The sequence below is a fragment of the Glycine soja genome, chromosome 9 (assembly GCF_004193775.1).
Source record: "Glycine soja cultivar W05 chromosome 9, ASM419377v2, whole genome shotgun sequence".
In the NCBI taxonomy this organism is placed as follows: Eukaryota; Viridiplantae; Streptophyta; class Magnoliopsida; order Fabales; family Fabaceae; genus Glycine; species Glycine soja.
In genome coordinates this window covers 46309732-46413781 of record NC_041010.1, presented here as the reverse complement: position 1 = coordinate 46413781, position 104050 = coordinate 46309732, and the positions used below count along the sequence as shown (strand labels likewise).

Below are 104050 nucleotides of genomic sequence, written 5' to 3'. Positions count from 1 at the left end.
TAAAAATTATTAATTATTATAAACTTTAATGAAAAACTATTGACCCTAATGTGATATTACTGCCAGTAGAATCGCATACGACTATAAAGGTAGAAGAAATGTTTATGAAAAAGATGAGAAATACAATTGTAAAAAATAAACATTAATAAATTTTCATTTAATTTTTTAATAATTAATACTTTTGATTAATTTATAAATAACCTAATAACTCAATTAATCATAATTATTTATTAATGATTTATCAAGAGAAACAAAATCACCAATTTATAAGACTAAAATCAAATATTACAATTAAAATAAAAAAAATAAAATTATAATTTTGAGAAATTTAGAAATTAAAATTATAATTTACCCTATTTTTTCTCTAAAAGAATCCTATTTGACTACATTTAGTAGTATCATATAAAATAATATTATATGCCAACTTGTTATACATTTCTTTGTATGAAACTTTGTACCTTGAGAGAGCTAGCTAAATTAAAAAACGAGAAAGTGGTACAAGCAAGACCATACATACTGCATGCACTTATCTGTTTGTTTGAAAACATAAACTTATCTGTTTGTTTGTTTGAAAGTTCAGCACTCAATCCTTTTGACCCTCTTCCAACGGTTACTAGTTATCATGAATTTGTTCCCTTTTTACCTGCTTCAAATTCAACTCTTACATGGTCAATGTGATCATTCCAATACTCCCCCAGTTTAGTTTATCGGTACCTTTTCTATTTATCTTCTTAAAACACTAATCAAATATTAATGATTTGCTTTTAATTTTATGCTAAATTATTTTTTTAGTCCTTTAATTATTTAGGTTGAATTTGATTCTTTAATATTTTTGACATTCTATTTAGTTTTTTAATTTTTAAAATCGATTCAATTTAGTCATTTAATTTTTTTTATTTTAATCCTTTAATTTTTAAAATTGATTTATTTTTTTAAAAATATGTATTTTGTAACGATTTAAAATTACTTAGTGACAATTTTGAATTGTCATAAAGTGTGATTTTTTACAATTATGAAAGATCAAATTGAACCTAATAAAAACGCTAGAAGATTAAATTGAATTTAAAAAATAAACAAGAGTACTAAAACCTAATTTAACCTTAATTTTATCCTCTTTATCAATAAAGAAAATAGAGTAAAAGAATAAAAGTGAATGCTATAAAAAATCATAATAATTATCAATGGTTATCAATTTTCTCAAAAATAACCCAATCAAATATCGTAAAAAGAAAAGGCGAAAAGAAAAACTAGACATATATTATGAACGATGCCATGAAAAAAGGTTTTTGGAGGTAACTTGCAAAATCTGATCCCATAACCATATTAAATTTTCTAAAAAAACCAAAAATCTTTTATGCATTCATAGAAAACTGAAAAGCAATACCCTTAATTATTAGGAAAAACACGTCTTCCAGTTTGAATCTTAATTTATAGGTAATTTTGGAGTGTATATATATATTATTGTTTTCTTGATATAAGTTTGCGTATACTATTTAAAAAATATCCACACAATGCATCTTTCCATCTTTAACAAAATGATTTTTTAGGGGTGTTCATGAATGGATATAATCCAATGTGGACCGAAAAAATGGATCCAAAAACCCAAAAAATGAATGAATCAAAAAATTGGAAAACCAAATTTTTTTATTAAATTGGATTGGATTTATTTGACTCTAAAAACCAAATTTTTTCATTCGTTTACCCATTAAGTTTTTATTATTAATAGAAAATAGATGATAACTCATTTTTATATTAAAGTTTAATAACAAGAAATTCGTAAATTTGTGCAATAACATTAAAAACTGACAATCTTTTGAACAATAAATTCATTATCATTTAAATAATTATTAAAACTAATAATCTGATGTTGATTGCAAAATTAAGATATTATTAAACATGTGCAACACATGATAATAGTTAAACATGCATACTCTTTTAAATATTAATTATTTTCATCATCTCCACCTATAGCTATACTCTTGTACGGTCTCTCTACTGGCAATTCTGATAATGATTCTACATAAAGAATTAAACAGGAAAAGAAAGTTTCACTTAATTTCTTTTATAACTTTTGGAATGTGAAACAAATAAAAAAGAGATTAAAAGCATATTCTGGAGCACATGGGCCCAATTTGGATTGGTGGTAGTTGTGCTAGAAGATATTGTCACACAATTGCCATGAATACAAAATGAGAATCTGTTTCACACTTAACTCAATCATAGTGTGTCATGTGTATCTTCGGCCTTATTTGAGGCATAACCGTGTGCATTGATATTAGACACTCCTCTACCCTCTTTTTTTCGTGAATAAGCTTCATTTGTTTAATATCCTATTTAGGTGATTTTTTTTTCTTAAATAAGAAGTTAAAAAATAAAGTAGGTGTTTGACATCTAACTTGAGCTAGAGAGTGGGGAGTATGATAAAAGAAAAAAAGATAAATTCTTTTTTTTTTACCTAAAAAATATTCACTCAACTTCCGTTTAGAGCAGTTGAGTTTTTTTTAATAAAAACTAAATAATTTGGTTAAATGGTATTAAATATTTTTTTAACTAAATTTCAAAACATTTTTACATTAATTTTTAAAACATAAGAATAAAGGATTTGTAAATAGACGTAGGTTTCTTCGTGAAAATTGAATGAAATAAATTTTATATTTAACGACTAAATTCATGCATACAACTACAAGAGAAAAATAATAGCCAAAGATATAAGAAATAGACGTATACTTGTTGTGAAGTAAAAGATAGACTCGTCATCATAAATTATGTCCAATATGCTCTCGAAAACAAGGTTTATGACAAATTCATTACCCTGGTTCAACTAAGTCTTAAAGAATCACTATACTTTATTGATAAAAGCTAGAAAGAAAATAAAAAGAATTACTACACTCCGATTTAAAAGCTTTAAAATTCATATACTGCCATGTTTAAAAAACCTTGTTTTCAATGTCTTTCTCCCCTCATTTCCGGGGCAATTTATCAATCTTTTTTCTTCCCAGAAAACCCCCGGGGGAAGGGATTTACAATCACTTGATATAGTAATCAGAAAGATATACAAAGAATAAAAATAAATAAAGGCAGTCATTTGAGACAAGCGGCTAGAATAGGATTTCAGGATAGCCATTAACAAAATAAGAAGCACCCTGATTCATTGTTTTAGCTACTAACCTTGATGCCTTCGTCTAGTCTAATTTCAGTTATGTACACAGTTTTTTTTTTAAAAAATAATTTGATGCATATATATGCATCAGAATATGACTTCAATTAGAGCCAAATTCCTCATTCCAACGCTCAAGCTCTTCCCACTTACTTTTGTTTAAGCTCGGCCTAATGATAGTCATTGCCTTCTTAAAATCCTCGTATCTCAGTCCTCTTACCTGGTAAAACTGAATATAGTTAGCTTTCATTTACAAGATTATACTAATCCTATCTAAAGACATAGTATTTCATAGCATGCCTGATTAGCCTTTACAGTAAGAATGTCAACACCCAGCTCTCTAATTGGCATCATTGCAGCTTCTTCACACAAGGCTTGCAGATCACTGCCAGAATATCCTGCAAACCAAGAATAACAAGCATTATGGTCATATTTAAAAAGGAAAAAAAAGAAAAGAATATATCAACATTCTAGTTTCTTGCTCATCATGATTCAAACTTGGAACATGCAAATGCGAATTTAGCTACAAATATTACGTTCAGTCTCTTTTACAAGCCTCTCAAGATCTCTACCTGCAACATAAAATACCAGTTAGTAAAAATTTAGCACGTCGGATCCTTGATAACACAAGTAAACTAATTAGTCCAAATTTGGTAATAAGTTTCACACAACCAGAGTAAATAAATTATAAGCCAGCCACCATAAAACCAGAATACATTAGGAGAATAAATAACCAGGAAATACACTCTAGCACCAGTGTATAAAAATCAAAAGAAGTATCACAAAGCATAAAATATGAGCAAATTGCTTACTAGGTAAGGAGAATGCTTGACCCTTGAGTTTGTGTTTCAGCAGAAGCTTCCGAACATTTTCATCTGGTAAAGGTACGTATATTCTCTTTACCTAGTAAAGATTTCACAGCAAACCCAAGAATAGAGTAAGTAGAGAAGCAGCATGTGATTCAAAGATCATTATAATCACTATCCATGGCAAACAATCATGCATAGATTTCAATGGGCACAAATGACATGTCTCTCGAAAAATATAGTTCAAGTGCTTTATTTGTTTTATTGAAGACTAATCAGTTTTTCTGCACAACATTTCAGAAATGTTGTAAGAGGAATCATAACCGAGAACATAAGTCCAGGGGAAGGAAGTACATGAAGGCCATATTGCCATGCAATTAGAAGCTCCCTATGAAGCAATTGCTAGGAGTCTAAGAAATTTGTCAAGGTACATAGAAGAGAATACTGATTTTTAGAATAGAAGTTTATGGTATACTACTAAATACAGACATGCTCAATACTTCAATTAGCAAAGTATATGCAACATAATATCATCAATGAAAGGGTTTCTATTTCATATGACCATTTGAAAACCACTATTCAAGACAATGATAGAATCACATTATTTATCCATTACTTAAGGTAACCTAGCCTTTTAAAAATAAAATAAAAAAATATCCCTGTACGATATTTCACACTATCAGCTCAAGCAATAAAAAATTATATATATATATATATATATATTTATATATATCAATGAGAATAAAACTAGAAGATCATTTATATCTAACAGTGATAAACATTTATCATTTGAAAATCACATCAGCAACATGACATTCTGAAATTATATTTTCTACACTTCCAGTATAGGACATTAAAGAAATTCTTACCAGTCTCCTAAGAACTGCATCATCTAATTCTTGTGGCTTATTTGTTGCACCTATATTAAGAAGGAAAATGAAATTTATGAGTTTAGTAAGACTAACAGATTTATAGGATTCACTTATCTATATTCAAACTCACATAATATTGTGAAATAATAAAAGAAAAAGATAAAGCAAGCAATTCCACATCTACAATAGCTAAAATCAGTTTTGCATTCATCATATACAGCTTTTAGGAGGACAGATTACAATGCAAGCCACCTAATAAAGGAATTAATATTGTTCTTAACATATCACAAAATGTGAGATACAGCTGAATTTAAAAGAGAGGAAAATATAATCATTGTGTAATGGCCTCATGATGTTCCAATAGATGAGATTAAACAGCTATTTCTGGAACAGGCCAAAAGCCCACCTACCAATTATAATCGCACTATACATGCTATTCTGTTAATTACCACTGTACTGGATCTAAATTCTAAATCATGCTCATTTTTAGAAACAGAATGATCAAGTATCTTCAGATATATCGCTTACCAATTACAATCACAATATCATCAGGATTGGAGGTCACCCCATCAAACTGGATAAGAAATTCAGATTTTAATCGTCTGCTGGCATCATTCTCATTTGCCAACCTTGTTGACATTATACTATCAATCTGTTATCAGTTAAGAAAGAAAATTACTATTGTTATGAACAGAGAAAAAATTGAGATGCAGAGAATACAACCTTTTCTTTCTGCTTTATAAATTCTCCTATTTAACTAGCATGGCTTCAGGAAAATAAAACTAATAGTTAAACACAACAACGTAGCACGACTTATTAACTTTACACTATAGAATTTGGGACAATCAATGATAATGCTGGTGAGCTGGTCACCCTGAGACTGAGAGTGCTAGAAACCAGGGCAGACTAATGTGATAAAGAAATAATCTTTGTTTCACTAATAAATTGACACTTGCTTATATGCATCACCAATCTTAATAAATATTTCAAGTCATTAACCTAATTCTGTTAGAAGATAAAATTACCAGATACAACTTTTATCAAAAGGGATCCTTAGCCACATCATTTTAAAACAAGCCCTCTATGCTCTTCAAGAATAATAGTTCAATGAAAATGGTTAGAAATACAGTAAATAGGGTGTGTGGATATATTATTATTATTATGTAATCAAGATAATTAGGTCTGGATGGCTGTAATCTTTGTATTTATGACATGACACTTATTGTATATAATAGCCTTCACTGTGTAATTGACACAGAATTCATCACATGTTTCTTGTTTTCTTTCTCTCAACAATTAATGTTGTGCTCTGAACCAAGCTTCAAACAAAAATAGTTGAAATGCAGATAACATTTGGACATTTTTCAAAACTTCAAATAGTTATCAAACAAAGCTCCAGGAGAATTGATTCTGAAGTGGTTCATTGCTTCTAAAGCAAGCTAAAAAGAATTTCCTATTCCTAAACATATTCTTCTATGATGTCTTTCTAGTCATATATAGTAGGGGGGAGAGCAATTTCTCTATCTATACATGAGAAATACCTCATCAATGAAAATTACAGATGGCTGTCTGGATATAGCTACCATGAATAGTGTCCGGACAAGCTTTTCAGCTTCACCCACCTATTGAGCACAATTAATCATGGAGAAACTTCTGAAGTCATAACCAATTAACCATTACTTAAACATATTAACATAAGAAATAAATGAGTTAAACAAGGATACTGCTAGAATATATGAAAAATTATCCAAAAATATCTTGATTTTAATTTTAAAATAATTCAGAATATCTAGGATTAGGACTACCTGTTTGGGATTAACTTCCATATTTTCTAATGTTTCATGATTTGTAATCATACCTAGCAGTAGTTTAAATAAGGATTTTGTAACACATATAACACATCATATCAAATCAATTAAAAAGTCAAATTTCCATGTATAAATTTTCTTTTATTTCCCTTTCCTCCCTCTATACTTAAAACCTTATAATTCCGACTGATACACAGATAGAGACATACCCATTTTGATGTCAAGGAAGCTGCTGTGACATTAAAAAATGTTGCTTGTGATTCTGAAGCCACTGCTTTGGCAAGCATGGTTTTTCCATTACCAGGCGGACCAAAGAGAAGCAAACCTAGAACAAAAAATGTTCAGCAATTTCAATATTTGGCCTTTTCATTCCACAACTTTCACCATGATCCAATATATAACCAAATGCAATGAGGTCCTAAGGCATTACCTCTGGCTGGCCTTCGAAGTCCCGTAAACAAGTCTCTTCTTTTAGTTGGCAAAATGACCATCTCCATTAAAGCTTGCTTTGCCTTTTCAAGCCCAGCTGCATTTCCACACTAATAATCAAAGAAATGATAGTATATAAAATATAGAAGCAAATGTGCATAGATTCTTACCAACATCTTCCCATCTAACAGAAGGACTTCTATCTACTATGGCAGTGTTAATCATTTCAACTAGTTTGTCATCATAATTTACACCAGATGCTTGACTAGATTTTGGGCTTCCAACTTTATTCACCTGACCTCCTCTTTGAGGGGGCTTTTGTAACACATTTTTTCTAGTACTCAATGTCTTAATTGGAGCGGCAGCAGTTTGACCAAGTTTTGAGGTGCTCTGCAAACATTTTTGAGGGAAAAAACATTAAAGGTTCATTATAATCATATTCATAAAACTAGTACGCTATGGCCAATATAAAGCGAGAACATTCAATGACTGTAATTTAACAGGCTTGCAGAAAAGTCCAAAGGCTCTGAAGTCTGACCATTAGCCAACATAATTACTTCTTAAAAATACAAGTATAACTGCCTACATGGAAGTAATCCAAATCCCCTCTTTATGATACAAAACACCACCTCCATTGAATATCTATTGATGTTTAAGGGCAACACACAAGAAGAACTTAATATAAGTAAAAATAATATCGTTACTTTTGAATTTAAATACCTTATTTAATATCTCATTAATTGTGATAAACTTCTATTGTAACAGTAGTTAAATAGGACGCATAAGTGGAAAAAAAAATTAATTGAGACTAAGTACCTTATTTAATATCTCATTAATTGTGATAAACTTCTATTGTAACAGTCGATAAATAGGACGAATAAGTGGAAAAAAAATTAATTGAGACTTTTTTTAGCGCAACCACGAACTCAAAGCTCAAACTCCAGACAACAGGTTAAGCTGAAATAAACCCATGTCAGTTGATCCAGTCTCGTTAGTTTAGTTAACGAGAATTTGAATTGTAAAACATCAATAGCTTTGGAAAAAAAAAACCAAAAGTCTACAACATCATGGAAAAGAGATAATGCAGTTTTAACAGTTAATATATTCCTTAAAGTGGCACTTTGCAATGCCAACCTCAAATTTCAGAATTCAGAACCACAAAACCAAAAAATTAATCACTCTGCAAACAACACCTACTTTGAAAATCTAACCACCAACTACATTCATACCTGATTTGCAGATGAGCTGCCAGCTCGTCTAGCGAGAGTCTGCAACCTCTCAGAAACCTGACTCTGCCATTTAGATATCTTCTCTCGATACGATTGCACCTTCTGCTGTTCACTTTAACAGTTTCCATCAACCAAAAAACATTCATATTATTAGAACTCATAAACACAAACCCTACTTTCTCGTCATCGAAGAAACACCTAATCGGCGCGAAATTGCGAGAACCTGGTAGTGATGTAGGAAGGAACGGGAGTTGAATTAGCTTCGAGGAGGATCGAGTGCGCGTTACGGTAGTGAAGAAGCGCGTCGTCGATCAAGCCCCATTCCTCTGCCCTAACGCCCTTCGCGATCTCTTGCGTTGCTAAATCGAAGTAGCCTTTGAGCTTGTATGCAACGCGCTCGTTCGAAACCGAAGGAGGAGGAGAAGCTTCCATTCGATTCGTTGAGGAAGAAGAAGAAGGAGAATTGGTGTTGTGATAATTGTTGTTGTTATCATGTGTGAAGATGGAGTTGAAGGAATCAATTATTCCCTGCAAGAAACTCATTCCTCAGTTACAAACGCGATTCTGTGTTTTCATCACTCGCAAAAGCCGATTTCAGTTCGCGTGCGTTTAGCTTATTTAGATTAGACTTTAGGTTTGACAAAAAAAAAAAGGTGAGCTTGTTTAAAGAAAGCAATTTTAAAGTAGATAAGATTTATTTATTAAAAAAATATTTATTTTAAGTAAAAATAATTTAAATAAATACTTTTTTAAAAAATAAATTTTTTTTTTATTTTATTAAAAAAACTTTTTTGTAAAAAATAAATTTAAATAAACTCATCGTCCAAAGTATACTGTGGAAGCTTGCTTGGCTCAAAGCCTCAAACAGCCACGACAATGACGTGCTTCGGTGCAAAATTATAAACATCCAGTTATTAATATCATAAAAGTATATTGTGTAAGCAAAGGAATAACTGGATGTTTAGAATTTTTTTATGATATTAATAACTGCCTACATTACTTGGTGCAATGTTGGGATTTTATTTAATTTGATATTTATAGTTTAAAATAATTTTTAATAGAGTCTAATTAATTTTTATGCATGGCCAGTGTAATATCTTTGACACTGTCAAATAAAAATTACTGATGAATTTTGAGGTAATTAGTGTAAAAATTGATAAATATAATAAATCGTGTAACAAACTTATAATATATAATACTTTTGTATTAAATCACAATATAATACAATTTTATATTTTCAATCTGTTTTTTCATTTTAATTAAAGAATAGAATAAATATGTTTTTTTTTTCTCTCAAGTTTTTTTAAAATACAATTGTAGTTCTTAAACGAAGAAAATTTAATTATTATTTTAGTCCTAAATTTAAGAGGATGTTTGTTTTACTTCCTAAAATTTAAAAGTATTTTTCTTAGTTCTTGAATTTTGACAAATTACTTTTTTTCCTTACATAATTCACACTTTAACATGATTTTTAGCACTCTTGAGACAGTTTTTTTAATAATTTGTGATATTTTTACAATGTAAAAAAAATTAATTTATGATAATTAAAAATCACCACAAAATATTAATTTATTATGCCAAAAATTAAAGAGTAATTTGTCAAAATTCAAAAAAAAAAAATTAAAATTTTAGGAATTGAAAAAGCACATACCCCAAATTGAAGGACTTAAACAGTAATTAAGCCAAAAAAAAAAAACTATCTTACTTTTGTCATGCTAATTTAGAAATATTCCACTTTTCATCCTCAAAAACGTATTTTCTTACAATTTATAGGTCTACTAAATAACCTAACAAATTCTTTGAATTTGCAAATGGCATATGAAATGGGATTGGAGAGAAACTAGCAAATCTACACACAAAACTCAATGTTCTCCAAATAAAAATTAATCAGTTAGTATGTACAGTAAATACACATTCGGCAGATCAATGATACAAAAAAACACTAGTGGTTCAACTTTATAACACGAGATATCCTTTCAAAGAAGATGGGGCACATGCTTGGGCTGAACATGATGTCCTCCCTCATCCATTCTGGTGCCACTCTTTCAAATGTGCCTAGAGATATAACATGGTACAGCAGCTCTGCTTCTGCTTCCTCCTCTCCAGGTGATTTGCCGATCCACGATAAACTGAAGGAGTAACCTAACATGGTTGCAATAAAAGAAACATGTTAACCAAGCAGTTACATATCTGCAAAATGTTAAATGGCTAGAATTTTATTTAAAACATAGAACCAAGATCAGCTTTGTCAAAGAAAGACCCAAGAATGAAACAAAGGTCTTACTGAACTGAGAATAAATTTCACCGGCAACTGTGTGTCTGAGACTCTGTGGTACAGATAATGAGCAGAGTATCTTCACCCTTTCTCTCTATCTTGTCGCAATGTGTTTTTATTCTCATTGCACAATTATGATCTGTGTCCTATTTCAATACTCTCTTATTTTAAAAAAATAAATCCCAAGTAAGGCCGTAACTTTCCCTATTTTTACCTTTAGGTAAGGGAAATTTTGTTATTTGTATGCAATTTATAGTTACTATATGTTAGGTTATTTGGTGTGCTTACACATTGGATAGGAAAGAGCTAATTATGCCCATTTCCTTTTCTACTTTTATCTTGCCTTCTTATGATCTTATCCTATCCATCCTAATCATATGTTGAGTCTTGACCACCAAACAAGCCATCAGAATTCCAAAACTATATCCAGATTGAAACAATCTAGCCAATTATTAATATTCCAACAAACTGTTAACTGAAACAAGTTATAAAAAGATTAAGAAATAATAAGAGAAAGAAATCAGTTACAATCCAAAATTATGATTTACCGCTTGATCCATGCAGTGCAGACAGGCATATTCGTCCTGCTTGATAATCCAAGGATAATTTCATGCTCAGTGCATACTCAAAAAGAGTTTGAATAAGCCAGTTACCATGACCACTTTCATGTAAATCAATGCCTGTAAAACCCAACGAAGGATATATAAAAGATACCAAAACCCCAACCAAACAATTCACAAATAAAGCATGAATAACAATTTTTAACACCAACCTGATCGATCGTTAGCCTTGGTACAACACTCCAACAGCTTTTTAACAACAAAATGTCAGCATATTAAGGTCATTCATTTTCCACCCAAATGAATTAAATGGAATGCATATATATAGATAAACACATACTTGTATATTCCATTTTTAGGGTTTTAAATACTCACATTGTCAGAAACAGTCTCCTTGCAGGCATTTGGTGTTGACTCTCTCTCCACAGAATTACCTTCATTTTCCAAAGATATTGACCTTGCTTCTTTCTCCAAAGCAATCTGCTTTGTATGTTTTCTTGTCATTCTTATAGATGAGCTGTTAGAGTTTGCCTTAAACTGATCATCTACGGTCTTGATCTTGCTGTTATTATATAAAACATGAGATGTTCTTTCCTGGTGAAGCTTTAGCAATTTCTCAACTTCTTCAGAAAGAGCTTCATCTGCCAAAAGTTCACACCCAAATAATCAATAGAGAAGTAGAACACATGAAATTGAGATACATTTAGCGATGGGAATTCAAATACTGAGGTGAACTTACATTCACAAAAAGATGCAATGAAACATTAGTCAAACTCCAACATTGAATATAGATTCCCACAAAAGTTCCGAAGAAAAAGATTAATTAGGTAGCTATCCAAAAAAATAAATAAATCACCCACATACATGCAGAAATTCTTTTATTTAAGCAACTTATTATAATGTTTTGGTTAAACTCCAAACATCTCAAACCTTATAATTATTTAATATCCTGTAAGAAGTATTCATGTGCATCAGGAACTGAAATAAAAACTTTGTAAACATCCGTACTACAATTATTGAACAAGCATTTAACTTTAATTTCAGGAACCACAAAAACAATCGAGAGCCTCACTTTTTTCTTTTTCCTCCATCAAAAGCTTTTGATAATCCGCAACCTCTTTCTCTTTGGCAGCCCTGAAATTTAAAGTAACACATTTGAGTAAACAAACAAAACAAACCATTCCTTTAAAATCCACAACAGAAAAAAAAATTAAAAAAGAAAAGGTTAAACATATAATTCGTTCCAATACTGCGGATTCTGAATTTGGTTCCTACCACCATTAACTCTCTTACACATTCTTAATTTGGTCCCTATAAATGTAGCGCATTCTTAATTTGGTCCCTATAAGTGTAGACCGAATTAAGAATATATAAGAAGCTTAACTGTTAAAGTATGACAACAGGGATCAAACTGGCAATGTTTCCACATATGGGGATCAAAACGGTAACATTTGCACATATAGGGGCCAATTTAATAAAATGTTATGCGTAAGGACCAGATTGAGAATCCATGGCATGAACAGGGGCTAAATTATATGTTTAAACCAAAAGAAATAAAAGAAAAAGAAAAAAAGAGGCTCCATTGTGGAAAACGTGCCTAAGTGAAGAAAATTCAGTTCTCAACTCATTGACTTGTTCAACAAGCCCTTCCTTCTCGCTCTTCAAGTGCTCTATCAACTCTTCCGCAGCTGCAACACTCAAAAGTCTTCGAAATTCAGAACACGTTCATTCGTCGTTGTTCTTCGGAGAATTCACGCGAAAAGAAATGGAGAAGAAACGTACCGGTCAAGTAATTCACGAATTTACCCTCTTGTTCTTTGTTTATGTGATCCAAATCGGAGAGTTTCTTAGACTGCAAAGAGAAAGAAAACGAAGAATCAGTGACAAAGCCTAATAACCTGCGTTGGTTATCGATGAAAGAACAAACCTTGAGTTTGGTGTACTTGTCGTAGAGCTTCGAATACAGAATTTCCATTGCAGATACGTGATTTTCACTGCACTGGTTTTGGAATGGCGCACAAATTCAAATTAGGGCCGGAAAAAGGGGAGTTAATTTGAACGACGTACGCACCGTTTTCACAATGTTTTTCCCTTCTAATTTTCGGGTCGGATCCCAACACTTAAATTTGGGTAGTCTGACCCGTTTATAATTTCATGCGATTACTGCTTGGGTCGGGTTCCTTGTTGAACTGGATATTTGGCTATGTTTGTTTCACGGCTAGTAGGATTTGAAAATTTATCAATTTCATAAAAGATATATTAATTAACTTAAAAACTAAAATGGTAAGTATTTATCCATAAAAATTGATCTAGTTGATAAGAATTCATATCTTATAAGGATACGAGTTTGAATGTCATTATTAATAGGATCATCTGATTGATGAGTAATATGCAAGTATTTTTATAAGTTTTGAGACATATTTTGAGAAAACTTAACTGAATTAAATGAAACTAAAAATAATTTAAAAAAATTGAACTACACATATTTCATCGTCGCACCTTCAAAAGTTTTATTAACAATTTAAATAGTTTAAGATTAACTATATTATTTTGACTAAAAACAGATGTCCTACTTAAATCGTGTTACATATCATATATACTTCTTCCATACTTTTAAAAGTTATCAAATTATATAAATTAAATTTCTATGTATATTTGTAATATCCATCAAATTAGTTGCTCAATGTATATTGAAACATCAATTTAGTCTAAATTATTACTTGTCCAGGATTTTTAAGGGATTAGTATGATGCCCTTATACTTTTGAGGACCAAGTTAAGTATTCGTCCACTATTAATTAATTGATAGTGTCATCTGTTTTAACTTTAATTTACTCACAAGAAACCAGCAAAATGATCCTATCAGTATGCTTTTTTATAACCTTAATTTAAATTTTTCTTAATTTTTTTACATGAATTTAATCATTAGTTTGCACCTTTTCCTAATACTATATACATGTGTATTTTATTGAGTTTTGAGATTAAATATACTGCATTAGTAGGATTTACTTGTTGCTGGGATTGACACAACGTCAAGCACGGTGGAATGGATTATGGCAGAGGTGCTACGCAACCCAGATAAATTGGTAAAATCAAGAAAAGAGTTATCTCAAACAGTTGGAAAATATGTAACAGTGGTGAAGGAAACTCTTCGCTTGCATCCGCCAGGTCCACTTTTAGTACCCCATAAGTGTGATGAAATGGTAAGCATATCTAGCTTCAATGTGCCTAAAAATGCACAAATCTTGGTCAATGTGTGGGCCATGGGAAGAGATCCAACCATTTGGGAGAATCCAACAATTTTTATGCCTGAAAGATTTTTGAAGTGTGAGGTTGATTTTAAAGGTCATGATTTTGAGCTCATACCCTATGGGGCAGGCAAAAGGATATGCCCTGGATTGCCATTAGCTCACAGGACAATGCATCTAATAGTAGCATCCCTTGTACACAACTTTGAATGGAAGCTAGCTGATGGGTTAATGCCAGAACACATAAGCATGAAGGACCAATTCGGGTTAACCTTGAAGAAGGTCCAACCTCTTCGAGTTCAACCTATTCCAATCAAGCACGACTAATTATATATAGTAATGCTATGAAGAGGGATTTATATATGAGTATATGATGACTATGCTATGTATTCATTAACAGTGTTTTATAACAATTTACTTATGAAGGTCCTGGAAGGTGAGGCTTGGGCCTTATGGTCTTCGCTTAACTTTGCCTCAGACCTGTGCCTTTGGGAGGTTTATTTCGAATCCCATTGCAGAGTAATGGTAGACAAATGCCATATCAGTAAAGAAGATTCATCTGAAGCTGGAGTACTGATGTCGGAATGTCGAACCATGTTGTCAAACAATCAATCCTTTCACTTAGATTTTGTAAGAAGACAAGCAAATGTTGTTCATAGTCTTGCTAGACTCCATCCCATTCTTGTCTTCAGTTTTATTATCATATTCCCTAATGTTGGTGATTTGGTTATGAATGAAAGTACATAAGTTTATTACTGTAAAAAAAAAAATATACTTATGAATATGGGAAAGATATATATCAGTATAGTTTACTAAATAAATGCTGTATTATGACAATCACTTGTTTACTTCACCTTTAAAATCACAATGGGTGTCACTCCTTCAACTCCACCATTTATTTGGCAGTGGAAAAAATAATTTTGAACAACCAATAAATATTTAAAAGCCTATTTCACTAGTGGTTGTACGAAGCTGAAACCCAATTAACAAATCTGATAGGAAACACTGAGACGCACACTCCCCATATCTAACAAAATAGGCAATCCAGTTCCATGAATGTAGTACACCACATGGAAAAATAGAAGCCACTCATCTAACAATCCGTCTCGAGATTCCTTTTTTTTTTTTTTTAATTTATTGTTCAATTGCATGTTTTTTTCTTTCTTTTCCTTCATTTTTCTACTTACACAAAACAAAACAAAATATCAATAAAGGAATAATTTCTCTGCCACCAGTGGCGGATTCAAAGACCCTAAGTTAGTGGGTACAAATTATAAAAAATAAAATTAGTGGATTTAATTATATAAATATAAATAAAATAAAATATAAAAATATAAGATTTTATTTACATATTTAGTGAATTTTAAAAAATGAGGGAGTGCAAGTGTACACCCTCAATCCAATGTAGGTCCGTCACTGTGTGCAACTCATTTACTAAACCTGTGATAAATTTGTGAATCGTGATTATAAAGTCTCTAGCTAAAAGGATGTATTTCTCTACCACTATTTTTCTATTTGTTTTTCCTTTGTATAAATAAGTACGATATAGGACTATATCGAAAATATCTAGAGGTCAAAAGCTTAAGCCATGGACTACCAAACAATACTTCTGCTTATTACCTTTGTGAGTGAAACCATTCTTATCTTCATCCCTAAATTATTCAACCATACTCCAGAATCTACCAACCTTCCACCCGGGCCACCATTTTTCTATCATAGGAAACATCTTGGAAATTGCCACAAATCCGCACAAAGCAGCAACCTAACTTTCTAGAATTTATGGACCTCTTATGACTTTAAACTTAGCAGCATAACTACCATAATAATCTCCTCTCCTCAAGTAGGTAAACAAGTATTGCATGAAAATGGCCAAGTCTTTTCTAGTAGGACAATCCCACATTCACTCCATGCACTTGACCATCACAAATATTCTGTTGTGTTTATGCCACCATCACCCAAATGGAGGAACCTTAGAAGAGTTTGTGCTACAAAAATATTCTCCCCACAAGTGCTTGATTCCACTCAAATCCTTCGCCAACAAATTGCAATATTGGTCAAATTTCAATTCTATAAGTTAATTTCAATTCTGTATTTAAATAAAGTTCCTTAATTAATGATTGTAATGTACATGATTTTTAAAGAGTTTAATAGTCATACTGGACAAAGTATTTTTATACTTTCGTGAATTGTGATTGGATTTTTTTTGTATAATCATTTTTTTCTTAAATGATTAATTTGTTGCCCAGCCCTTAATACATTTGTTGGACCAAATTATGTATATATTCATTGATCATTATTATTTTATATTTTCCACATAAATTCTAATTTTAATTCACTCATGAGAAATCAGCAAGTGATCCAATCACTATGCATTTTGTATAACCTTCATCTCTGAATTTCACTTTTTTTTTTTACATGCATTTAATCTTTAATTTTCACCTTTTCCTATTACTGTAGGTATATATCTCTGAGTATTGAGATAATATTGTATTAGTAGGATTTACTTGTGGGTGGGATTGACACTACATCAAACACGGTTGAATGGATGATGGCAGAGCTGCTACGTAATCCAGGTAAAATTGACAAAAGAAAAGAGTTATCTCAAGCAATTGGAAAAGATGTAACAATTGAAGAATCACACATCTTAAAGTTGCCATTTTTACGAGCAGTGGTGAAGGAAACCCTTCGTTTGCACCCTCCAGGTCCATTTTTAGTACCCCACAAGTGTGATGAAATGGTAACCATATATGGCTTCAAGGTTCCCAAAAATGCACAAGTCTTAGTCAATGTGTGGGCCATGGGACGAGATCCAAGGGAGAACCCAGAAGTGTTTAAGCCTGAAAGATTTTTGGAGCGTGAGATTGATTTTAAAGGGCACGATTTTGAATTCATACCCTGTGGGACAGGCAACAGAATTGCCATTAGCTCACAGAACAATGCATTTAATGGTGGCATCCCTTGTTCATAACTTTGAATGGAAGCTAGCTGATGGGTTAATTCCAGAACAATGAACATGAATGAGCAATTTGGGGTAACCTTAAAGAGGGCTCCAACCACTTCGAGTTCAAACTATCTCAATTATATATTAGAGTTATGCTCCTGAATTTATCTGGACGTATATTTAATATGAGAGAAATATGAGTATATTTCTCACTAATATAACTTTAGGATAGGGTGCCTGCTTTATTAATCCTTTTTAAATTTAAATACTTAAACCTCCAACAGTTCATTCCATCTCATGCTTTTTTATTTAGGTTGATTTTTGAAGGACTGAGAACGCATGCAGAAATGTTCTACTACGTTAGAGTTGGGTTTGATTTATCACGATTTAAGATGGAACTCATGAGTTTATATTTTCCAGTTAGAGCAAAGCCGAAAGCTAACCAAGGAAAAAATAGATTAAAGAATATTTGGAGATACAAAATCTAAATGGCGACTTGAGTTGATATTTTCTTTATATTCTAACAAAATTTAGCTATCCTATCAGCTCAATAATTGGCTTTGCATAGATTGTAAAGTGTAACAAATAACTTCCACACATGTACAAATGTGTCGTCAGACCATACTTCCCATAAGAACCCATAAATTGTCTCTGAATGAAGATACTCCAAGAAAAAATGAAATAGCCATGACAGTTTCTTTGTTCATGAGTACTCTGCATGATATCCAAGACTAGTTCAGGTAAGCATAGTATGCTTCACAACATGCTGAGAGTGATTTAAGGGTCCAAAGTAGTCGCAGGAGGTGGAAGGTGACTTCCTGGCCTTGACGCCCATCCTTTGCGACTCCTGTATTCCTCTATAGCCTGGAGTCTAAGTCTCTCTTGAGAAGCATTCTTGAATGCCTTCATTACACAAGAAAAACATTTTACTCAAATATGAATGGCCTGGTCCATTTTAGAAAGCTAACATGTTCAAGTACTTACCTTAGGAGGAACAGCTAACTTTGGTGGGGCTTGTACAATATCTCCAAATTTTATTTTTTCTTGTCCAGGGAAGTCCATTTTTTCTTCATTGGATTTTTTGTGCTTCTTCTTTTTTGCTTCGAAATACCTGAAAGAATTTATGATGATTGAGATTACACTAAACTAAAGCAATGTCCTGTGTTATTCTTTTTGTGTAAAGAAATTTCACATGTTCAACATCAAATGTCATATAAACCACCTCAAAGATAACAAAAAGTAATTATTTGTCTACGCATGCATGTATGTTCTATAAGGATAATAAGCATTGGTAAAAAAAGTCCAGTATAATCTCACCCTTAATTAATGTCTCCAAAAAATAAACTGAACAAAAAAGAAAAAAGCTAGTCTTATTTGAAATTTAAAATCCATCAATGTTAATAAAGGTGTCAACATGGATACAACCACAAATCCATCAATGTTACAATATTAAAAAACGAGTATAAAGTCTTAGTAATATATAATATTACTAGGACTTTATACTCTTTTTTAATGCACCGCATGCATTTAAAGGAAATGCAATGCTAACAAAAACTGATAAGTAAATAAGTACTTCAGCTGTAAATAGATTTCACATAAAAAACACAAACGGCATCTCTCTAAACTCAATAAAAACGGACAAATATGAGGGCTTTTTCTCACTTACTTTTTCTTACGTTCCTTTCTTTTTAACTGGGAGCTTGTTTTATCCACTTCCATTTCAAACCTGAGATCTTTAACCTCCTTCCTCTTTCTTTTTTTCTTTTTCTTGTCAACACCACCACTTTCCATACGCTTTTCTTCACTCCTATCCAGAAGTTGAGGTGCCTTCAATTGTCCATTAGAGATCCCCTGTTTGACATCTACAGTTTCAACATCACCTGTGTCCTTTAAGGCAGTCTTCTGCACAGAGAAAATAATCATCCAATAAATACCCATACAAAGATTAGGACATAAATAGGACAGACTATACGTTTAAATTATCTTATAGGTGATAAACAATGGAAGCAAGGTTTTAAAAAAAAAGGGTCTGTGACCAGGATTTCAGCCGCAACATCAACAACATGATCAAATCAAGATTCACTTTAAAACCACAATTTCCCGCAACATCAAAGATTGCAATGAAACCACAATGGCCGCCGCAACTTAAAACATTGAATGAAAGTGCAAAGAAAATAATAATTGTGTAATGTGCAAGATGATCCAATTCAAGACTCACTGAGTTATAAATCAATCTCTACAGTAACGGAGCCAACAAAGGCATCATGTTCTCAGATTTTTCTTTTATCAGCTAAAGTAAATTACATTAAAGGGGTACCGCTGATAAAAAAAAAATTAAAGGGGTACCCCCCACAAAATGCCAGGTATTACACACATCCCACAATTCATTTACAAGAAGCAAAGCAACAACTTCACATAGCCTAAGCAAACAAATTCTTACAGCAACCACAACTCAATGAACCAGAGTCTCCTTTTGTCACCAATTCATAAGACTTCATAGACAATCAAAATAAATAAACGATGAGCCACAAATTAAAAGAGAAAAGGCGATGAAAGATTACATTTTGGGCATGCCCACCAACGTTTTTCTTGTCATTTGAAAACCCAATCGCCCCTGAATATATAATAGAGGAATGAGAAACACAAAAAAGAAGAGATGGCAGGTGAGAGAGGAAGGCGAAGAAGAAGGACCAGTTGGGTTTTGTGTGAAAGAGATGATTTGACGAAGTTTGGAGGGCAAAGCGTCATGTTTAGAAGCATCAGGTGGAGGAGGGAGGCCAGTGTAGCCACCATGAGCAGCCCTGTAGTTTTTCTCTCTTCTTCTTTTTCCCTTTCCTCCCATTACTCTCTCTTGCCAAACCCTAAATTCTCTTTCTTTTTATTCTTCAAAACAACACATTACACTTCAAACCCTAATCTCTCAAATATTCAGTATAAAAAATACATTAAATAATCACCAAGCACTGTTCATTAACCGGTGTGTTATTCCAACTTAGATAATTATGTTAAATAATTTAAAAAAGTTTATTATCTATAATAATTTTATTTAATTTGAATAAAATTACTTTCAGATTCTCAACAAAAAATTGAAATGCTTTGTGCAAAATATTTTTCAATTAAATTAAATACATAACAAAAAAGATTCAACTCAATTTTAAAATACTTTTTATAAATGTATTTGGGAATGAAATTTTGATACTAGAATTAAATTTTTGAAAAAATATTTCGAATATGCTATGGATTTTTTTAAGAAAAAAAGTATTAAAAATGTCTTTCAAGATTAAAATTTTATTTATGTAAGGATATTTTATAAAATAAAACTTAAAAAATTTATGTACTGACTTAAATATATTTTTTTCACCCAAATTAACTTAATCCTATCTTAACTCAAACCAGAATCAAATTAAAAGATTTTTTTACCATTATTATTTAAAAAAGTACTTCTTCCATTTTGTTTTAATTTTTTTGTTTATTTTATTCTAATAACTAGTGTAATAATCCATACATTCATGCACATGCATGTACACATGCGTTATGTCTATGCATGTGTGTATGCATAAATGTAGTGATATTTTCAAGTATATTTATATGTATTTATTAAAAAATAAAACAAAAAATAAATCAAATTAAAAATAAACAAATTTGAAGTGTATTGTTATACTAAAACAAATACTTTTAAAATATATATTTATATTAAAAAAATATTTTGAATTTTTATATTTATATTGAAATTATATTAGAACAACTTAACTTATATACAATTAAAATTATGTAAGTAATTCTAAATTATAGGTACCTCAAATTCGAATTATTATTTATCCATGCTTCCTTAATAAACAAATAGAATAAATATTGATTTGTTTCACCCTTAGATTATTTATAGTAAAGGTTAAATTATTCATTTGGTTCCTATAGTTTTGGTTTTATGATTCTTATCTTTTTAATTTTTATAGTTTAAAAGTGATTTTTTTAGTTCATATAGCTTACATTTTAATTCTCTTTTAGTTCATGTAATTTGAAAACTAACTAAAAAAATAAGAATCATGAAATTATAGGGACTAAAAAGATTACTTTCAAAATTACAGGGACTAAAAAAGAATTAAAATGTAAACTATCAGGACTAAAAAGAACACTTTCGGACTAAAAGAATCGTAAAACTATAGGGACCAAATAACTAATTTAACCATAAAAGAAACAATTGAATCTTCAAACTATTAATTACCTTAATTAACAACTTGAATATATTAATTACCATAATTACTTTTTTAATATATCAATTGATTAAATCAATCATTAGTTCAATCAAATAAATCATACCAACTTTTTTTTAATGTAAATGAGTTTGCTCGAAATATTAATTAAAAAAAAATATTAAATGAGAAGATATATTGATTCCTAAAATATAACATAATACCTTAAAAAACACATTCCAAATAATTTTTTTTTCTTTTTTTCATGTGTTTGATTGAATTTTATTTTATTTGTTTTAACATAAAAGATGAATTAATTATGCAAGACCTAATTTCACCCTTATTTATCACGTGTGCAAATAGACACAATCAACAATTAAATACAAATATCTTTATATAAGTTTAATTTTATTTTTAGATATATTAAATTTTGAAAGTAATAAAAATGTTATCATTTTGGAGTTTAATTTAAAAAATAATGAAACAAAACACTATAAAAAGTATTATTGAAATAAAAACCAGACAATTAATTGATCATTGACCTCTCAATCAATAAAACGAAGATGCAGTAAAAAACAAAATAGTCAATAAAATGCCCCCAATGAGTTGCCCTCTAATGGATTGGTGAATTCATTAACCTAATGTAAAATCAAAAGATTACTTTATAAGTAATTATATGACCATACGTTGTTATTATTTGTCTGAATATCCATGCAACAAATACCCATATTTTATGTCTTGTCTTTGAAACGTTTTAAAATTGACTTACAAAAAGTCCTACCAAAGTTGCAGATATGCTTATTATTTTACAAATGTCTAACAACAAATGATGAAGGAAAATTGAAGCCATAACTAAGGATGAGAAATGAGTAAGATCCTATAATACATTATCCCATAGCCATATTTAAAATTAATACTCATTCCAGTATGAATAGTAATTTTAATCCTCATTCACATATTCACTAAATACTTATATGTTTACTCCCGCATCCACAACTTGCTTGCATTTTGTTTATGTATAAAATTAATAACAGTAATAAATAAATAAATAATTAAAAAATTACTATAATTATAGGAAAAATTCATTCTTAAATGATCAAAATATAACATTAAAAATATACACACAAAATATATTGGTTCTTCCAAACTTAAATCATAAATAAACAAATTATAAAAATAATCATCCCAACAAGATGATTGTTAAAATTAATATTCTAATTATTTAACAAAAACTCTAATTAAACTTCACATTTTATATATATATATATAAATTATTTCAATATATTAATATACATGATGTGTATGGGACATAACAGGTTGGATACTATATTAGTGTACTTACACCCATATCATGTAAATTTACAAGTATATATCCGCTTTGTACCCAATTCCAATACTACAGGTAATTCCCGCTTGTAGGTATTTTTGCACGTACCCTCAAGATTCAGGTACACTTTATCATCCCAAACCACAACAAAATTTGATCTAATTAGCAGCGCCTATCCTCGTTAGCAACACCGACGCCAATTCATTAAGTTAATTATAACAATAGAAATAAAAAGGGAAGAAACAATAACAATTGAAACTTGGTTATTATATTAACAAATATTGACGACTCAAAGCTCTGAATCTAATCAATCGCAACGTCTGAAAAGCAGCAGCAGTACAAGAAAGAATAGCTATTAAATTTTCATTCTCTCTAATAAAAAAAATGGTGACAAAAATGGCTCAAACCTCAGTCGCAACTCAGAAGCTAGTCCAATATCAACACTATAGCACAACCGGAGGAGCAAAGAACCCTCTGCTAAATCTAAGGAATCTAACTCTAGTGGTAACAATAGAATGTTACATATGTCACAAGATATCTCTAAACCATAGGCGCAACCATTGTCATAACCTCAACCTAATTTTCCTAACTGATATTGTATAGAAGATCTGTAACCCATTAATGTATACCCTAAAAGCTATGATTTTATGAGAGGCTGAAGCCCATCACCTTCCCATCCAAGCTTGAGCATTTGATCGACCACTTTCAAGCTTAACTGCAAACAATAAGTAGCAGTATTAATAACCATGGAATGGAACAGTTTAGGCATTCGAACAATTGAAGGCATAATTGAGAGACTGTAGGTATTATAATTAGATAAATAGTTGGCTTTCATGCACATAAAAAGATGCACATCTCATTGGTGGCTGTTATCACCTAAACTTCTAACGTGGCAAGAATAATGTTTTTATTCTATGCAGTTGGTTCCAGAGATACACAGAAATATCAATCTGCCAAATTGCACAGATGTGAAGTAGTGACTCCTAGTAATATGCACTTTTAAGAAACTAGACCACAAGGGATATATGAAATTTATTCTGTTTACTAATTTACAAGTCAGTGGAAGGGAAAAAAAAAACTTCACTTCAAGGACCATTAATATTTGACATTTGAAAAGAAAAATTTAACTTACAGCTGGGTCAGTGAAGATTATCAATTGTTTATCCAAAGTGGAAACCAAAAGATTTGTGTTATCCTTGTTTAGAGCCAGAGCTGTGATATCCTGTCCTTCTCCCAGCTTCAATACATGAAATACCTAAAAAAAATAGTAGGGCAGAGTAGTTAGCACTGAAGGATAATCAGTTGAAGATGCACAGTCCAAGGGTAACAGCTACTACACGAGACTCATGAGCTTTGAGAAAACTGTCTTGTATTAGGACACCCACAGAAAATGTTGTACCAAGAACACTTACTTTGTTTCATTAGAACTTAGAAGTCAATTATTTTATTTGAAAATACATATCTGCAGATGTTTTCTATAATAATTCCCCTAAAAGACCAGAAATAAAGCTTGTTTTGATTATTGCACTTCCAGATTGAATGCTTGGTTATGGTGTCTGAAAATGAGGAATAAAAAGAAGCAATCTAATGAGATAAAATGTAAATGTAAATTTATATTTATATTTGAAATTTTAATCCTGTACCTCCAGAGTGTGCATATGCAGGAAGCAAATTGATGGTGATCGAACATCTATTTGGGTGTTATCAAAAGTTTCTTCTGATTCTGAATCAAAATCAACAACACCTGACTTATTCGACTGTGAATCCGGACTGCTATTATAGGCTCTACCATTTTCAAGGGAATTCATGCCAATCAAAGCACTTGTCCCATCAACAGAAATTTCCATGCAACTGATACTGCAAGAGAAAGATAACAGTGCTCTTGCAATCGGAGTACCATTGAGTGTAAAAGTACTGAGAGTATGCTGTGATTCATTCCAGGTCATTACAACCCCTTCAGAGGAAAGGCAAACAGTATGGGCCTCCACACCATCGAGCCTTCTAATTAAACGTCCCCTTCTTATGGAGTGCAAGAGGACATCTGATGAATGGGAGCAGGAAACAACTATCCCAAGATCTGAGTTAACACAACAACTATGTATTTCACTGTGGTGCCCCCGAAGTACCTGTATAGGACCCTCGATTCGACGTCTCCGGTCTTTTTCTATCAAGTGTGATGAACTATTACTGGTTGAAGACAATGTGCCTGTCCCAGTGGAGTGTTCTGATACGGCACTAGAGTGAGATGAAAGTGCCCTATGTATTCTCCAGAGTAATACTGTTGTGTCTCGGGATCCTGTAACTAGGTAATTACTATCAGGTGAAAGACCAAGGCAAGTTACAGGAGCACAGTGCCCATAAGCTGTTTCTAATGTTTTAGCTCCATCTGAGGATATTAGCCTAATACTATTATCAGCATGCCCACCTAATCAATCAGAAGCAAAACTACAAAATTAGATGTCAAATAATAAGTACGCCAAATAAACTACAACAAGATGTAGTCCAAGTTTCTAAAACTCTGTAAGAGCCAAGAGGATGAAAAAATATAATATATTTTAATAAAAAAAAAACAGATGAACTATTTCCAAGTAAAGGTTTTGGTAATCCTACATAACCCAGGAGTTGAAAATATGGCGATTCAAGTCAGCAATGAACATCATCAATCAAATTTAAAAAGATACAGTAAAGGTTAATAATAAAAAAGAATATAAAACTACTATTCATATATCCTGATAGATAGTGAATAATTATATTCTAATTTATCATTATTATTATTATTTCTATAATTGTAAATTTTCGAGATTTGATTGACAATTTGAATATGCTAACTTGGACTACCACAACATTTGGAACTAAAAGTTGAGCACCAGTCTTGGGACATATAACTTTATGGGCTTCTCACGTACCAATTGTCATGCTTTATGGGTTACAAACGTACAGAAAATGGTTTCACCTGAACATAGAGATTATAATGATTGTGGATACTAAATATGACCATTATGCCTATGATTTCCATGTTGAAGGAAAGTTTCATTCAAAAATGATTTAGCAGTCAAGCCAAAATGCCTGCCACAACTGAACTGTCTATTTTAGAAATCTGGCTCTAAGATTTAAATACTATTTTAGAGATATAGATTAGTTTAGTTAGTTACAAAGTCCTCATAGAAGACAAATTTTGTGATTCTTTTATTTTGTTGATGTAAGCTTCTGTCCATGGTGATTAAACATTGTTTAAGCTTTTGCCATGGATGGTTAAGCATTAAATTGTTGTTTTGCTTCTGCTCTTGATGGTTAAGCCTCGTTGCTTCTGCCAAGGGGTTAAACTTTGAGGTATAGTTTCTGCTTGGTGGTTAAGGTTTGATAGTTTCATGGATTAATGATTTGAGCTTTTGCCAAATGGTCTTCTTGTTGATTTCGCTTGATGGTTAAGCTTTGATGCTTGCTTTGGACTCTTGGAAGAAGATTAAGAAAGTCGAAGTTGGTCGAAGATTTCTAGAAGTTTCTGTTTTGGGCGATGTATTTCTGGCATGTTTAGCTATATTCCAAGTTTTCAAACTTTTTTTTTTTCATTTCCTTTGATGATGATGTATTGTCTTCTCCAAGGTAGAAGTGTTAACTTCCAGCTTGTGGAGGGGTATTAAAGATATAGATTAGTTTAATTAGTTACAAATTAGTTATTAGTTTAGTTAGTTACAAATTAGTTACAAGTTTAGCTATATAAGATTCAATGTATTCATGTAAAAATTGATTTGCTCATTTTGAACATTATCTAAAGTAATACCCAGTTTCTCTTTTCTCTCCTTTCTATCTCTCTACCTTGAACTTTATCAAATACATAGATACTTGAAATGATTGCTCCTGTGTTCAGCTGCTTCTGCTAGTGTAATTTGATACAAATGTTCAGAGGTAGAATTGAAGAACTAAAATTTGTTATATGTTTTATAAGATAAAAATTAATAATAATTGACAAAATAATGTATACCTATGTGTAATCCTTAAATATGTGTTTTTATTTATCTTAAAAATGTTTTCAATTAAATTAAAGACGGAAAATTTTGAAAAATACAGGTTCAAGCTGTTTTCCACACCAGTTTTGACTGGTTCTGAAATAAGCCAGGTATTTTTAGTTACTAGACCAGTTCTTGGTCTAATGGGTAAGATCGCTCATGACATCGAAATAATCCCACACATTTGTGGTTCATACCCTAACACAGATTCCTTGTAATTGATAAATGACAGTATCTAATTGATTCACAATGTTGCAAGGCATGAGTATAAATCAATCAAAAGAGCTTGTTTGATAAAATAAATACTAGAGGCAGCATATCCAAACAATCTTAAGCTTTTCTATTATTTACCAGTAATAACTTCTTTGTTGCTTGTTATAGAAACAATAGCTTGGCTTCTAATTCCAGAGACAGCAAATGCTACTGCTTGGGGGAATTGCCACTCCCCACCAGATGCAGCCGGTGCTTTGAACATGCGCATAATTGTACCACCAGCAGAGGCTAATGTAGCTTTTCTATGTTGAAAGAGGAAAGGAGTACCCTGGCCATCAGGTGTATTGGGTTGCCACTTGTGTTGGGCAACATGAGCTGCTGGTGCATTCATGTCAACAACCACAACCGTATCTGAAGATGCATGAATGGCAGCTGCAGGAAGATTGCAGCGTTCTGGGAATGGAACAGCATATGGTTTGACTTCTTTTGGGTTACGGAATATTGTCTGATATGATAAGAAATATAAGCATTGTCACTATATTCACCATCCATTCATCATCAACCATTAAGGAAATGTGAAACAATTGAAGGACATCTCAACTCTTTATTAGTATTGATGCTCGGTCAAAATGTAATTTCTCAATAAAAGCTGTCTAACTGATAGAGAACCAGCAGTTACCTGCAAATGCAGAACTTCTGCTAATGGCATTTTCTTCAAGTGAGGAACAGTCAGAAGTTGGGATGGTGTTTGTCCAAAATAAGCAATCTGATCTTGTATGGCACGCTGTTGTACCTTTACTTGTCATGAACAAAAGACAATATTAAGCTACATAAACATGAATAAATTATGATTTGTTTAGTATGATGCAACAATAAGTCTATCGGATTCCTGTAAGTATTTGCAACAGATAAATTTATAGGATTTAATTACATGGACTTCTCCAAAGATTAAAAGTAATTACACTTAAACTGTAGTTGTTTCAGAAATTAAACCTAACTTCCAGGCACATCCCTTGTTTTGTTATTTTTAAGGGTATTATGGGCCTCTCTCCCTCTTTCCCTCGTCAAGCACTAAATACCATGTTAAGGAAGAGAGAAACACGAGACGTGATGAAAATCCATTTGTCTCAACTACACAACCGAGAATATTATTTATACTAAAAGTATTAAATACAAGGATTTTACATATGAACTAATTACCATAATTACATAATATTATACAACGTATAATTACCATATTTACATCCTATGCAGCTTTTTTAGGGATTGCATTTTACTCAAACAAATAATTGAGTTGAAAATATGGAGATGTGAAGGAGACATACTGGGTCAGAGATTTTATCAAGATCCACTGTCCCTTCATAGGTAGTATAAAAGAAAACATTATTTGCTGTAACAGCTTCCTTGCCTCGTTGCTTATACCTGTGCAGACCAACTTACTTGTAAACAAGACATAAATGATCAAGGAATTATTTTAAATGGATATTTTAAAAGAATAGTTATAGATACAATGGCATAACAAACTTATGAAAAACAAAACAAAAAATGAAAAGAAAACCAGCAGCAAGCCAAAGCATGCATTCACACATCAAACACATGGGCTGAAATTAAAAAATGGTTAGAAGCCTACCCAAATATGAGGTCAATCCACTCATGCAAATGAGCAGATACATACTCGCTCTCTAGAGCCTTCCGGTGCTTGTGAATAAAATCAATTGGATTTTCAGCCCAAGCAGGAAGCTTTACAGTATCTGATATGGCAGAAGTAAGTTATTAACCATGATATGCATTTGTGAGTATACAATGACATCTTCACTAAAACAATAAACACTAATGCAATATCAATGAATATACCAAGCTTTCCTCCCATTTGTGTTGTGCCAAAATCAATTGAATTTTCATTTGTGAGGACCTCAGGTAGGTAAAATAGCTCAGGAACCTAAAAAGTGGAAATAAAAAAACTGTTTAAGATAACAGTTTCAATAAAACCATTATAAACATTCAATAATAATTAAAGCAGTAATGCCTATGGAAGATACCCAGAGAGAAGCCCCTTAATGTACACAAGTATATAAACCAATCATGTTATAGAATTATATACATACCAATTCCTTTACATCACTCATGTCCTCAAGAACTCCATTCCAAGTAGCAAAAATATCAGAAAACATCCGATCTGCATGGTCAAATTTTCCACCTTGCAGTTGGATTGCAAGGGTAGTGAACGGTTCAACCCTAACAAGATAATACAAAACCTGTAAAAGAAGATAATATACATTAGTTACTCCAGAATCAACAACTTAAAAATCCAAGAACAGCCTTTACATACTGGGCAATTACTTCTATTGCTGTTCTATTATGAAACAAAAGTGAAAAATAAGGCATCAGAAGACAACGATTACAATATACAAAAAAGGAGGCTTGAATTCAGAAGACAAAAAAGAGTCACCCAAGCAGAGAGCAAACTGTTGGAAATAGGAATATTTTAGGAGATAAGAACTTTAATGTTTTTTTTCCAAGTAGCCTAGATACTTGGTATAGCTAGGTTAAATGCATCATAGGAAGTAATGGTATCTTAATTGTTCTCTTGTAAATTGTTTTGGCATTAATTTTGTTTGTAATACTCTTGAATAATAATATATCCATTCTGCTGGGTGGATGATTCACACAAGCATATATTCAGAAAATATTGGTTTCTCTCTTCTAACATGGAATCAGAGCTCCCAAATCCCGATCTAAGGAGGGCTCTGCTTCTGCACAAAAAGTCACTGTAGAAGGTTTGACTGGGCCATTGAAGCTGTCAGACGTTAAAAAATACAGCTGGACTTTTCCAGCAACGTCTCAGGTGACTCATAATTTCCAGCAACCATTCTAGCCACCGTCAGACTTTTCCGGCAACTTTCCTGGCCATCATTATATCTCGTGTAAATTGTTTTGGCATTAATTATGTTTGTAATACTCTTGAATATAAATAAATCCATTTTGCTGGGTGGAAGATTCGCCCAAGCATATTCAGAAAATATTGGTTTCTCTCTTCTAACACAAAATATCAAGAAAACACAAGCTTAAAGATAATTTTCTTTCATATATTGTTTTGGAGCCAATAAATGTATCCCTTAGACCTTACTAGATTGAAACTGCTTAGAATTATTTACTTCTGTAAAGTGTAATTCCACTTCAGTGTAAGAGTACTTGGATTTTTAGAGCTTAAATGTTAAGCATTCCTTATTGAAATATTATCTACATTGCACTCATTTGGTAAATGAAACTCAGAGTAAGCAAATAAGCCCAGGACCCAAACATCATTGAGGGTACTAAAAAAGAGCATATCAGCTATAATGCTAACAAACTATTATGATCAATAAAGACACTAGAAATATATTAAAAAAATGTGGGGGACAAACTGTTCCGGCACTTGAGTAGTGTGATCCATAATGGAATTTGGGGATGACTGGATCATCAAAGCTAGCATATCTCTCTTGAAATCTATTCAAACGATCAGGGTTGAGTGCACCAATAGGCTGCATCACACAAAAAGATTAATCATGAAACTAATAAATGCTTTTCCTTCAACTTATTAAAGCAATATTCAGTATATAATACCTTCGAAAGGTCTCGATAAGAAGAAGGATTAGAAAGATCCAAGCTCTCTGCACTGTAATCAGAAAGAATCCAGGGGAAAACCGGATACTGCCAAAAATAGGTAATGATGATAAATGAAAATCATGAAGATAGGATTAAATAGATTAATGAAATAAAGTAACTTAAAAGAGGAGGGGGGGGGGGGGATTACTTGGGTAATATCATTATAACTACGCCCAGCCAGTGTATTGAGTTGCATTAGATATTCAAAATTGCTGATCTGTGCAAAGGAAGTACAGAACTCATGTAGTCATGTACATAGGTGATGAGTATCCAATTATAATACAAATTACTTTTTCTTAATGAATTTAAGGCTCTTACCTCCCACCTAGCCCAGCGTTCCATAAGTTGAATTCTCTTTAAAAGTTGTTCAGGCCTCTATAACACAAGAAGGAACTTTCTTTAGATTCTTGAGCCACAACATGCAACCCAAAAGCTATACTAAAAATATATATAACATCAACATAAATGTAAAATTGCAGTACACGTGAACATAAATTTTATATATTTCATTCACATTTATTCATATATTATGCCCAGATGCAGAAATTTTTTCACAAAATCATATAAAGGATATTACCTGAGTAGCCAAATATATATTGTTTAAATGGGGAGGTCGTGCTTGAACAATTGTGCGATATGCATTTCTTCGCCCTTCACCATTCTGAAGAGGAAATTAGCAAGAAAAATGTTAGACATACTAAACCATTACTTAGCCTCCACCAAACAACTTAGGCTTTTAGAAGAGCTGATCTTCAATATGGTTGCCTTCAAGACCAAGTAATCCTTTCCACTCCATTATTCAAAATTAAATTAAGTTTCAGCATTAAGGTTCAATTGGCCAGTGCCATTGTCCACAATTCAAGACCAAAAGGCTCTTGCAAGAAGAGCCATGTTAAAGAAATAAAACTATTCTGGAACTTCCATGTAAAAGCTTAAGCTTTTAAGAGATTCCTAGACAACGATTATAAGTGTACAGCATTTAACAGTCATCAGGAAAATGTTAAGGCAGTATTAAGAATAATCTCAAAAACAAAAGGATTTTTTCTTGGGATTTAGCTCCTCTAAGATTAGGCTGTACTTTAGAGGATAAAGTAAAGTCATAACCATTGATTAGAAAATCAATTGTTGAGATTTCAATAACTACATAGTTTGTCATACATGTGCGTGAATTTAATCACAATCTCAACATTCGATTTTTTAATCAATGGTTATAACTGTAGTTTATCCTCTTAAGTACACTCCCTTACTTCAAAGGAACGAATCCTTTTTCCTGAAAAATAAAAGGAAAGAAATTGGTATATTTTAGAAAAAATACCCCAAAATCAAAGAAGAAGTTTGAACGGTCCACCATAAATAACTCCAGAGCACTTCTTCTAAGGAGGTATCTGTAACATGAACTAACACTTATCAACCACTAAAGTCATGCTTTAAAAAAAGTACACTGCAAATGAACAATAAATTTCCATAATAATAAAAACTATGACACAGAAAATTTCATGTAGCTAAGCAAAAAGGGAATAAAGTGGTTCAGCCTTAAAGTGACAAAAGTGTTCAATTCTTAGAAAACTACAATACACAATACTAACAACAGTGGAGGAAACTTAAACTAATCATGAACATTCCCTTATAGGCTCATAGACAAATATCAAATACATCAATGGCTAAATGCACATTAAACATCTGTTAGGAACCAAGAATAGAAACAGAAAAGAAAAGAAATATTTTATTGAATTAAATGGAAAAAAAAACAAAGGAAAAAAGGAACCTACATGCTATGGCCACCCTTTAATTAACCAATTGATATCTTAACTGTCTTAACTACCTAACTGCTAACAACACACCATACTTGTAATGACAACACTAATACAACAGAATAAGTGGATAATCTATGAATCATCTCACCTCCGGCTATAAATTTGATGAAGAGATGACATTAGCCAGCTGCGATCTTTTTCTTGTTTACCTGCCTCAACACTGGAATCAGAACCATCCATTGTGGTGCTGGTCTCACTGTTATCAACTATAAAATTTATCCTCCTATTGGTTACCTACGAACAGAGAATAGTTCCTTACATGGGTGCTATTACCATACCTTCGAAAAGAAAACTGCTGAAATTATAGGGTTTAGGCAGGGAAGGTGGAAATTAGAGAACATAGACTGAAAATAACAGGATATGAAATTGATATGAAGTGTTGTGATTGTGAAACAAAATACTAATAGTTGAAAAGTCATCTCCTTTTTCAGAACAATTCAGGATCTCTTGCATTATGGGATTAAATCCAAATATCCTTTATTGTAGTTTATTTTATTCCTCCAATCCCTTGTTTCGAGTTTAGGGTAGCTTATTTTTAGAAAATAAGGTGTATTTTATTGTGTTCTTTTTGTTTGGATTTTCAAAACTATCTTGTAAATTAGTTTACAGAGCCTACTTTTGAGATGAAAAGAAAGAAATGGTATGTTTCATAATGCTGTTTTGAAAAAAAAATTAAGAAAAAAAATCTGCTGATAAATTTGTTCTAAAATTATGTTTTAAAAATAAATAAATTTAAAAACTTATTTGATACATCATTTTTCTTAACTTTTTTTTATAATTTATTTATTCATGTGAAAGAATTTAAGTACATTATTGTGAGATAATATGAATAAAATAGTGATCTTTGTAAACTCCACGGATTTTAAATATATTTTCCACACTTGTGGATAGAGACCATGCTCCCTAAAATTACAATTTGTGAACAAAACCCAACTTGTTGAGAAAGAGCATGCTCCAATACCCAACACTCAGTCACCATCACTGCATGCACCAAGACCACCTTATGGCCAGTTTACTTTTAAAAAATATTTTGTTATCATTTCTAGTTTTCACTTCCAATTACGAAAATTCCATTTTTTTTCCACTTTTATTTCCAGTTTCGTAAAGGAAAGCTAGAAATGAGACATGGAAAACTGTAACAGAGCCATGATCTAAAGCTTTTAAAGATCTTGGGAGTTGGACAAAAAATAAAGAACATGAGATATATAAGCTTTCCAAAAATAGCAAAAGGACATGATACAAATCATGTTATTCGAAGAGATAATAGCGTGACACCTATCAAGAAAAAATTACAGAAAAACAGTTAAGGTGATTTGGACATGTGTAAGGAAAGCTGAAAAAGTATCTTGTATAGTTTTTACTTTTTAGCCATGTGAAAAGGGGTAGTGGGAGACCAAGAAATTCATAAGAGGAAACTAAGAAAAGAGACCTCATGATAAAAAATATCCTTGAGAATTTGGGTTTTAGCCAAGTCCAATGGTGTTGTGTGATCCATGTAGTCAACCTCATCTAGTGGGTTGTTATTTTCACTTGGTTTCCCATTTTCAAAGGTTTGCATAGGAACAATAAAAATATTTTTATTTTTGTTTTCACTGTTTATTGTGAAAATCTTTGAAGCCAGAGAAAAAAGAAAAACAATGTGAAATTTTTATAATTAAAAGTAAAAATAGAAAACATTTTCTAAAATTACGCAAGCCATTGATTACTTCCATAGTTGATTCCCCTGCATAGTCACACCTCAGCTTTGTGGGTCCAAACACTCCAAATAAATGCTAAACCACCAAATCCACAATTGCAGGAAACCCAAATCTTCAACACATCATTCACATAACCAAAATTCCCAACCCACCCCGTAATTTGAGCCAGAAGCAGAGCTGGGAGTAGAATGACAGCAGCACCGACCATGTAAAGCCAGATTGTAATAAGAAAAAGAGGCAAGAGGAAGAGTCAGAACCTTTTTCTGTAAATGTTCAATATTGCAGGTGCTATTTATGAACCACTTGTTTTCACTCTTCTGCTTATTTTGGGGAGATAAAATGGAAAACAGAACAAAAACAGCTCATACACGTTCTCTAGTTTCTGTTTTTAACACTGGAAAACAAAAATTATTTTAAAAAATGATTTTCACAAAACATGGTTTTAAATTGTTTATCAAAAACCGTAATTAAACAGGTCCTAATGTTGGTTTTTTTTCTCCTTGTTTTGCTCCTAATATCATGCCTCCTTGGCTGTATTTTATCTATTTGTGTATTTGTTTGGAATTATTTTTACTAACCCAATAGTCCTATTTATTCTAATATTAGATTTCTAATCCTAATTAAATATGAACAAAATAAACAAATAACTTGGAAAATGAGATAAAATTCCCAAGATAAGGTTACTCCGAAAATAAATTATCCTCTAACATACCATGCATCATTCTCTACCTAACTGATATTCTAATAAAAATCAGAAGTCATAATATAACTTGCAAAAAATATCAATACAAAAATCTTCCAACGTCTAATTATTTTCTTGTATATCCCACCCTCATTCACCTAGGTAAGCCCACAAAATGCATTTTCCAAGTGGCTATGAAATGCAATAAATATAGTACACAAAATCTACAATCCCACAAAAGCAATTTCATCAGGATCATTTCAGTATCAAGGGAGGAATTCACAGTATAACTCGATGCATCTTTGGCAAAATTATACTACATTAAATAACACCCATAAAACTTACTTGAAAGGTTCCCCGTATGACCTTAAGCGGTCGGACCATTGATGACGGTAGCTCAAGAACAATTCTTTCATCAAGTTCACTAGGTACATACCCAGGTGCAATGGCTGAAGAACTCTGGACAAGGTCTTCATCACTTGCATGTTGAGTAGCACTGGATTCTAAAGCTTCCTGAACAGATTGATCAGCTGTTTCAGACAGTCTAGTCTGATTGTCTCCTTTATCATCAACATCACTGGCCCTGGCATTCAAATTCTCAATTTCCACCTGTTCTTCATCTTCATTGACTGTCTCCAATGAGATTGCTTCTGCCGACAAAATTGGAGTGTGCTGGTCATTTTTCTCCCCAGAATAATCCTCATAATTGGCTGCAGAACCTAAATGGTCGGAGCCATGATAATTCCTCCTCAAACATCTTCTCATCCTTGAAGAACTTTCCATTAAATCTAGCTTCCAGAAAACCTATAAAATTATAAAATGTTTAGTTAATCAAATGAACTCATATTTTGTTATCTGATGTATTTAGAGTTTTTTTTACTAGAAAGGAGAGTACAAGCAGGGAAGATAATGCATCCTCCAATTAAGGCATAACAAGAAAAAGAAAATAGAAAAAAGAAAAGCCTAAGATTAAAGAAGCAATCGAATCCAATGACTCCTTCGATGCCAACAAACTGATTGATGAGGCAGCCTTCCTATTGTGGACATGGCTATCGAATTTGGAGAAGGACTTTTCAGTACATTTTAATCAGTGGTCTAGTAACATTAGAGAAGGATTTTTGTATTAGTAAGGAAAAACACATAGATTAGCAGCAGTTTTCTAACATGGTGTAGCCTGCTTGGTTCCTTCCTAGACTCTATTTAGTCTGCTTCGGAACCAATTGTAAGGCCACCCATCCAGATGTATTTCAGTACCTCTGGTACTCTGTTATCTACATATATATAAATATCTATCTTTGCTGATAAAAAAAAAAAAAAAAAAAAGAAGCAATCGAATTCTTTGCAAAACCAAAGACCCCCATATAAATGTCAGGAACACAACACAAAAAGGCTGAAATTTGTTTTAAGATTTTCTGATTGTGTCACAGAAATAGATAGCAAGAAACACAATGCACGTCTCCTTGGAGTCACTTTCTCATTATATCTCAAAAAGAGAATTTACGGTAGAACGGGATGAGATGCTACAAAGAATGAGTTTGGTAATGACAATGTGAAGAATAGTATCACAACATACACAAGGTGGACTGTATAAATGATCTGCAAAAGGCCCAAAAAGACTTCTCATTTCTAATAACCGGTGAATAAGTTTGCGCCATGCGCGGACTCCAGTACTGATTCGATGCCGAGAAATTACATCTACATAAGCACGCCTGTCAATCTGGCAAACAAGAAATATTTAGCACGCAGTTTCTCAATAATCTAAACTCCATAGAAACAATTAGCAAACAAACCTCAGACCGTTGCATATTCCTTGCTAGGGCAAAACTGGCAACAAGAACAGCGATATATTTATAAGAAAAGGCATTAAAGTCTTTCCCATATACCGCCTTTGTATCAACGGGGTGCAAACATTCCATCCAGGAAACACCCATTGCTTCAGAAATATTCCATCTCTTAACCCGCTCCATATCACTAGCATTCCTCCGCTGTGCAGATGTGGCCATTGCAACAGCACTAAGACCTCTTCCAGAACCAATTTTTGCAAATCTCTCAAGATCACGAGCAGCTGCCAAAGCAGCAGCTTTTGCAGAAGCTTTGTCCTTCGGAAGGGGTGATGTTTTATTAGGGACTTCTGAAGGTTTTTGAAAGCTTGAAAACGTAGTGAGTTTAGTCTGTTTCCGTTCCATCAATGAAGTATCACGCCTAAGCTGGGAAGTTGTTGCAGGAGCACGGCTTTCACCACCTGAAGTACCAGCCGCAACCATAGCCAATGCCATTGAAGCAGGTGGAGATGCAAAAGCAGCAGCCCAAGCTGGAGATATCATAGCAAGAGCGGCCTGAAAGAAATATCAGTTAACAAAAGTAGCATAACGGAACAGAAAATGAAAGTGACTATGTTGATACATTGAACTAGGACAACCCCTTCCCATTAGAATATAAATACTTTCAACCTTTTTGAAACACTACCCATTCAAGTCAAATAACATATTTGCCCCCATTCTCTTGCTATTTATCAAGCTAAATTACATTGTTCATCAATACAATCACTTGGGCCTCTTCTTTCACTATTCATCCAAGTCATTCATACTATAAATATTTCCAACCTTTTGTTTGCTTAATTTTCGTTCAGAGATTTTTTTTTTAATTTTATAAACTTTTTACAATCACATATTCTCAAAAGCAAAGCATATTAATTTTTTATATATATCATGAGACTTGAGGTATATAATAATATAATTTTTATGATTAAAAAATAAAATTAAGATTATACAATTAAAGAACTAGATTAGTGATGTTTTAAATTGTGGAAGGATTCAAGTTATATGAACTATCTGCGAAAAACTAAATAAATATTATTTTATATAATCAATAAACTAAATTGATGCAATTTTTTTTAAGAAAACCAAAAATACCAATGGTCAGCAATACATATTTTTTCATGTGATTGTAAGTATTTATTTGAGATGATATTTAAAATTTATATACAAATCTTCTGAATAAGTCTAAAACATGAAGATAAAAATTATACACGAAGTTATTTCTATCTAAATCACATGAATAAGGATGTTCGTTTATAAATAATACGGGTAAATATTTTATCAAATGCAAATAAAAAAAATTAACATACAAATCATAAAATGAATATTTAATAATTTTCTCTTTATATAAACTACTTATAAATTGGTAAATAGCCTATCCATGCATTGCACAGGGTACCAAACAAGTTACAAGCACATCATGTTTCATGCACATGCGATGTAAAGTACCTCAATTGGCAAGGAATCAGCAGCTAATGCACGATCATCTGCAATAAGAGGATTTGAGCCATCAGCAGTAGCAAGCTCATGAATGCCAGCCAAAAGGGGGCGCCACCTCCTTAATACAGCAACAAATGGTGGTAAAATAGCTTCAAGGTACTGTTTACGAAGAGGCTTTTGATCTCTGCTAACAGCATGGTATACCTGACCAGATGTTGTACAATGGTAACTACAATGGCCGTGCACAGAAAGACAAATGACACAAGTTGTGCACTGCAAAGGAAGAATGAAAATGGACAAGCTGATAACACAAACCTCAGAATAAAGCACGCAACATGCTACCAAAACTCTTTGCCTCTTAGAATCAGAAATTGGCATGTTGAGAACAGGTGAGAGAACACTGTTCAAATTACAAATAATAAATAAACAAAACAAGATTAACCCTTCTTCAATACCATCAGTCAGATTGGTTCAAATTGGAACTGTTTAAATGAGGCAAATAGAGAAAGAAAATTATGCTACTAACAATTTTCTATAACCTTGTCTTAATAATAGATTTTTTATTCTATACTCCCAAGGGTAGCAAATGAAGGAAGTTGATACATATTCGTTATAAAAGAAAAAATTCATTAAGACAGACAGAACAAAATTGGAGGGTTAGGGATCCTCCGTAATAGATTTATTCACAGTTGGCAACCATAGGGAAAGTAAGGGAGGGAAAAGAAGTTACTGTGCAGCTGGATCTTGTTCTTGTATGGATCTTGTTCAATGGACGTTCATCATTCATGGATCATAAAATGAACTACAAATAAGTTAGATTGAATTGGTTGTTTTACCTCCACAAAAGTGCTGACCGTGGTTTTCTTCCTTCAGACACTGCATCCTCAAAACTTGTATTTCTCATCAGCATATGATCTTCGCCATCATCATCTTCTCTCATTGATAGAAGAACCATTCGAAGCATGCATAAGAATGGCTGGTCACTATCTAACAGCTGGTACAGAGCAGCCATCCCTCCCATTCCTGTACCTGACCCTCCACCTATACCAAGACCACCACCAAGCCCAGACTCATCTAGCAATAACGCTTGGAGCATTGCCACTGACTTCTTCACCAAAGGAAGCTCAATCCAGTTTCCATTGGCATCTTTCTCAATAGCAGACTTCCAAAAATCCCATCCACTCCCACCACCACCAAATGGAGCTGGACTTGGAGACAGGTTGACACCATACCACAAACGGCTCCTATATTTCCAGCCATCTGCTAAATCCTTAGCACAGGACCCATATGACACAAAAGCACAAGAAACAGATTCGTAAGGCTCAGCTGCTGCTGCTGCAGCAAGCCTTTCCATCACTGGAGTAGGGATCTGACCAATTCCATCAGCCATTGAAGAAAGGACCTAAAAATATCATGACAGAATGAGTTTCACCAATATAAAAATAAATGAAAATGAGAACTAGCCAATGCAAATGAAATGAATAGTAAGGCAAATAATTGGAAAAAAAATAGTCTACATGTATTTTCTTAAATTTGAAGAATAAGCACAGAAGTTAGAGATAAGAAGATAAAACAGAAGGTACTGAAAAATAAAAATTTATATTAAAAAAATATTTGGAGAAAAAGACAGTATGACACCATGACATGGATTTTGTATGAACAACAGAAACAGGATTGCGGATCTACAAAATAAAAACTACCATCAATATTTATGTGTAACATGTATGCATGTCTAGTTTTAGATTACTGTATGCATACATCTAGAGGGACTCCCCCGGAGTCACTATCTAGTGACCTGCAATCATCCACAACTTCTATTGATTCTTCAATTGTTGACAATGAATTTGAGTGATTATTGGTTGCATGCACAGCAGAAAGTGGAGATGGCGAACTATCTGGAGCATGTGCAGAAGAGGATTGCTTTCTCTGTAGTCGTAAATGATCTTCAACAAGCATAAGAATCACAATGGCATTCTCTACTAAAGCCACAGACAACTGGGCAGCATTCTCAGCTTCAGCCTTAGCATCTTTTGGTGACAAACCCTCAGCTGCAACACCAGCAGCAGCCGCAGCAATAATTTGAGTCTGCATCAAGTTTTGTTTAAATGAGCTTAAGATTTTATTAAAGCTAAATGAGAGCACCAGAAATTGAGTCTGCATTAAGTAAAACATATATGTAGCCATTATTGCTGTTTTTTGTTCGACTCTTCAACAAAAACAAGAAATATAGATAATAGTACTCATCCTTGTACATAGGATTTTAATATCTATCTGTGCTTAGGCATAAGAGGGATTTGTTTATAGTGTGTGCACAGACATTTAGAACCTTAAATAACTGGAGGAAAAAGAATATCAGAATGAATAACATTATCATGCGTTGGCATATACTGTACAAAACTCTTCATAAGGAAAATCAATAAGAATAGAAAATAAGATGTACCTGAACCTGCAATTCTCTAGCAGCAAAATCCAGCAAGCCTCCTAAAAGTCTCCTCTTAAAAATAGGTAACGATTCTTCACGTCTTCAAGACAGAAATTAACCCATAAAAGAATGATTATAAAAACGACATGAAACAAATAACAGGTAACTTCCACTGTAAACTTTCAATCAAAACAAGGGAATAATATGGTAGCATAGCAGGAAATTGTAAAACTCCTTAAAATTCTTCATAATCTTTACTACAAACCTGGACTAGAATCATTGCTCTAAACATTAAATTCTTCAAGCCCTATCCTGACAAATTGTTCCTCTTATGATTCCTAATCAACCAATGTGGAACATATACCCCTATTGCTTAATCATATTTCATCAAGTGTTGGCAACTTATATTCAATTTTAGAATTTACCAAAACCTGGTACAAACTCCAGTGGAACATAAACTTTTTCAAAGGTTCAGCATATTTTTCTTTAGTTACTACCTTCACGATACAGCAAAATATTCCCTCCATTTCAAACTATCTGTCTTTTTGTGAATTTTGGTTGTTTCAAAATATTTGGCACTTTAGAAAGCCAGGAACCGAGGAAAGCATTAATTTTTTTTCCTAAACATAACATTGTTTGTTAGTATCTCACTCGCCTAAATGCTCATCAATTTACAATTACAACTATAGTATAATCAGTGCAGTTTTGTGCTGGGTATGACGCTGAGTTATTCACCCAAAAAAAGTATGATACTATGAGCAGTTTTGTGCATCCTATACCAAATCAAGCCCTTCAGGAAAATATGATTCAATAGCATTTATACATGAAACATGGCTAAGTGTTATTAAATAGCGGTTATGGCGGCGGCATGGCACCATGTTGGGGCAGTTTTCTATAAAGTGTCAGTGTATGATGGTGGCATTGCAGGTTTCGTATTGTGACCGCCAGAAGCATGGCGTCCATTGCAGCATGCCGCCCATGGCAGAAAAGGCAGTTTTGTTATATTAAAATAACAGGAAAAAAAAAAGAGGAAATGGGCATGTAGCCCAACCGGCCCAATTGAAATATAGGGTTTTAAACCCTAAAGAGAGAACCCACGACAGAGAAGGTTCCAAGTTCTCTTGCGTAGTTGCATATGATGCTCCTGCTACTGCACAACTTCTTGCTCAGACAGCGACTTCTACACCGGCGGTGCTTCTTCACCGGCAACCTTTTCCGGTTCCGGCGACTGCCATCTCCAGTGAGTTACATTTTCTCTTTTTTTTAGTTACATTTCAGTTATATTTTTTTTGTTTTATTTAACTATTCTTTTTGGTTAAAATGCAATTTTCATCCCCCTATTTTTTAATTGAGACATTTCATCCCCCATTTTTAAAAAATTCACGATTTTAGTTCCCCATTTTTTAATTGAGACATTTTGTCTCCTACTTTTAAAAAATCCACAATTTTAGGTCCTATTACTAATTTCAAATGCTGATCTATGTACTCTGTAAACGTTGATTGACATATGTTTGTTTATTATCCACATGACAAATATCTTATTTTAAATTATTTAATTGCTAACAAGCTTAATTTATTAACAAAAGAATTAAAAAAGCACACAATCAAGTTTGAAATTGACCAAGGGGACAAAAATAGCAGATATTTTAAAAGTAGGGGATGAAATGTCTCAATTAAAAAATAGGGGGATTAAAATCATGGATTTCAAAAAACAAGGGGACAAAAATTACATTTTAGCCACTCTTTTTAATACTGACTAGCATCTCTTCTTCTTTCCTCTTTCTCTATTTTTTTAATTTCTTTTTTGTTTTATTATTGTATAACTGTTCTGTTTTCAGATTTTTTTTGCTAGCTTCCTCTTCCACCATTTGCCGCCACGCCATTCGCCATATGTATATGGTCCATTTTGGGGTTTCCATCATCCACCATTAACTAACAACACTGATGGCAACATGATGGGTTCCAAACATCATACTTCCTAAAGAATTTAAAGAATAGGTAACCCTCACCCTATAAGCTAGCTTTTGGGGTTAAGTTAGGACCAAACCCAAAATTCTAAGAATATCTAACAAACCCCCTCACCCAAGAGTCATTTGGGCTTGTGCATAGACAAAGCAGGTATAACAGTGTTTTATTGTGTAATGTTGTGTGTCAAGGATGAACACAATAAGCCTTTATTTACAATGAGCAAATAGGATCAATATTGATTACATAGGATCAATCTAATAATAAGTAATAAAGACTAAATCACTAATTATTATCTGATCATAAATAACAAAATAATATGTAATCTTAACACACTCCCTTAAACTCGAGCATATACATCATATGAATTGAGCCTGTTACAAATGTGGTCAACGCAATACAAACTAAAGGCATTTTGATGGACGACGCATCACACGCCGTGAGCATGAACTTCACGCGTCGGGGCCCTGCGTGGGACCGTGTGTGGCAGTGTTTTGAGTTGGTTGCACACGTGTGGATGGCATGGCGGTCTTCGGGGATCACAACGGGTATTGTTCACTCGTGAAAAAAGCAAAAAGATACATCAAGGATGCCTGGAGGTGGAGGGAGAGAAGATTAGTGTCAGACTCGCCAGAGATGCATCATGCATCATGTGTGTGAACTTCACATGCTAGGGTCCTGCATGGGGTCACATGTGGCGGTGGTTGTTAGGAATCTTCTACACTCTCTCACCCTCACACACTCACAACATAGTAGAGTAATGAGAATTGCACAAGACACATAATAGGGAAATAAAGAATGAATCTTGTATTGATCACACTCTAACAGAATTCTGTTACAAGAGAGACACTCCTCTCTTACACAAGGCAAGTCCTTGTTACAATTACAAATGAGCCACCCCTTTCATCAAAGGTTAAGTCTTATTTATATAAACTCCTAATGCTGATCTGTCATAACTGATTTACTATAAATAAGTTATGACCCCCAACTACTTACTTTCTATCTTTTCTGCTGTAAACCAGCAATGGCTTTGGTACAGTCACAGACTGACCTCCACCCTTATCCCTAACAGTGGTTTGAGTTGGCTGTGCATGTGGATGGCGTGGTGGTCTTCACTGATGGGCGACAGTGGTTGAAGGTGAGCTCCGACGAAAAGGCATTGGGAAGTCTGCCAAAAAAAGGCAAACAAGCTATGATAAATGAAAACAGAAACAAGAAATGTGAACAAAGTGCAGAAAATAAGGCCCGGCAAAAGACACAATCCTGGAATGGCCAGAAACTGACTGGGCTTTGTGTGCCTCAGTTCAGGGAGTCTGGCACTAGAAACAAATGCCGTAGATATGGTCGGATGCACCACCACACGCCGAAACAGTGGGGCACTCAAATGTTGTTTGACGTGCAAAGGGAGGGCGTGTGAGAGAGCGTCAGAGCTCTGATGAGGTCACCGTCACCATCATGTAGATCAGTGGACGGTGATGTTGGTGATGGGGTCACCAGATGGAAAGGTCATCAAAGCTTTGGCAGCGGTTGCCGACAAAGGAGAAAATCGCTGGAAAGGGGGACAGTGAGCAAAAAAAGGAGAGAAGTCCACTGGAATGTGGAAATAGGACGCCAGAAGTAGGACGACAAGCAGAGTGGTTCACAGGGGATAATAGGTTCCTGATGGAGCACAATTTTCGTTATTCCTCTGTCAAGAATAACATGTGCTCTAATGCCATATAATGGTGTTTTACTGTGTAATGTTGTGTCAAGGATGACCACACTAAGCCTTTATTTATAATGAGCAAATAAGATCAATATTGATTACATTGGATCAATCTAATAATGAGTAAAAAGGACTAATTACTATCTAATCATAAATAACAAAAAAGTATGTAATCTTAACAGCAGGTTTGTTCTTCATAGGAGAGGATTGAACTCCTAAAAACTTGGTTAAAAGGCTCTGATGCCATGTCAAGGACCAACAAGGATTAAGCCCTTACATATACATAGGAGCTCATGAATGGCTATATATTGAATACTTTCATACTTAAAAACAATAACATGTTTAGTTGGAAAACAATGCAAAACAGCATCAAAATAAAACGATATTGTTAGGATATAAGGAGAAGGAAGAGTTAGTTAATATAGTTAAACTACTAATGAGTTAGTTAGTTAGAGGGGTTTATTAGATACAAATAGAGGAAGAAGGATAGGAGAGAGGGGGATCTTATCATTTGTAGATTGAGCATTAGCTCTTTGTGAAAGGAGAAATCCTTTGTGAAGGGGAAACCCTTGGAGTTTTTTCTCCTATTTTCTGTTTTTTTCTTACTAGTCAATAAAAAAATTTATTTTCTTCCTCATTTCAATTCTTGGTTCCTAACAAATTGGTCTGACCTGCCGGAACTTCAAGGGGAAGCCAGTGTTAGAGATGGAGGAAGCACAAATTTGGGCTAAGAAGGTGGAGCTGCCAGTGTTCATGGGGACAGACCCAATTGGTTGGATTGCTAGGGCTGAAAAATTCTGAGGTACAAGAAATTCCTTCGTTCCATAAGCTACAATATGCATTCATGAGCATGGAGGGTGCTGCGACACATTGGTTCTACATTTGGAGCCAAAACAATCCAGATTCAGATTGGGAGTCATTTTCCACAGCTTTGATCAAAAGATTCGGAGATCGCCATGGTAACCACATCTTTGAAAGATTGAGTATCTTGAAGCAAGAAAAGCCAACTAAGACAAAAACCCACATCAAAAAATGGGAGACTTCCACAAAGTTCTTGAAAGGGAGGACCGACATTTCAAAGCGGAAACACATGTTGCGCAAGATATTGAATGAAAAAGTTGATTCCCATGCCTCTCAACAAGACAAAAATAGCATGGAGGGAAGTGGGTCAGAATTCAGTGAAGCAAAGGCTAGTTCTTGGGCAAGAAAGGAGGAACTACCCAACTTTGATAGAAACATAGAAGGGGGAACTGATTTGAGTTTTGAGTGTGACAATGACCCATTGCAGTTCTTGAAATAAAAAAACACAAGTAAAGAAGGTTCAGTAATCAAGAACCATACCCTTTGTGGTGGAGAAGAAACCAAAAATGATGAAGCAAAGTTAGCAGGAGAAAAAAAAGATTGAAAAGGTTATGGAGGAAGAAGTTGATCCACCAATAAAGAGGGAGAAGCACAAGGAAAACGGAGTGACGAATGTGGGCTGCGAAGACGATTTTCTTGATAACCCAATTACAGATATGATCAAGAAGGAAGTCGAAGCTGGTGATTCAACCAAGTCACATTATTTTCAAGATTCAGATTTCCATAAAAAGATTGTTATGGTGAAACAAAAATCATTCATGAAGGTGGTTGGAACAACAATGGTGCTGAAATCTTGGAATGTCAACTTGTTGGGTGTGCCTTTAGCATTAAATTTTGTTGCATCTATGGCTGACAGCTTAGCCATGGAGCTAAGGCAAACGGAATGTACTGAGCCAATCAAGCTGATTAAAGTTATATGGAGTCCACCCTTGTCCCTCCCACCACCGAAGCCACCGGACCTCAGTTTGCATGCAGGGGTAGTGTGTCGTTCCTAGTTAAGCTACAAGGGTGCAGTTGTCTTCCAACAATCAGACAAAATTTTAGGAAGTTTCAGTGTGCAATTCCAGTTTTCAGATTCCAACCTTGAGGACAAGGTTGATTTTAGGAGGGGTGTATTGTTGGGATATTAGGAGAAAGAAGCGTTAGTTAATATAGTTAAAATAATAATGAGTTAGTTAGTTAGTTAGAGGGGTTTATTAGATATAAATAGAGGAAGAAGGATAGGAGAGAAGGGGATCTTATCATTTGTAGATTGAGCATTAGCGCTTTGTGAAAGGAGAAATCTTTTGTGAAGGGGAAACCCTTGGAGGAGAGTTTTCTCTCCTATTTTCTGTTCTTTTCTTACTAGTCAATAAAATCTTTTATTTTCTTCCTCATTTCAATTCTTGGTTCCTAACAGATATGGAACCAAACACAATTTCTGTAACAATCAAATAACATAACATAAGAACTGGAGAAGTAAATACTCAAGAGCTCATAATGGATGCATAAAATTACCTTAGTCGCTGTTCTCCAGTGCTAGATCCACCAACAATAGAAAGCCATTCTGCACAATGAATAGTCTCTTCAATATCCTGGACACAATGAGCAGCACTGAGCAGTAGTAATGTCAATTAGGAAGACATGAAAGAAGTGAACAATTCTAACAAATATCAACCTTCCATCCATCCTTTTGACGCATTGAATGCTCTAGCATGATGCTAAGGAAATTATGAATAAGGTCTTCTATGTCTCCAATGGTTGTGGAATCAGATAATTTAATTGGACCCACCTGTCAAACAGTTGAACAAAAGTACACAAGTAGCAGAGTTAAAGAATCTTCACAAGAACCTACAAATATGTGTCCGTAGTACACAGGAAGATGGCATGAATCTTTTGTCTATGTATGACAAAAAAGATTAGAGAGAAAAGACAACTAAAAAACAAAGAGAGGTGGAGAGAGGATAAGAATTTTGTTTTTGATTCACATTATTACCTCATAGTTTGAGATCAGGACTTCCAGAATCCACTCAGGCCATTCCTCCATGGTTGTCAGACCGCTTCTATTTTCAGGATGACTGCAAGCCAAAAATAGAAGATCCTGAAATCACACACAAACAGCTCAAAACTAGGTGGTATTAAAAACATATCAAGTAGGAAAATGTCCATAATTGGAAGTCTTACTTCCTCTAACAAAGTTCTATTAGCAAATTTTCATTCAATATGGCTGTGGCATATACATGAACCTTCCTTAAGTTAACTCTGACAGAGTACTTAAGGCCATAAAAGAACAGAACTGCTCTCATAGTATCTGAAAGAATATGAAAGAGAGATTCTAAAATGAAACTTAAGATACAATACCCCCCTATTAATTGTTCCATTTGATAAGAAAATGTGTATGGAAAGGACTATGTGAAAACATAAAGAGAAAATAAAATAATCTCTTTTTTATCCCTTTGCATGTTTACCGGTGAGACTCTGAAAGAATCCATGTGTTGAGGTTAAAAATCAGGACTTGAAAAAAAAAAAAAAGTGCATTTGTTGATTGCAAAAGAACAGAAAATAGGAGAGATATTCTCATATTCTCCTCCAAGGTTTTTCCCTTCACAAACAATTTCTCCTTTCAGTTTCACGAAGAGAAAAAGCTCAATCTAAAAATGATACAAGGTAGAATGCCAATGCTTCGTACCTTACAACCTCCTATCTATTTACCTCTCAAATCCCATCTAACTGACTAACCCTTCTACTAACAAACTACAATAACTGTCTTAACAAACTCCCTAACTCCTAACAGTTGAAAATTGATCGGGGCAGGGATTCCAAGAAAATGAGGGGAAGAGTGACAAAGCTAGAGAAAACCGAGAGATCTGAGGAGCAATCCGAACTCTGTTACAGACAGAAGTATTCTCTGAACTGAGATCAATTACAATATAAAGTTACAGCTATCTTTACAATAAAATTTCATTACAAAGCAAGTTTTTTAAATACAGCTACTATTCATGCTTAAAATAGGGGAAGAAAAGGGGGGGGGGGGGGGGGAACTGCCACTAATCATGGTTAAAATAAGAGAAAAATGTAGATTATAACAAGCAATTCTTTCATTAGCTTTACTTTTAGTGTTGTACCAGCCTAGTTCAAGAAAAGTATGTGTTCCACCATTATCTTTCAACTCTTTAAATAAGAGCAAACTTAAGGCCTAATAAAATCTATAAAATACAAGAAATTCAAATGCATAAATTAAGAAGTACATCAATGAACAAGTAAGCTGTATTGAGAAGTCCATTTACATGCAACAAGCAAGAGCAAAAACACATGAAACAGAAAACACCTCATAAATCAAATAAAATGCAATTTAAAAATATTAGATGCATGCTGTAAAAAATGAGCACTGTTAGGCTAATACCTGTAGCGCTCTGCTCTGTAGTGACCTAGGTGCAAAGGGAAGGGAATGCAAAAGCACCAATAAAAGTTGTGAATGCTCAAAGCGATGACCAGAATCATAGAAGTTTAGCCCATCCTCTGAAGAAGAGGCATTAATCTGAAATGGAAAGAAAGCAAGCCAAAAAAACAAGTAAATGAAAACATCAGCTAATGAGGATATTATAACCCTTTAGAAACTTGATCACCTAATGACATTTTTCAAATGCAAACAAATTCATATTGTTGAATATTTATGCAGATAAACTGAAAATTATAACAACAATCTATAAGCTTATAATGGCCAAAAATGAATGGGCTTATACTGAATAAGAATGGTAAAGACATATTGCAGATATAATTTTTATATATAAAAACAAAAAGAAAAGATAATTGCCATTTGCACAACATTATATGAATATAGAGTATGGATAAGAAGAAGGAAGGTAGCCATACCGAGGCAGCCAACAAAGCTGTGTAAACATTGTTAGTCATTAGCCTGTTGGGTGCTGCTTGAAATGCCTTCTGTAAAGCATAAAGTAGAAGAGAAACCTTGTCTTCAAACATAGTACCACCTTTGTCATGGAGTCCAACACCCAAAAGGTTGCTTGTTGTATCAGGACCAGCACGGGAACCAAATGTCAGATGTCCCGAAGCTACTAAAGCACCTAAGAGACCTATGATCCCAACAACAATGCCATCACTTTTATCAGCATTGTAAACATTTTTTCTAGCACTGTCTGCACTAATGGATAGACTTATGCCTCCCAAATTCTTGGCAGAAGTTATTTCAAATATCCTGTCACTGTTAACATCAGAACTAGGATCAGGGCTACTACCACTATCAACAGATATAGAACCTTGGTCATTGTCTTGTATGATGGCTTCGCTTTTCTCCTTTAACCCTTCATCCTTCTGACTTTCTTTTATCATTTCATTACCACCAGCAATCTCAGTTTTTTGAGATTCAGGATTCATTGACAATGATTCCAGAACACCACTATCTCCAGCTTTAGCTTCCCTCTGGAGCAGAACAAGAAGAGTTTCTATGCCACCACATGCTAGGAATTCTTCCGCAAATGTATGAGCTCTAGATGTATTTGGCTGGACAACCAACCTGTAGAAAAGATGCAACACCCTAGCAACCTGAAAATGAAGAAATATTAAATTAGTACAGATTTATTTAAATAATAAAAAATTAAAATCAAACCAAAGCATTATATTATATGTATTATATGTAACATTCAAGATTTTACAAACTTCAAAAGAATAACATATAACATAAGATTCATGATAGCCAGAACATGCATATTACTTGCATTAAATTTATCACAATTTAACACACAACATACTGCAAAATATAACGTATTAGTAACCTGGAATTACTATAGATATTCAGCCAGCTGGGTGTTTCACAACTGCTGGGCCTTATAGTGCCATATAAAATGCAGTCCAACGCATGGCTCCCACAAGTGTGGGGTTTAAACTGAAATAGATGTACACAACCATACTATCATCAATGAAGAGACTGATACCATGAATAGATCCCACAACCAACATCACCATGTCACAGTGCTCTCCATTAGCAGCCACTGTGCCATGGCAGCACCATCCCATGACGGCATTGCAGCAGTTGAACAAAATGCCATTAGACATTAATGGCATTGCAACTTATGGAAGCCGCCTCTGCCATGAGGCCATGGCAGTCCATTGCAGAAAAGGCGGTTTAGGCCCTATTCTTTCAAAAGAAACCCAAGAGTTAAACTGTTAAGGGGCTCAAACAACCTTCACAACTTACTCTACAGACAAACAACCTCTGCTCTACAAAACTGAATGAACTGTGCAACCATATCCTCCAACTCCACTGATTGTGAAAACAGCCCATCTGTGTTTCCTCTCCCCCTGTTCTGGACTTCAATTTTCTCATGTAACCTCTCCAGCCAATTGTACCTTCTCTTTCTTTGTTCTCTTGATTCCTGGTTTATGTTCCTCTTAGTTCTCTAGAGCCATTATTTCCTCAGTTCATCTATGGTCCCTCTGCACATTATTCCCTTTACATTGGTGATAGATACTTTTGTTGAATTTTATTTCCTAGAATATGTTACTAATTTATTGTTTGTCATATAGTTTTTCTTATTTATTACATTCAACAATTCTTTTTGTATATTTTGTATGTAGGTATCTGTGTGTGTTACCATGCTTATGCCATAAGCAGCTACATCATTTGCAATATTATTATGAAGGATTATTGGCTTGCCACAATAACATTGTCATGTGACAAGGCAACAATCTTACCACATGAGTATTGCATGGGCCCTTTTTATATAATAATAAGAATAGGTGAAGAGACATAAGAAAAGAACCCGCTCAAACATGGAAATGGAATTCACTACCAAAGCCCCCAACCTGGTGGAACTCCATAAAAGAACAAAACCACTAACTGAATGCCAGATGAAATTAGCACCTATCACATTTTTTTTTTTTTTGATCAGCAAAAGATATGTATATATATTAATAAAGTACCAGAGGTACCAAAGATACAGATTACAAATAGATAGCCAAAGGTATGGGTCCGAGGCTGACTGAATGGAGTCAGGCTAGGAACCAAGTCAGGCTACATAAAGGGAGAAATTAAAGCTGACCATCACTATTTATAAAAGCCTATGCTAAGGTTGCTAGACCAAATGTTATAGTGAGTGGCAAAATCCTTCTCCAAGTTCCTAAGTCAAGTCCAAAGTAAGAAAATATACCTATCACAAAATAAAGAAATACTTGCTGGATTCTAAGTGACAAACTTTTAATAATTCAAGAACTCAGTTGACAACATCAAACAAGTAATCATGAAACCGGAAGCCATATAAGAACCACAGAAAGTCTACAAGGAAATTCTATTATAAAGCAAATGCATTTAATAGCATTGACTGGGCTCTTATGTCTGTGCATAGCAGTGTCCTGCCTGACAATGCCTTCTTATTACTGACACACAAAAAAAGCGGAAAAGACACTTTAAGGTTACTTCTTTACCTGATTAGGTTGTGGACAGTCAACCATGAATCCAAGTAAACATCGGACATCATTCGAGGCCAATGAAGGAGGTGCTGCCACTATGAGAAGTTCAACTACCACCAAGAGCTCATCAACCAAAGCATTGATTTCTCCTACTGGACGTGTAGCCGCAGTTAGAGAAACAGTATTCAGAGAATCAATTTCAGGAACAGTCCAATAACATCTTCTGCAGCCATCAAGAAGCATCTGAATGGCATTTGCATCTCGCATTACCATTGACTCGGTGAAAACCATATCTGCAAGTGATGATAGAAGCTTCTTTTGTATGCCATAACTACACAAACTCCAAATTTTTAAATCTAACAGCAGTGTAGTGAAGAGCTGCACTTTAAGTGCATGGTTGATCGTCTGAGATTGACAAAGGGATACAACAGCAGCAACAAGTTCCTCATCTCTTACACCATCATGCTTTCTAACATCAAGCAAAGATAGAGTTTGAAGAAGATGATTCAAAATTTTTGATAGAACCTCTGGCCCTCTGCCATGAGCCAGCTCTTCATTGTTCCTTGGATGTTGAATAGCTGTGGATATAATTCTAAATATTGGGGCAGCAAGAGATGCAGTGGCCGAAGACAAGGGTAAATTCTCTTGCTGAGGTTCCAGTGTATACTCATGTACATTGCTTATTGTCAAGGGAAGCAAAGACAAGGGACCACCATAGGCCAAAGCCCACAAAGCATCCACAGGTCGCATTCGTGCAGCAACATGGACTTGCCCAAGAACCTCAGCTGGACGTCGATGCACTCCTGAATCATGATAAAGGAACCATAAGAAGACTAGAAAATGATACAGAATATTATTTACACCTTATATTGCAGTGGCAATAAATACACATTAAAAGCTTCAGGATGTATACGTTAAATACAGAAATGTTATGATAAGACCAATGCAATGAATGCATCTGGGATCCAATAAACAGTTGGTTGTTCCGTAATTAAACACTGGTAATAAAAGAAAAGCTCCAACGATCATTGATCACAGGAATAGGTCTATGACAGAGGACTGTTAAGAATTAAGAAGATATTTTGAGTACAGAAAAATATGCATGGCGCATAAATTTACCAATGTCTGAAAGCTGCCTTAATTGCGATCACCCCTAACCCGCCTCACTTGCAGCCTCTTTGGGGGCTGCCTTAATTGAATCCTCAAGGGTGATGTTTAATCCCACATTGACTAGATATGGCTTAAATAAAGCTTATAAAGCTTGGGAAATCCTCACTTTACATGCTAATTTGGTGGGGTTGACTTGGGTCCTAAATCCTAATTCTAAGATAGTATCAGAGTATAACCAAGATCCATTGTTGGGCTAACCTAGATCAATTGGGCCACCTGCATTCCCACATTCCAGGCTGGTAGCCTAGAGCATGAAGGGGTGTGTGTTGAAAAGCCACTTAATCACGGTCAACCTAGCTCGCCTTAGTTACGGCCTCTTTGGGGGCTGTCTTTTTTTTTTATCAGCAAAAATATATAATTATATTGATATGAGTACCAGAGGTACAAAGGTTACAATTTAATACATCAAACAAATGGTTCCAATATCAGACTTGATGTAGTCTTAATTGCAGCCTCAAGGGTGGTGCTTTTTTAGGCCACATCGACTAGAGATATGGCTTAAATAGAGCTTATAAAGATTGGGCAATCCCCACATTACAAGCCAATTTCGTGGGGTTGACCATTTGAGTTAAGCCCTTAGTTCAAATTCTAATAACCATCTTATCTAATCTATTTGTATAGTTGCAAGACTAAAAGCAATGAAAGAATGAGATAAACAGAATGCAATTAAATAGTCAACTACACATGATATCCTTACAAGACAGAGCTTAATGACAGAAAGACCAGTAATAATATGTCTACTACTTAATGAATTTCACATACTGTTTAATCACCCTTTAATTTAATTAATATTCATAGTAAATCATTTTCTAAACAACAATGCAACTTTATATGCATGGATAAATGAGCTTAACGCGAGTCCCTAAATGTTCTGCTCATGACTACCAAAATACAAACAATTATTGATTTATTAGTTATATAATTTTAAAACAAAAGAAAAGAAACTTTCAGATAAGAAAAATCAAAGACATGGAATTACTGTAGAAAGCATCCCAGTAATAAGCAAACAGAAAAATTTTAACTGCTAGAGATTAGAGAAAGAACTTCTAATGTGATGCTTACAAACACTAACCAAAATATAGTGAAAAACATTTTTTTTCATCATATAAATCCACAAACTAACTTTCCAAAGATTATTTACCAGGTATCAGGGGCCTTTCTGCATGAAAAATCAATATGCTTTTATGCAGGGTATGACAATTCATTATTCACATATTATCATAAAAGAATCGATAGAAATTATCCAACCTGAAGCACCAGAAGGTGAAGCATCTGGACAGAAACGCCCACTAAGCAAACTAGGATGATAGAGCAGGTGAAGCCAACCTCCAATTTCTGCATCCAAAAGCACACTTTCCTCTGCCTTACTCTGCACATAGGCATTTGTTGCTAGCCATGGTAGCCCAGCAGCATTACCAAAAGAAGGCACTATATCCCCTCCTCTAGAAGCCAGGCATGCCATTCTTTCTGGGCCAATTGGTTCCTTGAAGATGTAAACAGGACCCATCTCAGCAAACAGAGGGCATTGACGACGACGGCGTTGTAAACCAGCCATAGTAGGAGGAGGGTTAGTTCCTATGCAGCAAAATGCAAGGGGTTTTGAAATTCGAGGGAACTCAAAAGGACGAGTTTCATATAAAGATCCATCTACATATAACCTGACTTCACTTTCTGCTTTCCCAAGAATTCCATGCTTGCCTACATGTTCAAGACCAATGAAGTACCAGCATTGCGGTTTGAAAGCATAGGTAAAATGCAAAGAAGATTTCTTTCCCTTTCCGCCAGCAGTTTCAACAACCAAAAATTGAGCATGGAAATAAGCCTCTATACCCTGATTATCACCAGATAAAAAACTGAACAGTCGTGGCATGTGTGCTGTACCTTCACCAGCAAGTGCACTAGCTGCAGCAGCAGCTGACATAGCTGACGATTTACCCGACCTAGATGCTGCAGCTGCGGCAATTGCAGCAGCAACTGTAGCTGTATTTAATGTGTCGGCAAATGATTCAATGTAGATCCATGTGGCAAAAGCATATCCACTGATAAATGGCCAACGGCTCTCACCTGGACCAAGCAAACCAGAACTTTCACCATCAAACTCAAAGGTGCAGGCTGGTCCCATTGACTCCTTTCCGCTTATTGCTTTCTCCAATGCTAGTGTTAACCGTGGAGCCCAAATTGTGGTAAGTGTTTTTGTAATGACTTGAAACCATCTGTAAAGATCACTCACGCTGAGAGAATGGCCCGCTAAATATTGTATGCAGTGGCACAAAGGAGTTCCATCCCACCTCATTTGCCCATTTAAGCCAACATCCACTGTGAAAATTTTTTCTGCTGTTCTCAACAATACTCCCAACAGACCAGCCGTTGAGCACATTGCTCGATTTCTAGTGCAAGCCCTTAATATCACAAGTAGTCCCCTAACCATCCGTGTCCTAGGTGACATCACATCGTCAGTATCACCAGCATAAGAAAGCCAAGGAATAAGTTCACCTGCCACGATGGCAGCTCGGGAATTCAGCATCACACTAGGAGGATTATTATCTTCATCCTCTTCAAAACTTTCAACACCACCCATTGTTGCAAGAAGTGAATCTACAATTAAGAAAGGCACACTATCCATTTCTTCACCACTCTCAAAAATTTCTACACCACTTGCAATATTCTTTAGCTTGTCCATACCTTCAGGTTTCCCCATAATAGCAGAATCAACTAAATGCAGCAATTCTGGAGACACGTTCGGCTTTTCATGTTTATTCCTAGGCTTTGGTGGAGAATTGACAATAGAATATCCACTGGAATCAAAACTAATTGATGAGGAAAAATCCTTGGGTGTAAGAGCAAAATGTCCTTCTGAACCAGGGCTATAAGAAAGATTATCATGATGCTTGTCAGCAACTGGGGAAGAATCATTCTGTATTGAGTTTGACCCAAATGAATATCGAAAATCCTCTGCATTTCCACCAAACGGGTGCTGTTTATTATCAGAACCAGATGACCGGTTTGAATTCTCATACTCATCATTCTTGTCTTGATCTTTCAAAGATACTGGCTCAAACTGGTCCTCATCCATTACTGTAGTTACAGAATCAATACCTTGTTCTTGCAAGGTTTCCCTTTCATCTATAAGTTCAACCCCAAAATTGCTGCTAGAATTTACATTTTCCTGATGAGGACTCTCAACAAATTGTTTTACACCACTCTCTACTATTTCATCAGTATCTAATTCATTAACAGATATCTTTATCTCTTTTGGTTCTTCCTTGTCTTCCATCAAGTTATTTTTGAAGAAGCTAACAAATATTCATTGAAATTATGAAAGCCCAATCCACCTGTATGTAATAATTAGTAAAATTCCAATAACCACAAAAACAACTTAATGAAGAGTAAGTTCTATGCAAGCCTTTTGAAAGAACATACATTATGTCACTCATCAACCACGAACACCACAGTCCATATGGAAAGAAACCAATCAGAATGAAAATAGAAAGAGTTTCCATGGGTGTGTGTCTATACTCAGATCTCGGCAATCACTTCTGAATGATTCATGCATTCAGCAATTCATAAATAGATCAGACGGCTCATAATTTATCTCAGTCAATTAACTCAAAACACATTCAAAATCTCAACCGTCCGATCTTCACCCAACAATTATAAATGCATGAATGCAGGCAAAAATGACTGCACCGAATCTGGATCCGGCGTGTGTCTATATTCTATATACATATGCATAAAAATGAACCTAAACGTAGTAATAAAGGTGATTTGATGAGTTACACACTATTTATTGGTCTGGTTAACCAACAACAGGTAAATGTTTGACAATGACAACTCATCAACGATTCTGGTACCAACCGTCCTGCCTAGCAACTAACAACAGTTACAAAAACAAGCTTTAGTTTGACCAAACACACAAAATAAATCATCATAAGGACGAAAACAAATCTGCACATATAACAGTCAACAGTACACTAGTAGAAAATTCATAAGCTTCGTGTGGCAGCTCAAGCAAGTAGCTCATTCACTTAGATTTGAGTTGAGGACAAATTTACAATAACTAAATGAAGTAAAGTTCACAAGTCGAAGCACAAAAACACTGAGACTCGCTCCAGAATTTAGTTAACTTAAACATTAGCGTTCAATTCAAACCAACGAGAACGCAACAACGGTAAGCAAATACAACCAGAAAAAGTCGTCGTTTAGCGAAAAACGCTAAAAACGAGCATCGGATCTTGCTCGGACGACGAACTCAAGCAATAGAATAGACTCGGATCGCCTCGCATTGCGAGAACAGATCGAGAAACAGCAGATCTCTCCACAAAGCCGCGCGCGATTCGATCGAAGCTTGCAAAGTCAAAGAAGAAAAAAACGCACGGATCGTAACGAAACCGACATTGCTGCTTCGGATGCAAGTAAAGCGAAGAACAAAGAAATAGCGGTTACAGTTTGCGTACCTTCTAGAAGACTCCGGGGCGGAGTGGCGTTCGCGTTCGATCGTCGGTTCCAATCGAGGATTTGACGGAAATGGGGGAGAAGGTGAGGAGAGAGAAAGTAGAGAGAGTGTATCGATGAAGGCGAATTGGGCGCGAGAGAGAAAAAGAGAAGAGAGTAGAAGGGGGTTGGTGTTGGTTGATACTTGCAGGCAGCTATATAATGTAATTGATTATTGCTGTCTGCAAATGGTTTTACCCCATTTTTTCATTTCATAACGATTACTTAACTCTGGCGTTGTCTGCTCCGGTCCGGCCAAACCGCCAGCGGATCATCCAACCGGTTCAAATCATTTTTGTTTTGCTTTGGATTTTATTTTTTCAATAATCCTATTGGGTCAAGAATATATTTTCAATAAAATATAATTAATTATGTATTTAGTGTCGTCTAATTGTCTATTGTATTATTTTTTTTATTAACACTAATTGGAAATAGGTAGTGCCTCAACTACCAATTTCTTTTATTTTCTTAATTTTAAATTAAAATACAAAATAATTAAAAGAGGTAAATAAGTGTTACATTGGAAGAATTATTTTTTTTAATAATTGTTTTATTCAAAGGTAATTTTTAGAATTAGTTAGAAGATGAAATAGTCTTAAAAATATATATACACATAATTTTATTAATAGTTATAGATTATTATTATTATTATTATTATTATTATTATTATTATTATTATTATTATTATTATTATTATTAAAACACGGATCAATATATATTGGGATGATTCTTCTTTCCCCTTTCAAGTTTTTGCTTTCTTCACCTCCAAGTAGTTTTGTATCTCTTTTTGTTACTTCCTTTTTTAGCTTTTAGAATGAACAATTCAAAAGGTAAAAAAAAAAAAAAAACCAATTAAAGATTGAAGAAGCAACTTGAGGGTGCAATAAGCAACAACCTTCTTCAAAAGTCATCCTTCACTCATTTCTTATTTTATTAATTTCAAAATCGTTGTACTACCCTTACTTATATCTTCTCCAACCTCCAACGTCTTTCCCTCTCTCTTTCTTTGAATTTCTCCAACACTGACATTACCCAATTCTATCTTTTGTTTATTTGCTCGTATTTTTTTTAGATTACCAAATCTGAGGTACAATTTGTTTGTATTTCGAAAAACCTAATTCGTAGTAATAGAATTGATGTTCCAAAATATGTAATCCATAGAAATAGAATGGGTGTGAACATTCCAGATCACCTATTTTGGAATAAAATCAAAACAATTACGAATCATGTAATTTGAAACATTTATAAATGTTGTTTAAGCCTTCTCCACAACCCTCTCCCAGATCTCGCTCAACAAATACAAAATATTATTTTTTTATATCTTATGCAAAACAACATTGTATAAAGCCAAACACTTTAAGTATCACCTTCGTTAACCTCATGGTGGGAAACAACCTCATGAAATGACTCAACCACACTGACAACAAGTATGTCATTGCCCCTGCATTCTGGTAAAGTAAAAAATGAAACCTAAATATCTGAAATACTTATTACTTTAATTACTAATATAAATATCATGTCATAGTTTAATTGTTAATCTAATCAGGGACAAATAAAAAAACTACAATATGATTTGTTGGAAAAGTTAGAATAAGTTTATCTATTGAGGTTAGAGTCTTTTGAGTTATTTTAGTCTCATTCCCAACTCACACATTTGTGCTAATTCTTTTTTCGAATTCAACCTTGAGGTCAACTCGTACCCATGGAGAAAGATGAAAGAAGGGATGATTTTTCCATCTCTCTTAAGATACAATAACAATACGACTGAGTAGATAAAGAATGCTAGGAACACATACTAAATACAAGCTATATGAATAGGATAATCTCAAAAGTAGAGTCTTTCTTTGGACCAAAAACTTAAAGATAAATATGTCTTGAGGTGTTTCGGTCAAAAAAATGAATATATGAGTGATTAGAGGCATCCACTTCGTATATGTATGTCTGTGATTATTCTTGAGAGTTTGAGCTCCCTTTAGCAAGTTCCAAATCTGAGTTCTTCAAAACTTACATATTGTCCATTCTCAACATGTCAATAGGGGATTGTATGGGGTTTGAAGTTACTTTGTCAACATCTCAATCAGAATTATCTGAGATTCTTTTCTTCAACCTTAACCTCCTACAAACCTTAACCGTATGGTTATGGATTGAATTTCGATAAGCAATTCCAAAGATGTTTTAAGCTAATGCGTTTGAGGTGGACTATATTGATGTGTTTTTTTTTTTTTTTTTTACTGTTGACTTAGTTGAGCTTTGATGGTGTTGGTAAAATGCTCCAATCAAATTAGAAATTAAAAAATTAGCTAAAAATTAAAAAATTAACTTATTAAATTATAAGTATTTGATAAAATTAACCGTTTAAGTAATGAAAAGTATAAGATGACTGAAAAATAATAAACTGTGATTTATTTAAAAATGACAAACGGAAAATTTGATAAATATATTAAGGATAAAAAGAAAAAAATATATAAAACTAGATAAAAACTAATATTTTTAAAAATATTATAACGTCTCATAAAACACTAAAAGTTATTAAGAACTACTAATAGAAGTTTATTTAACGAACAATCAAATAAATTTTTAACTAATAAAAAAATTAAAACTAACTAAAAATACATTATCAAACATAGTCAATAATTATTAGTTATCATTTGCCTTATTTTTATATGCAAGTGCATGGTGTAACTTTGTGGATTACTAACCTAGTTAGGTTTATTATAATAGACTAATATTTTGGTTTGGGCATTGCACATATGAAATTTAATATTTAAATTTTATGATTATAATTAATTATCATAAAAAAATGCAAAAAAAATTCACATCATATGATTAAAATGAATAACAATTAATCTATAAATTTGTAAGGATAACTATTTATATCGTAAAAGAAATACAAATTATACAAAAAAGTAGTTAGTTTGAATGGAAGTTTTGTGGGTGAAAAAAAAAACAATGGTTAGGAAAAGAGAATCCCATTACAAATGATTAAATAGGTTCTCTAACAGAAATTAAATCATCTATATAATCAATAGATATTCTATACTGATGAGATGTATAAAAATAATTTTGTAATGTCATTCAATGACTAATCATTATTAATGACTTTTTAAGGTAATTATTATAAAATTTAACAAACTTATCCTATGTGTTAATCAATATAATTGAATCACTACTGTATCATCATTAAATTTTAACATGCCAGTTATTACCTTATTGTTTAATGCACATCATTAAATTTTAACATTCCAGTTATTACCTTATTGTTTAATGCACATCATTTGCAGGTGTTTTTAAATTTTGAATTTCCATAAATATATTGCATTGCTATAAACAATCCGGTATTTGAATATTTATTAATATCAAATTATTAAATTAATTCTTAATGTCAGGTTTCATAGTTAAAAATTTCTAAATTTTAAATCCTTTATTTAGTTCAAACATTTTGAGTTTGAATGCTTTGTTATCATTTTTGAGAAAGAATATTATTAGTAATTTGGTTTATTATGTTTTATAATTAAATAGCATTATACTAATAAAAAAGTTTCTTTATATATAATATATATTATTTTAAGAAGAAATGATAACAATATATTATTATATTAATATGTTCTTTTAAAAAGTTGAAGTTTATTAGAAAGAGTAAAATAAAATTTAGTAACTCATATTAATGAGACTCCCATTAAATGATTTTTTTAATAAATTCTAATATATCTTTTAAGTATGGACTTAATTTGGGTTTATTAGGTGCAAGGTCCAACCAATACAAATGTTTGAGTCTCACATGTTACAACACAACACTAGCGCGATTCATAGGTTCCTATGAGAAAATTCAAAATCCTAAACTTGGCATGTCTCTGTTCTTCTGATTCACAATGCTGCGGTAAAGAGAAAGAGAGATTCGTGAATCGTCAACGATACATAGTTCACAAGGTGATGGAACTTCCACCCATTCTGCAAAACAAAGACAAACACGCCCAAATTTTACAAAACCAAACATCTTGGTATAAGTAACGTTACTTCAAGATCAAATGTGATCAAAATCATTTTTGTAAAATTAATTTAATTCAGAATTAATTTTGTTCACACTCAACCAAACATGTTAAGGGGCTGGAAGATCTGTAATGAATGGGTTTCATCTTCCTTGTTTTGCACCTGATGCCTTGTATAACAGGTAGTCAAATGGCTTGACATATAGATGGATATATACCAAAAAAAATTTAAAAAATGGAAAAATATAAACACTAAAGAATTGTAATTTTATTTTGCCATAGCAGGTTGATATTTATTAACCGTTTCATTATATTTTTAAATATAAAATTAAAGGAGAGATCCATTTAGTCCAAGAGTAACTTTTTTAGAATTATTCTTCATCTCACTTCTTTGGAGATCTAATTAGATATCAAGAAGAAAATGAATAATGAGATGATAAATAACTGAATTACTATTAATAAAGTAAAAACAAATTATTAACAAAAGTAGGTTGACATTTTTTTCCTATTTTGTCCACAATCTTAGAAATAGAAAATAAAATAAAATTAGGCTAATATTTTTTAATTATGAGTGAAAATATTTTAATACAAATATATTATAATAGTTGATTTGTAGTTATTATTATTTTTAGATTTATACATAAATTATGCTTCTCTGTCATTATGCTTTATTGGTTTATTCATTTCATTGTGCTTTACATCACTCCCATGCACATTTACTCTCATATTGGCATGGCATGATTACAGAGTCAACATTTTCAATTATGAATGTTGGTATTTTATTATCGCGTGTATAATTTAGAGACCTAATTGAGAGTAAGTTGCAAATTATAAAGACTACGATGATAGTAAATTGAACAACAGACTCAATTTGGATTTATTTCTTGAAAAGTCCAACCAATACAAATATTTGACTCTCACAACACAAGGAACAAAAAAAAGCCGCGAATTCATAGGTTCCTCTAAGAAAATTCAAAAATCTTGAACCTGGTTCGTCTGTGTTCTTCTTCTGATTCGCATTACTGTGGTAAAGAGAAAGAAAAAAAAAATTGTGAATCGTCAGAGATAATACATAGCTCACAAAGGTGATGGAACTTCTTCATGTTCATTCTTTTGATTTCTTATTCTTTTTTGTTTTTTTTTTCCTTCCATTTAGTTTTTCATCATTTGGTGGTGAATTCTCGAGCACCCCATCAGCATTCAAAGCTTCAAAATCGAGTCTTTGATCAGAGCTTACAATCTATATGCGACTTTCAATCATGGGTCATGCACTTCTTGTTGTGTGTCGTGTGTGTATTACAAAATGAGTTCGTCTGTTTCAAGATTCAGTTCTGTCTCTTCTTGTTGTGACCATGCATGGTTCTGAAAATGCCGTAAAAGGTGTCAAATGGTGAATCATTTTTCTTTTTTCTATTTCTATGTGCAAGCAAATCTTCTTTGGTTTAATGGACTCAAGATTCCACTCAACTGTGTTATTTCTGTTTTTCTGAAGTTAACTTTCTTTGTGGTCACAATCACTTTTCTTTTTCTTGTATTGTATGGATAGTAGAAACTAGAAACAAGTCAACCTAATGGTTCCTTTGTATATGATTCAATTTCTGTCTTTTTTTCAAACAAGGGAGTGACAGAAATTCTTATCTTCAAGCTGCACTCAAATAGTATGAAAACCTCTGACTGAGACTCTCTCTGGTTGAAATCTTGTATGCTTAAAAATTTGTAACCTTGTAGATGCTGGGAATGTGAACACTGAACTTTTACTTCATATATGATTTCCATCTAATGATCAAAAGTATGATTTTCATCTAAACTAATGAGAAATAACTCCTGATTTCTCATTATGTTTTTTACTTCATAAATGGTTTATGCTTTTTTGCATATTTGTGAGACTGTGATTATAATTATGCAACAAAAAGGAATCTTCTTTCCCTTCATCTAGAGGTGGTATGGTATTCTAATGTGCTCCCCATTTGTTTAATAGATATGATTCCTAAGTCTAAATTCTTTTATTTCTTAAGGGATGAAACTCTCCAATAGCTATTTGATGCTCAATATACTAATTAGAGTTTTTGATCCGTCCATGTGTGAATATGAGTTTGTGATGGTTGGTTTTCTAATACTTTGGGTTAATGTGGACATAGATATTGTTGAAATCTGTTGGTGATGGATTCGTCTGGTCCTGCAAGGGAAAAGGGCAAGGCAAAAGCTGTGGCAAGAAGAACTAGGGCAAGAGCTAAGGCTAAAGCTAAGGCTAAAGCTAAGGCAAAAGATAATACAAAAGCTAATACAAAAGCTAAGGCAGAAGCTAATACAGAAGCTAAGGCAAAAACTAATACAGAAGCTAAGGAAAAAACTAATACAGAAGCTAAGGCAGAGTGTGCTCCTCCTCCAGAGAAGCCTCGGGTTCTGCTTGCTTGTTGTGGAAGTATTTGTGCAGCAAAATTTGAGCGTGTTTGTAGACATTTTTTAGAATGGGCAGAAGTGAAGGTAGTTCTCACAAGATCAGCTTTGCCTTATATTGGAGATCAAACATTTCCCGATGATCTACTTGCATGTATTGATGAGCACGAGTGGCTTACTTGGAAACAGATAGGTGATCCTGTGGTCCACATTGAGCTTCGTGAATGGGCTGATATCATGGTCATTGCTCCATTGTCATTAAACACTCTTGGCAAGGTAATCAAACTTTGCTGCTTCTGTCTCTTACACTCTACATTGTCATGTGATACAAACACTATCATGCATTAAACTAGCTGTCTTGTCTCTTGAGACTAGCATTTTTATGCAATTGAGATGAGTCATCTATTATGTATGCTACTAATCATCATGTAATGTTCAATTGTTACACTTGGCTTTGGATCTTCATTATTTAATTTAATGATATGAAAAATAAAATATGTTCATGATGGAGAGAGAAAATGCAATTTTTATAAAATAAACACCAGCATAAGAAAATGATGTTGTGTAATTTGTGTAGCGAACCTCATTCTGTGGAAGTTTTAGTTGTTGTAAAGACTCACCATGATTAGTTGTTGGAGTCAAAGACTTAGCACATTCATGTAGTCAATTAATTGAAACCGTTGAATGAAGATCGAACGACTGATATTTTGTCTCGTAAATCTGACTTCATGATTTCGCAAATGCATGAATGCAGGGAGTCCATTTTCTCTATCAGTAGGATTCTGGATTTGATAAAAGTATGACTCAATAATAAAAAGGATCCAAATCTAACGTTTACATCACGTATTGAGATGTGTGCTTGTTTCTATTTTGAGTACATCAATTGTAGGTGTCAATTCCAATTCTCTTTCTTCTATTTCTTACTTTAACTTATAGAAATATGTTGTTGTAGATAGCGGGAGGGTTGTGTGACAATCTTCTGACATGCATTGTGAGAGCATGGGACTACGAGAAGCCATTTTTTGTTGCACCATCCATGGAGTCTTCTGAGTGGATAGACTCATTAACTGAAGATCATGCGATGGCCATTGATGAGCTTGGCATCCATCTCATCCCACCTGTTCCTCAGAGGGCATCTGAGTATCACGCAATGGCACAACCTTTCACCATTTACTCAAGTGTGAGAGCTTCTTATGAGTTAAAGATGAAAGGAAAGTATGGTCAGGTTTAGCAGTTTTGACCATTAATAAAGACGCAATACTTAATTGTTTTCCTTTTTTACTTCATTATGAGACCATAAGCTCCACAACTTTTTTATTCTGTATTGATTAACATATATAAGATTGTGTAAACTTCGGATCTTGTCTCAAGTAGTTTACTGGTAAAGTAACTAGAGAAGGGACCAACCGCCAATTTGCAAGCCACAAAACTTCAGGTCCAAATTTCTAATAAGTGATGTTTAGTGCTTAAGCACTTTACGGTTCATACATTTGGGAGTAACACTGGAATGCTAATATACCTTTTATCTCAACTTTTTTTGTAGGCTCGGTTGAATGAAATTATTACATCTACTGAATTTCCTTCGACGGTTGATAGAGTTGGATTGCGATTGCTACCCAATGCTAGATTAAGATAAAGTCACTGCACCAGTAAAAAGGTAACATTTTACAATTCTTTTCAAGAAAATCTGTTGTGCATCTTTTTATTCTTTTTCCTACAAATAGATCATAAATATTTCTTTAATTTTTTTGGTAATTTTTAATTTCTTATCATTATCAATCACTTTAAACTTATACACTTTTTTTAATCTTGTTTATAGTTTTATTTTCTAATTATACGAACTATTTATATTTTTATCATTTTCAAATATTATGTTGCCATATCATATTTTTCTTTTAGTATATTTTTAACTCAAGATTACCTTTTTTTTTTTAAAAAAAAAACTGTCACAAAATTTTCTGTAATATATAATTTTAATTCTTTTAAACCTTTTCAATTTCTTTTAAACACGACTTTTAGTTTTTTAAAAACATCATATATTCTTCTGAGGTCATTAAATATTTAACTATAGTTTTCTATGTTATAAAGCCATTATATTACTATTTTGATCATTTTTAACTTTAAACATTATCAATCATTTTAAATTTTTAACACTTTTCTTTTATAAATTTTATTATTAAGTTTTTATAATTTATAAATAATTACATCACTCTGAAAAATTTTCATTATAAAAAAATTATTTACAACTTTTTGTTCTTTTTTAACCTCATTTCTTGTCATATCTTTTTAATTTTTTTTTTCCGTCAGAGAAGATAACTATATTTTTTATTGTTAAATTTTTAAATCTTTCTGCATCATCAATCATTTTATTATGTACCATGATTCTGACCATTGGATTAATTTTGGCATTGTAGGCCATCTCACACCAAATGCCTAGACCTGGACGAAAAAGGGAGGTGGGCAGAGAAAAGAAAAGATGAACTGAGGAGAAGAATGGAGGAAAAACTCAGAAGAAGTGAAGAGGAAGAAGAAAACTTCCCTTTTTATAGTTTTCTGGAATCTTTTGGTGATCGAAAGGACGCACCGCTTTAGATTGTTGGATTGTTTCCAATCAACAGCTGGGAAGGACGCGACCTTTGGTCATCCCAACCACGTTTAGAAATTCAAAGGACTCAATCATTGCGCCTTTTCCGAAAACACAACAGATGAGAACATTGACAAAATGTTTCTTTGAATGCCTTGCCATTCGAATCCGACACTTAACGATCAAATTTACCTCCATGGACTCGGTAAAATGATATCTCTCTCGGACTAGACCCCCACCAGACCAATAAATGAATAATATTCAGATTCGGCTAGATGGCAATACCCTAGAAGAGAAAGCTTATATAAAAGCTCCTACAGTCAATTTCAGAGCTTGGCGGCATATCTACTACATAGACTCGGCAGCCTCTATACTCGGTGGCCGGTCGAGTAGTATACCCTGATCCCGAGTATCTAGCAAATTTAAATAAGAAAAGAGAAATTTTATTATCTTTTGTCAAAAAGATGAAGATAAATCCTCAATACCAAAAATTATTTATTATTAGAGAAAAGATAAGATCATATCTTTCTGATTTACATGATCTTGGAATGGTGATTGAGATAAGATAATTTAATCTCACCTCTATAAAAAGGATAATCACAGTTCATGTAAATGTAACACCTTAAATTCTTTTTTTTTTAATTTTGCTTAAAAAGTATTTAAATAATGAATATTACATAATACACATCATTAACTTTAATTTCTATTTCTAAGTTGGCAAAATATCTCATTAATTTTCTTTTTATAAATAAGATGAAACAAAATAAAGTAAAATAAACACATTGCTTGAATAAAGTTTTCGCCTCACAATTAAATTCATAAATAAATAATCGTAGATTTATACTATGAAGCCTTTATAAGTAAATAAAGCAAAATAAATAGTGTCACAATAAAAGAATTTTGGATACAGCCCAAAGTGTAAAAGTAGTGAAACGATTGATATGCATATGCTCCATATAAAAAGAAAGATTTTCAATGAAGATCGTGCCCCTCAAATATACATCAAAATATCAAAAAAGATATTTAGGATCAGAGCAGATAACTATTCAACTAAAAGTATTTAACTACACCTAAGGTACAGACATAGAAAGGTAATCAATCCTCCTCAAATGAAGGCTCTAAGTCTTGTGGCAGCTCGTAATACTCTTCCCCTTCCTCGGGTGTCATGTCGGTGTGATCTCCTTGGTCCTTAGTGACATGCACGGGACGTACTAACTCGAATCTCCAACTCAGGACATTACCTCTCACATCAAACCTCACTAGGGTCACTATGAATTCTTGAGCATCATGAGACACTTCCATGTCTAGATAAAAACGGATGTCTTTAAACCACTCTAGTTGCCTGTGAGGCGTAAAACCCCATGGAATGTAGCAGTACCGACGATGATCAATGGTGATGGGCATGATATTTGGTTTATCTATCGATACCATATGGACCAGAGTGTGACACGTATAAATTGGCGTGCGCGCGTGTATCCCGACACAACCACATTATTTTTGTTTTCCTATTATGCCAAGCTCGCAGAGGGTGCAACTTCCTTGACATCTCCTGAACCTGAAAATTGTTGGTTGTAGGAGTGAGTCCTCCGCTCCACAAACACTACAACAGACACAGTCAAACAACATGCAACCTAATTAACCACTATGTGTGGTTTCTTTAAGCAAACAACACTCTTGAGATCCTAAAAGCGCTACTAACACACTTATCACCTATTAGGGCCTAACCTCTATCACCTATCCTCCTAGGTCTGATGGTATATCATGTAGATGATAGTCGAGAGTGATTGCCACATATTGATATATCATACACCAATCCCTAAGCTCCTAATTTTCTCTGTGTAATTTTTTCTGTCGGTCTGAGTTGTAATTTTTGTCTGGGTGTTATTGTAAATGATTCTGATTTCAACGTAGATATTGATGTTTGCATACTTCTGTGATTCTAATTTGAGCATCAAAGTGTTTTCGCAGGTATCCCATTAGTGTGTCAAATGGTGAATCATTTTATTTTATTTTATTTCTTCGTTCAAGCAAATCTTCTTTGGTTTGTCTTGGACTCAACTGTGTTATTTTTGTTTCCATATAAACTCGTCAAAATGGATCTTGATTTCTCATCCTGATAAATGGTGTATGCTTTTTACATATTTTTCATACTCATTGGATGAAAATCCCACTTAGCTATTTAATGTTGAATATGATAATTAGAGTTTTTGATCCGTGTATGTGTGAATATGAACTTGTGATGGTTGGTTTTCTAATTCTTTGCATTAATGTGGACATATATAGATATATTGTTGAAATATCTGTTGGTGATGGATTGCTTAGAGCCAGCAAGTGAAAAGGCGAAAAAAGCCGAGGCAAAGTGTGCTATTCCAAGGAAGCCTCGGATTCTACTTGCTGCATGTGGAACTATTGATGCTGTGAAATTTGTTCATTTTTGTGATTGTTTTGCTGAACGGGCGGAAGTAAGAGCAGTTGTCACAAAATCATCTTTCATTGGTGCACAAACATTTCCAAGGGGTGTACTTGTATATGGTGATGAGCATCAGTGGCCTATTTGAAAAAAGATAAATCGTGTGGCTCACATTGAGCTTCGTAGATGGGCTGATGTCTTGGTCATTGCTCCACTGTCAGAAAATACTCTTGGCAAGGTAATCAAACTGATCAGTTACTTTGACCGGTTTTGTCTCTTTCTCTCCACATTAATATTGTCATGTAATACAAACGCTACCATGAATTAAACAAGTTGGCTTGTGTAAAACTTGCCTTTTTATGAAATTAAGATGAATCATCTATATTTTATGTATGTTCCTAATCATCATGTATGGAGGGAATCCATTTTCTTCACTACTAGTAGGACTCAATATTGATAAAAAAAAATTGCTTTTCTCTTGGCCGGTTCTTGTGACTTAACAGTAAAAAGAGAAATACTGGCAACACTGAGATATAATCTTAAACATATTTTCTTTTATTGGTTGAAATTTATTAAAATTACACAATTATTTTGTGAGTCCCATGTCATTTTTAATGAATCTTTGATTTTATAATTTTCAATAAACTCCAACTAATTAAAGACAATGTGTTACAAAGTGTGTTCCTAACAACACTCCAATAAAAAAGGAACCGAATCTGAAGTTTAAGTACATAAGTTGTAGTTGCCAATTGCCTCTTTCTTCTATTTCTTACTTGTAGAAATACATGTTGCTGTAGATAGAGAGAGGGCTGTGGCAATCTGCTGACATGCGTTGTGAGAGCATGGGACTAGCATTTTGTTGCACCATCCATGAACATTTCTATGGGGAGAAACCCTTCCTGAGAACATACTTGCATTGGCATTGATGAGCTTGGCATCACTCTCGCCCCAGCTAGTGGGGAATATGAGCATGGCGCAATGGCTGATCCTTCCACCATTTCCTCAACTGTGAGACTTTTTTATGAGCAAAAGATGCGGGAAAGGAATAATCGTGGTCAGGTTTAGCAATTTTGACTTTGACCATCATTATATTATGGTATGCAAGTCAGGACCCTTCTTTGTCTTGGCTTCTTTTTTTACCATAGTGAGATCATATATATTTGATTTGATAATAGTCTCACTTAGCAGTATCGTTATGTCTCCTCAGTTATTAATTTAGTGTTGAATATGATAATTAGAGTTTTTGATCCGTGAATGTGTGAGTATGAGCTTGTGATGGTCAGTTTTCTAATACTTTGCATTAATGTGGACATAGATATTGTTGAAATCTGTTGGTGGTGGATTCCTCTGAGGCAAAACCTAAGTCAAGAGTTGAGGCAAGAAGAGCTGAGTTAAGAGCTAAGGCAAAAGCTATTTTAGAGAAGCCTCGGATTCTTCTTGTTGCTGCTTTCGGAAGTGTTTGTGCAGTAAAATTTGCAAAAGCTATTGTTTGTTGTAGTTTTGCAGAATAGGCTATAGTGAAGGTAGTTCTCACAAAATCAGCTTTGTGTTTTATTGATGAACAAATACTTCCTCAGAATGTAACTGTATATCGTCATGAGAAAGTATGGAATATTTGGAAAAAGCTAGGTGATCCTCTGCTTCAGGTTGAGCTTTGCAATTGGGTTGATATGATGATATCATGGTCATTGCTCCATTGTCAGCAAATACTCTTGGCTAGGTAATCAATCAAATTTTGCTGGTTTTGCCTTTTTCTATCTACATTGTCATGAGATGATGAATAATTTATTATATATGTGCCAAATCATCATGCTTGGATTTTAATCTTCTCTATTGTTGAGTAATATTACAATGTGTTCATGTTGGAGAAGAAAAAAATGCAATTTTTACTAAGGACTCGCTATGATTAGGAATGACATCCTGTAATATGTAACCGAGAATACCTTGTTACTGTTGTAAAGACTAGTTATGATTAGTGATTAGTTGTAGAAGTAACAGATTTAACATATTCACACAATCAGTTGATTAGAAGTTTAGAACCACTGAATGAAGATTGTACAACTCATCATATTTTATTTCGTATATCCAACTTAAAACGCACATATGTTGCCTTTTTCTTGGCCGTGTCCTATGACTTAACAATAAAAAAGGATCCAAATCTAACGTTTACATCATGTAATTGAGTTGTGTGCATGTTTCTTCTATTTTAAGTACATCATTTATAGGTGTTGCTGCCAATCATTCTTTTATTTCTTACTTGTGAAAACATGTTGTAGATTGCGGGAGAGTTGTGTGATGATCTTCTGACATCGATCGTGCTAGCATGGGACTACAAGAAGCCACTTTTTGATTTGATCATAGTTTCATTGAGCAGTGTGTTTATGTCTCCTCCTAGGGTCTTGCTTGTGCACCTCTATACTTAGATTTTAACTGTAGATGTTATGCTCTTCTTGATATACACACATTGCATTGTTCACTGTCGTATCATTAAGTACGAAATACGAATGGCAAACCAGAAACCAGTTTCAATAATGTTTATTGGTATTTTTGTTTTTGCTCACTGGTATGGGTACGAAGTAACCTTCGCCATACGCAATGATTAAAGGTATGTTCCAATCTTGATATTGGGTATGAAATAAATCGTGTTGAGAGAAATAAATATAAATATATCATGATAATAAACTGAAATAATAATCTTATTATAATAGAGAAAAAAAACAATGGATACGAAGTTTTTTTATAATAGAGAAAAAAAGTTATGCAGAATAGAATTTTTTTATATAATTATTTAATTATAATTTTTTATGTATGACAAGTTTATTAATTTTTAAAATAATTATATTAAAATAATTTAAACGATTAGTTGAATTACTGTATAAAACTTACACCTTCATTATATAAACTTTTTTCTCATTATAATAAGTCTTTTTGTTATGGTTAGATTTGCACATAAATTGTGTTTCTCTTTCATGATGTTTTATTGGTTTATTCATTTCAGTGTGATATAAATTACTCTCAGTTTATTCTCATACCGGTATAATTACATTGTCAAATTTTCCAATTGAACATGGCAATTTATTACTGTCACGCATATCATTTGCGGTCTAAATTGAAAGTAAGTCCTAAATTATAGGAATTATGATAACAGTAAATTATATAATTTAGAGACTAGATTTTCCAAAAATAAAAATATAATTTAGAGATTATAATAATAATAATTGTAATAAGTCAGAGACTAATTTATTCGGGGGAACTTAAATTCAGAAATTTATTTATTAGTTAACTAAATCCAGTTAGCGCCTTTGTAAAAAAAAAAAAAAATCAGTTAGCGCCTCACAAATCGAGGGAATAAAATGAAGTCTTATTCAATACAAATGTTTAACTCTCACAACACAAGGTGAACAAAAATCCATAGCTTCCTCTGAGAAAATTCAAAAATCTTGAACCTGGTTCTTTCTCTGTTCTTCTGATTCACACTGCTGCAGTAAAGGGAAAGAAAAATTCGTCAGAGATACAAGGTGATGGAACTAATTCTTCTTCACTTTCATTAACTCTTTTGTTTTCTTTCTCTGTTTTGTTTTTGCATCATTTGGTTTCACCCCATCAGCGCTCAATGCTTCAAAATCGAGTCTTTGATCGGAGTTTCCGAATTATACGCGATTTTCAATCATGGGTCATGCACTTCTTTTTTGTGTCGTGTGTGTATGACATAATGAATTCGTCTGTTTCAAGATTCAGTTCTGTCTCTTGTTGTGATCATGCAAGGTTCTGAAAATGCCGTAAAAGGTATCAAATGGTGAATCATTTTTCTTCTTTCCAATTCTGTGTGCAAGCAAACTTCTTTGGTTTGCCGTGGACTCAAGACTCAACTCAACTGTGTTATTTCTGTTTTTTTTTTTTTAACTTAACTTTCTTTGTGGTCACAATCACTTTTTTCTTTCTTTCTTGCATTGTATGGATAGTAGAAACTAGAAACAAGTCAACCTTATGCTCGCTTTGTGCATCACTCAAAAAGTATGAAACAAGTCAACCTCTGACTGGGACTCTCTCTCTCTGGTTGAAATCTTGTATGTTTAAAAATTTGTAAGAAATTAACAAATAACATTTGCCGTAAAAAAAAAAAAAAAAAAGAGCATGTGATGGTTGGTTTTCTAATACTTTACATTAATGTGGACATATATAGATATTGTTGAAATCTGTTGGTGATGGATTGCTCAGAGGCAGGGTGTGCTATTCCAACGAAGCCTCGGATTCTACTTGCTGCTTGTGGAACTTATGATGCTTGTAAATTTAAGGTTGTTCATTGGAAATTCGCCGAATGGGCAGCTGAAATAAAGGTGGTTATCACAAAATCAGCTTTGCGTTATCATGGAACTCCCAGGAATGAACTTGCATCTGTTGATGAGAATGATTGGCTTACTTACAGAAGGCCAGGTGTTGCTATGCTTCACGTTGAGCTTCGTAATTGGGCTGATATCATGGTCATCGCTCCATTGTCAACAAATACTCTTGGCAAGGTAATCAATCAAACTTTGCTGGTTTTTGTCTTTTCCTATCTACATTGTCATGAGATAATGAATAATCTATTATATATGTTCCTAATCATCATGCTTTGATTTTCATCTTCTCTATTGTTGAGTAATGCAATGTGTTCATGCATGTTGGAGACAGAAAATGCAATTTTTATTATATAAAGACATGCTATGGTTAGGAATGATATTGTGCGATCTATGTAATGGAGAATACCTTGTTGTTACTGTTGTAAAGACTACTTATGATTAGTTAATTCGAACCGACTCATATTTTATTTCGTATATTGAATTTAAAATACACATGATTCATGATTTCGCATATGCATGAATGCAGTTAATTAATTGCCTCTTTCTTCTTCTATTTCTTACTTGTAGAAATATGTTGTTTGTAGATTGCTTTAGGGTTGTGTGATAATCTTCTGACAAGCATTGTGCGAGCATGGGACTACAGGAAGCCACTTTTTGTTGCACCATCCATGAGCACTTGTATATGGGAAGACTTTTTCACAGAACGACATTTAAATGCAATTGATGAGCTTGGCATCATTCTCATCCGACCTGTATCTATTACAACAGCTAGTGGGGAACGTGAGCATGCAATGGCTGAGCCTTCCACCATTTGCTCAGATGTGAAAGCCTCTTATTATAAGCAAATGCAAAAGATGATGCAGAAAGAGGCTAGTACTACTAGTACTAGCTAGTGCTCTCAGGTTTGGCAACTTTGAATATGGTGTATAAGTGTGGATAATGGATGGCTTCTTACTAGGACCTTTTGTCTTGGCTCCTTTTTTATTTGATCATAGTTTCATTGAGCAGTATCGCTTATGTCTCCTAGGGAGTTGCTTCACTTGCTCTTGTGCACCTCTACTTAGATGTAAATGTAGATGCTATGCTCTTCTTAATAAACACACATTGCACTGTCACATCATTAGGTACGAATGGCAAACCAGTTTCGGCTATCTTCCTTGATTAGTGTGTGTGTTTTTTTATCAGTCCTTAGTGTGTGTTTCAATGTGCAAAATTGATTTTAGATGAGCTGATTTAAAAAAAAAAGTGTAATATTTTTACTTTTGAAAAAAGCCCATAACCGTATAAAAATATTTAAATTAAATGAAATAGATAATAAAAATATTAAGTTACATTAAAACAAATGAGTAAATATAACAGGCAAAAGATCCAAATTTAAACTAATTTTACATTAAGCATAAACAACTTGATTCAGCCTTATTATGATCTTTCTTGATTACAAGTAATTTTATTTTAACAACAAAGCATACTGATTTTAAGTCAAATCAAGTTTGACTGAACTCGCCGTAATTTCATCACCAAACTTGTTGAAATTGCTACAAATTTCTATAATATTCTTAAATATAATATGTATGAAAATGGTAGAATATCCTAGAACTATAGTGTGTATGAATATGATAGAACAATCTAGAACTATAATGTGTATGAATATGGTAGAACAATCTAGAACTATAAGTGTATGTATAAGATAGAAGAACCTAGAACTATCATGATGCTAATCTATCATGAAAACTTTAGAAAAACCTAAAATAATGTAGAAACATTCACCACCATTGAGAGGTTGATGACTTGAGCCTATAAATAGGCAATTGGTATGTTGTAATTGATCATCTAAGAAATCAATGACATAACCTTCTTTCTAAAACAATTGTCTAAAACTATCAACTATCATCATACCAACAGTGGTATCAGAGCTACGTTCGGTCATACATTAGGCATAGTTATATTACCTACCTACCATTCTAAAATCCTCCCAACTACTTCAAAAATTTCCTTTGTACTATTAACCCACTCCAATAATATTTTTTCTTAAGCTATGGATAACACTACTCAATCGTCAACTATTTATCTCCTTATCTTCAATGGTGAAAATTATGGTTTCTGACGTGTTAAAATGGAAACATATTTTCCATCTCAAGATTTATGGGACATAGTAGAAGAAGACTTCACCGTTCCCGCGGATACTTTAGCTCTTAATGCATCTCAAGAAAAAGAGTTGAAGAAAAATAAATGGAAAAATTCAAAGGCGTTGTTCACCTTGCAACAAGCGGTGACTGATCCAATTTTTCCAAGAATTATGGGAGTTAAGACTGCCAAATAAGCGTGGAACACATTGCAGGAGGAGTTTCAAGGAAGTGTTAAGGTACGTTCAGTTAAACTTAAGTGTAATATTTTCACTTTTGAAAAAAGCCCATAACCGTATAAAAATATTTAAATTAAATGAAATAGATGATAAAAATATTAAGTTACATTAAAACAAATGAGTAAATATACCAGGCAAAAGATCAAAATTTAAACTAATTTTACATTAAGCATAAACAACTTGATTCAGCCTTATTATGATTTTTCTTGATTAAAAGTAATTTTATTTTAACAACAAAGCATACTAATTTTGAGTCAAATCAAGTTTGACTGAACTGCCGTAATTTCACCACCAAACTAAATATATATATAATTAATAAATTTTAACATTGATCCTGTTCTAATCAATCAGGGCATGGCGATAAAATAAACTAGTTGTTATTTACGAATGTTAATGATGACAGTGGATATGGGTATTAGGTACTTATTTGTATTTTTTTTGGGGGGCTTCTCTTGAGTGTAATATACCTATGTGGAGAAGACAGTATTAATGTGGAAAAAGAGTATCAGAGAAGAAGAAATACATATTTTATTGAAGGCAAAAAGAATATTACAATAATATCTTATTAGATCAATTGGTATATTACAACCATGTATATGCAACTGCAAGGGATACTTAAAACAGATAAAAACTGAGAAGGGATCATTTAAATATGATTTAAATATATATCCATGTTTGGTATTTAGTCGTTAATAAATTTTTTCTTTAAATCTAATCCCTAATATTTTAAAAGTTTTATCTTACTCCTATTATTTTGGATTTGTTATATGCTTACCTGGTCATTAATAAGATAAGTAGACATGTATCATGTTGTGCCACATGTATTTATTGTGCCACATGTACTTGCTAGAATGAGATTACATGTTTTTAAAAAAAATTTAATTAAAAACAACATCATTTCTGCAAGCTCTTTCTTCCTCTTTTTTGCAACCTCTCCATGCATCACGTTACCATCGAACAACGTCCCACACCACCAAACTACAGATCGTGACGCCAGAACACCACCACGACATGAACACGGTGCGTGAACACCACCATCGTCTCACACTGCCATCGTGCCCTCGTTCACGTGTGCGAACCCAGTGTCATTCTTTATATATATGATTATTCCATAGAAGACAGTAACAATTCCTTCCGTTTATTTAATAGTTTAGTTGCTACCGTTCTTCAACATGCATCTATATTTGGATGTTGCAGGGCTAAGTTATCTGGATGCCTATTTGTGTGATAAAGTAACATGTGAAGCTCTGTTTATAAGTACGCTTATTATTTGTGTGTATTGTGTTTGACTTGTTTAAGAATAGAATAGCTCACACATTAAGTCTGAGTCTAAAAATAAATGGATTTTCTGTTAACAATTGAACATTATTATAAATAAAAGTTTGGTGCAAGGTATCCACAGGTTCAGCGGATGATTAATTTCCATTAATTATAAAATCTGATTGATCACATTCAGTGGAATCTTTGATTCGAATCACATTTTTCTCATTCATCTCTTGTGAAGTTACATATACATAAAAAGCAAGCATACATAGGATTGGTTTTTGAAGGATTGTTATTGCTCCCACTACTGCTAATCACAGCACTATTGTTTTGGTTAGAATTAGAAAATTCAATTGTACAATCAGAAATACTAAGATTAGGTCCCCACCCTTTTCCTTTGGCATCATCAAACATGGTCAGGATGGAACGTTTGGGCACCTCCATCACCCTTGTCACCGCTATCACTGCGAATCTTTGTTACAAGAGAGAAAACACCATGAGAACAAGATGCAGGCACAAAATAGTGCTTGACAGTGATCATGTAAGGAAGCATTTCATCATCATCACTTCTCTTTGTCCTCAAGGTGACTATAAGATTCTTTCGGCCACTGTCACGTCCATAAAAGAAGGAGTAGGACTTGAGAACCCCGCCTTGCTCAATAGGGCTTCTCTTCTCTGGAAGTTGCTGCATTCACTTTGGTCCATCTAGACTAATGTTTGCTAAAAGAAGACCTTGATCTTCGACTCTCATGTTCATCTGAAAATGAAGGTTCTTTTTTTCATGGCTTGATGCGTGATCAAGGATTGTGATGGACCCACTCTTGTTCGTGCTTGCTGCTGTAGTTGGTTTTGGTCAATTCTAGTTCGCTGGTTGTCCTTCCAAATGAGAAGTACTCTGCACTCCAAAGTTTCCATAACTTCTTCATCAGACCCTTTGAGGCTATTTGTTTTGAGTAGGACAGCCACGGAGGAATCATCAAGAGGAAACCGCTCAGAGTAATTGCCACTGGGAATGTTTCCCATGGTGGAACCTTTGTGTCTACACTAGATGTGATATACAATGGTGAATATTAGTACTCTGAGTTGTGTGGCATAGGTAAGACAAAACAAAACCTCTAGTAATGCAGAGAACTAAAGATCAGGAATGTTGAAGATAATGTTGCGCAGATTAGAATCCTCTGAAGTGAGCCTTATTATAGTGAGTTTAATTATTCAGTGGATCCCCTAATCCGTGTTGTGCAGGTAAACAATGATAATCATATAGAGACCTTTAAGTCAGTATGGTAAAAAAATTACTGGATTTTACAAAAATAATTCTTTTATTTTTTTGGTGTACTACAAAAGTCTAATTCTAGTTCATCATGTAACTGAATTGTTCTCAAATTCTCAAAAGCACAAGGGTGACACCACTCCACATTTAACTCGTCATGCAACTGAATTATATTCTCAAAGGCATGAAAAGAATGACTCCACTACTCCACAAATTTTAGCATCCTTCTGTTCTTAATGACACTTGAATGGCACCTAACAAAGATTTGGTAGAGATATAAAAGAGAAGTATCAACTATTGCTCATGGCAAGTAGGTTGCGTCGAATAATAAAGAAATGAGTAGTGTCATCCCACAAGAAATTAATTGAGTCAATTATCAATTACTACCAAATTGGATTACTTGAGCAATAAAAGAATAACAACACTAATGTGAATAAAAAAAATTCACATATATGAAAGAAATTAAATAATAATCAAGAGTGATTAGTGAATTTTTGTGGGATATATATGTGTGTGTTTGTGTGTGTAAAGTGCGAATGCAAGCTGAGTTCAACAGTTCAAGTTGCATTGCATTCATCACGTCCTAATCAAGATATGGCAATAAACTAGTTATCTCTGAATATTCATAATGAGTACTGGATAACATAACTCAGTTCTTAATGCTAAAAGGATGCGTTAAATTAAAATAAAAAAGCATTTTGCATGCATGTATTTCAGAAGCATTTCTCCTGAAAAAAATATCAACCTTATCGATCACACATTTGAAAATAAAAGAAAACAATAATAAGTCCACACCTTAATTAATCAAAGGAAATCACAGTCGAGGATCCAAGAATGGGGGTCGGTCATTTGTCTTCTATTGAATCTAACAAAAACAAGATGAGTGTTTGGAGAGAAGAGGGAAGGGACGCATTAGTGTTGTGCACTTGTGCATGAAAAGTGAGTAATCAGTTAAAGAACCAAGATATTTATTCTTGAACTTAAAGTCCAAAGAGAATATTATGTTTGACTCTCACGAGTGGTTACAACAAAAAGATGCTGTGATTAGAAGGTTCTTCCCAGAAAATTCGAAAAGCTCGAGCACCACCCCATTAACGTTAAAAGTTTCAAAATCGATTCTTTGATCGGAGCTCCCAATCTTTACGTAATTTTCACTAATGGGTCGTACACTTTTTTGTGTGTGGTGTGTATGATAGAATAAATTCGTTTGTTTCAAGATTAAGTTCTGCCTCTTTTTGCTGAGTGATTATGCTCAGAATAAATTCGTCTTTTGTTTGTAGGTGCAATCAAATCTTCTTTGGTTTGTCACAGACTCAATTCTAATATCCGGATTTGAATAGCCAGGCTATTATGGAATTTTCATTAATATCTTGCCTTGTTTTGCTTCAGTTAAAAAGGAGTATTTTCTGACGAGATTTCTGCAGTTTCTACAAAATATATGGTTTTCAATTGTTGTTGTCAGTTAAATAAGGATAGAATAATGGTAGCGAAACTGTGAGGAAAAATTTCTTATAACAAATTTATGTCATTCTTTATATATATGATCGTTCCATTGGATCATAGAAGACAGTAATATATAATTTCTTCCATTTATTTAACAGTTTAGCTGTTACTTTCTTCAACATGCATCTATATTTGGATGTTGCAGGACTAAGTTATTTGGATGCCTATTTGTGTGATAAAGTAACATGTGAAGCTCCTATTTATAAGTATGCTTATTATTTGTGTGTATTGTGTCTAACTTGTTTACGAATAGAATAGCTCACACATTAAGTCTAAGTTTGAAAATAAATGGATTTTAGATTAACAATTGAACATTGCTATATAAATAAAAAGCAAAAATTTGGTACAAAGTATTTGTCAATTTTGCTAATAACTAATCTTCATTGCAAAGTGTGGTTGATCACCTTAGTAATATCTTCTCTTCTAACCAGGTTTTTTTCAATTACAAGGCTTAGAACCTGAGACCAGAATCGATCCCAGTTCTATTCAGACTAAATATTTGTTGGTTTTTTACTACTATTATTAATTTGTTACGTGTTGTATTCTCTCAATTTTATATATGGTCAATATTGGTCATTAATACCTCTATCAACTTGAGAGTTGTTTCCACAACTCATGCTTTTCTAAGATGCAGCACTCTAAAACGCCAGGAATCAAGTTAGAATAGGGAAAGAATCGTATTGAGAATGTCATTCTCTGTTACGTGACTCATTTAAATCTCAGGATGCGCTTTTACAATGCAAAGGAATCAAGGATCATTGCCTCTAGTCAAGAATGAAGCATCAACCTTACGCAATCACTTTTATTCCTTATTCCGAGTGTGGCATCAATTGTTTACCATTATCTTTACGCGGGCACGCAAGAATAAGTGAATAAAGAAATGCAGATAGAGAACAAAAGGTCAGGAATGGTTGAAGAACTATTTCTTAGAAAATAATAGAAATAAATAAGAAGAAAATGTAAAATCTCAAACTAAATAAAAGAATAATAGTAGTAATACAATATATAATAAGTACAAAGGAAAATAATTTTAAAGGAGAAGTTTTAAATAGTCTTGGCTCCTTAGAGAGAAAATGTCTCATTAGTAGAAGAATCTGATTGTGTTGTGCTTCTCTTACAAGATACGACAACTGGCTGGCTCAGATCATGTATAACGAAATGATCTTCTAATCTTTTCTTAACACCAATGTTCTTTCTCTAGCAAAGTAATTTTTATAAGAACGAAAAGAAAAGAAATTTAAAAAAAAAAGAAAAATTGATTCACTAAAAGCAAAATCTAGGAATTTTAGTTTTACGTAACAAATATTTCATTTTATAAAAAAAATTAATATAAGTAATATATTTTTTATAAATTTTAAATTATAAAACAAATATAGCCTTAATTATCTTGAACTAGACCTTTTTTAACTGGATTTAGTACACAACCTCTATAAAATTGGTGTTCATTTAAGTTCTAATAAGTGGTTGTAGGTTACACAATTTTGCGCATGTATCTTATTTCATGAGTGTCACTTGGAGATTAGCCCTTATCTCACAGGGACGACCCACCAGGGAATTCTCAAAGAGTGGTTTGTGATCCCACCATTGTCATTGGATTCATTAAGAGGTATTTTTTTTATAAAAAAAACACATATATAAATACTTCAACCTTAATATTGTCACAATTTATAATACATCTTGTCATAGGAATTAGAAACGGAACAACTCTGTAAAAATTTCTTTTTTGGTGTATTTTAGTCAACAAACAATTTCATTGTTACCCGTCGAACTTCATTCATAGGATCACCAATCACACGGAGACGAGTGTCCATTATTGTGACTAAATAATGAGCTTTAGTTTCATTTTCCTCGACGACTCAAGTACTTGTTAATGTGTCAACCCTTTTGTAAGTAAATCCGTAATATTGTTTTATGACCTGGGTTAGGATCATCTTCAAGTAGAAAAGAATCAAATTCATAACAAAAATCCTTAACTTTTTTAGATTTTTTACTAATGAACTTATCTTTCCCAAACTATAAATTCAAACACAATAGATGGATATTGAATTTAGTTCATCATATATAATAATTGCATAACATAACATGAGAACAATTAAAAACATTGAAAGAGTGACATCGATCATAGGATATCACCAAAATTATTTATAAGTAGAAACACTCAACATATCACGTGTGATTACACTGAATAATCAAACTTCAAATATTTTTACTTTTAATACTTTAATCAAGAGCATATAGGCATACTACTATGTAGTGTCCAATGAAAAGAAATTCATGAAATACTAGAATACCATATTAATAATAGAAACATAGTGAAAAAAAACTTTGGTACTACAAATATATTATAACTTATAAAAGAAGAATACTAGTAGTGATAGACTAACAATGTATCAATATCAATAATAACTCATGTATGTAGCCATAAATAAAGGAGTCATAAGTCTCAAGTAAACTCTCAATGCATTCATATTCAAATTCTTTGCGAATCCTGGTTAACAAAGAATACATCATAGATGAATATATATATATATATATATATATATATATATATATATATATATATACCCATTTGTGAATCCATGTGGCTTAGTAACACATTAAGAAGAATTAATTTTCTCAATCTCAAATAAACTGTTGTCACAACTATTTATTTTTTTAAAAAAAAACTAACTCAAGAGATTATGATGTCTTTGTGTACAAGTAAACAATTCCACCATCTATAACTCATACTAAATAAACATTAATGTTCAAATCTAACTCAACATAGATACTTAAAATACCTTCTTATATTTAAACAAATATAACATGTGAATTTATATATATATATATATATATATATATATATATATATATATATATATATATATATATATTACTTTTAAGGAAAAAAATTTATTCACAAGTAAATTTATGGTAGACATATTATTAATAAAGGAATAAGACAAAAAAAATTGTCTAAGATGATTAGAAAACAAAATAAAATAAAATAAATGAGAAGATGTAAAGTTTCAAACTAAATAAAAAAAATAATAGTAGCAATATAATTTTTAGAATATGACATAACATAGGTTAACAATGGAATATAACGTATAATAATTTTTCTCATGCTATTGAAAAGGCTTTGTTCCAGTTGCCTTTTGAAAATTCATATGAAGTCTGAATTTTGCAGTTGATAATTTTACATTTTTACTTGTTTCGTAATTTCAAGAGAAATAATTATCTCGTAAAATTGTAAAACTAAGTGACTATTTTAAAGAAAAACTAATACCCATTACATCCAAACCCGTAGTAGCATCTTGCTCCAAGAATTTTGTATGTCTCAGTCTATGAGCATAAGTCCTCCAGTAAAAGTGGTGTAACAAGGCAAGAAGTCTGACAAAAAATGTAATCCAAATGGTAAGTGCATAAGATCCAACTACCAGTGATCATTCATGCACGCATACTAATATAGCACCATCCTTATTTATAATTAGAAATCGGCCTACCCTTCTAATAAGCTTCTTCTACCTCTTGATTCTAGTACTTCAATTTTCTTTATGAAGAAGGTACTTCAATTTTCAAATTAATTTTAAAATTAAACATGCGTTCATGGGGGAAATGCCACAAGAGAACGAAGAAGGCTTAACGCCCCAAAAGAATAATTTAATATGAATTCGGTTGTCGATCAAACACGAATGCACCATTAAAAAACAACTCTATATTAAAAATACAATTGCTTTTTGACTGCAAAAATACAACTACTTTAACAACTTAAAAAAGTATTATCCAAACGACAAAATAAAAAATAATAATAAAATATTTTAATCATTAATGCATGTAAGAAAGTTTAGAAAGAGAAACACCGACTCTGGCCATGCTTGCTTTGACCTTCTGAGGTCTTCAAAAGTGGAACCTACGTGGTAAGCACCAACTCTCCTTACACCAAATTTGAATATTAAGAAATTAAACGAAGATTTTTAATTAAAATGAAAATTTTACTTTGATAATTTTTACTACTCCTGTTTAATTTAAAGCATTTATCATACATTATCGAGAGATTAGGATATCACCATAGGTTCCTCGTTCTCCCGTTAGGTAAAATATATATAGCCACACAATTTACAAATTCACTAAAACACATCTTCTAACACCAATGGCGCCACCCATCGCGGCACAACTCCTGGCCTTCGCCCTCCTTGTCACCGCCGTCTCCGCCGCCGAAACCGGTTACCACAACCATACTGTCGGCGGCGGAACCGGCTGGTCCTTCAACTCTACCACCAACACATCCGCCACCAACTACTCTTCTTGGGCTTCAACTCAAACCTTCGACCTCGGCGATTATCTCAGTAAGTATTCACTCTTTTCTCTTCTCATTACATTATTATTCTACTTTTTATAACACGACGTCGTTTCGTTTAACACATTTATTACCTTCAGTTACCCTCTTCCATTGCCGCGAAAACAAATGCAAAATGAAAATGAAATCAAATCCGATTGAATCTCAAAATTCATCGCGAATTTCACTTTTCTCAACTCTCTAAAGAGTTTCATGAAGCAAGCGCGAAAATCTAATTCGATTTTCTGCTTTTTTTTTTCTTCTGATTCTTAGTTTTCAATACGAACTCGAACCAAACGGTGGTTCAGACATACAACAAGACGACCTATCTGAACTGCACCGCCGATTATTCCGACAATGGAACCTTCGTGTACAACGGCGGAAGCCGTGGTTTCGGCGAAGCGTTGACCGTCGTTGTTCCGTTGACCATAGTTGGACCGAACTACTTCTTCTCCGACGCCGGCGACGGTGTGCAGTGCCAGCGCGGCTTGGCCTTCGAGATCGACGTCCAGCGCGGCCTCGGCTTGCCGCCGAGTCTCAACCAGCCGCCTCCGCCGCCGTACCAGGAGCCTCCGGGTCCCGACGCCGCTCAATCTCCGCCGATCACGGTGGCGCAGTCTCCCAGCGGCAGCGCTTTCGCGAACCTCGCAGACGTGCGCGTGGTTGTTTACGGCATCGTTCTGGGGTTGCTGCTGCAGTTTCTGTGAGGAGGAATAGGTTAGCTTACGGTGGGTGCGCAATATTGGATATTTTTTGTTACAGCTCAGAGTTTCCGCGGACGGCGAAATATTGGACTTGTTTTTTATCATTTCCTTTCACATTTCGTTCATTTGTGAGTTTTTTTTTTTTTTTAATTCTTTATAGTTAACAGTATTTTGGATAAGAAGATCCTATGCTTTTTCTTAGGGGAACTGTAGAGAAGTGGAAGTTGTTGTAATTTTTGGTTGTTGCACGATACTTGGAATAATAATATTTTCTGGGCATTTTTTTTTTCAAAGTTTGGTAAGATGTGCGAAAAGAAGAAAAAAAATGATAAGGTGAATAATGTATGACTAGAATTAACAAAATTAAAAAAGTCACTGAAAACTGTAATTTATCATCACCCACTTTAGTCTAAAGTTACATGCAACAACATCCGACATAAGTCATAATATTAATATATGTTCCGGTTCTAAGAAGATTATAAGTAATTAATTTAGGGACATATGTCTAGGGATCTAGATGAAACAAATTATAATATCGTCATTTTTTTAATTTTGATAAATTTAAAGACAAATTAATCATTTATTCTAATTAATTTAACCGTTAATTTCATCCACATCATTACTATATGCTAGTCATATCAGCCACACCTTGCGATAAGCTTCAAGTTTGTTATGAATGGTCTGAAACATAAGCAAAATTTGGTCCTCAATGGAGTTAAGATTGTATAGTGTTCGTATGTGATAGTTAATGCAGCCCAAACCCTTTTCAATTAGATATTGAGCAACTCTTGATGGACTAAATTTTTCTACACCTACGGTGATTCCGGGAATGAAACGGAGCTATGATGTCAATCATAGACAAACGTTATGTCTTAATCAAAATTTAAGTTAGCCTTTTTCTCCTTCTCATCATGAACTAATTGATGTGGAACAATGAAATGATGTTTTTAAGTTTAAAAAAGTCGTAAGTTAATAACTTGAGACCGCTGAACTATAAAAGGCCTATTAGATGGCTTGATAACAAAAGCTTTGGCCTTTTAGTCGGAAGTTGCACTAAACTAAACCTTTGTATGGGCCAAGCCTTGTGCATTTAGAGTGTTGCTAGGTGCACCCAGTATTATTGCTGGTGCACCCAGCATTCTAAAAAAATGATAAATACTTGGTTTTCCTCTTCCGGATCAGGTTGATTCGTAAGAGACTTCCGGATCAACTTGATCTGTAACTTCCAGATCAACTTGATCCGTAAAGTTGATCCGAAAGAGGAAAAATAAAAATTTTGTTAATTATAATATAATTAAATATATTTATTTATTTTATTAATTATAATATATTTATAAATATTGATTTATTATAAATAATTAATGCTAATCAATCATAACCATAATTCATGCTAATCAATCAATCATAATCATAATTCATGCTAATCAATCAATCATGCTAATCAATCATAATTCTCTAAAAGAGGATATAAATAATTTCAGAGTTAGCAATTTTTAGAATCAATCAATCATGCTAATCAATCAATCATAATCATAATTCATGCTAATCAATCAATCATGCTAATCAATCATAATTTCCTAAAAGAGGATATAAATAATTTCAGAGTTAGTAATTTCAAAAACTGCATTATGATTGCTAACTTGAAATTATTTATATCCTCTTTTAGAAAATTATGATTGATTAGCATGATTGATTGATTAGCATGAATTATGATTATGATTTATTAGCATCAATTATTTATAATAAAACAATATTTATAAATATATTATAATTAATAAAATAAATAAATATATTTAATTATATTTTAATTAATGAAATAAATATCTTGTATAATTAACAAAATTTTATTTTTCCTCTTCCGGATCAAGTTGATCCGAAAGTCTCTTCCGGATCAACTTGATCAGTAAGAGACTTCCGGATTAAGTTGATCCGGAAGTTTCGAATTAACTTGATCTGGAAGAGGAAAACCAAATAAGGGTAATTTTATCATTTTTTTAGAATGTTGGGTGCACCAGCAATAATGCTGGATGCACCTAGCAACACTCGTGCATTTATCTAACCTAGTTATATCCCTAATGAATGAGTTCTTTTGTCTTTTATTAACTATAGGATAATAAAGTTCATCTTACCTTTAAACTCTTGAATCGGTCAAATAAAGATTATCATGTAAATACATTAGTATCCAAAATATTTTTACCATCAAAATAATTTTTTAAAATAATTACTAATTTTATTTTCTTCATATAACTGTTTTAATCATTTATAAGGACAAACATATGTTTTCATTTTTAATAGTCTACTTTTATTTCTTCTAAAAAAAACAGTGTACTTTTATTTTAAATTCCTTGGGTAATGAAATTAATATGACTCATCCTGATTCATTATGTTTTATCCTCAATTTTATTATGAAATAATGGAATCATAATATCTCCTTTTTACTATATCTCTCTTCATTCCATTATCCAAACATTTTTTTTTAAAGAAAATGACATTGAATCTCATTTGAAATAGACAAATAATATGTGAATGTGTCCTCACATAGGATAAGAGTTTAATGTTTTTGTTGCAAGCTCAGGAAGTTGTGATCTTGGACAGGATGATTACGACCCTTAGTCACTTGATGAATAGTTGTACACTTATAATTAGTTCTTTTTTCTTTGCACCAACCCAAACATAACCCAAAATCTTTAAGAAAATGACTTGAAATCTCATATGGAATAGACAAAAAAATATGTGCATAAGCTCTCGGAGAGGATGAGTGAGTTGATTGTCTTTGTTGTGAGCTTGGAAAGTTGCGACCTTGAATAATTTTACATTTGTTGAATTTGGTGTTGAACTAATGAGTTGTTTGCAAAAGACTTTACTATTCTTGCCAGGTGTTTTGTTCAAAATGAGTCATGAGAAACAGATAAAGACGAATAAATAAACTACTTCTTGCAAAGGGTGATATTTTTTGTGCATTAATGCACTTAAAATAAAAGTTTTGCACCAAAAAAGACACCCTAATCCTTCGTCACTACTCCAATATTTGTATGGGCAAAAAGTAAAATATATATTTAAATCATTATTTTAATGATTAAAATATGAAATAGGCTAAATTATAATTTTGGTTTCCTAGTTTTTTAAATCAATGATTTTTATGTTTTTAGATTTTAATTGTAACATTTGATCCCCTAATCTTATAAATTGATAATTTTAGTCCTCCTGATAAATTATTAGCAAATATATTTTATTAATTGAGTTATTAAGTTAATTATAAATTAATCAAAATTATTAATTATTAAAAAATTAAATAAAAAATTATTAATTTTAATTTTTCAAAATATCGTGTTTCTCCACTTTTTTGCAAACACTTTTTATGACTTCATTATCGCACGTGACTCCACGGACAGTAACACCACATTAGGGTTAATAGGCTTTTATTAAAAAAAATTAATGATTAATAATTTTATTTAATTTATAATTAATTTAATATCTCTAATAATCACAAATAATAATTAATAATATATCAAGGAGACCAAAATCATAAATTTATAGAAGTAAAGGACCAAATGTTACAATTAAAAATTAAAGGGACCAAAATTACAATTAACCTATAAAATATATTTGCTCTAAATTTTTTACTTAAATAAATTAAAAAATAATTTACCTGGTAAAATACTATTTTATAAATTTTAGTCCCTCCATTAATATTTTTAAGACATTATCATCAACTTCTTTTTGACTCTTATTATAAGATTTCATTTTATCTTTCTTGTACATTGATTGTTTTTTTGAGTAAAATACTTTGAATCATATTTTTCTTTCTTTTATGAAGATTGAAGAAGATTAGTATGTTTTGAATAAAGTTAAAGATAAATTTTAAAAAATATTATAATTATAGATAAATTTAATATTATGACTTAAATTAACTATTATTTCTTTTGTCTCAAAATAATTGAAAGTTTTAGTCTTTAAAAAAATTTAAAATGATTGATGTTGTCACTTTTCAATGAATATATTAAAATATTTATTCCAATTTTATTATGTAACAAATAATTTTGTATGGAAAGACTTAAGGATACATTTATTAAAATTAAGAGAAAAAATAATAATATTTTAATAAAATTATCTCCTAATAAATATTATTTTTATTAGAATATTTACTTTCTTATTTTTTCTTAATCCGTCTGAAAAAAATCTTAAACATATGTAATTTTGACGTGATCACGTGTATTTTATTAAGAAAATGAAACTTGCGTAAGAATGAAAGTGCTGAAAAAACCAATAAAATGCATCAAGAAAAAGAAAACAGAAGGATGGTAAATTGATGCTGAACGAGTTTAGTCAGTCCCTTACAAGTTTCATTCCAATCATGCGAAGGAAGAGGCAAAGAACTCACCACAATCCCTCATTTTTACGTTACAAATAAGAAAAAAACCACAGTTTTGAAACACACACAGAGAAACAGAGAGATTCTTCCATTACTACAAAATAGAAAAATAAAACTTCAATTGCACCTTTTGGTGTCTTTTTCAATTCTCATCCCAATTGGTGTTCATTTCCCCAATTTTGACCCTTTGTGATCCTTTTCTCAAATCTCACAGTAAGTTTTGTTTTGGCTTGATTAATGCGTTGTTTCCTAAATTTGCGTGCTTTTTCCATTCGGGTATCTTTGGTTTTGATTTGTTTTTGGTGTGTTTTCAGCTTTGTTTGGAATCTGGGAAAAATGGGGTTGTTTTCTGGGATATTTCTGGGGATGGTACTGGGCATAGCATTGATGGCTGCGTGGCAACGCATGATGACGTACCGTAGCGCCAAGAGAATTGCAAAGGTATGATGGTTTGGTTTGTTCTGCTTATTTCGAATTCGGGATTTTGATGATCAATGTTTTGGAAAGAAAAAAAAATTATGGATTTCATTGTACTGGGCAATGTTGAAGAAAAGTTGATGAATTAAGAAAAGCTGATGATCAATGGATCAGTGCGTGAAGTCTTTGAATATTTAAATGAAAATCTGGCAGATCATCCAGAGGTTTATGGAATGGCTAATGATAACCTACTGGTGCGTTTTATTTTATTTTTTATAATTTCATTGTACTGTGGGCAAAGTTGAAGAAAAGTTGATGAATTTGAAAGATGTAATCAATCAGTGAGTGAGTCTTTGAATATTTGAAAGAAAATCTTGGAAGATCATTAAGAGGTTTTTGGAATGGCTAATGATAACCTAGTGGCACATTTTAATTGTTTTTATAATTAAAGCATGCCATTCATATAGAAGATGTGCAATCAATGTGAGAAAGAATCATAATAGGACAGCAGTAGAAAGAGTATGCTTTTGTTAAGCTATTAGAGTAGATTCAAGTAAACTAGTATTTCAATTCTGATTATGAAAACTCAAATGGCAAAGAAAGACAGTAGTTATGTAGGTTTGCCTATTCAGAACTGATTTCCTTCACTTGGAGAGGTACTCTATGCATGTGTTTTGTATGTGCCATCAAGTGTTTTCTTTCCTTTTCTGAATCCTGCATTGAGGAATGCTAAAATGAATTTAGGATTGCCTTGCTATAATTGGAGTGGCATATTAATTTTGAAACAAGAAATATATCTTGGTCTGTAATTGTCACAGTCAGTAGTTTGATGAAGTACAAGTCTATAAGTGCATAAGTGTAAGTCTGTGTGAAACTGCACAGTGGTCTATTACCTGATATTATAAATTGGGTGTGATGGGAAAATTTAAACCAGGAATATTTGCTAGTAACATCTGACACTGTTATCACTGTTATGAGTTACAAGTTTATCAGTCGTATGTCTGTATCCTATGCCTGTGGGCTGTGGACTTCAGCATGGAGTCCGGATCCTAGATTCTATAGATTAAACTACAGCCCTGGTAGAAGACAAGGAAAATAGGGGCATAAAAAAGAAAATAAAAAAGGAAGGCATCATAAATTAGAAGGATTCATATTAATGATGAATACGGAGGCACTAACAAGACTCAAGGCCCAAGGGCCTTTCTGGGCTGAACACATTTATATTTAACAAAAAAAAGTGCTTTAATATGTGCATATATATATATATATGTGTGTGTGTGTGTGTGTGTGTGTATACATATATGTATATATATGTATATCTTATTTTCCTTATCCTCACATTCTTCATTTTTCTCTACAGGCAGTTGACATTAAACTCCTTGGGTCCCTTAACAGAGATGATTTAAAGAAAATCTGTGGGGATAATTTTCCTGAATGGATATCTTTTCCCATATATGAGCAGGTGAGGTTCTCATCTGTTATTGTGATTACTTAGCTTTCTACAGAAATGATTTGACACATCCTCCTATTATTCCAGTTAATCTGGTATATATTATTGGAAAAGCATCAAATGCAGCTGCAAAGTCAAAATATAACACTGTCTCTTGTTTCCCAATTGATTACTGTGCATGTTCTGTGTTTGACCTTCCTTGCCTTGGCCTTTTCAGGTGAAATGGCTAAACAAGCAGCTGTCCAAACTTTGGCCATTTGTGGCAGATGTGAGTAAACTTTCACACATATTATATGTTTGTATGATAATACAACAGTTTTTGAGGTGTTGTTTGTTGATTTTTTACTATATTTTCTATGTTATGTCTCTTGATGTTTCCCTTCTGTAATATGTTATTTATTTCACACAATATTTTTAATTGTATTTTTTATTAGATTTTTTTATTTATTATGGTATGACATGATATTGCTTTCTAGTTCTAACACCCCAGTAGTTGTTCAGTTTTAAGGAGGAAAAGAGAGTATGTTGGATCTGATGATTATGGGGAGACACTAAATTCCTTGAACCAGTACCTATCAGATTGCTGCTTCTGATAACTTATTCCTTGCTTTTGTCATGTTCATTGTCCTCATTATAACCACATACTGAGGTGATATGAACATTACTGTAATATATGGTTATGATCAGCTTACTTGTCCCGAATCACACCTTTTAGTTGTATTTCTCCTCCTTTCCCTTGATTAATTTAATTCTCACCATTTGAGATCTGGGGAAGATTAGATGTATGCAGCTTTACCCTGAGTTGAGAGGCGATTTCTGTGATAAGAACTTGAAATGTAATCCTTAGGTCTGGAAACAATGCATTTTTTATATATATGTATAAACAAATATCCCTGTTCTCTGCAACGTCCATCTTTCTTTCCTTAGGCTCTAGGAGACCTTTCTTTTTTGGTTTTCTTGCAAATCTTTGCTTCAGAAGAGTATTCTTGCATTGCCTAAATTGCTGACTTTATCTTGATTTGGGTTATGTTTACTTTTAGGCAGCAACATTGGTGATTAGAGAATCTGTTGAGCCACTATTGGAAGAGTACAGACCAACTGGAATTTCTTCATTGAAGTTCAGCAAGCTGTCCCTTGGAAATGTTGCTCCAAAAATTGAAGGTATTGATCTATATAATTGCCTTCGTTTTTTCCCTGCTAAATTTACTACTGCACTTAAATGTATAAATTCAGCCGAGGTTGATTTATCATTCAATTTTGACAACATTTCTTTTAGGCTGCTTCATATGTAACAAATTTTTTAGACTTTATCCAAAAGCAGGCTATCCAAAGTTTTTGTGTCCATTTTGGTTTTAATTTTTCCCTGTTTATGCTATTTGATTTGCTGTTGTTTGTTAAAATAAAATCTATAAATATATGAAAATGAGTGCTGCATTGATGAGATTGTATTAAAATGTTTGATCTACACATATCAATAATATTCAGTAAGATCAAACAAAATGTTGTAAAATGCAATTTTTTTACCAGCCTTATTGTTTCTCCCTTTGTTAATTTTTCTGTTGAATTGTTTTCATGTATCAAGAATTAATACATTCTTCATCTATGCAGGTATTCGCGTTCAGAGTCTTAACAAAGGTCAAATCATAATGGACATTGATTTCCGTTGGGGTGGTGATCCCAATATTGTTTTGGCTGTTGAAGCACTTGTTGCATCAATCCCTATTCAGGTTAGACTCACCAGTGTTTTTCCATGTTGAATTCACATTCCTATAGGAAATTTTTCAAAATTTTGAGTGTTATTGTTTTTTGCTTCAGTTGAAGGATCTCCAGGTTTTCACCATTATCCGTGTTATATTCCAACTTGCTGATGAGATTCCCTGCATTTCTGCTGTTGTCGTTGCCCTACTTGCTGAGGTAACTTTTGAGATGGAAAAATGAAAAAGGGGTGTGGGGGATGAGGATGCACTTGAGTTTCACAATCTCCCATTTTGTGCAAGCCCTTTCGTGCTCTCCTGCAAATCAAGCAAAATTTTTTAGATAGACCATTGAATTGAAGTTGGATATGCATGTCTTCCTTTGATGAGATGTTACATTCAGTTGGTTAAACAAAAATCTGAAAAATCTAGATAATGAATCCCTTCATATCAAACATATATGTTCATCACATTAACTATCAGCTTCTGTGGTCTTACCAACTTATCATAGGGTGATGGTAGAGTGTGATGATTTTTTTATAGTTCAGGTGTTTAATTTGTCAACCTAAGTCAATATTCAAATTGAATTCTTGGACTAATTTTATCAGCGTTTTTTACTACATGATAATCGGGATGCTAATATTATTTTCACTGACTTTTTCATTAACATCTAATCAGCCAAAGCCTAGAATTGATTACACTTTGAAGGCTGTTGGTGGAAGTTTGACGGCACTGCCTGGAATTTCTGATATGATTGATGTGAGTTCTATTTTATGAACTTGCCCCTTTCACCTTTTACTGATTTTTAATTAATACTTATAATATACTCTTTCTGCAATTTCCAATAGGATATGGTGAACTCAATCGTTACCGATACGCTCCAATGGCCTCATAGGATTGTTGTTCCTCTTGGGGGCATACCTGTTGATACTAGGTAATGTGAATCTTATGGAAGTTTTTCTTTTCCTGTATTGTATTTCTATCTGCATGCAGATAAAAACATGTGGTTTATTAATATATCTGATAAACAGTTTTTTAAATTGTTTGAAATTGCTGTAGAAATATTCCTCAAAGAATGAGCTTCTGTTTCATTTTCTGTTTCCTCTGCCCCCTTGAAAAAGAAAAACAAATTGGTATTTAGGAACATGCCAATTTAAATGGTGATGCTCAAATATTTTACACTGCTTAAGCACCTTTGTTTTTTGCAGTGAACTGGAGCTTAAACCCCAGGGAACGCTTAGAGTGACTGTAATTAAAGCGAATGACCTAAAGAATATGGAAATGATTGGGAAGTCTGATCCTTATGCAGTGTTGTATATTCGACCACTGTTTAAGGTTAAAACAAAGGTTATTGATAACAACTTGAATCCTGTTTGGAATGAGGTGTTTGACTTGATTGCAGAGGACAAGGAGACCCAGTCACTCATTGTCGAGGTTTTACGCAACTAATTCTCTTTTGTGTCACTCATTATGTTATAAGTTATAACTGTTATTTATTTAATCATTAGTTGAGATGCTTGCAAGCTGACCATGATACGACCTGATTGCGATATTAAAAATTTACATATCATACATAATGGTGAAGAGATTGAGGCAGATATAAATCTTAGGATTGTTGCTAGGTGAATGAAACGGTGGAATGCTTCTGGTGTTATTTCTTATCAAAAGGTGTTGCTTAAGCTTAAAGGAAAATCATACAGCTACTAATGGACCTTCATGAGCATATAAGCTTAAGTGTTGTTGTAAAGATAAGAATGTTGTAAGGAGTGAATGGACATGCAAGAAAAAATAAGATCATGAATGAATATAATTGAGAGAAAGTAGGAGTAGCACCCATTAAAGAAAAAGAAATGGTAGAATATTAGAATTACACTTAATGATGGTTTTGCCATGTGTGAGTAAGACTTATAGATGTCCCATTGTGAGGCGTTGATTTGATGGAGGATAGCCCAGTAGTTAGAGGTAGAAGATCATGAATAACTCAGTGAACTATTAAAAAGGACTTAGATTATAATTGGCTTATCCTAAACTCTTGGTTTTTGACATAACAATGGACATGTGTGACATATGTAGCCGACTCTGTCTACTTGATACTTTATCTTCTCCCCCTGAAGGTTTATAATCTGTTTTCTCAGTCTACACCTGCTAATATTTTAGTTTGAAAATTCTTCAAATTTTCTCCTTCTAACTGCACAATCCTTATTAAATTGTTTTTGTGCCATGATTGATTTAATAAAACTATCATAAATAATTTTCATTCATGGCTCTGAAAATAGGTTTTTGATAAAGACATTGGGCAAGATAAGCGATTGGGAATAGTAAAATTACCACTTAATGACATGGAACCAGAAACTGAAAAGGAGTTTGAATTGAGGATGCTGTCATCACTTGATACACTGAAAGTGAAAGACAAGAAGGATCGAGGAACCATAACAATGAAGGTATAAATAGACATACATTGATTTGTTTGCATTTGGCCATGATTAACATCAGTACATAGTTTTAGTTTCTGGTGCTATGATATAGATGCAAATTGAGAGTGACAACCACCCCCTCCCCCGCTCCCCTTTTTTTCTTTCCCTCTACCATTTCTAATCATACTATCATTGGCATATTTTAATCCCTCCGACCCTCCCTATGTTCACTGGATTAAAAGTCAATCTCATTGGAATTTTAGATCTTTTATCACCAATTTAACAAGGAAGAACAGTTAGTTGCACTAGAAGCAGAGAAAAATATACTAGAAGAAAGGAAGAAACTTAAAGAAGAGGGAGTTATAGGAACTACAATGGATGCGCTAGATGGAGCAGCATCGGCAGTTGGGTCCGGTGTTGGAATGGTTGGTACTGGTGTTGCTACTGGTGCTGGACTTGTGGGGACTGGAATTGGTGCAGGAGCTGGATTTGTTGGGACTGGAATTGGTACTGGAGCCGGGTTTGTTGGCAGCGGCATCGGTGCTGGAGTTGGTTTTGTCGGCAGCGGTCTTGGTGCTGTTGGTAGTGGACTGAGCAGAGCAGGAAAGTTCATGGGAAGGACAATCACAGGCCAAGGTAGTTCCAGAAGGAGTGGTTCAAATACTCCTGTCAATGTGGAGGAGACTGGTGGTGGTGCAAAACCGCTGCAGCAGTAATCCCCCCTTCGGCACTGCTTGAATGTTTAGTTTAAGCTTTTCACAGTAGATATATAATATTACCTGTTTTTTGTTCTTTTTTCCATATTCTGAGGCTTCTGTTAATGGAAATAGATTGAACACTTGTAGAAAAGTCACTTCAGTTTTAGTTGTACCATCTTTTTCTGTAATTGTTTCACAGGGACGTGCAATAAAACACATTGTAAAAATTCATATATTTCATTGGAAATTAAAGTGATTCCAAACAATTTTTTTTTTGTTATTGTTATAACTATGGAATTCCCTTTGTTCATGGCTTCTGCTTCTGCGACTCCAACCACCTTTGCAATCCCTATCAAACTATGCTACTATTCGTTGATAATCTTCATCACTGACACCTCCTCCTCTCTAATCAAAAAGCTTACTTACAATCTCAATGCATCCTTTTCACTTAAACATGTTGGGGCTACTTTCTTGGTACTGAAGTAAAACATGTTAAGGATGGATCACTTTTACTATCACTAACCAATTACATAACTGATCTTTTAATAAAAGTTGGCATGTTTGCAACCAAAGGAATGTCCTCTCGTATGGTAGGAAGGAGTAGACATTCCTTGTGTAATTATATTTTGTGATCATTGATACATACTATGCATGTTAATTTTTTAAAAAATAATTATAAATAAATTATATTGACATCTATGGCCGTTCCGTCAAATTTCTGTCAATATTCCTCTTTATTTTCCTGCATTAAACTCTTTATTATTTGAAATATATTACTTTCTTTTGTTGGAAGTATAGTATTCTCAGGTCATAGGACTAACACTCTTAAGGAACCCAGAGTATATGATAAAACATGATAAAATATTATATATATATATATATATATATATATATATATATATATATATATATTGTTTAATTTGTTTATTCCTATTTGATATGCGACTTCCTACTCAAATGCATTGCAACAACGTGAACAAATGCTAGAGCACTTGAGAGTCAATGAGACTGGCCCTTTCGAGCGGAGGTTCGAGTAATCTGAGGAAAGAAAATGATGCATGATAGCCAACGAAAATTTCCTGATGAGCGGTTCCTTATATCCTGTTAAAAGGAAAAACACAGAAAATAGATAGAGCAAACTAGCTTGATGCATGCTCATTGCTCCCTGAAAAACAACTTTCTGTATTTGTCAACATAGATGATGGATCTTTCTGGCCTGAAACTTTCTTTAGCAAAATCAACTTCCTTTGATGGTGTCCCTGAAAAACGAATTGCACAATAAGCACAATTGTATGTATATATAGTAATCTTGATTTAGCAACAAACTATCTCGATCAACAGAAACAATCAAATAATCCCAGCAATGACCATGAACAGAAAATACTTTAGTCTAGTAAGTCAGAATTCTACAATACTTCTATAACTATAACAACACAAAAGAATATCTAAAAAACATACTATTATCTGATATATTACGGAACCTAGACAAGAATCGTATAAGAACCATTGATGTCCATCGAGCACTCAAATGCTCCAATACCATGAGAACCAATCTTCCAAGCATGACAGAATTTGCAGATACTAGTGGCATACCAGCTGCACGCGTGACCAAAACAGGAAATTTTTTAGATACTCGTTGAGTATTCCCTCTCTGCTTTCTCCACGATCACTTTGTTAATTGCTCTTCGGCTGATGGTCTGCTTTAGTTTTGCTATTTATTCCCCCCTTCTTTGCTTAATTTCTCCATGCTCCATGGTAGTGAATCTCATAATTAGGACAACACATTGATCTTTTATCCCCGATGTATTGTATACTTCATATATGCCACTATAAAGTTTTCATACATTTTCTGGATTGATACTCCTGGCTAGTTCTCCCTTGTTGGTCACACCTGCAACTGGTATACCACAATCATCTGCAAACAATATCATGCATGGGAGAATGGTTCCTAGCTATGGTATTCGAGTGTTTGAGGCTTGGTGGATATCAACAGAATACCCACCCGGGTAGGCAAATTAAGACATTGGTAACACCATGGCGTTTGAGAGGCTCTATGACTAAGTCAGTGTTTTCTTTTGAGTCACAGGTTTGGCAGAAGGTGCCTGGTTGAGATTTGAAAGGAGTCTTTTGTGAAGAGAGGAGGTTGTATACTTGTATTGATATTATTATGTTTCAGTAATTGGAATACGAGGAAAAAGAGAAATTAAGAAACGATGGAGAGGCTGTGCAAACAATGTACGTCATAACTTAGCAATGGAGCATGCATGCAATACAGCAGAAGGCAAAAATCTTAAATAGAAGGAAAAGTATCACTATTTTGAAATTAAGAAGATATAACGAGACCCCAACATGAAATTTATTTGCGTTCAGTGTATCAGTACCTATATTCCAAATATGAGCACAAATCACGTATATATCAGGCCTTTGTCATGTGCCAAACCGTGCAATGTCACCATCAATTGAGTAGTTATTGCAACCAGCAATCATGCGCGAACGTAACACCTTCTAAAAATGATTTTCTTAAAAAAAATTACTTATTTTTGGTATCCTTCCACACTAATGTCTCATTCTCATAAATTACTAAGTGGTCCAGGAATGACATCATCCATGGTTTCAAAATAATTGTATGATATGTAAATAATTTAATATTTTAAATTGATTAAGATTTTTTAAAGAATAATATAATTAATTTTTGTTAGGTAATTAATGACTATACATTTAATGTAAATATATATTTAATTATTTACTTATTATATATGTTTATTAGTTAAAATCATAAATAACATGATAATCCTATACTATCTAATAATTTTTTTTTCATGTGTTTGTTCCTTCAAAAAAGTCATGAGACAATTTTCCGCCACACAATAAGATTGTAAGTCTCAATTTTGTCTCTCGATCACTCTCTACTAATCTAGCGAACTTATGCTCTCTCTTTAAATCCATAATTACTACTTAAGGAGATAAATCATATCATAATTTTATGGACGGTTTGAATTTTTTATTTTTTGAAAAAAGCAAAACACTTGCAAAGTCACATGAGGTGACCTAATTAGAGCAAAGATTAATTACATAGCATAGCATTGTACGTACTATATATCACACCTTCCATAAATGTATAACAGCAATATAAACCCCACCTTCACAGAAATGATTAAAATTACCAAATCACATCCTGATACAATATAACACCCTCCATAAAATACTGGTCATCATCATATTTCCAAAGGCCTTTATTCATCCCGTGAGTTGCAACAGTTACAGCGTACGTATGTTGATAGGAACACCTCACATATAGGTACATGCTTGCGGGGTCCAGGCACATGCTTGGCTTCTGCATGCAGCATGCAGAAGATTAAAACGTGAAGGCGAAACACTTCTCTTCAATAGCACAGCGCTTTTCTTGAATCACTCCTTTAGTTTTATTTCCTTAATTTGTGAACTTGTACAAGCACGCCCTCCTGCATCACATATATGCATGAGCAATGTCAAGGAATCCGAATCATTCAAGAATATTGATGAAGTTTTTATATATATATATATAAAAAAAGTTGGATTATCACATCATGCAGCATGCACCATGCATTTTTGCATGCGGGGCCCAGGCACATGTTTGCCTTCTCCATGCAGAATATTAATTAAAACGTGAAACACTGCTATTCAAGAACACAGCTATCTTGCTTCCCCATTTTCTGCATTCATTATTCCTTTAATTTAATCACCTTTGAACTTTTACAAGCACCCCCTTCTGGCTCCTGCTGCATATATCATATAATATTGGTATGCTGGTTTGTGAATGTGTGATAAAATTAAAAATACTATTTGAAGAGAAAAGAGGAAGCTTCGTGGAAGCTGCATGCGATGGGTACGTCGTGCTTATATTATATATATGTATGCAGACGTGAAATCAAGAGTGTCACTTACTTCATCTTGTGTGGTCCAATATTAATGAAACCAATTCTCACTCCTCAAATCTCAAACACCCTCTCCAACCCCTCTACATGAAAACCTGTCACCACCACTTCACAGCCTTTCCTTCACTCAGTTCACACCAGCAAGCCCGAAAATGGTGCTGACATGCTCATTCAAGCTCTCCAACGCCATGGTGGTGGGATTACCAATGTCTTTGCCTACTCGGGCGGTTGCTCCATAGATATCCATCAAGCGCTCAAACACTCCAATATCAGAATCATTGTCCCGTGGCACTGACAAGGCAAAGATTCACAGGAGAAGCCTAGGCACGCTCTACCGGCCTTCTCTATACCACTTATAGTCATCAATTTAGTGGGTGAGTGGGACGAGTTACACTTCCCAATTCACCTTTTTCTTTGGATAAAGGTTATTAGAACAAGAAGTGGCTTAGCTTGCCTTGAAAAGTCTCCTTCAAATTGCAAGAGATGAATGGGCTTCAAAAACTAATTCCCTGACTAGGTTGGTCATACAACTATTTACCTATCTTGATGATTTTTGCCATGTTGGACAGCTGTGGCACCAGCCAAAAATGCCCCTTCAGATGTGTCAGATTTGGTAGCGTCATCCTTTTCTGCTCCACACAAAAGGCACGTCACTCTGTAATTCTTCTCCTAGTTAAAGTCCTACATAGTAGTACAGTACTTCTTGTATATCTATCACAATTCACAACAACAAACGAGACAAGAAAAAACAAAGTGATTTCCAATATACTTTTGCGGTGGCTAAACTTTATTTAACACCATGTGCATTGAAACAAATCCATTGTTATACCATTGCTGAAATCTCCTCACATATTCGCTTTACCCTTCCGGCAGAAGACCACATCAAACCCGTGTTTGACCTAGCTAGCCAAACTCTTCTTTCTCATAAAGGCCACAAAATCACCTTATTCCTCGACACACACGTAATCACTTGTTAACTGATTGATAAGTGTATCAAATATCCAAATAATAAAGATTTAAAAGTTGGAATATTGATTTTCACATAAACTTTGTTTTGTACTTGTATCCAATAATTTTCAATTTATAAGAGAAAAAGATAAGATGAGATATAAAAGATAAATTTAAAAGAATAAAGTACAAAATAATAACTATTAATAGAAAATAAAAGAAAATTTAATGAAATGAGAATGTTAGGACCTAACATGTCTTATTTGTCTAAGATATATTATTTGTGATTTTTCTCTATCAATCAAGTGAATTTAACATACCCACATCTGTTAAAATACTTGTCACTGATGTCTTACGATGACAAGCCTATTTTATCTATTTATCTCACAAATATCTTTGCAAAAAGTCAATAGATAAAATGCATGAAGTTCTAATTCTAGATGTTTGCTTTGATGCATGGGCATAATACAATCACTTTATGTCTAGCAATGATTTTATTAAGATACTTCTTCCTTTTAGTTCTATTAGAAATTACCTTCTGTCTAGCAACTAATTTCTAAAATAGATGCATGCAAAACCTTCTTTGTTTTTCTATTAAGGATTACCCTCCCTCGCAGTGACGGATCCAAGACCCTGAGTTAGTGGGTGCAAATTATAAAAAATAAAATCAGTGAGTTCAATTATATAAATATAAATAAAATAAAATATAAAAATATAAGATTTTATTTACAAATTTAATAAATTTTAAAAAATGAGGGTGTGCAAGTGCACACCCTCATACCAATGTAGGTCCACCACTGCTCTCGATCACCTAACCCCAAAGATGATGCAAGGATGAATAATACATTAAATTAAAGGATAATAGGAAATAAAACATTTGTTTGCATTGATAAATATGAAGTATACAATATATCTTTTGGTTTTTTAGGCCTACCAGACTCTAGCTTTAGCCTCTCATAACCATAAATGATCTTACAACAAAAGAGAGATAGAGATGGAAAAATGAATAAAAAATGATGAAAGAGAAGAAAGAATTTCCTAAGGAAGAGTTCTCAAGATTTTAGGTGTGAATTAGAGAGTGCTCTGACGGTGTGTCTTTTTTCCTTGATTTGACTCCCTTTTTATAGTTGTTGGAGACTTGGGCTTGACTCCTTTTTTATGATTGTTGAAGTGGACTGGACTTGAGTCTGATGCCAAAAAATCTTCCTTATTTATATGATTGATATCTTCTGAATTTTTGTTGCTTTTAATTCTTCTTTTTTATATTTGCAAGGTATAAATAAGAAAAATATCAATTTCTATCATTTAAGTTAAAAATAACTGTTAAATAAATATTTTTTAAAATATTTTCAATATATTTTTATCATAAAAAATAACTCATATTTAACCGTTAAACTCACTTCCACAAATGCATCCTCCAATTAATTCATAGACTTAGCCTCATTGCACACCCATAATCCCTCTTCACAACAAACTCACTCTCCTCAAATCTCAAACACCCTTTACACAGCTTCCACCACTACTACTTCACAACCATTCCTTCACTCGGTTCACTCCAGCCAGAAAATGGTGCTGACATACTCATTCAAGCTCTCCAACGCCATAGTTATAAGTGAGACTTTTCTTATTGCAACTTCGGGAAGACATGTTTAATCTCTGGGAGTCTTGGAGCTATGTGTTTTGCATTTGCCTGCTGGTATATATTAGTGCTGCTGTTGCTAATCCCTCGTTCAATTGTGATTGATATTCATGTGGTTGATATTGTGGTTTTCAAGTTCTCTCAATCTGTCTGTTACTTGGCAGTTGAAAAGTTAACATTAGTTGTAAGACGGTTAGTAGTTAGTGAACTCATGATAACTTGCTCAGTATATATAAACTAAAGATAGCCACTTTATTTGTTTGTATCTCTGTCAAATATAATGCAAGAATAAGATCTAGAATTATAGTAACAAACACTTCTCTCCGGATAGATCAGTAAGATTCTGGTGTTGTTAGCTTTTTTGCCATTTGCGGCAAATATTGGAAGAAATTCACAATTACAAACTATTGGAATGAAATTTTAGTAGCAAAGAAAATATATTTAAAAATGGGAGAGACTAGAAGTTTGGGAAGAACAGAGTACTTGTATAATTGATCACTTCTTTTTTTTTGGTTTGATACAAACTTTAAGATATTATTCCTAATTATATTAATGGATTCTCCTAAATCAATGATCAGGATTTTGCCATTACAAATTTAATCTAATGACTATCACATGACTCTTTAGAATCTTTTTTATAGATAAAAACTTATTAGTCATGTTAGAAGTCAATCATTAGAGAGTCAACTATGGTTAGAAAGTAGTTGGTAGTTAGTTATGATTGTTAGTTGTTAGTTAGACTTGTAACTAACTTCCTCTTATATATATAAAAGCTTGTACCAACAACTAAACTACATAGAAGCAATAATTCATTGAATCAAAGTTGATTTTCTATCCCAAATTCTCTTTCTTCTTCCTCACGGAACTCTTTTCTGCTTCTGCTCAATTTCTTCATGCTTCCATTCGATTTCATGAATATCCATGAGAACAGGACCAATGCCTATCATTTTCAGCGGAACTTGACCAGTGATGGCTATGAGAGGCACACTATCCATGTGTGAGTGCTTAGTGGATCTCTATGGAGCAACCACCTGGGTAGGCAAAGACCTCGGTGACACTGTGGCGTGTATCTCCGAGCCTTTTTTGGGGTCACGGGTGTGAACTGAATGATGAAGAGGTTGTGAAGTGGTGGTGGAAGCTTTGACGGGTTTGGGAGAGGAGTTAGAGAGGGGGTTTGAGATTTGAAAATTGAGTTTGTTGTGAAGAGAGAAAGTTGTATTGATACTAATGTGTTTAAGCAAATTATTGGAGTAGGAAGAGGAAGAAGAAAAAGAGACTATGGAGGCTGTGTAAAGAATGTTAGCCATGGTGGATATAAATAAATAAAGGTAAGACAAATTTGTGGGGTAGTGTTGGCTGAGTTGCTCACTTGCTCAGGAGATAATCTTATTTAAGTTAGGAAGCTATACAGTACATTACATTTATGCTTGTGTACCTTTTATGCCACTAGTATGAGCATAAATCACATGCATCAAGTTTTCCATGTGCATACTAAGTTACTAACTGCTAAGCCGTACAATTGAGTAGATGTACTATTATAGCAATCAGCAATTAATAATCATGCACAAAACACTTAAAATGGATTATAATTTTGAAATTTTATATATCAATATATGATTGCTTTTACATTTTAAAGAACTAATTTAATTATGAAAACTTGAAAACGACTTATGTAATAAGAGAAAGATATTGAAACTGAAAAATAAGAAAAAGATAACCATTATTTCTGAAAGAATCATTAATAATATGTTGATCTAAATTAGATAAAAAAATAAGTCATTAGTTATTCTTAAGCGTAGAATGGTGCACACATTAGAAAAACTAAAAAAAATATACCTAGCTAACTCTTAAAGGAAGAAAACCAAGAAGAAACATCCTTTGATTACCAAATTTATTAACAATTTTGAGATTAGCTATATTAATAAGTTTATTTAGTACATTGGAATGGAACAAAATTAGTAATAACTAATAGTAATAAATTTAATTAACAATATATGGAAAAAAATTACACAAGGAAAAAAGTTAATGACAATCCACTGCTCTCAAATTTATTTATAGTAATGGAATATTTTTATGGTTATATTATAGTAACGGAATATGCTTGTATTGAAATACACAAATATACTTAAATTGCAACAAATATTCATGATTATATTAAAATCCTAATCAAATCAACTATATATATATATATA

At 33.2% G+C, this 104050-nt stretch overlaps 9 protein-coding genes, 1 long non-coding RNA gene and 3 pseudogenes across 12 annotated transcripts; 8 read left to right on the top strand and 5 right to left on the bottom strand.

Annotated features, from left to right (window-relative positions):
• Positions 1-2951: 2951 nt before the first annotated feature.
• LOC114425270 (spastin-like) lies at positions 2952-8926 on the bottom strand. The gene is made up of 12 exons (XM_028392123.1): positions 8525-8926; positions 8302-8413; positions 7243-7462; positions 7074-7169; positions 6853-6968; positions 6377-6457; positions 5364-5487; positions 4833-4882; positions 3970-4060; positions 3694-3729; positions 3458-3555; positions 2952-3377 (listed from the first exon to the last, which is right to left on the bottom strand). The coding sequence occupies exons 1-12, from the start codon at positions 8842-8844 to the stop codon at positions 3261-3263; spliced, it is 1461 nt and encodes a 486-aa protein (XP_028247924.1). The 5' UTR covers positions 8845-8926; the 3' UTR covers positions 2952-3260.
• Positions 8927-10017: 1091 nt separating this feature from the next.
• LOC114367080 lies at positions 10018-13216 on the bottom strand. Of its 2 annotated transcripts, none has more exons than XM_028324171.1 (8): positions 13064-13216; positions 12919-12988; positions 12734-12824; positions 12209-12270; positions 11512-11777; positions 11349-11385; positions 11125-11256; positions 10018-10443 (listed from the first exon to the last, which is right to left on the bottom strand). In XM_028324171.1, exons 1-8 carry the CDS (start codon positions 13109-13111, stop codon positions 10244-10246), a joined length of 906 nt encoding a protein of 301 aa, XP_028179972.1. In that variant the 5' UTR covers positions 13112-13216; the 3' UTR covers positions 10018-10243. The 2 variants fall into 2 exon arrangements, with proteins under 2 accessions (XP_028179972.1, XP_028179973.1); XM_028324172.1 differs by having other exon boundaries at positions 11512-11771; positions 13064-13202.
• Positions 13217-14173: 957 nt separating this feature from the next.
• Positions 14174-14870, top strand: LOC114367093 (geraniol 8-hydroxylase-like). Its single transcript, XM_028324190.1, has one exon. It carries the CDS (start codon positions 14189-14191, stop codon positions 14708-14710), a length of 522 nt encoding a protein of 173 aa, XP_028179991.1. The 5' UTR covers positions 14174-14188; the 3' UTR covers positions 14711-14870.
• Positions 14871-15971: 1101 nt separating this feature from the next.
• On the top strand, positions 15972-16508 carry LOC114425595 (annotated as a pseudogene).
• A 377-nt stretch (positions 16509-16885) lies between these two features.
• LOC114425596 lies at positions 16886-17540 on the top strand (annotated as a pseudogene).
• Positions 17541-17763: 223 nt separating this feature from the next.
• Positions 17764-20246, bottom strand: LOC114425594 (glutamic acid-rich protein). 2 transcript variants are annotated; one of them, XM_028392534.1, is made up of 5 exons: positions 20016-20246; positions 19886-19938; positions 18991-19226; positions 18309-18435; positions 17764-18227 (listed from the first exon to the last, which is right to left on the bottom strand). In XM_028392534.1, exons 1-5 carry the CDS (start codon positions 20164-20166, stop codon positions 18102-18104), a joined length of 693 nt encoding a protein of 230 aa, XP_028248335.1. In that variant the 5' UTR covers positions 20167-20246; the 3' UTR covers positions 17764-18101. The 2 variants fall into 2 exon arrangements, with proteins under 2 accessions (XP_028248335.1, XP_028248336.1); XM_028392535.1 differs by having other exon boundaries at positions 18991-19223; positions 20016-20232.
• A 2841-nt stretch (positions 20247-23087) lies between these two features.
• LOC114425268 (BEACH domain-containing protein C2-like) lies at positions 23088-57383 on the bottom strand. The gene is made up of 32 exons (XM_028392122.1): positions 57139-57383; positions 53933-56016; positions 51530-52317; positions 48962-49651; positions 48492-48626; positions 47085-47189; positions 46767-46880; positions 46607-46683; positions 40597-40678; positions 39915-40241; positions 38993-39558; positions 38472-38556; positions 38166-38360; positions 36690-37235; positions 36473-36616; positions 35245-35703; positions 32609-32754; positions 32022-32091; positions 31284-31367; positions 31025-31081; positions 30855-30923; positions 30665-30751; positions 30466-30582; positions 29167-29316; positions 28916-29000; positions 28692-28812; positions 28387-28483; positions 27741-27854; positions 27200-27566; positions 24485-25266; positions 23974-24096; positions 23088-23556 (listed from the first exon to the last, which is right to left on the bottom strand). Exons 2-32 carry the CDS (start codon positions 55956-55958, stop codon positions 23479-23481), a joined length of 8886 nt encoding a protein of 2961 aa, XP_028247923.1. The 5' UTR covers positions 55959-56016; positions 57139-57383; the 3' UTR covers positions 23088-23478.
• A 5938-nt stretch (positions 57384-63321) lies between these two features.
• On the top strand, positions 63322-64789 carry LOC114368561 (probable phosphopantothenoylcysteine decarboxylase). The gene is made up of 2 exons (XM_028325779.1): positions 63322-63834; positions 64511-64789. Exons 1-2 carry the CDS (start codon positions 63322-63324, stop codon positions 64787-64789), a joined length of 792 nt encoding a protein of 263 aa, XP_028181580.1.
• Positions 64790-68451: 3662 nt separating this feature from the next.
• Positions 68452-70975, top strand: LOC114368560 (annotated as a pseudogene).
• A 1770-nt stretch (positions 70976-72745) lies between these two features.
• Positions 72746-74001, top strand: LOC114367090 (probable phosphopantothenoylcysteine decarboxylase). The gene is made up of 2 exons (XM_028324187.1): positions 72746-73069; positions 73477-74001. The coding sequence occupies exons 1-2, from the start codon at positions 72758-72760 to the stop codon at positions 73783-73785; spliced, it is 621 nt and encodes a 206-aa protein (XP_028179988.1). The 5' UTR covers positions 72746-72757; the 3' UTR covers positions 73786-74001.
• A 2704-nt stretch (positions 74002-76705) lies between these two features.
• On the bottom strand, positions 76706-78713 carry LOC114367175. The gene is made up of 2 exons (XR_003657135.1): positions 78583-78713; positions 76706-78041 (listed from the first exon to the last, which is right to left on the bottom strand). It is a non-coding gene; the product is annotated as an uncharacterized LOC114367175 (long non-coding RNA).
• Positions 78714-83289: 4576 nt separating this feature from the next.
• LOC114367060 (cucumber peeling cupredoxin-like) lies at positions 83290-84605 on the top strand. Its single transcript, XM_028324146.1, has 2 exons — positions 83290-83618; positions 83882-84605. Exons 1-2 carry the CDS (start codon positions 83423-83425, stop codon positions 84313-84315), a joined length of 630 nt encoding a protein of 209 aa, XP_028179947.1. The 5' UTR covers positions 83290-83422; the 3' UTR covers positions 84316-84605.
• A 3983-nt stretch (positions 84606-88588) lies between these two features.
• LOC114425493 (synaptotagmin-5-like) lies at positions 88589-95632 on the top strand. Its single transcript, XM_028392432.1, has 12 exons — positions 88589-88897; positions 88999-89125; positions 90462-90563; positions 90769-90819; positions 91592-91712; positions 92160-92278; positions 92367-92465; positions 92924-93004; positions 93094-93179; positions 93454-93679; positions 94522-94686; positions 94923-95632. Exons 2-12 carry the CDS (start codon positions 89021-89023, stop codon positions 95373-95375), a joined length of 1608 nt encoding a protein of 535 aa, XP_028248233.1. The 5' UTR covers positions 88589-88897; positions 88999-89020; the 3' UTR covers positions 95376-95632.
• The last annotated feature ends 8418 nt before the right edge of the window (positions 95633-104050 follow it).

What these genes read in the sequence shown, in the direction of transcription:
- LOC114425270 (XM_028392123.1), bottom strand. Translation starts at nt 8,844, where the DNA reads ATGAGTTTCTTGCAGGGAATAATTGATTCCTTCAACTCCATCTTCACA. An exon ending in TGTTAGATGGGAAGATGTTG is followed by an intron (nt 7,170 to 7,242) that starts GTAAGAATCTAT and finishes GTGGAAATGCAG; the next exon opens with CTGGGCTTGAAAAGGCAAAG. An exon ending in TGATATTGTGATTGTAATTG is followed by an intron (nt 4,883 to 5,363) that starts GTAAGCGATATA and finishes TTCTTAATATAG; the next exon opens with GTGCAACAAATAAGCCACAA.
- LOC114367080 (XM_028324171.1), bottom strand. Translation starts at nt 13,111, where the DNA reads ATGGAAATTCTGTATTCGAAGCTCTACGACAAGTACACCAAACTCAAG. An exon ending in ACAAGTACACCAAACTCAAG is followed by an intron (nt 12,989 to 13,063) that starts GTTTGTTCTTTC and finishes TTCTCTTTGCAG; the next exon opens with TCTAAGAAACTCTCCGATTT. An exon ending in GATGGAGGAAAAAGAAAAAA is followed by an intron (nt 11,778 to 12,208) that starts GTGAGGCTCTCG and finishes AACTTTTGGCAG; the next exon opens with ATGAAGCTCTTTCTGAAGAA.
- LOC114367093 (XM_028324190.1), top strand. Translation starts at nt 14,189, where the DNA reads ATGGCAGAGGTGCTACGCAACCCAGATAAATTGGTAAAATCAAGAAAA.
- LOC114425594 (XM_028392534.1), bottom strand. Translation starts at nt 20,166, where the DNA reads ATGGGAGGAAAGGGAAAAAGAAGAAGAGAGAAAAACTACAGGGCTGCT. An exon ending in TTTCACACAAAACCCAACTG is followed by an intron (nt 19,939 to 20,015) that starts GTCCTTCTTCTT and finishes TTATATATTCAG; the next exon opens with GGGCGATTGGGTTTTCAAAT. An exon ending in AGAAAGGAACGTAAGAAAAA is followed by an intron (nt 18,436 to 18,990) that starts GTAAGTGAGAAA and finishes AAATTCTTTCAG; the next exon opens with GTATTTCGAAGCAAAAAAGA.
- LOC114425268 (XM_028392122.1), bottom strand. Translation starts at nt 55,958, where the DNA reads ATGGAAGACAAGGAAGAACCAAAAGAGATAAAGATATCTGTTAATGAA. An exon ending in TTCACCTTCTGGTGCTTCAG is followed by an intron (nt 52,318 to 53,932) that starts GTTGGATAATTT and finishes ATCATGATTCAG; the next exon opens with GAGTGCATCGACGTCCAGCT. An exon ending in ACTACTCAAGTGCCGGAACA is followed by an intron (nt 29,317 to 30,465) that starts GTTTGTCCCCCA and finishes CTTCTTTTACAG; the next exon opens with GTTTTGTATTATCTTGTTAG.
- LOC114368561 (XM_028325779.1), top strand. Translation starts at nt 63,322, where the DNA reads ATGGATTCGTCTGGTCCTGCAAGGGAAAAGGGCAAGGCAAAAGCTGTG. An exon ending in CATTAAACACTCTTGGCAAG is followed by an intron (nt 63,835 to 64,510) that starts GTAATCAAACTT and finishes ATGTTGTTGTAG; the next exon opens with ATAGCGGGAGGGTTGTGTGA.
- LOC114367090 (XM_028324187.1), top strand. Translation starts at nt 72,758, where the DNA reads ATGGATTGCTCAGAGGCAGGGTGTGCTATTCCAACGAAGCCTCGGATT. An exon ending in CAACAAATACTCTTGGCAAG is followed by an intron (nt 73,070 to 73,476) that starts GTAATCAATCAA and finishes TGTTGTTTGTAG; the next exon opens with ATTGCTTTAGGGTTGTGTGA.
- LOC114367060 (XM_028324146.1), top strand. Translation starts at nt 83,423, where the DNA reads ATGGCGCCACCCATCGCGGCACAACTCCTGGCCTTCGCCCTCCTTGTC. An exon ending in CGACCTCGGCGATTATCTCA is followed by an intron (nt 83,619 to 83,881) that starts GTAAGTATTCAC and finishes TCTGATTCTTAG; the next exon opens with TTTTCAATACGAACTCGAAC.
- LOC114425493 (XM_028392432.1), top strand. Translation starts at nt 89,021, where the DNA reads ATGGGGTTGTTTTCTGGGATATTTCTGGGGATGGTACTGGGCATAGCA. An exon ending in TGTTGCTCCAAAAATTGAAG is followed by an intron (nt 91,713 to 92,159) that starts GTATTGATCTAT and finishes TCATCTATGCAG; the next exon opens with GTATTCGCGTTCAGAGTCTT. An exon ending in TTGCATCAATCCCTATTCAG is followed by an intron (nt 92,279 to 92,366) that starts GTTAGACTCACC and finishes TTTTTGCTTCAG; the next exon opens with TTGAAGGATCTCCAGGTTTT.